The 144,179-nt window shown below is 40.4% G+C and overlaps 3 protein-coding genes and 1 pseudogene across 3 annotated transcripts; 3 read left to right on the top strand and 1 right to left on the bottom strand.

Annotated features, from left to right (window-relative positions):
• The first annotated feature begins 2,553 nt into the window (after window positions 1–2,553).
• On the top strand, window positions 2,554–4,250 carry LOC131748179 (vasculin-like protein 1 pseudogene; annotated as a pseudogene).
• A 21,941-nt stretch (window positions 4,251–26,191) lies between these two features.
• On the bottom strand, window positions 26,192–70,148 carry LOC131748180 (G2/mitotic-specific cyclin-B3-like). Its single transcript, XM_067023180.1, is given in 16 exon segments — window positions 26,192–26,345; window positions 43,836–43,876; window positions 44,011–44,103; window positions 45,477–45,572; window positions 46,410–46,480; window positions 46,483–46,668; window positions 46,671–47,112; window positions 47,114–47,308; window positions 47,310–47,665; window positions 47,889–49,153; window positions 49,310–49,624; window positions 53,331–53,428; window positions 58,257–58,343; window positions 60,822–60,919; window positions 69,092–69,194; window positions 69,915–70,148. Coding segments are annotated over 16 exon segments (3,834 nt in total).
• A 12,295-nt stretch (window positions 70,149–82,443) lies between these two features.
• LOC131748181 (A-kinase anchor protein 4-like) lies at window positions 82,444–85,522 on the top strand. The gene is given in 3 exon segments (XM_059050223.1): window positions 82,444–83,295; window positions 83,297–84,571; window positions 85,367–85,522. Coding segments are annotated over 3 exon segments (2,283 nt in total).
• Window positions 85,523–139,471: 53,949 nt separating this feature from the next.
• Window positions 139,472–140,780, top strand: LOC136793416 (uncharacterized; the record flags this gene model as incomplete). Its single annotated transcript, XM_067023428.1, is given in 2 exon segments — window positions 139,472–140,082; window positions 140,084–140,780. Coding segments are annotated over 2 exon segments (1,308 nt in total), but the record flags the coding sequence as incomplete, so codon positions are not given.
• Between the last annotated feature and the right edge of the window lie 3,399 nt (window positions 140,781–144,179).

The raw sequence follows: 144,179 nt of genomic DNA on the forward strand, positions 1-144,179 counted from the left end.
ATACCCAAGGACAGCTCACAGTCAATGACTAAAGGCAGGAACAACAACATGGTATAATTTATGCTCAAAAGACCCTAGGTATCAGGCTGAGAGTAAACTTTCTTTGAAACACATTATTTCTGAGTTCTCTCTTCTGCCCTCTCCTGCTTTCCTCATATTGTGCAGGTTTCTCCCAAAAGAGCATTCTCCCAAAATCACATGTGCTGGAATTCCTGTCTCAGAATCTGCTTCTGGGGAAGCCCACCCAAGATATTCCCAAATCAAAAGTAAAATAGAAAATAAATGCAGTTAAAGTAGTTCAATGTTTTGCTATTTTCATACATGAAAAGTCATTTAAATCACTAAAAAGAACCTAAAGAGTAAAAAAAAAAAATTCTGGCTCTACAGGCACCATGCTCTGTTTCACACTGTTTGAGGAAGTGAACTTTACCTCTGTTCTTCTTTCTGCAGGTGCACATTTCTTAAATATTTAATGTATCCTGTATAATGCTTTTCATGTGCTTTCTTTTCTATTTTTTCAAATTTAGTATATGCAAAATCAGGATCCACATAGTTATATCTTGGAATCTTTGTGAAAATCGTCCTACAATACGAGCAAGACATGTTAATATTTAGGTGTATATATATGCATTTATTCAATCAGTATTTACTGAGTGCCTCCTATGCCAGGAGTTGGGCACAGAATGGTGAACAGGACGGATTCTAGTCCTTTTATATACCAAGACATTATTACATGTAGAAATAGAATGATATCTAATTTTCTTCTTAACCTAATCACAGGAAATCCCTAAGGTCATTGGGAAGAAGTAGCACCTACCCTAAACCCACTCTTGGAGTATTAGTCAAGTAGGCAATTTGGGTAGTTATATATTACAGATGGAACTAGATCTGAATCTGATTAGTGTTTCCTAATAGTTAATTACTTTTAGATCACTGTGATCAAAATCATAAAAGAATATATAGAATAATGAATCCTTTTGTTAAATCATGCTTTAATATCTCAGAGCTTATGAAATAACCATCAGCAATAAAGCTATACAGAGAAAAAAAATCCAAAAAAGAACTGCAAACTACTCTACATCTCACATTCACTCAACTGGGTGCATGCACATCCTTTCACCTACCACGTATTTCCATAAAAACAAAAAGTACAATTATTCACACCTTTTGGCCTTAGGCTACCTCAGTCTTCAGCAAATTTTATTAATTATTGAGATTCTCACCCTTAATAATTAACTCCTAAGTATAAACCTAGTAGTCATATACAAATGAAATTTAATTTAATATCTAATATTTCTTCCTGTTTTTGATAATTCCTCAGTGGTAACAGTAATACAGCTTGAACTGAGTTAAAGTCTTTAAAAGAGTGAGGCAATAAGAGAGAAACAAATGCTCTGTTACTCAGATAGTTGTTGATATATTTAAATCTCCCTTCAGGCTCTGGGATCCTTAACCACCTTTAGAACCTAGAAATAATTCCTATACCTGAAGTCCCTATCTATTTAACAAGGAGAAAAGGAGGGACTTAAAAAGAAGTAGTACAGGAGGTGCCTGAAGTGACCAAGAGCTGGTTACTAACATATTTAAATGCTTATCAGCTCCTTAAAGAATAAACTTTAAGAAATACCTCTGCAACTTGGAGTAGGTGATTTTTTTTAAATGTGCAAAGTACAGACAACAAAAATTACTATGTTCCTTAAGCCCTATCTTTCTACTTGTTTTAATTTTGCTGTGAACTTATAAATAGTGAAGACCAAAGAAATAGAAGAAACATTTGAGAGCTTTATACGAAGAAATTTGCCTTGAGAGCTGTTATTCTTCGGAGGGAAAAGCATATCAAGTTCCTGTCTGATTTTTTTTTTTTAAACAGGTTTCTTATGTCCTTAGATTTTGAAGGATAAGTCATATATAAATATATACGTGCACACTATTTTTAGCAGCTGTGTAAGAATAATGAGATTTGTAAATTAAGGGCTTTGTAATGTGGATATTTTGCTACTAGAGTTGACAACTCAGAAGATAGCTCTTCAGTGTTTTATTTATTTTTTTATTTTTTATTTTTTGCGGTACGCGGGCCTCTCACCGTTGTGGCCTCTCCCGTTGCAGAGCACAGGCTCCGGACACACAGGCTCCGGACGCGCAGGCTCAGTGGCCATGGCTCACGGGCCCAGCCGCTCCACGGCATGTGGGATCTTCCCGGACCGGGGCACGAACCCGCGTCCCCTGCATCGGCAGGCGGACTCTCAACCACTGCGCCACCAGGGAAGCCCCAGTGTCTTGTTTTTGATCTATCACTTCAATGACATTATTTGCCCAAACAAAAGTCCATCTGTCTTTCTAAGCTATGACCTTTTTGTGAACAGTGTTTGAATTCAATGTGCAAATGTCCATGTATTATCTATTTAAGCAACATCATAGGGCCATCACTCAAGGACGTTGAATGAGGTGAACATTGATATAGCTCTTTCCCCTTCCCCCATTTTTTAAATGTAACAAATACTTTTTATGTTCCCCTCCCCCTTCCCGAAACGTGTCAGGATCTAGGTAGTTTAAGATGAGCAATTGAGGGGACTGAGAAATTGATCCACACAGAGCCTGGCTTCTTTGTGCTTCATCATAAGGTGTGCTGCCAGCCAGCCTAATTTTAAGTACCCTTTTAACAAGAGAACCTTGTGGAAATCCAGCCGGCAGACTCAAGGAGTTCAGGCAACAGGACCACAGATGTTACGCTCTGGGATCCTGGCCATGAGGCTAGATGCCTCACCTTGTTGAAAAGAGACACTGGATCTAAATGGCGCAGCATGATTTTGTTCCTGCTTGGCTAAATTTCTCAACACCACAGTCAGCTAAGTCACCTACAGCCACCTTTGAAAAACACGGAGAGCATCTACCCCGAGGAGATAGATTTGGAGTAAGCTGTAGTCGACATAATTCCTCTGATGTCTTTTTTTTAACAATGGACCTCTATGAACGACAGGAGATTCCTGGCACCAGTCTTCCCAGTTCCGGCATGATTCCGTGGACTCTGGTGTCTCTAAAGGAGCATATTCTGGAATCACAGGGAACCTATCTGGTTGGCACAGCTCTTCCCGAGGTCACAATGGCATGAGCCAGCGTAGTGGGGCTGGCACAGGGAACCATGGCCACTGGAATGGCAGCTTCAACTCCTGGAAAGGCTGTGCCTTTCAGGAAGAGCCACCTACAGAGATTAGGGAAGAGAAAAAAGATGATAAGGTAGAAAAGTTGCAGTTTGAAGAAGACGACTTTCCTTCTTTGAATCCAGAAGGTGGCAAACAGAATCAGCCATGCAGACCTGTTGGGACCCCTTCTGGAGTGTGGGAAACCCACCTAGTGCCAAGCAGCCCTCCAAAATGCTAGTCATCAAAAAAGTTCCCAAAGAAGATCCTGCTGCTGCCTTCTCTGCTGCATTCACCTCACCAGGATCTCACCATGCAAACAGAAACAAATTGTCAGCCATGGTTCCAAGTGTCTATGAGAACCTGGTTCCTAAGCCTGTACCACCTCCATCCAAGCCCAGTGCATGGGAAGCTAACAGAATGGAACACAAATCAGGATCCCTTTCCTCTAGCCGGGAGTCTACTTTTACCAGTTCAATCTCTGTTACCAAACCAGTAGTACTGGCTGGTGGTATAGTTTTAAGCTCACCCAAAGAGAGCCCCGCCAGCACCACTCCTCCAATTGAGATCAGCTCCTCTCGTCTGACCAAGTTGACCTGCCGAACTACTGACAGGAAGAGCAAGTTCCAGAAAACTCTGAAGGATGACCAGAATGGAGACTTCTCACAGAGCAGAGACTGTGAGAAGCTGGAGGATTCAGAGGACAACAGCACACGTGAACCAAAAGAAAATGGAGAGGAAGGCTGTCATCAGAATGGTCTTGCTTTCCCCGTAGAAGATGAAGGGGAGGTCCTCTCTCACTCTTTGGAAGCAGAGCACAGGTTATTGAAAGCAATGGGATGGCAGAAGTATCCTGAAAATGATGAGAATTGCCTTCCCCTCACAGAGGATGAGCTCAAAGAGTTCCACATGAACACAGAGGAGCTGAGAAGAAATGGCTTTGGGAAGAATGGCTTCTTGCAGAGCCGAAGTTCTAGCCTATCCTCCCGTTGGAGAAACACTTGTAAAGCAGAGTTTGAGGACTCAGAAACGGCAACAAGTAGCAGTGAAACATCTGATGACTATGAATGGAAGGAGGCATATAAATGCTTACCATTAAATCTGACCCAGTAAACTCACAGCTTGTGTGTTTAGGGGTTATACAGAAGAAATCATTCTTTTCCTTTTCTTATGTTGTTGTTGAATACTTCATGCACAAGGAAAATAATCATATCCCAAAGAGAGAGTGAGCAACTGGCTTGTTTAGCTTTTGTTGTTGTTCTTCCCTGTTATCTGCTTAATAGAACTTTGTGTGGTGGGAAAGATTTTTAAAATACACACAGTACATATGGGGCGATGCACAGGTGGGAGCTGGCAGGGCAGAGAGGAGGAGACACTGGTCTGCAGCAGCAGCTTCTACTACCAGCCCTTGGGGCACTCACCCCTGTGCTCAAGCAATCACTGTCAATGACAAAGTGACTACTGAAGTTATAACTGTATTAAATTAATGCTAATAATTTGGATATTTTATTTTATTTCTGGCTGCTCGGGTTAACATTAGCCCTTAACCCAGCATATATGGTTTATTCACTATTTTTTTTTCTTTCTGGGTACACCTGTAAAATATTTGGATATAGGAAATGTGTTATTCTTGCAGCCTTGATATTCGGGGTGGATTGTAAAATACACATTTTTGTGAGATTTCAAAGATTAAGATTATTTTGATAACATTATTTACAGATTTAAAAGATGTGGTTATCACAAGTCTTTTGAGGGGGAAAACTACTACATAAAATAACTAACTTGGAATAAATATTTTGCATCAGAAAAAAAATGTTCAAAGTACAGACAACAAAAATTACTATGTAAATAAAGCATTTCTCCTCACTTATTTATTAAAAAAATTTTTACTGAATGTCTACTATATAACACACTATTCTGAACACAAGACATATACTGCGTTAAATAAAACTAGACAAAAATTCTTACCTTATTTTCTTCTCAAAAATTGAAAAGGTAAAAAGCATTAAAAAATAAAACAGCAATTATAATTACCAACAATTTAATACTCTATAAAATTTCATTACTTAAATTTTCATTACTATTTGCTAGCCAGAAAATAACTGGACTAAATTTTGTATTTCTGTTAGCATGGAAAAGAGTAAATTGAGAAAAATAATTATGGCCATGGGATGCTTATGTTAGTCTTCTTCAAACAAATCCTGGTATTTTGAAATCATCTGATTAATACTTAGGAACAAAATGTTAATGTTAAATTAACACATTATATCTCTATAGAGATAATTTGTATAAGCACAGGAAAGAACTGAAAATGATACATTTAAAAATTATTTCCAGCAGCTACCTCTGCAGGGTGGGATGAGTTTTCCTTTTTTTATACTGTATAATTATTTTAAATGGAGTCTGCATAATTTTTATGCTTGTGTGTTTTCTGGTACTTGTCAAGTAAAAAAAGAGAGCTAAAGACTGCTGTGGATGGAATTTGTAAAATAAAATCATAAAATAGACTATATAAAAACCCAGAATTTTCCAATTGTGGATAATAAAACAATTATGGACTAAAAAATCAAATGGTATTTTAAGAAAATGACTATAAAAGTAAGTGAACTTGAAGACTCACCAAAGGTAAAGAGACAAGGAGAGAAAGCCCAGGGACATGGTCAAGTTTAGACAGTTAAATGAGCAGGCAGAAAAGAAACCCAGTTCATCCTCAAATGTATAAAAACCATTCCTGAGCTAATGGCCCGAATAAAGATGTCAGGTTGATTGGGTTTATTCTCACTAAGTATTGACACGGTAGTAATTTCTTTGAAAATGGGGTAATTTTTAAATTGAGGCTTACTATCACTCATAGTCCTTATAATTGGGGAGGCTTTAGTTCACTTTGGTAAAGGTTATTGGAAATGTGACTTTGAGGGGATTGAACAAAGATGATACCATAGGGATGAAGATAATGACAATGAAGATGAGAACAACTTGTTTATCACAGTTTAAAATTTTCAATCTTAGATAAATTCAGGCTCTCAGCCATAATTAATGAACATGACAACTCTGAGAACTGTATACATTTCCAAAAGTGATTATTTCTATCATTCTTCTCTACTTGTTAACAGCATATTTTAAGAATCATCTGGTAAACCATTCACAAGTCCTGGCAAGTACACAACAGAGATGAGAGGTTAGATGATAGCATTCAGCAACCACTCCTCTGATGTAAAAGAAAAAAAAAAGAGAAAATTGAATTTTACTACTATTATTATTACCATCATTAATTTGTTACAGCAGGATCTGATAAGATCTCTGCATATCAAGCCGGTTACTGCATCTTACAAAATTTCAGGTTTTAAATATAGCACATTACTTGAAATGTTTATGCTCTTCTCCAGACCAGATACTTGCAGCTCAGTCATTGGGAAAGGCTATCAGAGAATCCTTTATTAAATTCTTACTTGTGTTATGATTGTGAATGTGTGTCGTGGTTGATTGAAGCACTGCAACAGGTGCATGGTCCTTGTATTTTGCCAAGTCTTTCACCACAAACTGCCCCATAGGATTACTGATCAAAGGGGATATACCTTTTAGAGAACTGAATATTAAGTGTAAATATATATTTTTTGAATTTCCATGAATTAATTACTACACTAGACCACTGGTTCCAACTTAAAGCTAAATCCCTAAGCAAATTCAGAAAATATGAATAATTCATTTAATAAATGGATCTACATAAAACAATTTAGCAAAATAATGCATGCATAAGGAATAAAAATGCATGCAAAAAAACTTAAAAAATGGTAACTTGAAGGACTGGGTTGGCACACATGAAACTGAAATTTTTACACATTAAAGAGAGTTGAATATCAGCAATTTCATATGGTTCAATGTATAAGAGATAACTGAGAATTAGTTTAAACAGCAGCAACCAGAAAATCCACGGAATGGTCAAAACCAGTTTACATTATAGACTCAAACAAAGAGGTAAAAGAATAAAATATAAAAACTATTAACATATTTAATAAATTTTATAGATCACTAAAGCAGTGCTAGTCAAAGTGAGATCCTCAAAATGGCAGCACCAGCATCTACTGGAAACATGTTAGAAATACAAATCTTTGGGTTCCAACAAAGACCTATTTAATAATCAACGCTGGGACATAGGACAGTGTTATGTTTTAACAGGCCAAGATGCACGCAAAAGTTGAGAACCATTAGATTAGACCACATTTGATATATACAGCTAAGCATTAGTATGTTAAGATAATCCTGTATTAACCAAAAATAGATAAATAAATGGTAAGCACCCCCAATAGCATACCAGGATTAATTTTCATCACAACTTTCTTGGTGGAAGGTTTGCAGACACTACTGAAATATAAACATATCTGATGGAAAGGCTTCAGGGACGAAGACTGCAAATTTTCACCTGTCACTGAGCCAATAATCTCTATAAATTGCTTCACTTTAAAGACTCCAACGTGATGTGGAATGAATAAACATGTCACATTCTGAAAAAAGAAGAAAAGTGACCAACTGCTATAGGCTGAGTGTTTGTGAACACCTAAAACTCATATTTTCTTTTTTGTTTTTTGCCTTTTCTTGGCCACACCGTGCAGCACACAGGATCTTAGCTCCCCAACAAGGGATTGAACCCGCACCCCATGAAGTGGAACTGTGGAGTCTCAACCACTGGACTGCCAGGGAAGTCCCTGAAACTCATATGTTAAATAAATTCTCATATATTAATAACTCATACATTAATGCCCTCTGGCAGGGGTCCCCAACCCCTGGGCCACAGACCAGTACTGGTCCCAGTCCAGTCCACAGCCTGTTAGGAACCGGGCCGCACAGCAGGAAGTGAGCGGTGGGCAAGCAAGCAAAGCTTCATCTGTATTTACAGCTGCTCCTCATCACTCGCATTATCGCCTGAGCTCCGCCTCCTGTCAGATCAGTGGCGGCATTAGATTCTCACAGGAGCGCAAACGCTACTGGGAATTGTGCACGCGAGGGATCTAGGTTGTGTGCTCCTTATGAGAATCTGATGCCTGATGATCTGAGGGGGAGCTGAGGCGGTGATGCTAGCGCTGGGGAGCAGCTGCAAACACAGATCATTAGCAGAGAGGTTTGACTGCACAGAGACCATAATATATCAATTGCTTGCAGACTCATATCAAATCCCTATCAGTGAGTGGCAAGTGAAAACAAGCTCAGGGGTCCCACTGATTCTGCATTATGGTGAGTTGTATAATTATTTCAGTATATATTACAACGTAATAATAATAGAAATAAAGTGCACAATGAGTGTAATGCACTTGAATCATCCCCAAACCATCCCCCCACCCTGATCCGTGGAAAAATTATCTTCCATGAAACCGGTCCCTGGTGCCAAAAAGGTTGGGGACCGCTGCCCTATAGGATAGAATTAGGAGAGCAGAACCCTTGTTAAAGAGGGTCCACAGAGCTCCCTAGCCCCTTCCACCATTTGAGGACACCACAAGAAGTCTGTGACCAGGAAGAGGGCCCACACCTGACCATGCTGACACCTCCATCTGGGACATCCAGCCTCCAGAACTGTTAGAAATAAATTACTGTTGTTTATAAATTGTGCAGTCTATGGTATTTTCTTACAGCAGCCCAAATGGATTAAGAAAAACTATTGTACTGTTAGGACAAAATAAAAAGCAAATCAAAAAATATTGCTTATAAAAGTTTAAGGAGGGCTTCCCTGGTGGCGCAGTGGTTGAGAGCCCGCCTGCCGATGCAGGGGATACGGGTTCGTGCCCCGGTCCGGGAAGATCCCACATGCCGTGGAGCGGCTGGGCCAGTGAGCCGTGGCCGCTGAGCCTGCACATCCGGAGCCTGTGCTCCGCAATGGGAGAGGCCACAACAGTGAGAGGCCCGCGTACCGCAAAAAAAAAAAAAAAAAAAAAAAAAGTTTAAGGAAAGCTAGTTTATCATGGTGATATGAAAGTCTTTAGAAATATCATATACAGCATTGACAAACCTTCAAGATACACATTATTGGAAAATTATCTAAGAAAAAATTAATATTAATGGTACTAAAGCACTTCCAGAACGGCAGATTAAAGACCTCCAAATAGTTACCCATCCACAAACAGAAAGAGAACACTAGGAAAATTGTCAAAATCAACTTATCGGATATTTGAAAATTACCTAAAATATTCCAAAAGTCCAAAGAGTATTTTTTTTAAATGGCTGAATTCTAAACAAGTAACAGGCTTTGAGACATTTTTACCTACTATAATCACATCCTCTTATTCCAGCTTCGTGCTCTCCTTGAAAAAGAACAGCCTTGCAACTATGGTAACTGTGAAAATGATTAGCCTAGCAGCCATCGAGGGAGAATGGTTTTAAAACTCTCCAAAAACCCCATCCCCAGAGAAGTGTTCATATGTGTTCTGTCTGAAAGCTAGCTGAAAAGCCTAGTTTGAGAGCATGGCTTTAACTGACCTGATTCAGAGCTCACTCTGTGTGAACAACTCTCTCCCTAGGGTTTTGCCACCCTCCCCTTGAAAAAGAATAAGCTGCAATTGTTGAACATCACAGCAACCTGAGATAGCATGAGCATTTAAGGCTAATAAGAAATAAGAGGATAAACAAACAAAGCCAAAAATGTTCAGAGGGTATTAGAAAAGCTCTGACATATTCCTGGCAATCTAGACTGCCACACACATGTGCAAAAGAGTGTATATCCCCAGGAAAGATTTGAGAAAAATCTAATCTGTCACCTCTGGCTGACTTTGGGACTCCATACAAGGAGGACTTGAAGCCAGAAAGAGTTGTAAACTACCTGGTAGAACACTGAAGTCATGGCCCACCCAACACATTTATACAGAGGTACTCAGGAAAGGCTGTGAGACATATGGAGTCAAGGAACTTAAGGGAGATCAGAGCCCCTGTTAAACAGGGTCCACAGAGCTCCCTAGCTCCCTGCCTAGCTCCACTGGCACTTCTGCCCAATTATTAGCTGACCACTAAATTAACTGAGCAACACTTGATTGTCTGCACACAGCAAAGAAAACAACTTTTATAGAATTAGTCCAGAAAGTCACTAAACAAAACAACAAAGAGCAAAAATCCTGTGGGAGATCTGATTTCCAGAGTTGTGAAATTATATTATTTAAAATGCCCAGTTTTCAACAAAAACTTACTGGACACTCAGAGAAGTAGGAAGTTACGGCCAATACACAAGAGAGGCAGTAAACAGAAACTGTCCCTGAGGAAAAACAACTGTTGGACCTATTAAACAAAGACAGTAAGTACACTACTATAAATATGTTCAAAGGACTGAAGAAAAACATGTCTAAAGACTTAAAGGAAATATGAGAACAACATCTCACAAAATAGAGCATAGCAATAAAGTACAGAAATTGTTAAAAAGAACAAATAAAGACAAGGGAATGTAGGAAACTCACAAATATGTGGAAATTAAACAATATACTCCTACGCAACTAATGGATCAAAGAAGAAATCTCAAAAGAAATTAGAAAATACTTTGAGATGAAGAAAAACTAAAACTCAACATACCAAAACTTATGGAATGCAGCAAAAGCAGTAATTAGAAGTAAATTTATAGCAGTAAGCACCTATATTAAAAAAGACAAAGGCCTTTGTCATGTAATACATGAAATAGAAAATAGAAAACAACAGAGAAAATCAACAAACCTGAAACTATATCTTTGAAATGATTAATGATACTGAAAATATACTTGAGCTAGACACACCAAGCCAACAACAACAACAATAAAAACTCAATTTCTTAAAATCAGGAATAAAAGAGAGGACATCTTTACCAACTCTACTTCAATAAAAAGGAGTATAGGGGCTTCCCTGGTGGCGCAGTGGTTGAGAGTCTGCCTGCTGATGCAGGGGACGTGGGTTCGTGCCCCGATCCGGGAAGATCCCACGTGCCGCAGAGCGGCTGGGCCTGTGAGCCTTGGCCGCTGAGCTTGTGCGTCCACAGCTTGTGCTCCGCAACGGGAGAGGCCACAACAGTGAGAGGCCCGCGTACCGCAAAAAAAACAAAACAAAAGGAGTATAAAGGCATACAATGAACAATCATATGCCAACAAATTAGATAACCTATATGACATGGACAAATCCTCAGAAAGACACAAACTTCTGAAAATGGTTCTAGAAGAAACAGAAAATCTGAACAGCGTAGGATAACAATAGATTAAAGTGGGAATTTTTAAACTTCTGACAAAGAGAAGTCCAGAACCAGATGGCTTTGATGGTGAATTTTACTGAACACTTGAAGAATTAGCACCAATTCTACAAAAATTATTCCAAAAATTAAAGGGAACACTTTCCAAATCCTTCCATACCAGTTTTAGTCTAATGTAAAAAGTAAAGACATTCAAGAAAAGAAAACTACAGACTAATGTCCTTTATGAATATATATGCAAAACTCTACAAAATATTATCAAATTGAATCCAGCAACACATACAAAGGATAATTCACACTATGTACAACTATGTAAAACTCCTTTGCCATGTAACATCACCTATTCGGTCCTGGGAACAATCTTTTGGATTAGACTTCAAAAGCACATACAACAAAAGTAAAAAATAGACAAGACTGCGTCAAACTAATAACCTTCTGTTCAGCAAAAGAAACAGTCAACAGAGTGAAGAGACATCCTACAGAATGGGAAAAATACTTGTGAACCATCTAACTGATATAGGGTTAAAATGCAAAATATATAAGGGACTCACACAAATCAAAAGCAAACTAATAACCAGATTAAAAAAATAGGCAGGTACAGTGGAAACATGGTGGTGGGCAGGGGGTGAGCCGCTCTGCATCGTCGCTGCACCTGCAATGTGCCTTGGTAGTGGTGAGTCCTGGTACAAGACCACAGTTTGATAAGCCATCTCCTACTGCATAAGGATGATCAACCTCAGCATGAGATAGACCTCTGGACATTGATGGCTTGAGGTCTTTCTATAAAAATCTACTACTGAACAGACCTTCAAGATGGCAGAAGAGTAAGACGTGGAGATCACCTTCCTCCCCACAAATACATCAGAAAAACATCTACATGTGGAACAACTCCTACAGAACACCTACTGAATGCTGGCAGAAGACCTCAGACCTCCCAAAAGGCAAGAAACTCCCCATGTATCTGGGTAGGGCCAAAGAAAAACCAAACACAGAGACAAAAGAATAGGGACGGGACCTGCATCAGTGGGAGGGAGCTGTGAAGGAGGAAAGGTTTCCACACACTAGAAGCCCCTTCGCGGGTGGAGACTGCGGGTGGCGGAGGGGGAAGCTTCAGAGCCGCGAAGGAGAGTACAGCAACAGAGGTGCGGAGGGCAAAGTGGAGAGATTCCCACAGAGGATCGGTGCCGACCAGCACTCACCAGCCCGAGAGGTTTGCCTGCTCACCCGCCGGGGAGGGCGGGGGCTGGGAGCGGAGGCTCGGGCTTCTGTCAGATCGCAGGGAGAGGACTGGGGGTGCGAACACACCCTGAAGGGGTTAGTGCACCACGGCTAGCCAGGAGGGAGTACGGGAAAAAGTCTGGACCTGCCGAAGAGGCAAGAGACTTTTTCTTCCCTCTTTGTTTCCTGATACGCGAGGAGAGGGGATTCAGAACGCTGCTTAAAGGAGCTCCAGAGACAGGCGCGAGCCGCGGCTATCAGCGCGGACCCCAGAGACTGGCATGAGACGCTAAGGCCACTGCTGCCGCCACCAAGAAGCCTGTGTGCGAGCACAGGTCACTCTCCACACCTCCCCTCCCAGGAGCCTGTGCAGCCCGCCACTGCCAGGGTCCACTTCTCCAGGGCGAAAGCACAGCGCGCCTCAGTCTGGTGCAACGTCATGCAGGCCGCTGCCACAGCAGGCTTGCCCCACACTTCGTACCCCTACCTCCCACCGGCCTGAGTGAGCCACAGCCCCCCAATCAGCTGCTCCTTTAACCCTGTCCTGTCTGAGCGAAGAACAGACACCCTCAGGCGACATACACGCAGAGGCAGGGCCAAATCCAAAGCTGAACCCGGGAGCTGTGCGAACAAAGAAGAGAAAGGGAAATCTCTCCCAGCAGCCTCAGGAGCAGTGGATTAAATCTCCACAACCAACTTGATGTACCCTGCACCTGTGGAATATGTGAATAGACAATGAATCACCCCAAATTGAGGCGGGGGATTTGGGGAACAACAATATATTTTTTCCTTTTTATCTTTTTGTGAGCATGTATGTGTATGCTTCTGTGAGTAATTGTGTCTGTATAACTTTGCTTTTACCATTTGTCCTAGGGTTCTGTCTGCCCGTTTTTGTCTTTTTTAGTATAGCTTTTTTTTTTTTTTTTTTTTTTTTTTAGAGGTACGTGGGCCTCTCACTGTTGTGGCCCCTCCCCTTGCGGAGCACAGGCTCCGGACGCGCAGGCTCAGCAGCCATGGCTCACGGGCCCAGCCGCTCCGCAGCACGTGGGATCCTCCCGGACCGGGGCACGAACCCGCGTCCCCTGCATCGGCAGGCGGACTCTCAACCACTGCGCCACCAGGGAAGCCCTTTAGTATAGCTTTGAGCACTTCTTACCATTGGTGGATTTGTTTTTTGGTTTGGTTGCTCTCTTCTTTCTTTCTATTACTTTTTAATTTTTTTATTTTTAATAATTACTTTTTTAATTTTAATAACTTTATTTAATTTTATGTTTTTAAATATTTTGTTCTTTCTTTTTTTCTCCCCTTTATTCTGAGCCATGTGGCTGAAAGGATCTTGGTGCTGTGGCCAGGTGTCAGGCCTGTGCCTCTGAGGTAGGAGAGCCAAGTTCAGGACATTGGTCCACCAGAGCAATGGTAATAGCAAACACCAGCTCCACCAGCTGGATATGGTCCACCAGCTCCACCAGCTGGACATGGTCCACCAGCTCCACGTAATATCAAACGGAAAAAATCTCCCAGAGATCTCCATCTCAACGCCAAGACACAGCTCCACTCAATGACCAACAAACTACAGTGCGGGACACCCTATGCCAAACAACTAGCAAGACAGGAACACAATCCCACCCACTAGCAGAGAGGCTGCCTAAAATCATAAGGTGACAGACACCCCAAAACACACCACCAGACACAGACCTACCCAACAGGAAGACAAGATCCAGCCTCATCTACCAGAACATAGGTATTAGTCCCCTCCACTGGGAAGCCTACACAACCCACCGAACCAACCTTAGCCACTGGGGACAGGCACCAAATACAACGGGAACTACGAAACTGCAGCCTGTGAAAAGGAGACCCCAAACACAGTAAGTTAAGCAAAATGAGAAGACAGAGAAGGACACAGCAGATGATGGAGCAAGGTAAAAACCCACCAGACCAAACAAATGAAGAGGAAACAGTCTGTCTGAAAGAGAATTCAGAGTAATGAGAGTAAAGATGATCCAAAATCTTGGAGGTAGAATGGAGAAAATACAAGAAACATTTAACAAGGACCTAGAAGAACTAAAGAGCAAACAAACAATGATGGACAATACAATAAATGAAATTAAAAATTCTCTAGAAGGAACCAACAGCAGAATAACTGAGGCAGAAGAATGGATAAGTGACCTGGAAGATAAAACAGTGAAAATAACTACCGCAGAGCAGAATAAACAAAAAAGAATGAAAAGAAATGGGGAGAGTCACAGAGACCTGTGGGACAACATTAAATGCACCAACAATCAAATTATACGGGTCCCAGAAGAAGAAGAGAAAAAGAAAGGGAGTGAGAAAATATTTGAAGAGATTATAGTTGAAAACTTCCCTAATATGGGAAAGGAAATAGTTAATCAAGGCAAGGAAGTGCAGAGTCCAATACAGGATATATCCAAGGAGAAACACTCCAGGACACATATTAATAAAACAATCAAAAATTAAATACAAAGAAAACATATTAAAAGTAGCAAGGGAAAAACAACAAATAACATACAAGGGAATCCCCATAAGGTTAACAGCTTATCTTTCAGCAGAAACTCTGCAAAGCCAGAAGGGAGTGGCAGGACATATTTAAAGTGATGAAAGGGAAAAAACCTACAACCAAGATTACTCTACCCAGCAAGGATCTCATTCAGATTCGACACAGAAATTAAAAATTTACAGACAACCAAAAGCTAAGAGAATTCAGCACCACAAAACCAGCTTTACAACAAATGCTAAAGGAACTTCTCTAGGCAGGAAACACAAGAGAAGAAAAAGACCTGCAATAACAAACTCCAAACAGTTAAGAAAATGGTAACTGGAACATACATATCGATAATTACCTTAAATGTAAATGGATTAAATGCTCCAACCAAAAGACATAGACTGGCTGAAGGGATACAAAAAAAAGACTTGTACATATGCTGTCTACAAGAGATCCACTTCAGACCTAGGAACACAAACAGAATGAAAGTGAGGGGATGGAAAAAGATATTCCATGCAAATGGAAATCAGAAGAAAGCTGCAGTAGAAATTCTCATATCAGACAAAATAGACTTTAAAATAAAAACTATTACAAGAGACCAAGAAGGACACATCATAATGATAAAGGGATCAATCCAAGAAGATATAACGACTGTAAATATTTATGCACCCAACATTGGAGAACCACAATACATAAGGCAAATGCTAACAGCCATAAAAGGGGATATCGACAGTAACACAATCATAGTAGGGGACTTTAACACAACAGACCAATCACAAGCACTGAAATTGAAACTGTGATTAAAAATCTTTCAACAAACAAAAGCCCAGAACCAGAATGCTTCACAGGCAAATTCTATCAAACATTTAGAGAAGACCTAACAGCTATCCTTCTCAAACTCTTCCAAAATACAGCAGAGGGAGGAACACTCCCAAACTCATTCTACAAGGCCACCATCACCCTGATACCAAAACCAGACAAAGATGTCACAAAGAAAGTAAACTACAGGCCAATATCACTGATGAACATAAATGCAAAAATCCTCAAGAAAATACTAGCTAACAGAATACAAGAGCACATTAAAAAGATCATACACCATGATCAAGTGGGGCTTATCCCAGGAATGCACAGATTCTTCAATATATGCAAATCAATCAATGTGACACACCATATTAACAAATTGAGGAATAAAAACCATACGATCATCTCAATAGATGCAGAGAAAACTTTTGACAAAATTCAACACCCATTTATGACAAAAACCCTCCAGAAAGTAGGCACAGAGGGAACTTATCTCAACATAATAAAGGCCATATATGACAAACCCACAGCCAACATCGTCCTCAATGGTGAAAACCTGAAAACATTTCCACTAAGATAAGGAAGAAGACAAGGTTGCCCACTCTCACCACTATTATTCAACACTGTTTTGGAAGTTTTAGCCACAGAAATCAGAGAAGAAAAAGAAATAAAAAGAATCCAAATCAGAAAAAAAGAAGTAAAGCTGTCACTGTTTGCAGATGACATGATACTATACATACAGAATCCTAAAGATGCTACCAGAAAACTACTAGAGCTAATCAATGAAGTTGGTAAAGTAGCAGGATACAAAATTAATGCACAGAAATCTCTTGCATTCCTATACAATAATGATGAAAAATCTGAAAGAAAAATTAGGGAAACACTCCCATTTACCATTAAAACAAAAAGTCTAAAATACCTAGGAATAAACCTACCTCAGGAGAAAAAAGACCTTTATGCAGAAAACTATAAGACACTGATGAAAGAAATTAAATATGATACGAATAGATGGAGTGCTATACCATGTTCTTGGATTGGAAGAATCAACATTGTGAAAATGACTCTACTACCCAAAGCAATCTACAGATTCAATGCAATCCCTAAGAAACTACCACTGGCATTTTTCACAGAACTAGAACAAAAAATTTCACAATTTGTATGGAAACACAAAAGACCCCGAATAGCCAAAGCAATCCTGATAAAGAAAAACAGCTGGAGGAATCAGGCTGCCTGACTTCAGACTATACTACTAAGATACAGTAATCAAGACAGTATGGTACTGGCACAAAAACAGAAATATAGATCAATGGAACAGGATAGAAAGCCCAGAGATAAACCCACGCACATATGCTCACCTTATCTTTAATAAAGGAGGCAAGAATACACAGTGGACAGAAGACAGCCTCTTCAATAAGTGGTGGTGAGAAAACTGGACAGCTACATGTAAAAGAATGAAATTAGAACACTCCCTAACACCATACACAAAAATAAACTCAAAATGGATTAAAGATGTAAATGTAAGTTCAGACACTATCAAACTCTTAGAGGAAAACATAGGCAGAACACTCTATGACATAAATCACAGCAAGATCCTTTTTGACCCACCTCCTAGAGAAATGGAAATAAAGACAAAAATAAACAAATGGGACCTAGTGAAACTTAAAAGCTTTTGCACAGCAAAGGAAAACATAAATAAGACGAAAGGGTGACCCTCAGAATGGGAGAAAATATTTGCAAACGAAGCAACTGACAAAGGATTAATATCCAAAATTTACAAGCAGCTCATGCAGTTCAATATCAAAAAACCAACCCAATCAAAAAATGGGCAGAAGAACTAAATAGACATTTTTCCAAAGAAGATATACAGATTGCCAACAAACACATGAAAGGATGCTCAACATCACTAATCATTAGAGAAATGCAAATCAAAACTACAATGAGGTACCACCTCACACCAGTCAGAATGGCCATCATCAAAAAATCTACAAACAATAAATGCTGGAGAGGGTGTGGAGAAAAGGGAACCCTCCTGCACTGTTGGTGGGAATGTAAATTGATACAGCCACTATGGAGAACAGTATGGAGGATCCTTAAAAAACGACAAATAGAACTACCATACGACCCAGCAATCCCACTACTGGGCATATACCCTGAGAAAACCATAATTCAAAAAGAGCCTGGGCTTCCCTGGTGGCGCAGTGGTTGAGAATCCACCTGCCAATGCAGGGGACGCGGGTTCGTGCCCCAGTCCGGGAAGATACCACATGCCGCGGAGTGGCTAGGCCCTTGAGCCATGGCCACTGAGCCTGCGCGTCCAGAGCCTGTGCTCCACAACGGGAGAGGCCACAAGAGTGAGAGGCCCGCGTACCACCAAAAAAAAAAAAAAAAAAAAAAAAAAAACCAGGGACCACAATGTTCATTGCAGCTCTGTTTACAATAGCCAGGACATGGAAGCAACCTAAGTGTCTATCGACACATGAATGGATAAAGAAGATGTGGCACGTATATACAATGGAATACTACTCAATCATAAAAATAAATGAAGTTGAGTTATTTGTAGTGAGGTGGACGGACCTAGAGACTGTCATACGGAGTGAAGTAAGTCAGAAAGAGGAAATGAAATACTGTATGCTAACACATATATACGGAATCTTAAAAAAAATGGTTATGAAGAACCTAGGGTCAGGATGGGAATAAAGATACAGACCTACTACAGAATGGACTTGAGGACATGGGGAGGGGGCAGGTTAAGCTGGGACAATGTAAGAGAGTGGCATGGACATATATACACTATGAAATATAAAATCGATAGCTAGTGGGAAGCAGCCGCATAGCACAGGGAGATCAGCTCGGTGCTTTGTGACCACCTAGAGGTGTGGAATAGGGAGGGTGGGAGGGAGGGAGATGCAAGAGCGAAGAGATGTGGGGATATATGTACATGTATAGCTGATTCACTTTGTTATAAAGCGGAAACTAACACACCATTGTAAAGCAATTATAGTCCAATAAAGATGTTTTTAAAAAATCTACTAAAAAAAAGTGGGCAGAGGACCTGAATAGATATTTCTCTGAAGAAGACATATGAATGACAAACAGGTATATGAAAAGGTGCTCAACATCACTAAGCATCAGGGAAATGCAAATCAAAACCTCAGTGAGCTATTACTTCCCACCTGTTAAAATGGTCATTTATCGAAAAAATAAGATAACAAAGGTTGGTGAGGTTATGGAGAGAAGGGAACCTCTTATTTGCTGTTGTTGGGAATGTAAACTGATATAGCAATTAGGGAAAGTAGTATGAAGGCTCCTCAAAAAATTAGAAATAGAACTACCATATGATCCAGTAATCCCCCTTCTGAGTATATAACCAAAGGAAATGAAATCAGTATCTCCAAGATATATCTGCATTCCCATGTTCATTGCAGCATTATTTGCCATAGCCAAGAGTCAAAAACAATCTCAATGTTCACCAATGAATGAATACAGATAATATAGTACACACACAATGGAATATTGTTCTGCCTTAAAAAAGAAGGAAATCCTGCCATGTGTGACAACATGGATGAACCTGGAGGACATTATGCTGAGTGAAACAAGCCAGACACAGAAAGACAAATAATACATGAATCTTATATGTGGCATATACGTGGAATCTAAAATAGTCAAACTCATAGAAGGAGACAGTAGAATGGTGACTGCCGGGGCAGGGAGGGGGAGGAAACTGGGAGATGTTGGTCAAAAAAGTACAAAGTTTCAGTTACTCAAGACGAGTAAATTTTGGAGATCTAATGTACAGCATGATGACTATAGTTAACAATACTATATTGTATACCTGCAATTTGGTAAGAGGGTAAAAACAAACTGTAACAATGTGAGGTGATGAATATGTTAGTTAGCTTGATTGTGGTGATCATTACACAATGTACACATATATCCAAACAGCTGTACACCTTAAATAGATACAATTCGTATTTGTCAATTATACCTCAATAAAGTTGAGGACAAAAAAGAAAAAAAGAATGTTGAGGGTAAGATTGGGGAAGTGTGGGGCAATTATAATCTATATATTTACTGCCACATCCCTTCAGAGCACCCTGATCTGTATTAAAAGTTCTAAAGTTTCCTTTTGTTTTATTACATACTTTTTCTATAGTAAAAACTACATACATAAGAAAATTTACCCATACAAAAACTTCTACATGAATGTATATAGCAGCATTCTTCACAAAAGCCAAAAGGTGGAACAAACGCAAATGGCCATCAACTGATGAACGGATAAACAAAAGGTAGTATAGCCATACCATGAAATATAATTTGGCCATAAAAAGGAATGAGGTAGGGCTCCCCTGGTGGCGCAGTGGTTGAGAATCCGCCTGCCGATGCAGGGGACATGGGTTCGTGCCCCGGTCCGGGAAGATCCCACATGCCGCGGAGTGGCTGGGCCCGTGAGCCATGGCCACTGAGCCTGTGCTCCGCAACAGAAGAGGCCACAACAGTGAGAGGCCTGCATACCACCAAAAAAAAAAAAAAGGAATGAGGTAATGATACCTATTTCAACATTGACGAATATTGAAGATATTATGCTAAATCAAAGAAATCAAAGTCCACATATTATATGATTATATTTATATGCCATGTCAAGAACAGGGGAATTTAGAGGGATAGAAAATAGATTAGTGGTTACCAGGGCTGAGAAATGGGGAGTAAGGGGAGTGACCACTAATGGACATTGTGTTTCTTTTTGGGGTGATGAGAATGTTGCGGAATTCGTGCTGATAGCCACACAATTCTGTGAACATACTAATTACCACTGAATTGTATACTTTAAATGTGTAAATTTTATGGTGTGTGAATTATGCTCCAATAAAGCTAGTATTAAAAGAAAAGAATAATCTTACCACACTTCCAAATACTCAAAGGCTATCTGACCAGCCTGTGGAAGTCATAGTTCTCCAGTGTCCCCCATATTTCCTACATTCACTTTTTAGTAATTTGAAACTTAAAAGTGCTCGAGAAATTCAGAAATGTAGAGGGCTAAAAATTATGTTAAGAAATTAACTATCAGCTATGGGGGGTTTTTTTGGTATTTTGGGTTTTTTGGGGCCAAGCCACGCAGCATACAGGATATCTTAGTTCCCCGACCAGGGACTGAACCCATGTCCCCTGCAGTGGAAGCACAGACTCTTAAGCACTGGACCACCAGGGAAGTCCCTTATGGGGTTCTTTTCTGCGTTTGAAAATTTTATATAGCATAGGGTGTTCCCAGGAGGCCCTCTCCATGTGAAATTCCCAAATTGGTTTCAGAGATGCACAAAAGTATATATTTCTTTTTATGCCCAGAAGATTATATGCTGACATAAATTTAAGTGGCAAATATACTTCAGGTCTGTCTTGCATTATAGAAATTAAAAACCTTTGTGAACAGAACAATTTTCATTTAATAAAGAAAGGAAAGACCCTTTATTATACCCTCTTTAAATGTTCCTTTCTCAACAGTGATTCATTATCTGCTCAGCCACATATTTATCAGCTGTCACCCATATATCTTCTCTAAACACTCAGACTCCCCCTCTACACTCAAACTGAATTAACCTTTTCATATCATGTCCACTTAAATTGTTGGCCATTCTACACATTTTCTCAACATAACCACCAGGAACAGCCCATCCCTAATCTACTGTTACTAATTTTATGCCTACCATATATTAAGAAACATCCTATTGCTATCATTTTCCACTGTATATTTCATGCTGTAAATTTTCTCTTGTTTCCTGGGTACTTAGCCCTTTCTTAAGATAATGCTAATCAAATTGAGGTTGGATGCCACAATAGGTTCTGAAACATTTTAGCTAGCAAAAGTAAAGCATCACAAAGGATGTAGGACATATCCTTCCACATTATAAATTCACCTTAGCCTTTATTTCCTTTGTGCTATTATTTCCCATCTTTTCTGTAGCACTGCTATTTTCAGTCTTTCACTCATTTTGCTCCTCTCACCACTTTCTTTCTCAACTTCCACCTCCACTCTCTTATCCTGGTGTGGAGAGCTTCTGTAGGAAATTGGTAATCGTGTCTTTCAAAGTCTTTAACACTTGGAGCTGACTGCTAAGAGAAATTGACCAGATTCCTGTGATCTTTATCAGTTTCCTTGATCAGAGAAAATCAGCTATGTTTTGAAGGATATGCAGGTTACTGGAGAAAATGAATTATGCTGGTAGGATTAAGAGACTTAAAAAGTCTAAGAAACCATTAAAAAGAAAGCGTTTTGCATAATGTAGTTAACACTCGTTATTCTGTGAAGACTAATTAGCTCTATTAAAACTGTGGGAGGAGTGTCATTCTAATGAAGCAGGAAGAGTTATACATATGAACTGCATGCATTTAAACATGTATACAACAGTTCTTGACTGCAACTGGGAGAAAGCTTCCATCAGTAACTTTATGAACCATATCACTATGCACTGGAGGAAAGATGATAACATAAGAACCTGAGGTGAAACTGAGGGCACTCGTGTTTACTACTGTTTAGAGCAAGGCTCAGCAAACTTTTTCTGTTAACTACCAGAGAGTAAATATTTTAGGCTTTATGAAACCATACAACTCTCACAACTATTCAACTCTGCCCTTGTAGCATTAAAGCATCTATAGACAATAGGCAACAGATAAGAGGAGCTACGTTCCAACAGCAGTATACTTAAAACAAACAAACAAACAAACAACGACAACAGAAACAGGGGGCAGGCCGCCTGTGGACCAGTCAGCCAACCCCTAGTTTAGAGGATCTGGGAAAGAGCTGAGTAGTGAGAAAGAGCAAAGCGGACTCTGACATCCATAAGCTGTCCTGGTGCTCACAGGTGTGCTTCGTCATTCAACTTTTCTGCTCTGCACCAGCAGTACAAGGCCTCGGTCAATTAAGTATCATCTGTTTCCAATTAGAAAATTCTACTGAACCTTCAAGGTCTGACTCATATGTTACTATGATGGAAGACCTTTCTACCTGGCTGGAGTTTCTATATCACCTTGTTACAGATCTGTTTTAAGATACCTTGCATTCTTCTTGAACCCTACCTGTTTGTATGTCTTACACTTCCTTAATGCATTAAAAAATTCTTGGGCTTCCCTGGTGGTGCAGTGGTTGAGAGTCCGCCTGCCGATGCAGGGGATACGGGTTCATGCCCCGGTCCGGGAGGATCCCACATGCCGCGGAGCGGCTGGGCCCGTGAGCCATGGCCGCTGAGCCTGCGGGTCCAGAGCCTGTGCTCCGCAATGGGAGAGGCCACAACAGTGAGAGGCCCGCGTACCAAAAAAAAAAAAAAAAAAGAAAAAAAAAAATTCTTACCTGGCGGAGCGTTGGAGGGAAGGAGGCGGCACAGAAGTTCATCTGCCGGGCCATGAACCCACTGCTCCTAGCCGAGGCGCCGGTCAGCGCGGGCTGCGTCCGGGCCAGGCTACCGCCGCTACCGCACAGCCTCATAGGTTCACTCACCACGCGGGGCTTGTGACCGGAGCTGGGGCGCATCCACAGCCCACACAGCCGCAGCCGCAACCAGCGGGCCCAAGCCTCCGGCGTCCGGAACCAGACCCTGTATGCCGCCCACCTTGACTCCGCCCTGCCGCGCTGCCCTAGGCGGCGGTGGGCGGACGCGTCCCTGCTGTGCCAGCTGGGGGCGATGTACGAGTCAATCCTGAACTATTGCAAGCACCTGTGACAAGACTGGTCCTCCCTGCACTCAGCTCCTACCCACCCGACACTGGCCTATCTGATGACGACGAGCCTCCTGATATTAGCCTGCCCCTCAACCCGCCACCCTTCGCTGTCCTCCAGACGCACTATGCCCATGACCAGTGGTTGCAGGGCGCCTTCCACACCAGCCTCTGAAGAGCTGGCCTTGGGGGATGCATCCCTCAGCAAGTACTCAGACTATAGTGCCCGCTTTCCCCCCTACCACCTCACCTTACAGGAGTGTAAGACCTGGGCTTCTTGGTGGCAAAACTGCCACCACCCCCTCTCTCCTGTCTTGAGTTAGCTGGCACTGGGGCAGACACCTGGGCTCCAGCCTCTGCACATGGCACTGGACCTCCACTTCTACACGTGTGCACCCAAGCTTGACCAACCTTCGGCAGCTCTGCGGTTGGGATGAGTTCCTGGTTCCCACCTCCTTTTCACCTTTTGCTGCTATCAGCAGCCGCTGGCTCAGGTGCATCCCATCTCTGGTCCCTGGGTTCTACTGCCTTAGATAAGGGCCCCAGGACCCATTCCTGCATCCACCCTCGTGTGGGAGAGCCAAAGCTCCAGGCTGGATATTTAAGTTTAGGGGCCAACCTCCTGGGCACATAGGTAAATAAATATTCTCTCAGAAAAAAAAAAAATTCCTTAGAAGCAATAACTATGTTTTGTACTTTACATTCCCTACAGTGTCAAGTGCTTTTCCTGGCATATGAAAGGCACTTAACAAATAATTATGGGTATTGTATAGGTACCAGTACAAAAGTATTCATAACTAGGTCACAAAAGAGATAAAATTTATAAACACTGGTACAACAAAAGTAGCTTTTAATCCTCTGCATGGCTTTTTAGCCAACCTTAAAATATTTAAAGCATGTGAAAGCACAGAATGATTATCTTACCTGCATACATCCTTCATCTATCTTGCCCTTTTGAGGATCAATTTTTAAATGTGCAGTTTTTTTAAAGCGGTACATCACAGGAAGTGATTTGGATCGATTTTGTATAATACACTGAATCTCTGAACATCCACCCATGAAACAAGGTGAAAAATTAAGGACTCTTCCCGGATCAAACTGTAATAAGACAGGAAGTCCTGAGCCTGTCAGGGCTAATTCCACTTTCTGAAATCAATCACCTGTAAAAGCAATAATAGCTTTTTAACATTAAAAGTGTTTGGGGACTACAGAATATATTTGCTCAGTCTAAATAGTGTCATCTGAAAGACTTGATGAGACATGGGTAGCTCATTCAATCTTTCATTCAACAAACTTATTGAGTGCCAGGGCCTTCTTTGTGCCAGGGACTTTTCTAGGCCTTGGGGGTACAGCAGTGAATAAAATAGACAATGTCCTTGCTCTCGTGGGTTTTACATTCTAGTGAGGTGACACTGACAATAAAATAAATAGATAAGGTGGAGTAAGACAGCATACAATGTCTTGGGGCTGCTCATTTATATGGGGAAGTCCCAAAAGACCTCTCTGATAGGGAGACATGTGAGCAAAGATATAAGGGACTCTGGAAGAAAGTCACGTGAAAAATCCAGAAAAAAAAGTGTATTCTAAACAGAGAAAACAACAAGTACAGAGACTCCAAGGTAGGAATGGCTTGGCATGCTCAAAAAAAAAAACCCCAGGAACGAAGTACGGCTGTGGAAGAGCAGTAGAAGAATGGTGAGAAATGATCAGACTTAAGATATACTTTTGAGGGTACAGTTAACAAAATTTGCTGATGGATTGCATGTAGAATAGGAGTTTGAACACGATAAATGATAATGCTAAGGTTTTTGGCATAAGCAACTGAAGTGATGGAATTTTCATTTCTTGAGACAGGAAAGACTTCAGGAGGGATAGGTTATAGGGAAACCAATAGTTCTTTTTTTGGACATGTTAAGTTTGAGATGTCTAGTAGACATCCAAGTGGAAATGTCTTATTAGGTCACTTAATATATTTGTAACCTTAGAGTGAAGATGAAGGAGGAAGGATTGGAGTTTTGAGGGGAGAAGAGAAGCTATGTGATACTAATCTCAAATCGAGAGAAAGTGAATGCATGCAGGAACACAGCAGGAATGGCAAACACCAGGACTCAGTTGGGATTAGTGGTTACAGATATAAAGTGAAACCTCACAGCCTGGTTTTGTGTTTTTCGCCAGCTTCCCAGGTGCAGCGCTACAGTAGGCTAAGAGTTGAATTTAATCAGATTAGAGGTTTTCCACTCAGCCAAAATGGGAGTTGAGCCAAGAGATTTACATATACTTGGGAAAAGGTGATTAAAATAATAGATGGAGGAATACAAGCTGAGCAATAACATAAATATGAAGTTTTGGAGATACTACAAAGAAGCTAGTACCTATGAATTGTGAGCTCTAATTGAGTGAAAGAACTATTTTGCAGAGAAAGCAATGTAACTAGAATCCCATAAACAGAGTTTATATTTCTTCACTCTTGGTCTTACTAGCCAATCCTAGACTCTAAGGAAAACCGAGCATCTGTATCTCTACCCATTGAAAACTAGATTAACTTGCAAGCCTAGAATAAACGTTCTATGATCGGCAGACAGAGCTCCATATCACCAACCATGGCATAAATAGTAACAGAGCAATCAATTTCTGCCCTAGGAACACAGTTCAACTCTGCTCAATGACATCACTTGTACCAACATGTAAATCTTCTAGACTCTTGACTTGCCATGGCTCATCTTTCTGGATTTCATCTCTCATCTGCCTATATTTTTCTTTTTGATCCTTCTTGCTAAACTGAAGTCCAATTCCATTTTCCTCACTGCAACGCATCCAACATTACCCAAAAATGTAAAAATAAAAAGTGCCTTGCATCTTTACGTGTGGCCTGCAAAGCACGTGCACTTATCAATATCCTATAGCAGGATATTATACTCTTTACTAGAGCTCTAGTAAATAGGGTGACTAGTAAATAAAATGACTGTCACTTTATATAGATTCTAAGAGAGCAAAAGGTTTGGTAAAGATGAAATAGGTCATTTGTTCCCATATTAATCTCTAAGAGAAAACCTAGGCTTACAAAGAAAAGAAGGCAGGTTGTTTTTCTGTTTTTTTCTTTTATTATTCCCTTAACTCTACATCATCATGTTTATCTAATGTTATTTTAAAATAATAAAATCGGGACTTCCCTGGTGGTGCAGTGGTTAAGAATCTGCCTGCCAATGCAGGGGACACAGGTTCGAGCCCTGATCCAGGAAGATCCCATATGTCGCAGAGCAACTAAGCCCATGCGCCACAACTACTGAGCCTGCACTCTAGAGCATGCAAGCCACAACTATTGAGCCCGTGTGCCACAGCTACTGAAGCCTGTGTGTCTAGAGCCCATGCTCCGCAACAAGAGAAGCCACCACAATGAGAAGTCCATGCACAGCAACAAAGAGTAGCCCCCTGCTTGCTGCAACTAGAGAAAGTCCGTGTGCAGCAACAAAGACCCAATGCAGCCAAAAATAAATAAATTAATTTAAAAAAATAATAAAATAAAATAATAAAGTCATCTAAATTCTAACTTGGAAAATTATCATGTAAATGCTGCTGAGGCTGACTTTTCTCAACGTGCCACAGAAGACATGTTAAGGTCTCTCGAATGTTTGCATTTTTACTCTAGTCCAGAATTATATATTTTTATTAAACTGCCTCTATAAATATTGCTGTCCAAACTTTTAAACAATTTAAACAGCTATACATTTGATGATAATGTTCATTTTGTACTTACTTTTGATGGTTTTGTTATCATCTCTCAAAAATCCATCTTTACTTCCTACAGATTCAAACCTCAAAAAGAGAGCACAGTCTTGCCTGTGTGAAGGATCATCCTTTTGACCATTAATGATTAGCCTGTAAAAAATCACAATCAGTTATCTCTAAAGCAAAGATGATAACTTTATTATCTCTCAAAAGGGAATTTCAACGCAATACTTAAATCTATGCAAACAGATGCAATTCAGGAATAAAAAGGTAACTGTGATCCATTTTCCAAAGCTACTGCACAAGACACTGAGACTTGCCAAAAAGAAGGCCATACTCATATTATGTGAAGATCCAAAAAATGACTTCATAATGATATTTGTAAGATAAGAGGAATTTAAATGTACTAAGTTGTCAAGGTATTGCCTCCAACGCCACTTTCTATGTAAAAGATTTTCTTTCCAGGCAAACTTCATTGCTAGCTAAGGTCTCTGTTCAATTCTCTACAATAGTCCTTCTTACACCAGGGTGAAACTGCAAACCTCTCGTACGTACCTGTCTCCTCCCATGGACTAAGCACATATTGCTAGCCACATTCTTGTTAGAGGAGAACAGGTAATTTGGAGAATAAGATTTGGTAACAGCCAAATCTTGGCAGAGGAGAAAAGCAAAGGAAAGATGAGAAGGGAGTAGGACCAAGGACAGAGATGGGTTACATCACAGGCTTGTGCACTGGCAATCTTTACTTGCCTTACCTAGAGCTCAGCTTTTTGGCAGCGGATACTCAAACATACACACAAAAGGCTGATGTGAAATATTACATAGGAAACAAAATAGCATAGTGAGAACATCTTTAACTAAGACTACAAATCATATTTATTCCTATGTGTTCATGCTAGACTCTCAAATAAAATGAACATGTTACCATGAAAAGAGTATTTAGAATTTCAAAGATGGTGTATTAAACAGAATCTTACAGATTCACCAAAGAAGTTCCCTGCATGAAGAGATGATTACTAAGGCAATTATAGGTTGTACAAATAGAACAATTAGTTGATTTACTACCCTCCTTAAATTAAACCACAACTCAGTCCTCATCGGACAGATGGTATCACCAAGTGACCCTGTTGCCACAGCCAGAAGTACAATAAACATTGCCTTCTTACAAACAAGGGTAAACATACTGACAACTGGATCGGTTATTGTCACACACTGCAACCTCTCAAGTGTAGCTGAAATTGCTACTATATATTTAAAACAGCATTGCCAAATATATTTTCAAACTAAATAATCAAACCAAGTACAGGGAAAAATATACATTGGCAAAAGTCTAACATCTGTATGAGTTTCAGCAAGCAAGTGTGGTTGATCCCAGCAGCTGCTATAGGCTTAATATTCCCGATACTCAGTAAGCATTTGGCCCTGGCAGGAGCAATGCATCCTCTTTGGAGGCATCTAGAACATACTGCATGCCCCTGGCCATCACCTGACTATTTCTGCAGGGACAACAAGGTCTTGGTTGAACAGTTTGGTTTGTGGCCAAAATCCAAAGCAACCCAAAACTTCCATCACCTCATTTCCACAAGATCTGGAGAGATTTTTAATTTAAAATGAAGTATTTAGGGGCTTCCCTGGTGGCGCAGTGGTTGAGAATCCGCCTGCCGATGCAGGGGACACAGGTTCATGCCCCGGTCCGGGAAGATCCCACATGCCGCGGAGCGGCTGGGGCCGTGAGCCATGGCCGCTGAGCCTGCGCATCCGGAGCCTGTGCTCCGCAACGGCGGAGGCCACAACAGTGAGAGGCCCGCGTACCACAAATAAATAAATAAATAAATAAATAAATAAATAAATAAATAAATAAAATGAAGTATTTAGAAATATTTTTAAATATTGGAAATAATATTAACCATGTTAGAAATATTTAGAACCATAATGAGAAAAACCCAATTTGTGTCTTCTGCCAATTTTTTTTAAAATAAATTTATTTATTTTATATATTTATTTTTGGCTGTGTTGGGTCTTCATTGCTGTGCTCAGGCTTTCTCTAGTTGCGGTGAGCAGGGGCTACACTTTGTTGCAGTGTGTGGGCTTCTCATTGCAGTGGCTTCGCTTGTTGCAGAGCACAGGCTCTAGGCACGTGGGCTCAGTAGTTGTGGCTCGTGGGCTCTAGAGCACAGGCTCAGTAGTTGTGGCACACAGGCTTAGTTGCTCCATGGCATGTGGGCTCTTCCCAGACCAGGGATCGAACCTGTGTCCCCTGCATTGGTGGGTAGATTCTTAACCACTGCACCACCAGGGTAGTCCAAGATCTAAATTATTTTAAATACATGCAATAATTAAAGGAACTGAGAAAATATTTAAAGAGATTACAGTTGAAAACTTCCCAAATTGGTTTCAGAGATGCACAAAAGTATATATTTCTTTTTATGCCCAGAAGATTATATGCTGACATAAATTTAACTTCCCTAATATGGGAAAGGAAATAGTCAATCACATCCAGGAAGCACAGAGAGTCCCATACAGGATAAATTCAAAGAGAAACACGTCAAGCCACATATTAATCAAAGTATAAAAAATTAAATACAAAGAAAAAATCTTAAACACTGCAGGGAGAGCAACAAATAAAATACAAGAGAATCCCCATAAGGTTAACAGCTGATCGTTCAGCAGAAATGCTACAAGCCAGAAGGGAGTGGCAGGATATATTTAAAGTGGTGAAAGGGGAAAGCCCACAATGAAGATTACTCTACCCAGCAAGGATCTCATTCAGGTTCCACAGAGAAATTAAAACCTTTACAGACAAGCAAAAGTTAAGAGAATTCAGCACCACCAAACCAGCTTTACAACAAATGCTAAAGGAACTACTCTAGGCAGAAAACACAGGAGAAGGAAAAGACCTACAATAACAAACCAAAAACAATTAATAAAATGGTAATAGGAACACACATATTGATAATTACCTTAAAGGTAAATGGATTAAAGGCTCCAAACAAAAGACATAGACTGGCTGAATGGATACAAAAACAAGAAACAAGACCCATATATATGTTGTCTAGAAGAAACCCATTTCAGAACTAGAGACACATACAGACTGAAAGTGAGGGGATGGAAAAAGATATTCCATGCAAATGGAAATCAAAACAAAGCTGGAGAGGCAATTCTCATATCAGACAAAATAGACTTTGAAATAAAGACTATCACAAGAGACAAAGAAGGACACTACATGATCAAGGGATCAATCCAAGAAGAAGATATAACAATTGTAAACTTTTATGCACCCAACATAGGAGCACCTCAAAACATAAGGCAATGGGCTTCCCTGGTTCCGCAGTGGTTGAGAGACCGCCTGCCGATGCAGGGGACACGGGTTCGTGGCCCGGTCAGGAAGATCCCACATGCCGCGGAGTAGGTGGGCCCGTGAGCCGTGGCCGCTGAGTGTGCACATCCAGAGCCTGCACTCCGCAACGCGAGAGGCCACAACAGTGACAGGCCTGCGTACCACAAAAAGAAAAAAAAAAAAAAAACCATAAGGCAAATGTTTACAGACATAAAAGGGGAAATCTACAGGAACACAATCATAGTAGGGGACTTTAACACCTCACTTTCACCAATGGAGAAATGATGCAAAATGAAAATAAATTAGTAAACACAAGCTTTAAATGATACATTGAAAAAGATGGATTTAATTGATATTTATAGGACATTCCATCCAAAAACAACAGAATACACATATTTCTCAAGTGCTCATGGAACATCCTCCAGGATAGATCATATCTTGGGTCACAAAACAACCCTTGGTAAATTTAAGAAAATTGAAATCATATCAAGTATCTTTTCCAACCACAAAGCTATGAGACTAGATATCAATTACAGGAAAAAAAACTGTAAAAAATTAAAACACGTGAAGGCTAAACAATACATTACTAAATAACCAAGAGATCACTGAAGAAATCAAAGAGGAAATCAGAAAATACCTAGAAACAAATGCCAATGAAAACACGATAGCCCAATATCTATGGGATGCAGCAAAAGCAGTTCAAAGAAGGAAGCTTACAGCAATACAGTCCTACCTTAAGAAATAAGAAACATCTCAAATAAACAACCTAACCTTACACCTAAAGCAATTCGAGAAAGAAGAAGAACAACAACAACAAAAAAACCCCAAAGTTAGCAGAAGGAAAGAAACCATAAAGATCAGGTCAGAAATAAATAAAAAAGAAATTAAGGAAATGATAGCAAAGATCAATAAAACTAAAAGCTGGTTCTTTGAGAAGATAAATAAAATTGATAAACCATTAGCCAGATTCATCAAGAAAAAAAGGGAGGAGATTCAAATCAATAGAATTAGAAATGAAAAAGGGGAAGTAACAACTGACACTGAAGAAATACAAAGGATCGTGAGAGATTAGTACAAGCAACTATATGCCAACAGAACGGACAAGCTGGAAGAAATTGACAAATTCTTAGAAAAGCATGACCTTCCGAGATTGAACCAGGAAGAAACAGAAAATAGAAACAGACCAATCACAAGCACTGAAATTGAGACTGTGATTAAAAATCTTCCAACAAACAAAAGCCCAGGACCAGATGGCTTCACAGGTGAATTCTATCAAACATTTAGAGAAAAGCTAACACCTATCCTTCTCAAACTCTTCCAAAATATAGCAGAAAGAGGAACACTCCCAAACTCATTCTACAAGGCCACCATTACCTTGACACCAAAACCAGACACAGATGTCAAAAAAAACACAGAAAACTACAGGACAATATCACTGATGAACATAGATGCAAAAATCCTCAACAAAATACTAGTAAACAGAATCCAGCAGCACATTAAAACTATCATACACCAAGATTAAGTGGGGTTTATCCCAGGAATGCAAGGATTCTTCAATATATGCAAATCAATCGATGTGATATACCATATTAACAAATTGAAGGATAAAAACCATACAACATTCTCAATACATGCAGAAAACCTTTCAACAAAATTCAACAGCCATTTATGATTAAAAACTCTCCAGACAGTAGGCATAGAGAGAACTTACCTCAACAAAGGCCATATATGACAAACCCACAGCCCACATCGTTCTCAATGGTGAAAAACTGAAACCATTTCCACTAAGATCAGCAACAAGACAAGGTTTCCCACTCTCACCACTATTATTCAACATAGCTCTGGAAGTTTTAGCCACAGCAATCAGAGAAGATAAAGAAATAAAAGGAAACCAAATTGGAAAAGAAGAAGTAAAACTGTCACTGTTTGCAGATGACATGATACTATACATAGAGAATACTAAAAATGCCACCAGAAAACTACTAGAGCTAATCAATGAATTTGGTAAAGTTGCAGGATACAAAATTAATGCACAGAAATCTCTTGCATTCCTATACACTAATGATGAAAAACCTGAAATAGAAATTATGGAAACACTCCCATTTACCATTGCAACAAAAAGAATATAATACCTAGGAATAAACCTACCTAAGGAGACAAAAGACCTGTATGCAGAAAATGATAAGACACTGATGAAAGAAATTAAAGATGATACAAACAGATGGAGAGATACACTATGTTCTTTCATTGGAAGAATCAACATTGTGAAAATGACTCTACAACCTAAAGCAATCTACAGATTCAATGCAATCTCTATCAAACTACCTATGGCATTTTCCACAGAACTAGAACAAAAAATTTCACAATGTGTTTTGAAACACAAAAGACCCCGAATACGCAAAGCAATCTTGAGAAAGAAAAATGGAGCTGGAGGAATCAGGCTCCCTGTCTTCAGACTATACTACAAAGCTACAGTTATCAAGACAGTATGGTACTGGCACAAAAACAGAAATACAGATCAATGGAACAGGATCAAAAGCCCAGCGATAAACCCATACACATATGGTCACCTTATTTTTGATAAAGGAGGCAAGACTATACAATGGAGAAAAGACAGCCTCTTCAATAAGTGGTGCTGAGAAAACTGGACAGCTACATGTAAAAGAATGAAATTAGAACACTCCCTAACACCATATGCAAAAATAACTCAGAATCGATTCGAGACCTAAATGTAAGACCAGACACTATAAAACTCTTAGAGGAAAACATAGGAAGAACACTCTTTGACATAAATCACAGTAAGGTCTTTTTTGATCCACCTCCTAGAGTAATGGAAATAAAAACAAAAAAATAACAAATGGGACCTAATGAAACTTCAAAGCGTTTGCACAGCAAAGGAAACCATAAACAAGAAGAAAAGACAACCCTCAGAATGGGAGAAAATATTTGCAAATGAATCAACGGACAAAGGATTAATCTCCAAAATATATAAACAGCTCATACAGCTCACCATTAAAGAAACAAACAACCCAATCCAAAAATGGGCAGAAGACCTAAATAGACATTTCTCCAAAGAAGACATACAGATGGCCAAGAAGCACATGAAAAGCCACTCAACATCACTAATTATTAGAGAAACGCAAATCAAAACTACACTGAGGTATCACCTCACACCAGTTAGAATGTGCATCATCAGAAAATGTACAAACAACGAATGCTGGAGAGGGTGTGGAGAAAAGGGAACCCTCTTGCACTGTTGGTGGGAATGTAAACTGATACAGCCGCTATGGAATACAGTATGGAGGTTCCTTAAAAAACTAAAAGTAGAATTACCATATGATCCAGCAATCCCACTACTGGGCATATAGCCAGAGAAAACCATAATTCAAAAAGACACATGCACTGCAATGTTCACTGCAGCACTATTTACAATAGCCAGGTCATGGAAGCAACCTAAATGCCCATCGACAGATGAATGGATAAAGAAGTTGTGGTACATACATAAAATGGAATATTACTCAGCCATAAAAAGGAACGAATTTGAGTCATTTGTTGAGAGGTGGATGGATCTAGAGACTGTCATACAGAGTGAAGTCAGAAAGAGAAAAACAAATATCGTATATTAACGCATGTATGTGGAACCTAGAAAAATGGTACAGATGAACCAGTTTGCAGGGCAAAAGTTGAGACACAGAGGTAGAGAACAAACGTATGGACACCATGGGGGGAAAACCGCAGTGGGGTGGGGATGGTGGAGTGCTGAATTGGGCGATTGGGATTGACATGTATACAGTGATGTGTATAAAATGGATGACTAATAAGAACTTGCAGTATAGAAAATCAAACAAACAAAAAAACAACTAATACTAAACTTTCTTTGGGTTATTTGTATGGAAATATGTTAATATAAATCTTTCAGACATTACATGAAATTTCTAAAAATCTTGTATGTTCTGGTACAATAAGTCATAATTCTAGTTATTACTTTAAAATGTATATCTCAGAAAGAACTAAATTTCCTTGTCAATTGTGTTATTTTGAACTTTCATCAAATCTTTAACCACGGTCATTTTTAAGTCTTTTGTCATTTACAGACAGTTCTGGGTATACTCTGATGCTTTTGCAAACATGTTCCTATAAAAGGGTTTCATCTTCAAGGAATTAATGGAAAAGACTCTGACAAGTACAGGTTTTTGGTAACTGAATATACTGCTGAACTGAATGAATAAGCATTTTCAGAACTCTAATGGAAAACTGATGAATTCATAAATGTGCTAACAAAAGATCAAGATTAAAAAAAATTAATTACATGGGACTGAGTGAACTGATGAGGATGATTATAATTTTTGTGACTTTCTGTTTGAATAAAAAAATCCCACAAGGACTCAGAGGCAAAAAATACACAAATCAATTTTCACTGCAAAGTAAAGGAGCTGTTACAGGGGAGGATTACTGGACTGAATGTCAATATTATGACAAAGTATGAGTGTGTTTCGTCTTTGGTAACTGCAATCATTGTTGCTTTTGTTGTGGTCATCCATTTACAATGCTTGGTGTCAGTTTATTTATCTCTTGTAAAAATAAAATACAGTGTGTGTGTGTGTGTGTGTGTGTGTGTGTGTGTGTGAAAAAATTAAAAAATAAATTTTAAAAAAAAGGAAAGAAGAAAAGTCTGAAGCCAATAATCTAATCTTCCACCTCAAACTACGAAAAGAAGAGCAAATTAAACCCAAAGCAAGAAAAAGGAAACGATAAAAATTAAATATCAATAAAACTGAAAACAGAAAAACAGAGAAAACAAATGAAAGCAAAACCTGGTTCTTTGCAAATATCAAAAAAAAATTATAAACTCCTAGCAAGACTGATAAACAAAAAGAGAGAAGACACACATTACCAAATATCAAGAATGAAAGACAGCATAATCAGGAAATGCTATGAACATAAATACAACAACTTAAATGAAAGGGCCAATTCTTTGAAAACCACAAACTTCCAAATGTCATCTGACATGAATAGATAACTTGAATCATCTCATAACTATTAAAGAAATTATATTCTTTGATAAAATTCTTCAGAGAAAAGAAAAAACTTCAGGCCCAGATGGTTTCACTTGTGAATTCTACCAAACATTTAAAGAATAAATACCATAAATTCTACACATCTCTTCCAGAAAAGAGAAGGGAATACTTCCCAAATTATTTTATATTTTTAACATGTCTATTGGAGTATAATTGCTTTACAATGGTGTTAGTTTCTGCTTGTTAACAATGTGAATCAGCTATATGTACAGATATATCCCCATATTCCCCTCCCTCTTACATCTCCCTCCCACTCTCCCTATCCCACCCATCTAGGTGGTCACAAAGCACCAAGTTGATCTCCCTCTGGAATGCAGCTGCTTCCCACTAGCTATCTATTTTACATTTGGTAGTGTATATATATCAATGTTATTCTCTTACTGCATCCCAGCTTACCCTTCCCACTCCCTGTGTCCTCAAGTCCATCCTCTACGTCTGCATCTTTATTCCTATCCTGCCCTTAGGTTCTTCAGAACTTTTTTTTTTTAGATTCCATATATATGTTTTAGCATATAGTATTTTTCTCTTTCTGACTTACTTCACTCTGTATGACAGACTCTAGGTCCATCCATCTCATTACAAACAACTCAATTTCATTTCTTTTCATGGCTGAGTAATATTCCACTGTATATAAGTGCCACAACTTCTTTATCCATTCATCTGTCAATGGACACTTAGGTTGCTTCCATGTCCTGGCTATTGTAAATAGAGCTGCAATGAACACTGTGGTACATGAACCTTTTTGAATTATGATTTTCTCAGGGTATATGCCCAGTAGTGGGATTGCTGGGACATATGGAGTTCTATTTTTAGGTTTTTAAGGAACCTGCATACTGTTCTCCATAGTGGCTGTATCAACTTACATTCCCACCAACAGTGCAAGAGTGTTCCCTTTTCTCCACACTCTCTCCAGCATTTACTGTTTGTAGATTTTTTGATGATGGCCATTCTCACCGGTGTGAGGTGATACCTCATTGTAGTTTTGATTTGTATTTGTCTAATGATTAGTTATGTTCAGCATCCTTTCACGTGTTTGTTCACAATCTGTATATCTCCTTTGGAGAAATGTCTATTTAGGTCTTCTGCACATTTTTTTATTGGGTTGTATGTTTTTTTGATATTGAGCTGCATGAGCTGCTTGTATATTTTGGAAATTAATCCTCTGTCAGTTGCTTCCTTTGCAAATATTTTCTCCCATTCTGAGGGTCATCTTTTCATCTTCTTTACGATTATTTTGCTATTCAAAAGCTTTTAAGTTTCATTAGGTCCCATTTGTTTATTTTTATTTCCATTTCTCTAGGGGGTGGGTCAAAAAGGATCTTGCTGTGATTTATGTCATAGAGTGTTCTGCCTATGTTTTCCATTAAGAGTTTTACAGTGTCTGGCCTTACATTTAGGTCTTTAATACCTTTTGATTTTATTTTTGTATACAGTGTTAGGGAGTGTTCTAATTTCATTCTTTTACATGTAGCTGTCCAGTTTTCCCAGCACCATTTGTTGAAGAGACTGTCTTTCCACCATTTGTATAGTTTGGATATATCCTGGATAATGTTCCATGAGCACCTGAGAAGAAAGAGTATTCTGTTGTTTTTGGATGGAATGTCCTATAAATATCAATTAAGTCCATCTTCTTTAATGTATCATTTAAAGCTTGTGTTTCCTTATTTATTTTCATTTTGGATGATCTGTCCATTGGTGAAAGTGGGGTGTTAAAGTCCTCTGCTATGATTGTGTTACTGTCAATTTCCCTTTTTATGGCTGTTAACATTTGCCTTATGTACTGAGGTGCTCCTATGCTGGGTGCATAAATATTTACAATTGTTATATCTTCTTCTTGGATTGATCCCTTGATCATCATGTAGTGTCCTTCTTTGTCTCTTGTAATAGTCTTTGTTTTAAAGTCTATTTTGTCTGATATGAGAATTGCTACTCCAGCTTTCTTTTGATTTCCATTTGCATGGAATATCTTTTTCCATCCCCTCACTTTCAGTGTGTATCTATCCCTAGGTCTGAAATGGGTCTCTTGTAGACAGAATATATATGGGTCTTGTTTTTGTATCCATTCAGCCAGTCTATGTCTTTTGGTTGGAGCATTTAATCCATTTACCTTTAAGGTAGTTATCAATATGTATGTTCCTATTACTGTTTTCTTAATTGTTTCAGGTTTGTTCTTGTAGGTCTTTTCCTTCTCTTGTGTTTTCTGCCTAGAGAAGTTCCTTTAGTATTTGTTGTAAAGCTGGTTTGGTGGTGCTGAATCCTCTTAGCTTTTGCTTGTCTGTAAAGGTTTTAATTTCTCTGTCAAATCTGAATGAAATCCTTGCTGGGTAGAGTAATATTGGTTGTAGGTTCTTCCCTTTCATCACTTTAAATATGTCCTCCCACTCCCTTTTGGCTTGCAGAGTTTCTGCCGAAGGATCAGCTTTTAACCTTATGGGGATTCCCTTGTATATTATTTTTTTGCTTTTCCCTTGCTGCTTTTAATATTTTTATTTTGTATTTAATTTTTGATAGTTTTATTAATATGTGTCCTGGCATGTCTCTGCTTGGATTTATCCTGTATGGGACTCTCTGTGCTTCCTAGACATGATTGACTATTTCTTTTCCTATGTTAGTTTTCTTCATTCTGATCTGCTGTAGTTATTTCCTCTATTTTATCTTCCAGGTCACTTATCCATTCTTCTTCCTCAGTTATTCTACTATTGATTCCTTCTAGAGAATTTTTAATTTCATTTATTTCGTTGTACATCATTGTTTGCTCTTTAGTTCTTCTAGTTCACTGTTAAACGTTTCTTGCATTTTCTCCATTCTATTTCCAAGTGTGTGGATCATCTTTACTATCATTACTCTGAATTCTTTTTCAGGTAGACTGCCTATTTCCTCTTCATTTGTTTGGTCTGGTGGGTTTTTACCTTGCTCCTTCATCTGCTGCATATTTCTCTGTCTTCTCATTTTGTTTAACTTACTGTGTTTCTGGTCTCCTTTTTGCAGGCTGCAGGTTCGTAGTTCCCATTGTTTTTGGTGTCTGCCCCCAGTGGCCAAGGTTGGTTCAGTGGGTTGTGTAGGCTTCCTGGTGGAGGGGACTGGTGCCTATGTTCTGGTGGATGAGGCTGGATCTTGTCTTTCTGGCGGGCTGGCCATGTCTAGTGGTGTGTTTTGGGGTGTCTGTGAACTTAGTATGATTTTAAGCAGCCTCTCTGCTAATGGGTGGGGTTGTGTTCCTGTCTTGCTAGTTGTTTGGCATGGGGGGTCCAGTTCTGGAGCTTTCTGGCCATTGGGTGGAGCAAGCTTTGAGACAGAGATCTCTGGGAGAGCTCTTGCCGACTGATATTACATGGGGCCCGGATGTTTCTGGTGGTACAGTGTCCTGAACTCGGCTCTCCCACCTCAGAGGCTCAGCCCTGACACCAGGCCAGAGTACCAAGACCCTGTCAGCCACACAGCTAGTTCACAGAACCAGCTGGTGAAATGGAGGGGACAGTTGCACTGGAAGGAGAAGGCGCCCCCCCCGGGAGGAGGACAGTGCAGCAGGTTCCCCTGTTTTCCCAAATTATTTTTAAAAGCCACTATCATTCTCATACCAAAACCAGAAAAAGAAAGTAAAAAATATTTTTAAAAAGCACACTAAAGACCAACATCCATCATAAACATAGACGCAAAAATCCTCAACAAAATATTAGCATATAAGATTTGCAATATATAAGAATAATACACCAGAACCAAGTGGAGTTTATCCCAGGAATATGAGCCTGCTTCAATATTTAAAAATCAATGTAATACACCACATCAATAGGCTAAAGCCAAAAAAAAAATCTTATCAATAGATGCAGGAAAAAAGCATTTGACAAATTTAACACTGTCATGATAAATATATACCACCAAACTAAGAATGGAAAGTAAATTTCTCAACCTGATCAAAGGTAGCAACAAAAACTCTACAGTTAAGATCATACTAATGGTGAAAGATTAACTGCTTCACTCCGAAGATCAGGGACAAGGCAAGGCTGTCCACTCTTACCAATCCTATCAACATCATAATGAAGTCCTGCACAGTGCAATAAAACACAAAAATGAAGTTAAAAGTATACAGACTGGAAAGGGATCAAACTGTCTCTATCTGCAAATGACATAATTGTCTATGTAGATAACTTCAAGAAATCTACCAAAAAAAAGAACTCCTAAGTTTTAATAAGTGAGTTTTAGCAAGATCATAGAATATAAGCTCAACACACAAATATGAATATTTCATATTGGCACTGTACAAATGGAAACCAAAAAAAATTTTAAATACCATTTACAATAGCTACAAAAGAAGAAAATATTTGGGTATAAATCTGATAAAACATGTACAGGATCTGTATGTTTCTTTTAAAAAAAAGTCAAAGAAAACCTAAATACATGAGAGACATACTACAGTCATGGTTCATGGGTTGAAAGAGTTAACATAGAAAAAAATGTTGACTCTAGTCAAATTCACCTATAGATGTTTACTGGGGGTCCCCAAGACCACCCCCAGGTACAATGATTCCTAGGATGACTCACAGGACTCAGCACATAGTCACACTCATGGCTATGATTTATTACAGCAAAAGATACAAAGCAAAGAGAAAATGAGCATAGGCAAAAATTTGTGAAAACCAGAAGCAAGCTTCCAAGAGTCCTATTCCCTCAGAGTCTCTCAGGATGCAGTTAATTCCTCCAGCAATAAGATGGAACAATACGTGTAAAGTGTTGTGTAACAGGGAAGCTCATTAATGACTCAGTGCCTAACATTTTACTGGGAGCTGGTCACATAAACACTCTGCCTAACATGGACCAAAATTCCAGACTCGCAGAAGGAAAGCACGTGTTCAGAATAAACCATATTGTTTGCACAAAGAGTTTAGGCACAGTTATCATTAAGGGAGAATTTTACAGCAGTGTAGGGAACTGCTTACCAATCAAGTTCCCAGATGCTAGCCAAAGGGCAACCTTGCAAACAGGCCTTTCTAAGGCTAGCAGCATCATGCCTGTTATGTTAACTCTTTTCTGCACAAGATGTAATTCAATTCCAATCAACCCTCAGCAGGATTTTTTAGTAGATATAGACAAACTGATCCTAACATTTGTTTAGAAAGGCTAAGAAACTAGAAGAGCTAAAACAATTTTGAAAAAAAAGACAGAGTTGGAAGAATCATGTTACCTCGTTGTAAGACTTATTATAAAACTATAGAAATAAAGGCTGCGATATTGGCAAAAGGATAGACACAGGTCAAAGAAACAGAATATAAAAATAAGTATAGAAATAGACCCACACAAATAAGGCAAACAGATTTTTGGCAAAGGTGCAAAAGCAATTTAGTGGAGAAAGCATATTTTTCTACAAATGGTATTAGAACAATTAGACATCCATACGCAAAACAATGAAACTTGACTTCAAAACCTGCATATTTTATACAAAAATTAACTCAAAATGGATTATAGATTTAATGTTAAAGCTATAAAACTTTTAGTTAAAATATGGGAGAAAATATTCCTGACCTAGGTTTAAGCAGAGTTCTTAGACATGCCACAAAAATTGCAATCCATAAAGAAAACACTGAAAAACTGGACTATCAAAGTTAGAAATTCTTGCTCTGTGAAAGACACAGATAAGAGAATCAAAAGACTACAGACTGGTAGGATATGTTTGTAAATCACACATCCAACAAAGGATTTGTATCCAGAACATGTAAAGAACTCTCATAACTTGACACAAAGAAAATAGCTACCCAATTTAAAACTGGGCAAAAGACACAGACACTTCATCAAAGAGGATATACAAAAAACAAATACCATATGCTAACACATATATATGGAATCTAAGAAAAACAGTGTCATGAAGAGACTAGGGGTAGGATGGGAATAAAGACACAGACCTACTAGAGCATGGACTTGAGGATACGGGGAGGGGGAAGGGTAAGCTGTGACAAAGTGAGAGAGTGGCATGGACATATACACACTACCAAATGTAGGGTGGATAGCTAGTGGGAAGCAGCCGCATGGCACAGGGAGATCAGCTAGGTGGTTTGTGATCACCTAGAGGGGTGGGATAGGGAGGGTGGGAGGGAGGGACATGCAAGAGGGAAGAGATATGGGAACATACGTATAGGTATAACTGATTCACTTCGTTGTAAAGCAGAAACTAACACACCATTGTAAAGCAATTATACTCCAATAAAGATGTTAAAACAAAGAGGATATACAGATGACAAGTATGATGTTCAACATCATTGGCAAATGCAAATTAGAACTATGGTGAGATTCCTCTACACATCTATATGGCTAAAGTTTAAAAAAAATTAAAAAAAAAAACAATACCCAGTGCTGACCAGGAATGCAGAGCAGCTAGTACTCTTATACATTGCAGATGAGAGTGCAAGATGATACAGTCACGCTGTAGCACTTTCTCATTAAGTTAAACATACATTTATCATATGACACAGCAATCCCACTCCTGGGTATTGATGTTAGGAATGAAAACTTATATTCACATAAAACCCTGTAAATTAATGTTTATACAATGTTCTTTTCAGTCTCAGAAACTGGAAACCCAAATGTCCTTCAATGGGTGAAGGGTGTAAACAAACCTTGGTATATCCATACCATGGGATACTACTCAGCAATAAAAAGGAATGAACTATTGATACACACAACTTGGACAGATCTCAAGGGAATTATGGTGAGTGATAAAAGTCAATCCCAAAATGTTACAAAGGTCAAAAAGAGAAAAACAAATACCGCATGCTAACACATATATATGGAATCTTAAAAAAAAATGGTTCTGAAGAACCTAGGGGAAGGACAGGAATAAAGATGCAGACGTAGAGAATGGACTTGAGGACACGGGGAGGGGGAAGGGTAAGCTGAGACGAAGTGAGAGAGTGGCACTGACATATATACACTACCAAATGTAAAACAGATAACTAGTGGGAAGCAGCTGCATTGCACAGGGAAATCAGCTCAATGCTTTGTGACCACCTAGAGGGGTGGGAGAGAGAGGGTGGGAGAGAGACGCAAGAGGGAGGGGATATGGGGATATATGTATACATATAGCTGATTCACTTTGTTATACAGCAGCAATTAACACAACAATGTAAAGCAATTATACTCCAATAAAGATGTTAAAAAAAAAAAGCGGGGGATAATAAACGCACACAAATGTTAACACTGTAGGTTGTGGGATCATAAGTAATTATAATTTCTTACTTTGCTATAATAATTGTAAATTTTGTGCAATAAAAATAATAACAAGTTTTTTAAAAAGATTCAGTTCATCATTCCAGCTGCTAGAGATATTTTATGTTATCCATTTATTTCCTATCCCTACTCCCAGTTTCATGCCATCTGTGAATTTGATGAGATGAACTTTTCTGTTCTCATCTATATCACTTATTAAAATGTTGATCAGAACAAAGTCCATTGGCAGTCTACTAGAAATCTCTTTCTTGCTTGGTAATGATCAGCAATCTTTGTGATCATTTTTACTTATTTAAGATTTACTCAAATTCTACTCTTATCTAATTTACTATTTTGCATCATTTCCATAAGATGACATTTTCATGCTTTGCTGATGTTCAAATATACCATGTCTACCACATTTCCCTGGTCTGTCACTCCAAAGTTAGCCTGAACCATTACTCTGGTACTTAAAGGATATTAAACTAAATTACATTTCCTTACCAATTATATAGTAAGACTCTGCTGGGCTGATACTACGCCTTATATTTCCTTGCAAACTCCACAGCAATCCTTTCAATTCCATTCATTCAACAAATATTTATCGACACCTACTACGTCCAGGTACTATTCTGGGCTATCTTTTGTTAGTATAAAGTGATAATTAAGTATTCATAACAATTTTCCCTCAACATCCAACCCTCAACAAACAGCTATCTGCCCTGTTTGGCGCTACAATGTCCTTCCTATTACCTATCCCATCCAAACCTTGAGAGACTTTGCCACTAACCCCTATCCAAATCACAAGATATACTTTTACAGGATTTTGAGAATGATTAAACTGTCATACCATCATTGCCTTTTCTAGAAATATCTCTCCTTCCAATGGGTTCTCTGAGTGTCTTAGTAATAGTAATTCTTATAGTAATTAGTATATTCTACTTTGTATTATTCTTACCTGTCTGCTTGTCTTATCTTGTCCCCTAGGTCATAAGCTCCCTGAGGGCAGGAATCATGGCTTATTCAGCTCTGTAGACCCAGTAAACCTTTACTATGTTTGGGACCCGGCAATGCTGAATGAATAATTGATAAAGAGAATAGCAGCCCCTTAAGGCAGCAGTTGTCAGGCTTACCTGCACCTCCACCAACCAGTCCAAGAGAATGGCCCTCATGTCACTGTTGATATCAGTCTGCCTGGTCATATATTTTTTAAGTATGAACTTCTCCTGGCAGCAAGAAGAAAGAAGTGTTAACAAATAAACTCTTCTTATAGCTCAAAAATTGTAACTTGGGAAAAAATATTTGCAACTAATATCTCAGAAAAAAACTGTAACCTAACGTAAGTAATTTCCTCAGGGTTCTAAATCATTATTTTCAGCTGGTATCAGATAGGGGCAGATCAAAGTATCCTTTTCCAGACAAGTTTCAGTTACCCTTAGGAAATGGACACACATGATATTTAAGTGTCAGGGTAGATATAGAGGAGTCCAGGAGAATATGGAATATGGGCAGGAATACACCTATGACTACAGATGAATACCAAAGAGATTCTGCCCCTTCTTTGCAATTCAGTCTAAAGCACAATACCAGGCTGTGCAGAGGAGTCCTTCTCAAACTTTAACATGCATATGTGAAAGATACTTGGGGATCTTTAAAATTCACATTTTAATTTAGAAGGTCTGGGGTGAGGCTAGGTTTCTGCATTTCTTTTTTTTTTTTTTTTTGAATTTTATTTTTTTTTATACAGCACGTTCTTATTAGTTATTGATTTTATACATATTCGGGTATATATGTCAATCCCAATCTCCCATAAGATCCCCAACCCAAGCGAAACCAATACTGCTGAGGTAAGGCCCACACTTTTAGTATAGTAAAATTATCTCTTGCGTCCTCCAAGGTATACTAGAAAAAGCACAGGCTCTGGAGTCAGTTAATCTATTGCTGTGTCTCTAGAGAGAAGATGAGATATTCATCCTTCCTCTTATGCATGGCCTGCTAAAATTCTAGTTAGTAGATAACCTTGGTCCCATCCGTTCCCCTGAGAGACAGAAGAAAATTTGGAATTGATGAATATTAGTGGTAAAAGAGACTGGCAGATTTCAAAGGAGAAAGAAGATTTCACCAGGTTGGAGAGCTGGAATAAAAGGCCTGGTTTTACATATGATGCCAGAAACTTGCATAGAGAAGGGAAAAGACCCCTAAGAGCAGACACTCAGAAAAAGCCCGCTTGACAATTTTTGTGTCTGAGATTACCTCCTCAGCAATTAGAGGTGTAGGCTTATGGTCTCCAAGGGAATTAGACTTTAGTTCATATCCCAGATCTACCACATACTATTTGTGTTGACTAAGCAGTTTCCCCCAACTATGAAAAGCAGATAATACCTATCATCATGAAGTTATTGGGAAAATTAAACAAGATAATGTTTATAAATCCCTTAGCACAATGTGTAACTCATAGTATGCTACCAGTAGATGACAGTTGCTGCTATTATTGTTTTCATCATCATTATTACCCCCCCTTTAAACTTGCATTTGAAGGATGCATGATGAGAAAATAAGAACTGGAAATCATTGTCCCTCACCCTCACCACCTACAAACCTCTCTCTCCTTCATGTAACTGAAGATATCCTTAGCATATATTGAGTTGAAAAATGGATCACTGTGGTCCTTGTCAATATCCTCCAGTGGGGTCATCTGCTTGGAAATCACCAGAAAGACATATTAAGAGAAAGATTCCAAGAAAAGTTTAGCACACATACATAGAAAATGACTCCTTCCTTCCCACTGTCATCTTCTCCTAAGGTTCCTCAAGCCTTATATGTCCTGGGCCATAACAGAGCACCCCTTGGCCCTGTAATCCTCATACTGTTGAGTAACCAAGAAATGCTTAGTCCTCCTGTACACACCTGCTCTGCACTAAGAACCAGACACTATTTTTACAGGTAAGCTCAAGATTCTCCAAGAAAGACATCCTTGTCTTACTCTTTCAAATTATGTCACCTGTCTTCTTAGGTCCCTTGTTATGTCTCAGTGCTTTGATCTGGCCCAGTTCATCTTCTTGTTAGCCTTTTCCTCCCTTCTACACCTTTAACCAGGCTGTTCTGCCTACAAGAGGGGGCTTTCTTCTCCTGCTTGCCAAATCTCATCCCTTAGTCCTTCCAATTTACAACTTAAAAACCCACCTTTCTTGAAAGATGCATCTGTGAACTTAATCCGCAATTACTAAGAAAGGCAATTTCCTGAAAGAAATTGTCTAACCGCTACTGAAAAGTGTATATATACATATATATATATATATGTATATATACACACAAACACACAGTATTCCAGACCCTTGGGGGTATTCCTGGAGTAAATACTTTCTAATTGCTCAGGTACATCACTACGCCAATCACAAAGTCAAGTGATTCTACAAGGCCAACTTAATTTAATACCAATTGCTTAGGAAGGCAAAAAAAATCTTTGCTAGCAGCCACCTCCAGGACAACAAAGAACACTTCATCTAATTTAAGAAGAAAGAAAGCAGAATACCTCCTTCTCTGATCTCTTGTCCTGAGATGAGAAAGATTTACTGAAACTGGATTCACAAATACTGGACTGGCTGTGGTACTGAACTTGCCCACACTGGGCATGGTGACAGTGCTGGACAAGCCTGTTTTAGAGTCAGGGGCAGTGGTGGACACATGTGGGCTGGTTTCAACTTGGAGGATGATGAAATCTTTGAGAAAGGTGTCTTCTTTGTGAGTGAGATTCTTCTGCAAGGCCAATGGCTCCTTGAAAAACAAGTCTTCTTCAGGATAGCCTCCTCCTCAATTGTGAGATTCTCCTGCAAGGTCAAGGACTCCCTCAGGATGGTCTCCTTTTCAATCCTGGGCTTCTCCTACAAGGCCTGTGGCTGCTTAATAAGGGATTCCTCTTCACTGGTGATGTTTTCTTGCAAGGCCAACTGCTTTTTCAAGAGGAACACCTCCCCCTGAGCAGTGGGCTTCTTCTTTAAAGATAATTGCCCCTCTATGCTCACTGCCACCTCAGTGGAGCGCTCTTCCTTCAGAACCAATGGTTTCTTGAAAAGGAATTCCTCTTCAGTGGTGCTTTTGCCCTGCAAAGCCAACAGTGCCTTCAAGGAGTCCCCTTTGTTATCAGTCTTCTTCTGCAAGGCAAAAGACTTCCTGAAGAGGGACTCATCTTTGTTGGTAGGTTTAACATGCAATGAAAATGGCTCCTAAAAGGGGAGCCATCTCCTCAGTGGTAGACCTCTCCTCCAAGGTCAGTGGCTCCTTAATATATGATTCTTCTTCAGTGGTGATATTTTCCTGCAAGGCCAATGGCTTCTTTGAGAGAAGAAGCCACTCTTTCAGAGTGGTGTGTCTCTCTTTCAGTACAGATGGATCCTGGAAGAGGAACTCCTCTTCAGTTGTAGACTTTTTTTTTAAACGGCAACAGCTCCTTAAAGAGTGACTCCTCTTCAAAGGTAGTCTTCTCTATGACCAGTGGCTTCTTTAAAAGGAACGTCTTCCCCTGAGTGATCTGCCTCTTTTTTAAAGATACCGGTGTCTTGGTAAGAATTGCCTCATCAGTTGAAGACTTCTTCCTAAATGACATTGGCTCCATAAAGGAGGAGTCCTTACCTTCACCAATCATATTCTACAAGTCCAACTGTTCTTGGAAGATAGGCATCATCATTTGAGTGGTACACTTTTTCTTCTTTAAAGATAATGACTCCTTGGTAGAGACTGCCACATCTGTGGTATGTTTCTTCCTAAATGACACGGCTCCATAAGAAATTCATCTTGGGCTTCCCTGGTGGCGCAGTGGTTGAGAGTCTGCCTGCCGATGCAGGGGACACGGGTTCGTGCCCCAGTCCGGGAAAATCCCACATGCCACGAAGCAACTAAGCCCGTGAGTCATGGCCGCTGAGCCTGCGCGTCCGGAGCCTGTGCTCCGCAACGGGAGAGGCCACAGCCTTGAGAGGCCTGCGTACCGAAAAAAAAAAAAAAAAAAAAAGAAATTCATCTTTACTGTCTATATTCTCCTGCAATGCCCACAGCTTCTTCAAGAGGGCCACATCCCCCTGAATGGTGTGCTTCTCTTGCAGTGCAGATGGTTTCTTCAAGGGGGACTCCTCCTCAGTGGTAGGCTTTATTTTAAAGGATAATGGCTCCTTAATGAGTGACTTCTCTTCAGAAATGGTCTGCAATACTAGTGGCTTGGTCAAACAGGACATCTTACCCTGACTGGTACACTTCTTCTTTAAAGATAACAGCTTATTAGAGGAGGTTGCCTCCTCAATGGTACACTTCCTGTTAAAAGCCAAAGCCTCCTTTAAAAGGGACTCCTCCTCAGTTGGAGTCTTTTGCAAGACCAATGGCTTCTCCAAGATGGACACCTCCTCCTGAGTGGTGTGCTTCTCCTGCAATGCTGATGGCTCTTGGAAAAGGGACTCCTTAGTGGTAGGCTTCTTCTTAAGGGATAACGGCTCCTTAATGAGTGACTTCTCTTCAGAGGTGGTCTTCTGTAATACTAGTGGCTTCTTCAAGTGGTACCTCTTCCCCCGAGTGGTACACTTCTTCTTTAAAGGTAATGGCTTCTTGGAAAGGGTTGCATCCTTAGTAGTATGCTTCTTCCTCAAGGAAATTGGCTCCATAAGAAATTCATCTTCACCATCCTTTTTCTCCTGCAATGCCCCTGGCTTCTTCAAAAGGGTAACCTCCCCATCAGTGGTGTGCTTCTCTTGCGACACAGATATCTCCTGGAAGAGGGACTCCTCCTTAGTGGTAGGCTTGTTTTTAAAGGACAATGACTCCTTAATGGGTGCCTTCTCTCAAGAGATGGTCTTCTGCAATACTAATGGCTTCTTCAAGTGGGCTATCTTCCCCTGAGTAGTGCACTTCTTCTTTAAAGATAATGGCCTTGTGGTGAGGGTTGTCTCTGCTGTGGTAGGTTGTTTCTTAAAAGCCAATGGTTCCTTAAAGACGGAATCCTCTTTAGTGTCGATCTTCTCCTGCAAGGCCAATGATTTCTTCAAGATGGACACCTCTTGTTCAGTGGTGTGCTTCTTTGGCAATGCAGATGGCTCCTGGAAAAGGCACTCCTTTTCAGTGGTAGGCTTTCTTTCAAAAGACAACAGCTCCTTAGCGAGTGACTTCTCTTCAGAGGTGACCTTCTGCAATACTAGTGGCTTCTTCATATAGGACATTTTCCCCTGAGTGGTACACTTTTTCTTTAAAGATAACAGCTTCTTGGTGGGGGTCACCTCCTCAGTTTTAGGCTTCTTCCTAAAGTTCATGGGCTCCATAAAGAAAGAATCCTCTTCAACACTGATGTCCTGCAAGGCCAACTCCTCCCTCGTGCAGGACTGCTTCCCCTGATGTGTGCACATATTCTTTAAAGATAATGTACTCTTGTTGATGGCTGCCTTCTCAGTTTTATGCTTCTTCGCAAAAGTCATTGGCTCTACAACATCACTGTCAGTCTCCTCCTGCAAGGATAGTGGCTTATCTAAGAGGGACACCTCCCCCTGATTTGTGCTCTTTTTTAATGACCTCTTGATGAGGATTGTATCCTCAATAGTGGGTTCCTCCTTTAAAATGAATGGCTTTTTGAAAAGAGATGCCTCCTCAGCAGTGGGTGTCTTGGAGCTGGTAGATATCTCCAGAATGAGCGGTTTGTCTATAATATTTGGTACCATGGTGGTTGAGACTACTACTGGTGAGAGTTCCAGTTTATACCTATAAAGGAAACGAAGTCTGGGTAAGAAGAATGTAGTTCCTAGAATCCTCACCTACCATCTCATTTTGTCACTCTACTTACTAAATGTATGGAAGTGGAAAGGGCTTCAACCCCAAGAGACAGACTAGAGGGTAAAAATCAATGGGTACCATAGTAAATCAACTAAGTAGCACATGGTATAGTTTCTATGACCTAGGTCCCCAAACTCTTCTAAAAAATTTCCCCTGAAATCCATGTTATTTATGCTTTCTCATATATGATTTATTAACTTTATTTATATACAAAGGCTTTTATTATAATACTTACCACATTGTATGAGTGATTGGCTTATATATGTTTCCCTCACTGGCTGCATTTGTCTTTGTCTATCAGCACCAGGCATCTGATAAAATTCAGGTTGAAATTAATATTGTTTGAAGGCTTATGAGAGAGAATTATAAGAGAGAGGCTTATGAAAGGCTTATAAGAGAAAGTTGGGCTGGTACTTAATGTTCATGGTATCTAACCATATTCCTTTCACTCTAGGCTATTCACAAGATGCTTTCCTAGTGGAGATAATAACAAAGACCAAAATAAACATTTGTTCACATGTGTCAGATGCAAAGCTTTGTTTTGAATAGGACTGCATATCCAATCAGAGTGACTAACCTGGTGTGACCAAATCTCTGGATGACTAGAAATCAGAATAAGAAAAGGGAGAGAATTAAAGGTAAATATGATCAGTCTGAACAAGAGTAAGTACCTTCAAAAGACTAGATATTATATGATTCCTTTTATATGAAACATCCAGAGAAGACATATCCATAGAGGTATATCCATAACAGAAAATAGGTTGGTGGTTGCCTGCAGCTGGGAAGGGGTAGGGAAGAGGGAAGAAAGGGACTGGGAAAGAGAAGGGACTATAGGTATGAGTTTCTTTGGGGGGTGCTGAAAAAGTTCTAAAATTAGATGGTGATGATGGCTATACAACTCTATAAATATATATATTTTTAAATTACTGAATTGTTAAAAAAAGAAAAGGAAGTTCCTCAAAAGGTTCCATCTGACCAGATAGGTTCCAGGTTCCTCCTGATGAGAACTTTTAGAAGTAGTCTTCAGATAGTCTAGTTATGATAGAGCATGCATTCTGAATCTAGACTGCCTGGATCCAAACCCTGGCTCCTCCATTTACTGGCTGGGTGACCTTGGGCAAGTTAATGCTCTATGCTTCACTTTTTTCACCTGTAAAATGAGGGTCATAATATTACCTCCTCTATAGAATTATTGTAAAGATTTGAGTAATTGATATGCATCAAAACACTTAAAACAAATCATTGTTAGAACAATTACATGCCAATAAATCAGATAATTTAGACAAAATGGACAAATTCTTAGGGAGATACAAACTACCAAAACAGACTCAAAAACAGAAAATCTGAACAGAGCTATAACAAGTAAAGACACTGAATTAATAATCAAAAACTACCCACAAAGAAAAATCTAAGCCCAGTTGGCTTCACTGATGAATTCTACCAAACATTTAAAGAAGAACTAATACCAACATTTCATGAACTCAGGAAGAGGTAAGAATAGTTCCCAAGTCATTCTTTGAGGCCAATATTAGTCTGATACCAAAAACAAAGACATCAGAAGAAAACTCAAGTCTGATATATCTTATGAACACAGATGCAAAAATCCTCCACAAAATACTAGCAAACCAAATCCAGCAGTATATAAAAGGATTATACACTGTGACATTCCTCCAAAGAAGATATGCAAGTGGCCAATAAAGCACATGAAAGATTTCCAAATCATTAGTCATCAGAGAACTGCAAATCTAAACCACAATGAGTTACCATCCCACACTCACTAGAATGGCCATTAAAAAAACAAAAAACAAACAAACAAAAAACCCAGAAAATGGCAAGGTTGTAGAAAATGCAAAACCCTCATCCACTGCTGGTAGGAATATAAGATAGTGCAACCACTATGGAATACAGTTTGGCAGTTCCTCAATGAGTTCAACATAGAATTACCATATGACACAGCAATTACATTTCTAGTTACATATGCAAAAGAATTAAAAACAGGTGTTCAAACAAAAACTTGTACACAGGTGTTCACAGCAGCACTATTCACAATAACCAAAAGGCGGACACAATTCAAACGTTCATCAACTGATGAATGGATAGACAAAACATGGTACATCCATACAATGGAATATTATTTGGCAATAAAAGAGGATGAAGTACTGATACCTGCTACAACATGGATGAACCCTTAAACATCATGCTGAGTGAAAGAAGCCAGATACAAAAGACACATTGTACAATGGAATTGTACAATTCCATTTCTGGGAAATGTCTAGTATGGTTAAATCTATAGAGACAGAAAGTAGACTAGTAGTTGCCTACAGATGGGGAGGACTGAGAGGTGGTAGCTAAAGGTAGAGTTCCTTTTGGGGTTGATGAAAACATCCTAAAATTCACTGTGGTGATGGCTGCATAACTCTGTGAATATACTAAAAAACACTGAATTGTACATTTTAAGAAGGTGAATTGTGTATGTGAATTATATCTTAATAAAGCTGTTACCAAAAAAAACCACTTAGAATAATGTGTGAGTACAGTGAACTCTCAATAGATGTTAGCTATTAGCTCTAGCACTATTATTAGGGTCCACTTCACTGAACTCTGAATGAGGACAAGAATGTGTATGGCATTTTGTGAGGATTTCCCTGCTAAAGTCAGAATGGTGAAAGAAATTCAAAAGAAAACACAGGGAATTAAGGTCAAAATACACATGCAAATCCCAGGAATTTCATTTCAGCAAGAAACTGAGTAGGGCTAAATGCTAATCTTCTGGTATGATTTCTTTCTGCTGGGTAATTAGCAAAGTGTCCTGTGGACCTGGCATGTTAATTTTTGGAGTTCCCCAAACTTTTCCCCTTACCATTTGGAACCCATGCTTAGCCAGGTTATAGCTATCTAGCTGATCTATTCTATTCTTCCAGAAAGAAGTAATTCCCACTGGAATGAGGAGAGTATATAAACAGGTCTCACTCCACTTTCTAACTCTTCTTCTAATAGAAGTTTTCCTAGGAGTAAATCCTTTTCCCTATCCTAGATGAGAATACTCCTATCTACTTGCAGAACCTATGATCAGTTCCCTATAACAGCTGGAAAACACACATTTTTGGTCTAAGGAGATAGTAATTTCTCTACAGTAACAAGGAACAAACCTCCCCCTAAGGGTTCTAATGGGATAAGCAGACTGGCAAGCTATCAGCCAGCTGCTGAGAATCCCCCTGAAAAGTTAAGTTGCCTTCACACTCTCAACCACAGAGTAGCTCAGTCAAGGACTGAAGTACTAAAATAGAGAAAAGATGAGCACAAGAACTTTTCGCAAATTCCTCAATGACAACAGCTCTTTCAATATGCACACATCATGTGGGTGGGTGACAGAGGGGGAGAGGGAGAGGGAGGGAGGGAGGGAGAGGGGCAGAGAGAGAGAGAGAGAGAGAGAGAGAGAGAGAGAGAGAGAGAGAAAGGTTGGGGGTGGTGGTGAGATGAGGCCTATAATTCTTCAGCAATTTAGTCCATCTAAGCACCCAGAGTTAATGTAGTACTCACCACTGTAGCTCACTAAAAATGTTCTCAATGGGGACAAAAGGCAGTCAAAAGGATGTCACACCCTCTCCTTTACCATATAAAACAATGCCATCTGAGTGCCTTCAGTACTCACCCACGAGCAGGTGTGTTCCTGTTTATCTCCTTGGAAACATCTTTAACAAACTCATTACTGGCTTCCTTCTTGGGCTTGGCAGGTTGACTTTGAGAAGCCTGCAAAAAAAAAGGGGGGGGGGGCTGGTCTGGAGGAGGAAGCAAGGAAATGGAGAGAGAGAAAAAAAAAAAAAACACCTCAAATTACCCAATAGGTGGTTCTCATAGGAAGGTCCTGACACACATCCACACCCTGGACACCTTGTTTGGGTGTTCCCAGGAACACTGATCAAAACGTCTTACAACCAGTATGGTACTGGTGCCAACTAGTCATGATGGAAGCTAGCAGTACAGTAGTCCTGGTGCATATTAGCTAAATAGCAGCCCGAAGTGATTTCAAGATACATATGATGTAGTTCTGATCTCCAATGTCAGGCATACTGGCTGGCAAATTCTCAAAAAGATGTTTTGTAAACATCACATTCCATTTTGCCCCCATAAGATGTTCAGAGCGGGGAAAAGGCAATATAACTGGCTTTGCTGCCTGAGTATACCAAGATCAACTAGCTTTTCAGGATAGACCTCTAATACAACACTACCTGTGATACATCTATCCCATCTCACTGAGGAGATATTTATTTAACATGGGGCTCTGGAGAGCTCCATCAGAAACTCTAATCATGACTAATTCTATTAAACAGTAGAAAAGATCATGGGACTGTGAATAATGTCAGTAAAAATAATCTTAAAGGTTATGCCTTTAAAATGAAACAAATTAAATCTAATTATATTCCAAATAAATACCATAACCACACTGAAGGACAAAAGAAAGAAAACAGAAGGAAATACAAGATAATAAACAACTAATCCAAGTAAACACAGACTATATACCCTCACCATATACATCCTCACTCAGGATGCGTTTGTGGGATGGTGGAGAATATTGCAAATAAATCTGGAACTCTTTTTAATAGGTGTGTTTATTATGGTGGTGTGGAATAAGTAATTCTGAAACTCTTTTAGATGTATTATAGTATTGAGTAAATGTGTTGATGATCTTGGGAACCATGGTTCTCATTGTAGAGAAGGAACATATAAACATGGATTGAGAAATAAAAGAATGAACCCTGTACGTTTTGGAATGGGAGCTGTGTGGACTCATGATTTCTTAAATAGGTATATGTGTATATACATCTGAGTATACAGGAGTGTGTATTTGTATATATAGATATATGTGTGTATATATATATATATATATATGTTTAAGTACAGATATGTGTGTATCTATATGTATATATACATGCAGACATTTCCTAACTCTGTTTGCAGAAAGGGCAGAAAAAGCAGACACCCCAGTAGCACACCTAGCACTGAGATCTTGGTCTCTAATACCATTCCCCACTAAAAGGAACAGGAATTCTTCACAGAAATGGTTGACTCCATGGCAATAAAATAGGTACAGGAACATCCTGGAACATCCTGTTATGCTGGAAAGAAAATCCTCAAAAAAATGATTGTAGTATGTCACAAAGACACAGTAGTCAGATTAAAGGGGACCCTAGTGACCAAATCTGGGACAATTTGAGCACCAAAATAATAAAAAAACAATACTGAACAACAAACCACTGAAAAAATAGGAATTCATAAGTCTATACCAATAATAAATAAACAGGGGAGAAGGGAGGCCTCTGTTTGTAGACTGGTAAATGGGGAACAAGTTCTAGGGTTGGAAAAATCATCATAAAGATTGTGTTAGGCAAAAATCATCAATGAATGCTAAATCTAGGGGACATTTTGATGAAGAGTGGCTATTTGGAGGCTCTTAAGAGTGTGTCCCACAGATTATTAGTTGCAAGAGGGAAAAAAAATAAACAGTAAGTAATTATACAGCAGAGAAACCAGACAACATCTTGACTGGGTGATCAAAATTAACCTCACAGGTTAATGAGGGACAGATGGATGTTGTGTGCCTCCAGATGTGATACTCTAAGGACAAAACCTCACCTATACAGTACTCCAGCCAAGCATATATAACATCAGTCTAATCACATGGAAACATCAGACAAACACAAAATTAGGAATGTTCTGTTTTTAAAAGCGGGGTTGGGTGGGACTGTGTTCTTCAAAAATATCATAAAAAACAAAGAAAGGCTATGGAAGTGTTCCAAATTAAAAGAAGCTAGAGACATGACAAGTAAACGACCCTAGACTGGATCCTTTACTGGAGGGGAAAAAATGCTTATAACATTGACTTTACAAAGTCAATGGAAAAAAATGGAATATGGACAATAGATTACATAAAAACACTATATCAATGTAAATTTATAAAGTTGTTGACTGCACTGTGTTTATATAAGACTATTTCTCTAAGGATAAATAGTATATAGAGACTCTTTCTCTATATACACTGAAATACCCTAAGTACTTCATGGTAAAGGACCATGATGTATGTAAGCAGATAAGATAAAATGTTAGTAATACGTGAATCTAAGTAAACAGCATATGTGTGTTCTTTGTACTGTTTTTTTATTTTTGCAACTTTTTATAAATTTGAAATTATTTCCAAATGAAGTATAAAAAAATTATGCCTTTGTATCATCGTATCATAATATGCAACTACAACCCAACAGGGAATTCTTTCTTAGGCCCTCAAGTTGTTGTCCACTTCTGCTCTTCAAAGAGCTTGAAACAGTTTGCATTTTAATTTCACCTAAAGTTTTACAAACTCCTTATGTGTCCAGCTGAGATCCAGAATTGGAAAAGATGTGTGTTCTTGGCAGGAGAGAGGTGGAGACCCTAATCCCCAGGGTGAAACTTTCAACTTGCCATATGTGAAGGTTCAAAGCACTAATATTTTCAGATCTAAGCTCAAAGGGACCTTTACCAGTATTTCCCCATAATTCTTTCACCAAAAAATAGGAAAATAGAGATGAATATCCTACTGACAAAAAATAATTTAGGAAATAGACTTTATCTCCTCATCCACTGGCTTTGGACCAGCTCCAACAAATCAAAAGTTCTTCCCATGCTGAAAGGATAAAGGAGAGGGAAAAAAAACACTCACAGCAGACTAACTAATTAAAACAGATCAGCTCTTTCGGCAAGCCAGGACCTCACTGTGGTGAATGTTGAGGAGAAGACAGATACGGGGACATGGAAACGAAGTAATACTGACAGGAAGAAGCAAATCATCATAAAGGGAATCCCCAAAATTCAGAGAGAAAGGAGTCTTCAACCCTCAAAGAAATGAGCTCAGACTTCTTCAGAAATGCCCAACCGTGGAATGGCTTAGGTACACTGTAATGATGGAACTTTGTCTGGAAAGCACCAAAGACCATTCAAGGTGACCAGGACTTGAACGCAAAAGGGAAATGGGCTTTTTGAGCTTCTAAAAAGCTAGAGGCAGAGATTTGCTCAGGGATGTCTTGGGTCCCCAACCCTGGACAAGTATGTGGCCTAACAGATGTTGAATTCAGTTGGAGAATCAGGAGGCTCCTAGCATGTTTCCTATTAATTTATTTGTGTTTGTTCTTTATGAATGATGATATAAGCTTCACAACAAAAAAAGGACTGAGACATGGCAGGGAAGTTTTTCATATGCGGTTAGACTTTGCTTTGCACGGTGTCACTGGACTCCCATCAGGGACTCTGGAGGCCAAGAGAAGCTAGATTAAGACGGGCTGCATCTGCTCCTGATTTGTGTGCCTACCTTATTCAACCAAGTTTCTAGAGCCATGGTTAAATAAGTCAGGAAATGAATCTAACCTTACTGGTCTGTGTGGGAGGTTAGCTCTTTCAACCAATCTAGAGTAAATCTGATTACGCAGGAAGCTGTAACACAATCATACATGTTGTAATCTGCATGGGGAAAAGACTGTTTTGGCACAAAGGTGGTCACATAGCATCTAAAGAGCAGAGATACAAAGGGGAGAACTTTGCCAATGCTTATCCAATCCTGCCCAAGGGGGTAAAATATTATTTAGCAGATGTAAGAATTCTGGTAGCCACAGAAGGACACTATTATAGAGGGCACGATAGGGTTCACTAGGGTTCTCTGTATCCTAGATGAAACAGACTTCAAATCCAACATTGGGCAAGTCTTTATCTGTGAAGTGGAGATAATTATAGTATCTGCCTCAAAGGATTTTATGAGGATTAAGTGAGTGGATACGGGGCAAAATGCTTAGAATAGTGCCTGACACGTGGTAAACACTCAGGAGACATCAGTTATTATTATTTTCTAAGACCAAAGATTACCTCTGACTCAATTCTATATTCAGTGAGTAACTTTCTAACTAGTAAATTTGATTTTTTTTGCTGGCGCCTTAATAACACCAGAAGGGAGGTAACTTGGAAGTGAACTCAAGAATTCTAGCTAAAATTGAGTTTCTAGATCTCCATAATTGAAAACCAGATCATGGAACTGTGGTCATCAATGGTTCTGTACATCAGATGACATTTTTGATTGTCACTATGACTGGGATGCTGCTGGAACTTAATGCTAGGGACCAGGAATGCTGGCTGAAGTCAGTCGTACACAATAGAAAAACTTTCCTGTTCAAAATGCCCATAGTGCTTGAACTGATAAACACTGCCCTAGACTACAACGAATCTACCAAAGTACTTGCCTCCAAGGCCTACACAACCAGCTGAGCCACCTCTGGACTTTATCTAAATGCAAAACCTCAAAGTTCTCATATTTGTCTACAATTTCATACCTGATAATCACTCTTACTGCTTCCAGAGAGCTCCATCAATTAATCCAGATTGTATGTGCCAGCAGAAGAGCCACTGCAGTTTCTGAAATTGGGTCATTGATTCCAAATAAAATTGGCTCTCAACATTCTAGAGAGGGTCAGAGTTTGGTAAACTGGAAAGGTCCCTCAAGGAAGAGGTTGTCTAAACCTTATGCGACACCACGGCAGAGGATGGGACTAGCATACTCAACGTTGATGAGATCTTCAAAAGCTGACCTCTTTTTGAGTGGTCGCTGAGGTGAAGATGGAGATATCTTTGCTTGGTAATTCTCCTCTCTCTAAAAAAGTAAAAGAGGTAAATGCGTATATCCAATTGTGAACAGTCTTTTCAGGGACTTCAGGTCATCTTTGGGGCTCGGGGCGGGGGGAATGGCTGAAACTCCAAGCAACTGCAGACACCTGCAATAAACCCCAATAAAATACCACAAAAGGAAATTTTGGCACCCACTGCTTAGAGAGTCCCTGAAGGAGGTAATCATTGATGATAGGGACAAGGCTGGGAGGAGAAAAGATGACTGTCAGTGTAACTCTCAGAATGAACAAACTAGCTTGGTGAAGCTAATTTTCTCTCTTACTCCTCATGTTTATGGCTATACTAGCCAAGATTAACCATCACCACCCCCACAACCCTGCAACTCCCAGTCATTCCTTTAACATGGATGTTCCTAGGTAAATTAGTTCAACAATTTAACAAAATTTAAGTGTCTCTTATGTTAAGTAGTTGATTTAAGACATTCTCGGGGGCTTCCCTGGTGGCGCAGTGGTTGAGAATCCGCCTGCCAATGCAGGAGACACGGGTTCGTGCCCTGGTCTGGGAAGATCCCACATGCCGCGGAGCAACTAAGCCCGTGAGCCATGGCCGCTAGGCCTGCGCGTCTGGAGCCTGTGCTCCGCAACGGGAGAGGCCACAACAGTGAGAGGCCCGCATACCGCAAAAAAAAAAAAAAAAAAAAAAAAAAAAGACATTCTCAATAAGGACAATAACACACATACCTAGATACTGATCCAGGATCAGCTCTTTATTAGCTATTGACCTCGCACGAGTCACTTAGTTTCTGAGACTCAATTTCCTCATCAGTAAAATTGGAATAATAACCTACCTCATTTGAGGATCAAATAAGAGAAAACATGTTTTTAAAAAATCTATATAAACTGTAAACGGGCAGAAATAGTATTTTAAAAGTATATAGTCCAATATGTTTTTAAACCTCATAGGGAAAATTCTTTTAAGAAAGGAGTTTGGTAATTCATATTAATCCCTTTTAGTGTATACAAGGGAGAGATGGGGGAAAGGAGGAAGGGTGAATATTTTGGATCAAAGGGAGCTTCCTTTCTAGGTAGTGTTTATCTACACATGCCTTACCCCACTCCCAAATGAGCAAGACTCTCTCTGTGGGGTGAGAGGTTAAGGTAAATCACACTGTAGGGCTTTTCTGTTCCCTAACAGTTTTTATTTGGTGAAAGTCTCCTAAGTATCAGATTTCCTTTATGAATTGAGAACCCTGCCCTACCTATGTCAGAGAGTTGTTATAATATGAAGCAGAACATTGAGGTCAGACCAGTTATTTTCCCGGTTCTCCATTTACACCATGGACAGTTAGTACATGACACAGTAAGTGATCAGAAATTTAGAGAACTGGATTCATATTACAATAGAACAATCTAGCACAGTGGAGCAATCCTGAAAGAGCTGAGAAGAATTACCTCTGTTTTTTAATTGATTAAGCTAAGAAATAAGTAAACTATTAAGTCTCTTATCTAGTTCATGATAAATAATCCTAGTGGAAATAATTAGCAAAAAATAAATTAGTATTTTCTCTCAAACTGGCTAAGAAATTAACTGTTGGTCTGTTCTCCAATTCCTACTTAATATTACTGGTAGAAATAACCAGCCCCAAATAAAATCAATGGGTGAAACTGAACTCAATAAAATTTATATTTACAAAATGTGCCCTGAGAGAGTTGGATTTGGAAAAATAACTGCCACAAAAGAAAACTTACAGTGGCAGAACTCTAATCAGAAAATTTGATATGGACAAAAATCTGATCAATGTATCAAATCTTTCTTGCCAAATTTACATAGGAAAAACACATTTGGCCCCTCCAAGAAAATCATTTCAGTGAGACAAAAATGAAAATGGTTAGAAAGTGTTTATCTGTGCGGAGAGAAAACCAATCAAGGAAAATAAATTGGCCTAATGATGTTTGCTCCAGGAAACACTCTCTTAATGACAATTCATCAGGTTAGTAAAATTCTGATTAAAATATGAACGATGAGGAACATAGAACATCGCAGGGTCGGAATGACAAACTATCCACAAGGTCAAAACAGCAGGCTCAAAATGGGCCCATTCTTCAAATTTAATAGCTGTAAAAAGCATTATAATACATTTGTTGACCTAATCTTCATACTCTCCCCAGGATGTACCAAACAGCCACTTGGCAAGGTGCCTTGAGCATCTCAGAGAAAGTAAGAGTATAGATGTGATCACTAATGAGAACTGAGTATTGTTTGCTTTGGAAGGTTATGGAGGACGGCCTTCATCTTAGCCATGCATTTACGAGAAAGAAGAGTTGACACTTTCTCCCTAAGTCCTAATTTGCTCGTCTTCTCCAACTACAAGGTCTGCCACCCTTTCCCATTTTCTCAGATTAAACCACACATATTTCAAAAGATGTAGGGGTGAGGATAGGGACTGAACCAACACAGGAAGAGCTTATTTGAAACACTGTTGGGAGGGACAGCTTGCTCTAACCTTTTCAGATGCGCCATGATCACTGGGCACAATTTTGCTGGACTGAGATTTCTTAGTCTCACATCTGGAGCATTGGGGTGGCAGTGGCAGTGGCACTTCTTATGGATTCAGCAGCATCTATCCAAGGCAGGGCTGCAATCAGAAAAGGATTGTTTAAAACACCATTCACCAGAAATATCAGAATTCTCTGGAGATCCTTGAGAAAACCCAGTCTCTCTATAGCATCCCTAGGAGAAAACATACTTTGATTTAAGCAGATCTGGGCTCAAATCTTGGTTCTACCACACTTAACCATGGGCAAGTGACTTAAACTCCCTAGGCTTCAGTTATCTCATCTGTAAAATGGAGATAAGTATATGTACCTCTGCAGGGCACTGTTCAAATTAAATGAGATACTCTATGTAAAAAGCTCAGTACAGTGCCTGCCACCCCCTGTGGGCACTGGGACTGTGGCCTAGCCCCTACTTTAGCCTAGGAACACTGGGGACAAATTAATAGTTTTGCATTGAAAATAATCAAGAACATGACGGATCATATAGTACGGAGGCTCGCTGGTAGGGTTAATGTTCTTTAAAAGGCATGGGGTCCTGGCCACAGCAATTATAATGATGCTACAGAGAAGGCAAAAGAATACATTGCACACACACACACGCACACACACACACGTATGCACAACAGGCCAGAGGGTATTCAAAGGCTGCATTCAATCAAGAAACTGTAATCCAGTTCCAGACACCCAGTAAGAAAAAAATAAAGTAAAATCAAAAGATAACAGCAGAAGGAATTAACTTGTTGAAAATCACTTGACATAAAAATTTAACAGTCATTACAGACCTTGGGAGAGTCCTACCTTCACCCCACCTCAGTGTGGGATCCCATTCTACATTCCTTAAATTTCCTTTAGTTTGTGAGTTCCCAATAGTTATGATATACTTATGTATCTTACAAGCAAATACATAATTAGGAGGAATCAGTTCTTGGGTATCGAAGAGAGCCTTCCCACTCAAATACAACTGCCCTTCCAACACCACCCATATTCAGTGTCCAAATTCAACTGCATTTGACAAAGAACAGGCTTCCATAAGACAGACCCTAAAGGCAATGCACCAGATACTTCAGGCAATGGAGATACAAACACAAATAAATCATGTATCTTACCCTAGAAGTATTCACAGGCACAGCTCTAACAGTAACATAAAAATATGACAAATGATTTTAAAATGGTAGATAAAAAGTACTTTAGAAACATAATGGAAAGTCAGTAATCTTGTGGGAGATTCCATCTGGACTTAAACGACAAAAAGGTTCTCAAGTAGACAGGGGAGCTTTCCAGGCAAAGAAAGCCTGAGTCTAGGCGGAGGCTTGAACATGCAGAGCACAGCAAGTCTGGGAACATCCAAGTTGCCTGGAGTGTGGAGTATAAAGAATGTGCTGGGGAGGAGTTAGAAAGAGGCTGCAAGCTAGGCTGGGGCCACGCTGGTAAGACTGCAGAGGAGACTGCAGTTTGAGGGGAAGGTTTAAGAAAGAAGAGAGGCTAACTTGGGCTTTGCTTTGGATGGAGAATATTAAACATTTTGTTGGCAAGGAAAAGTCAGTACAAGTATGTGCCTTCACATTTACTATGTCAGTTAATCCTCCCAACAAAACTGTGAGGGTAAGCAGGGCAAGTACAATTCTTTCCATTTTATAGTCCCAGATGAGTTAAGTGACTTACTACACAGGACACATTATTAAGCAGCATAGAACACCCAGCTCTTTCCAGGGCTCTTTTCTAAAATACCATGAAGTCTCTCTGATCGTATGCAAAAAAGATTCCAAGATAGCCTATAGTCCAAAGTGAAAGGCCATAGTGTGGTAGTATGAGGAGTAATGAGGAGTTAGAATGAACACAGACTTTTAAGAAGCAATTGGGCTCCTAAATCAGCCAACTTAGCATCTTAGAGCCTCAGTTTCCTCATTTGCAAAAGAGCTATACCACCTCTTACTTGCAGAGGTATTGTGTGGCTCAAATGTAAATTTGTATGTGCAAAGCTTAACCTGGTAAGTACTCAGAATAAATGGTGTATCTTATTCTCCTTCTCTTCCTCCAAATCCAAACCTATTTTCCATCTCATCCCTCAAAACTCAGCCAAGCAGCAATAAAGCTAAATTGAGTGATCCCACCCTTAACTGCACTGTATGAAAACCACTCACTCCACTATTATTATTCACACCTCATACAATTTTTTATGGGTGACCAAAGACTCATGTTCTGAAATCTTTATCTTTCAAGCGGAAAGAAAAAATCAAACTGGAGTCAACAGGCCAGAAATCTTTCAGCTGATGGCATCACAGGTTGACTAAATCTCAGAGAAAGTAAGGTTTTTCAGATGATGGTCATGTATCACCTTCATTATCCTGAACAATAATCACTTGCTTTGGGGGACACAGACACTGACTTAAGTAACTAATTTCCCTGCCACTAGGTGGGGGGAGGCGATTGACACCACCAAAAACATGCTTTCATAAAAGAATACTCTGCAGAACACTCTCAACTTCTACCACCTACAGAACCCTTAGCCTTACTTGGACAAAAAAATTAAAATCCTTTCTACTTTCCAGACTTTCCATCTCCCCTACATACACACTGATGAGTGTTGAAGGCTCCATTGGGCATCCCAGGGCTGGTGCTGAAACCCACACAGGGGCAAGTTGGCTTGTTTAGAAGCCCAATTGCTCAGAGTCCAAAACTGTAGATCAAGACAATCTCAGGAAACAGTAGTGACTTCTTTTTATATATAAAGGCAGGTTACAGACAGCAAGACACTAGGGAGAGAAAGCAGCATGGTGTCAATGAAAGCAGCACTGAGCTGGGAAGGATGCCTAGGGTCTAGTTCTAATCCTGCCCTAGCTGGCTGAGTGACACTGGACAGGTCCCTTTCCCCTCTCCAGGTCTCCTTCCCCCACCTAATAAAAAGAGATAGTGGGACCAGAGTCTCCTCACATTTAAACCATGGTCAACGGACCAGCAAAATTAGCATCACCTGGGAGCTTGTTAGCAATTTAAAATCTCAGGCCCCGCGGTAGGCCTTACCGAATCAGGAAGTGCAAGTTAATAACCCCAGGTGATCTGTATGCACTTTGAAGTTTAAGAAGCACTGTTCTAGGATCGCTTCAACTTCTGACATTCTAGGATTCCAAGAGGACCATAGCAGAGAGCAGTGGAAAGCCAGAGTTGGAGGGGTTGGAGGTGGTGATGGAAGAGAGCCAGTAGAGACAACAAGGGAGGAAGGACACTTATTTCCATCTTCCTTCATATCCTTCAACCTGTAGTTCAAAAGATATCCCTCAAGTAGCATTCTCTAGCTTAAATATGTCTTGTGGATGAAACTGATCCTGCACAGTTTCCCTTGTGAAAAGACGTTATGTAAATGTACTCTGATTCAGGCATGTGTACTGGTAGCTCCATTTAAAAGCTGGGACCCAGTTTTGTTTTTTTTGTTTGGTTGTTTTGGTTTGTTTGTTTTTTTGCTTTGCCATTTCACCCACTAATACACACTCCCTGCCCAACCTCGTACAGGGCTCTCTCCACAGACTGCTGACTGACAGGAAAAAGCAAAGGTTTCGTGTCAGGGATCCCACGCATCCCAGCAAAAGAAGACAGTGAGTTACAAGGGACTGGAGTGAGGCTCAAGGACCCACCCGCGTGCGACACAACCGGACATTCAAGCGGGCAGTACAAGTTCAAAGGCGCCTACCTCATATTGAAATTGAGGGCAGAAGAGGAAAGACCACGGACGCAGTCCTAGCCCAGGAGAGGCCCGGGAAATGACCGGAGCTCCGCGTTGCAGCAACCGGCGTCAGTCTCAACGTACCCCGTACTCTCTCCAATCAGCCCAGGAGGCAGAGCAGTGGTGATTGGCCAGCAAGGGCAAATCAGCGTGCAGTTGAGACTTGAGCTCGCCTACCAAGGAGGGGCGGGGCTGGGTATTTTTAAACTGAACTCTGCAGCTAATTGACTTCACAACGGGGCGTGGTTTCCTGTACCCCTGGTTGGACTGGGCTGGGCTGACAAGCGGGAGGACTGGGTCTCTTTAAAGACTCGTTTTCATTTAAATAATCCTGCAGGAGGATGGCGAGAGCCGCTGCATTATGTAGTGAAGTTCAGAGCAATTAACATTAATATTAATAAGCTTTGGGGAATTTTCTGGCGGTCCAGTGGTTAGGACTCGCCGCTTTCACTGTTGTGGCCCAGGTTCAATCTCTGGTCAGGGAACTAAGACCCGCAAGCCCGCGCGGCGCGGCCAAAACGTGACTTTGTGAGGGAAGCAGAGCAGAAATTATTGCCCTTATTTTATGGATAGCCCCCAAAGTGCAGAGACCTAATAGTAGCTAACATTAATTGAGCGCTAGCTCTGTGCTAATTGCTATAAATTTTTTAATTGTTTTCAACACTGTCCAAAAAGGTAGGTACTTTTATTATTGCCGTTTTACAGACAACGAAACTGTAGCTTGCTAATTGCCCAATGTCACAATGCTACATTGTGGCAAAGCAGGTAATACAACCGATATGCTCATTCATTTCATTCCTACATTAATTCATTCATTCAACAAATAATTATTGAGCACCTGCTTTGTTCCAGGAGCTAAAATATATATATATATGAGTAACTGACGAAAGACTTGAAGAGTGTATAGCCCTGCCGTGTCTTCTGAGGAGGGAAAGAGAGAATGGAGATGCCAGGAATAAAATCTAGGAATTCCTGCATATACAACAGATACTCTACCACTAAACTACATCTTTACCCTTATTATTAGTCCATTCTCCTTTTAGTATCTCATAGCTTCTACATTAAATGGAAAATAGTCACATGATCCCAGGCCCTCTTCTCTTTTTAATATCCCTAGGTTATCACATCCAGATCCATGACTTTAAGTAGCATCTAAAAGCTGGCCCTGAACTCCAGACTCATAAATCCAACTGACTACTCCACATCTCCACTTGGATGTCTAACAGACACCTCAAACTTAACGTATTCACAACATTCACCAAACCTGATCCTTCCTCCAATGTCCCCCATTTCAGAAACTGGTACCACATCAAGCCTGTTAATCAAGCCAGAAACCTGGGTATCATCCTTGATTCAAACTCTTTTCCACCACCTTAACCTACCAAATCCAATCCTTCAGCAAGTCCTGTTGATTCTACCTCAAAAATATATTTTATATCCATCCACTTCCCTCCATCTCCACTACAACCATAGTCTCTCGATTGGACCACAGTCAAAAGCCTCCAAGCTGCTCTCCCCTTTTCCAATGTGACTCTTCTCGAATGCAAATACAATAAAATATGATCAGTCTTTTTTAAAAAAAAATATGTATCATGTCCCTCTCCTGCTTTTGTGGTTTCCCACAGAACTTAAAATAAAATCCAGACTCCTTACCCTGGCCTACAAGTCCCGCCTATCTCACTAACCTTGTCTCATACCACTCTCTTTCTCATTTACTCCATTCCAGCCATAATGATCTTCTTCCCAAACTTTGAATATACAGAAAATCCCTCTTCTCGGGAACTTTGCACATGACGTTCCCACTGTCAGAAACATTCTTCCCTCTCTTCTTTAAATTACTTTTTTTTTTCTCATGCTATAAGTCTCACCTTAAATATCCACTCTTCAGAGGGGCCTTCCTTGACCATGTTATCTAGAGTAGGATTCTTCTCCCACTCCCTAATATTTTGCCTCAGCCCCTTGCATTTCTATTTTCTTTTAATTTTTATTGGAGTATAGTTGCTTTATAATATTGTGTTAGTTTCTTGCTGTAAAGCAAAGTCAATCAGTCAAATGTATACATATATCCACTCTTTTTTAGATTTCCTTCCCATTTAGGTCCTTACGTTTCTTTTAGAGTAATTATTGCTATTTGTAATTTTTTTTGAGGCTGCCAATCATTTGGCATTTATTCTTTTTTAAAACATCTTTATTGGAGTATAATTGCTTTACAATGGTGTGTTAGTTTCTGCTTTATAACAAAGTGGATCAGTTATACACATACATATGTTCCCATATCTCCTATTTGTAATTTTTTAACCTACCTCCTCACTCAAGAATGGAAAAAAAAAAGAGTCATGTACCAAAATGTTCAATGCAGCTCTATTTACAATAGCCAGGACATGGAAGCAACCTAAGTGTCCATCAACAGATCAATGGATAGAGAAGATGTGGCACATATATACAATGGAATATTACTCAGCCATAAAAAGAAACGAAATTGTGTTATACGTAGTGAGGTAGATGGACCTAGAGTCTGTCATACAGAGTGAAGTAAGTCAGAAAGAGAAAAACAAATATCGTATGCTAACACATATATATGGAATCTTAAAAAAATGGTCATGAAGAACCTAGGGGCAGGACGGGAATAAAGACACAGACCTACTAGAGAATGGACTTGAGGATATGGGGAGGGGGAAGGGTAGGCTGGGACGAAGTGAGAGAGTAGCATTGACATATATACACTACCAAATGTAAAATCGATAGCTAGTGGGAAGCAGCCACATAGCACAGGGAGATCAGCTCCGTGCTTTGTGACCACCTAGAGGGGTAGGATAGGGAGGGTGGGAGGGAGGGAGATGCAAGAGGGAAGAGATATGGGAACATATGTATATGTATAACTGATTCACTTTGTTATCAAGCAGAACCTAACACACCATTGTAAAGCAGTTATACTCCAATAAAGATGTTAAAAAATAAAAGACTTGCATACTGAAAACCACAAAACATCACTCAGAGAAATTAAAGACCTAAAAAAATGTAAAGACATCCCATGTTCATTGGTTGAAATACTTAATATTGTTAAGATGGCAATTCTCCTCAAATTGATCTACAGAATCAATGCAATCCCTATCAAAATCTGTATACCGAAGAGTTAACATAGCAGGCCTGAGGATACTATCAATTGAAAATCCTGCTGGCAAGTTTGGCCCTTGGATAGGATCTGGGAAGTTGAATTTGGGGAGGGTTCCCTCCACCCTAACTGATAAGAATAGCTCACTGTACTTTAACTGTTTGTGCAAACAACATGGTTTCTGATGAACACCAGCTTTCCTCCTGGGACTCTGGACTTTTGGTATGTGCTATAGGCAGAGGGTGCCTGCATGACTGAGTCTCTGATGAGCTTCCTTCACAAAACAACATTTCACACATGTTGTCACAACTCTTTACTGGGAAAAGTTATGCTAAGTGAAGGAAATCGGTTACAAAAGACCACATATTGTACGATTCCACATATTAAATGTTCAAAATAGGCAAATCTATAGAGACGGAAAGTAGAATAGTGGCTGCCTAAGGCTGAAGAGGTATAGGGTTGGGGGAGCTGAGGTGTGATAGCTAAACGGTATGAGGTTTCTTTTCTTTTTTGGTGATGAAAATGTTCTAAAATTTATTATGATGATGGTTGCACAACTCTATGAGTATACTAAAAACCACTGAATTGTACACGTTAGGTGAATTACATGGTATTTGAATTACATTTCAATAAAGCTGTCATAAAAAATAACAGTAGCTAATAAAATATATTGTTCTTCTAAAAATATTCTGTTGAAGAGCGGCAAGGGAAAAACTCAGTGGAACCAGTTAGGAAGGTATTGAAATAAGCCAGGCAGTTTGGACCAACATGATCCAGTATTCTTGGCCGTGGCCAGGCACTTCTGTATGGTTCTGGGCATAGCAATTCTTGAACCACCATTACCAATGATTGTCTTTCGTTTCTTACTGAGATAGAATTGACATATAACATTATATTAGTTTCAGGTGTACACACTAATTTTCAGTTATGTAAATATCCTTAAGCACTCACTAATATAGACCAACCTAGTACTATTTCTTGCAGGGTAAATGAAAATGAGTAAAACAGCCATTCTCCTCAAGCATTTCTGTATTTGGAAAGATAAAGCTCCTAATGAAATAACTATAACACAAGGCAGAGTGTGATGAGTCCCAAAGCAATGTGAATATAAAACTGAGAAGGACTTCAGAGGACACATGCTGAGTGATTATTGTAACACCGTCGCTATTGTCATAATCACTCTGCCATCACCAAAAGTGATTACTGATTACTGAGTGGCTAAGTACATGAGGCCCTGTTAGGTTCTCTACAGAGCTGGACAGTCACTGTTTTCCTTGAACCTATACACATCTTTATGATAGGGCCATTAAGGAAATATATCAATAAATATAACATACACAAACGTGCAGTTTTTAGGATGGGGACTGATTCTAGCAGGAAGGACTCACCAATTTCCCTTTGAATTTGAGGAACGCCTTGGCAAAGTGGGCTTGTGTACGGGGGTGATATTTGGACTGTGTGCAAACACGTTTTCCAAGCAGCTGCGATCTCCTAGTGGCCATAGGAACTCATTACCCCCATTGCCATCTTGATTTGAAAGCAACAGGCTCAGAAGGTCTAACCCTGATAGCCCCACGGGGCCACACTACACTGCAAAGCTGAAGACTAGGGCAGTCTTTATCCTATTTTAGGGTGGTCTTCATCCTATTTTAACGATCCTTAAGTGTGCTTGTTGGGGGAGGTGGGGACCTGCTACAAGGACTGTGAAAGAACCTGAGAGGCTTCGCGCTCCCAGATCCCCTTCCTCTCCTCCACGGTCTTTGTTTAAAACATTCACTCGCTGATAATGATACGATCTTGAGGGAAGGGTAAAAACTCTGCCACCAGCTAATAATTTAAGTATTTAAATATTTAAGTATTTATTTTTTTGTCAGATGTTCGAGACAAGTTTGTGGGTTTCACAGGAAAAAAAAAAAATCCGATTAACAGCCGAGTTCCCTCAGCAACATCTCCAGCTCTGACACGGGATATAATTATATATTTATATATTTATATATATATAAAGCAAAAGGCTCTTTTAATACCTAGAAAATATGTTGTACCTTTAACAAGCCACAGAGGGATTGGAATAAATGCTATACATTGGATAGGAGCTCCCCACCAATCAGAAACGGAAAAAAAAAAAAAAACAAGGAAAACAAACACACACGGAAGAGGGGCTGGGGGTTGGGGGGGGTACTAACCGCCTCAGAATAATCTCCTCAGTATAACCGCCTTCAGAAAAAAACGCCTCAGGATAATCTCCTCAGTATAACCGCCTTCAGAAAAAGCCACCTCAGGAAAAGCGATCTCCCAGGCCGGCGGTTGGACCCCACAATTCTCACCAGCAGGAGGAGATAACGGAGCAGCACTTGGTTCAGTCAGACCTGAAGCCACCAGATGGGGCCAAAAGATCAGAGTAGATACCCTCGATACTTTTCTTCTCAGGGAATTTCTCTTCTGCATCTTCGGACCCGAGAAGAAAGTACTAATCTCTGCTCGCTTACACACACACACACACACACACACACACACACACACACACACACACACACACACACACACACACACACACACACCCCTCCAAGATGATGGTAGTGGCCAGTACCAGACCACCAATCAAATGGCCTCTCTGCTCCACCAATCAAATGGCCTCTCTGCTCCACCAATCAAATGGCCTCTCTGCTCCAGCTACCCATTCATAAAATCGGAATCGAAACAGTACCCATTTCAGAAGATTGTGTGAGAATTAAATGAAATAATGCATACGAAACACAGTACCAAACAAATTTTCAGGCCCCATTCCAGACCTGCAGAATTAGAAACTCTGGGTTGGGGCCCAACTATCTGTTTTTAGTTTTGGGGGTTTTTTAACACTTTACTTACATTTACTGGTTTATAACTCCGGAACAGCCAAAAGGAAGGGATGTACAGGGCAAAGTATGGGGTGGGGATAGGTGTGTGCAGAACTTTCATGCCCCTTTCAGGTACATTACCCTCTTGATCCTCGGAGCTCCCCAACTGTTTTAACAAGCCCTTCAGGTGATTCTGATGCACACTGAAATATAAGAATTATTGCTTGAAGAAGAAGAAGGCTGCCCCCTCAAATAGCTAACCAAGGGTTTTGTCATTATTACAAATTCCATGATTATGTGGCTTCTGACTTGTTTCCTGCCTGAAATTCCAAAGCCATCACTTGTTTCTTGAGCCCAGCTGTGTGCCCAGTAGTGTGGCAGATACAAGGAAAGAGACAGAAAACCTGCCCTCCAGGCTTTCAATGTAGGTGATCCAGGAATAGGGAAAGTTAATTAACTCTAGGAGGCCAGATCTAGTCAATGTTAGATGAATTATACAGATGATAAAGAAGTGTTCTAGGAAATCACAGGAGGGAAATTTAACAATTATAAGAGGGAGGGGCCTGACTAGAAATGGCCACTGCCAAGCCAAGCCCACCCCTCAAAAATAGCTGTAAGTCATTTTCTACAAGGCAATAGAACAGACCTTAGCTGCCTAATTTAGTCCCTACCTAAAAGGAAATCCCAACATATCTGAGTCTGCTTTCCTTTAACAGCTGCCCTCGGAAATTTAAAAAATGAGAATGTTTATAGCTTTTAAAGAGTCTTTTATTTTCTCCCTCCTCTGCTTCAATCACTCATAGGAAAGGACAGACAGATATGCACAGTACAGACATAACATAAATACCTGACAGAAGTAATTATGCAGCACCATTGCCGAGATGTTCAGAATAGCTATCTAATTTTTCACTTTAGTGTGGTTGCATGAAGCTACTCTAAATGACACTGTGTTGTTCTCATGGCTGGAAAACAATTCAGGAGAAAAAGAAGTGGAGTTCCCATTTGTATTGGTCCACAATAAATAATGTCTGATAATCATTAGCATCACGGCCCATTTTCCAAATGGTCACTGTGTCATCACATAAACTAAATTAGGTAGGCTAAATCTGAGTCTGGAAGGTCCTTAGTGGGACTAACAGGCAGAAAGTGATTTTATGTAGGCTGATCATTCAACTCATTTAAATTTCATTTTGCCATTATTCAAAATAATTACATTACAGACACAGGTCCCATTTTTATTATCTTAATAGCTCTTTCAAACCAAATGCAAACTGAAAGCATATTTAAAGTGTTGACTTGTATAATTATTCACAAGTTTGTGTGGAAGAGATGTTTGTGTAGAATAAACAAGGTTAGAAGACAGATGATGATTAAGGGAAAAAATGATAACCAAAGCTTCTGTGTTTAACATCTCTGTGTTTGGCTCTTAAAGGTTAACCTAAGTGCATACTACTTCACACATACACGCACACTAACATAGCATATTCCTTCTTTTTATTTATTTATTTATCTGTTTGTTTGTTTGTTTTTGGCTGCTTTGGGTCTTCGTTGCGGTACACGGGCTTTCTCTGGTTGCAGCAAGCAGGGGCTACTCTTCATTGCGGTGCATGGACTTCTCATTACAGTGGCTTCTCTTGTTGCAGAGCACAGGCTCCAGGTGCGCGGGCTTCAGTAGTCGTGGCATGTGGACTCAGTAGTTGTGGCTCACAGGATCTAGAGCACAAGCTCATTAGTTGTGGCGCCCGGGCTTACTTGCTCCATGGCATGTGGGATCTTCCCATACCAGGGCTCGAACCCATGTCCCCTGCATTGGCAGGTGGATTTTTGACCACTGCACCACCAGGGAAGCCCCCATATTCCTTCTTTTAACTCTTTGGATATCCCTTCTCCCCCATCTATCCCCATCTCTAGTCAGTACAGGCCAGTCTGAGAGCTTCAGCAGCGAGAAAGAAGAGGTAGTGGATGACTAAACCTCCTTACATTTCATTATTGGTTTCCCATCCAATTCAAAAGCTGCTCTTGTTTGCTCCTGGTTAGCTTCCAAGATGACAGGATTGGAGTGCCAAAGGACAGGCCTCTAATCATCCATAATAGTTCTCTCTTTGTCAGTTAGGGGATATGGTAAGACATTTTCCAGGCCAGGATCACAGTTGTCCCCTTCTGGGCTGGGAGACAGAGGTTTTTTGGTTTTTTGGTGGTTGTTGTCTATTCGTTTTTATCTTAGGGGTATACATTCTTGTGATTGAAGAATAAATAAACATTTTCTTTCTTTGCTTCTTATTCCACAGACATGAACCAGACAGAGGAGCTCCAACTGTTTCTTTAATCATCAAAAGTTCCCCTTGACAAATGGGTGGTATAGGAAGAGCAGGTCCTGTATTATGTATTCTAACTCATCACCACGGACAAAGCCATCCTCCTTGACGCAAACTTATTTTTAAATAAAAATTGTATATAGTTATGGTGTACAACATGATGATTTGATATAGTCAGGCTTCTCTGAGCTGCCTTCTCAACTAGGCCTCAACCTTGGCCTTATATGAACTACAACTTTCAGCACAATTCCATCCACTCCCTACATTAAGAGGTCAAGAGACTTGAACAAACACCAGCACGGTTTCTGTCACCTCAAGGCCATGTCCCTAGGATGATGACCCCAGCCTCTTTAAAATGCCTGCCTGGGCTTCCCTGGTGGCGCAGTGGTTGAGACTCCGCCTGCCTATGCAGGGGACACGGGTTCGTGCCCCGGTCCGGGAAGATCCCACATGCCGTGGAGCGGCTGGGCCCGTGAGCCATGGCCGCTGAGCCTGCGTGTCCAGAGCCAAAAGCCTGCCTGAGAAGTTCAAAAGTGCCAAAAGAATTTACTGTTTATTCCAGCCAAAACTTGACTATAGCCCCCTGACCTCCCTTTTCTCAGAACTTTTACTTTAGAAAACTTGTGATTGTAAATCCTTTCTCTGTCCTTTTGAGATGTATCTTCTACAACCCAGGAAAATCTTTCTCAGAGACCTGGGAGTCATCCCTTTCAAATGTAATCATCAAGAAAGATAGGGCCCCTATCTCTCAGTCTCTATGAAAGGGTAGGAACCTAACTTTGTTAAGTACCAGTTAGCAAACGCAGATGCCCTGATCACATTGATCAACCTCCCACCCCCAAAATTTCCCTCAGCACTTTTCCTTTAGCACTCCCCAGCATTTAACAAGCCTTTTCTTTCAGTGGAGTTGAGCTCTGTTCACCTGAAGTCTCTCCCTTACTTCAGAAGCCTGAATAAAATAGGTCTTGCCACCTTTAACAAAGGTCCAGCTTTGTTTGTCTCTGATGCCATGAACTGACAAGGTCAAAATTGTACAGGACGGTTAAGACATGTAATTTTAGGGTAACAGATAAAAGGAGAAATGGAAGTAGAACCAAGGATATGAAACTCTATGATTTAGGTGGTCATCTCAGCTGATTTTTAATTCAGATACAGTTATTCACATGAGGTTAATGTGAAGGCAGGTGAAGGAAGGACAAGGAGAAAACTAGATGAGACTTGGGCACAATGAGAGCATTTGGTTATGGGCTAATGTTTCCAAACTGGGGCTAAACTGAAGGCATCTCAAAGTGTAATGGATAATGCTTTAAGGAATACTCTAACCAGCCATCTAGCACTGACCATAATGTAAAAGAATAAGTGGGGCTCAGGTCTTTTCATGGCTTGAGGAGTCTGTGAAAGGCTGTCCCTGACCTAAGTGGATTGGCTTTTGGTGGGGGGGCTAATTATGTCTCATGATAAAGGTTAAAGCTTGCTGGACCACTTAGACACCTGGAATCCTAAGGATAGAGCCCCTGTCTTTGTGCTGTCACTGTTCTTTATAGAAAGAATGATGTCATGAAGTAGAAGTTCTGGTACCAACTGGCAGTCAAGTCTTTAGGATAGTATGGAGGGTTGAGGAAAGCAGCAACATCTTGAGTCAGACTGAAAGGGTCATCACAGCATCCAAATGTACAAGAAAAAATCATTCCAAGTTCCTACGAAATAGCCTACTCTGATACTACAAAGGTAGGGCCATCTTCTGACTTCTTTTTGACTATCCAAGGGGGTGTCTTGATGATGAGGTGAAACTACAAAAGCTGCTAAGGCAGCCTCAAACTTTCTGCTTTCATTCAGGATACCCAGAAAGGACTTTAACATTTCTCTGTTTCTACATAAATCCAAAGATCTCTTGCCACATAACTCTAAATATCTAGAGGGAAACCCAAAGAGAAATAAGTTAAGATGTGAAAATTAATACTGTTTTATTCAGAGGCTGGTGGTCATTCTGTATATGAAAAATACAGACCTCCACTGGTAACTAACATGACTAGATTGTTCTGGAAGTCTAGCCTGAAGAGTAATGAGAAGGAAGGTCTTAAGGAGTTGTGAGCTGGACAAAATGTAAACGAAATATGTGTACCCTTCTAGACAGAACAGAAAAAAAGTACAGCAGACAGCCTGATATGTTTTTTTGTTTGTTTGTTTGTTTGTTTTTTGTGGTAAACGGGCCTCTCACTGCTGTGGCCTCTCGCGTTGCGGAGCACAGGCTCCGGACGCGCAGGCTCAGCGGCCATGGCTCACGGGCCCAGCCGCTCCGTGGCATATGGGATCTTCCCAGACCGGGGCACGAACCCACGTCCCCTGCATCGGCAGGCGGACTCTCAACCACTGCGCCACCAGGGAAGGCCCCCTGATGTGCTTTTGATGAGAAGGGCTACTGAGTTTGCCAGCCTACCCACCCTTTGCTAAAGTTGCTACAGTTTCAGGCATTATGACCCAACAAACCCTGTTATCATGTGCCAGGGTCAGAAGCAGCGAGGAGAGCCTGGCTCCTTCAGTCTCATCCAACAGGTGATGGGGTGGCAGCCAGCAGCAGGTGCCCAAGAACTTGGTATTGCCCACTTCCATCTCAAGGGGCACATCTCCCTTCTAGGTGGCACATGTTCATCCAAAGTCTAAAATAACTTCATTATCAACGTAATAAGTTCATTTTTTATTTTTTACGTTTTTTTTTAGGATTTGGACTGAGGCTATATCCAACTCACATGAGGGACCTCTATGCCTCCTCCTCTTTTTCTCTAGGCTAGTGAGCTCTAGCTCTTGAAGAAAAGAAACTTTCTCTTCTGAGGATGTGGAAAACCTCTTCCTAAAACTTTTTCAGGGATTTCTAGAGATTTTTGAAGGACGAGTCCAAGAAGATCTGGGGGAATGAGATGGAGCAGGGTAGGGGGAATGGTAAAGTGTCAAAATGTAGTAGTATCCTGTGAAAGGCTAGCCACCAGAGGATAGCTGTTACTAAAATGTTGAGAGTGAGAGAGGACGAGAGAGGCAGAGGAAGGGAGGGAGAGAGAGGGAAGGAGGGAGAATGGAGGGAGGGAGGGAGGGAGGGAGGGAGCTAGAGGTTAAAGGGGTCTAAATTTTGAAGGAAGTGAAGGGAAAGGAATTCAACTGCCCTATAATACTTAGCCCAAAAGGTTTCTCTTGTTAAATTTTAAAGATAAATCAAATTCAACCCCAGGTAACAAAACAATTCTACTGAGCTCTTAACTGAATCTTCCCAAATGTGTCTTACATAGGGAAAATCAGTCAGTGGCTTCTGCCGTTTCCTTTTTACTTTTACTTCCAGGTTGGGGTGGGAGGTGACAGGGGGGTTGAAGAAAGTTGGCAGAGATTATTCTCTCTTTCAAATAAACTTTGTCCTATGGGATCAGGGTCTGGCCTTCCCACAGACATCTGTCTCTTATTTATACTTATGGCTATTAGAGTGAGTGTTCCCACTATTCAGAAACTTTTTCTATAGGTTGTTTTAATAAAAAGAATTAATCACTTTACTGGTATACACCTTAGTCTTTTCTAGTGGCCCTGTGTGGTAAGTAATTTCACTTTCTTTAATGTAATGAGAAAGACTCGGCTTACACTAGGTTTAGCTAAAATTCAGTTAAAGGGGATGAGGTGAGCTTGACTCTTTGAAGGTACCCAAGAGTGGATAAAGAAAAGAAGATACAGGTGAGATTTAGTGAATGGGGTTGGGGAGAAGTAAATCACTAAAATTAACCCGAGCCTCTAGACCTCCTTTTAAATTTACTTCCCAGCCTGTCGTTTTTCCTGACTGGCATTTTCCCAAGTCAATATGATACTCCCATGGCTCCAAATACCTGGTGTGGGGAATCTAAATTAAAGAAGACTATGGGTTCATGCCCCGGTCCAGGAAGATCCCACATGCCGTGGAGCTGATAGGCCCCCGTGAGCAATGGCCACTGAGCCTGTGTGTCCGGAGCCTGTGCTCCGCAATGGGAGAGGCCACAACAGTGAGAGGCCCACATACCGCCAAAAAAACCCAAAAGACAAAAAACAAAAACCCCCCACTTTTTCTGCATCTATTGAGGTGATCATATGGTTTTTATTTGTGAATACGGTATATCATATTGAATGATTTGCGTACGTTGAAGAATCCTTGCATCCCTGGGATAAATCTCACTTGATCATGGTGTATGATCCTTTAATGTGCTGTTGGATTCTGTTTGCTAGTATTTTGTTGAGGATTTTTGCATCTACGTTCATCAGTGATATTGGTCTGTAATTTTCTTTTTTTTGTAGTATTGTTTTCTGGTTTTGGTATCAGGGTGATGGTGGCCTCATAAAATGAGTTTGGGAGTGTTCCTTCCTCTGCAATTTTTTGAAAGAGTTTGAGAAGGATGGATGTTAGCTCTTCTCTAAATGTTTGAAAGAATTCACCTGTGAAGCCATCTGGTCCTGGACTTTTGTTTGTTGGAAGATTTTCAATCACAGTTTGAATTTCATTACTTGTTATTGGTCTGTTCATATTTTCTATTTATTCGTGGTTCAGTCTTTGAAGGTTATAACTTTCCAATAATTTGTCCATTTCTTCCAGGTTGTCCATTTTATTGGCATAGAGTTGCTTGTAGTGGTCTCTCAGGATGCTTTGTATTTCTGCAGTGTGTTGTAACTTCTACTTTTTCATTTCTAATTTCATTGATTTGAGTCCTCTCCCTCTTTTTCTTGATGAGTCTGGCTAATGGTTTATGAATTTTGTTTATCTTCTGAAAGAACCAGCTTTTAGTTTTATTGATCTTTGCTATTGTTTTCTTTGTTTCTATTTCATTAATTTCTGCTCTGATCTTTATGATTTCTTTCCTTCTGCTAACCTTGGGTTTTGTTGTTTGCTCTTCTTTCTCTAATTCCTTTAGGTGTAAGGTTAGATTGTTTATTTGAGATTTTTCTTATCTCTTGAGGTAGGCTTGTATAGCTATAAATTTCCCTCTTAGAACTGCTTTTGCTGCATCCCATAGGTTTTGGATCATCGTGTTTTCATTGTCATTTGTCTCTAGGTATTTTTTTATTTCCTCTTTGATTTCTTCAGTGATCTCTTGGTTATTTAGTAACATATTGTTTAGCCTCCATGTGTTTGTGTTTTTTATGGTTTTTTTCCCTGTAATTCATTTCTAATCTCATAGCGTTGTGGTCACAAAAGGTGCCTGACATGAGTTCAATTTTCTTAAATTTATTGTGGCTTGATTTGCGACCCAAGATGTGATCTATCCTGGAGAATGTTCCGTGTGCACTTGAGAAGAAAGCGTAATCTGCTTTTGGATGGAATATCCTATAAGTATCAATTAAATCTATCTGGTCTACTGTGTCATTTAAAGCTTCTGTTTCCTTATTAATTTTCTGTTTGGAAGATCTGTGTATTGGTGTAAGTGAGGTGTTAAAAGTCCCCCACTACTATTGTGTTACTGTTGATTTCCTCTTTTATAGCTGCTAGCAGTTGCCTCATGTATTGAGGTGCTCCTATGTTGGGTGCATAAATATTTATAATTGGTATATCTTCTTCTTGGATTGATCCATTGATCATTATGTAGTCTCCTTCCTTGTCTCTTGTAACATTATTTTAAAGTCTGTTTTATCTGATATGAGTATTGCTACTCCAGCTTTCTTTTGATGTCCATTTGCATGGAATATCTTTTCCCATCCCCTCACTTTCAGTCCGTATGTGTCCCTAGGTCTGAAGTGGGTCTCTTGTAGATAGCACAAATATGTGTCTTGTTTTTGTATCCATTCAGCAAGCCTGTGTCTTTTGGTTGGAGCATTTAATCCATTCACGTTTAAGGTAATTATCGATGTTTGTTCCAATTGCCATTTTTTAAATTGTTTTGGGTTTGTTTTTGTAGGTCCTTTTCTTCTCTTGAGTTCCCCACTTAGAGCAGTTCCTTTAGCATTTGTTGTAAAGCTGGTTTGGTGGTGCTGAATTCTCTTAGCTTTTGCTTGTCTGTAAAGCTTTTGATTTCTCCATCGAATCTGAATGAGATCCTTGCAGGGTAGAGTAATGTTGCTCGTAGGTTCTTCCCTTTCATCACTTTCAGTATATCATGCCACTCCCTTCTGGCTTGTAGAGTTTCTACTGAGAAATCAGCTGTTAACCTTATGGGAGTTCTCGTGTATGTTGTTGTTTTTCCCTCGCTGCTTTCAACAATTTTTCTTTGTCTTTAATTTTTGCTAATTTGATTACTATGTGTTTCAGTATGTTTCTCCTTGGGTTTATCCTGTATGGGATGCTCTGCACTTCCTGGACTTGGGTGGCTATTTCCTTTCCCATGTTAGGGAAGTTTTTGACTATAATCTCCTCAAATATTTCCTCAGTTCCTTTCTCTCTCTCTCCTCCTTCTGGGACCCCTATAATGTGAATGTTGTTGCATTTAATGTTGTCCCAGAGGTCTCTTAGGCTGTCTTCATTTCTTTTCATTCTTTTTTCTTTATTCTGTTCCTCAGCAGTGAATTCCACCATTCTGTCTTCCAGGTCACTTATCCGTTCTTTTGCTTCAGTTATTCTGCTATTGATTCCTTCTAGTGTATTTTTCATTTCACTTATTGTATTGTTCACCTCTGTTTGTTTGTTCTTTAATTCTTCTAGGTTTGTAAGACATTTGTCGCATCTTCTCGGTCTTTGCCTCCATTCTTTTTCCGAGGTCCTGGATATCATCTTCACTATCATCATTCTGAATTCTTTTTCTGGAATGTTTTCTATCTGCACTTCATTTAGTTGTTTTTCTGGGGTTTTATCTTGTTCCTTCATTTGGTACATAGCCCTCTGCCTTTTCATCTTGTCTCTCTTTCTGTGAATGTGGTTTTTGTTCCACTGGCTGCAGGATTGTAGTTCTTCTTGCTTCTACTGTCTGCCCTCTGGTGGATGAGGCTATCTAAGAGGCTCGTGCAAGTTTCCTGATGGGAGGGACTGGTGGTGGGGAGAGCCGGCTGTTGCTCTGGTGGGCAGAGCTCAGTAAAACTCTAATCTGCTTGAATGCTGATGGGTGGGGCTGGGTTCCCTCCCTGTTGGTTGTTTGGCCTGAGGTGACCAAACACTGGAGCCTACCCGGGCTCTTTGGTGGGGCTAATGGTGGACTCTGGGATGGTTCATGCCAAGGAGTACTTCCCAGAACTTTTTCTGCCAGTGTCCTTGTCCTCACAGTGAGACAGAGCCACCCCCTGCCTCTGCAGGAGACCCTCCAACACTAGCAGGTAGGTCTGGTTTAGTCTCTCATGGGGTCACTGCTCCTTCCCCTGGGTCCCGATGCGCACACTACTTTGTGTGTGCCCTCCAAGAGTGGAGCCTCTGTTTCCCCCAGTCCTGTCAAAGTCCTGCAATCAAATCTCACTAGCCTTCAAAGTCTGATTCTCTAGGAATTCCTTCTCCTGTTGTGGACCCGCAGGTTTGGAAGGCTGACATAGGGCTCAGAACCTTCACTCCAGTGGGTGGACTTCTGTGGTATGTGTTCTCCAGTTTGTGAGTCACCCACCCGGCAGCTATGGGAATGGATTTTATTGTTATTGTGCCCCTCCTACCATCTCATTGTGGCTTCTCCTTTGTCTTTGGATGTGGGGTATCATTTTTGGTGAGTTCCAGTGTCTTCCTGTCGATGATTGTTCAGCAGTTAGTTGTGATTCTGGTGTTCTCACAAGAGAGATTGAGAGCATGTCCTACTCTGCCATCTGGAACCATTCTCTGGTGTTTGTTTTTAAAAGAGGAGCCCATATTTACTACACACAATGCAGGTCTCCTTGATTGTAACTGAAGCCCACTTGCAAAAAGTGGACCTTATTATGACCTCACATTTCCAGGAATTCATGGTGATGAAGCAATGAATGGAGCAAAGAGGGCAATGGTACTTAGTGCTGAGTAGATGTGTACACAATATGTATACACATATCCAAACATGGGCATACACAGTCACAAGTATAGATATACACATATATGTTTATACAAAGTGACACACACATAGATATATACATGTATGTACATTAACAAAAAATAATTTATAAAAATTTGTAGCCAGGCCACACACATGCCTGGCTACATGTGACACTGACAAACACACACAAGCACTGAAATAACAAACTTATGTATAGTGATCTAGTCACAACAATGACTTACACACATATGCAAAGATATACAGTTATACAGAGTCAGACACACTAATGTGCCCACATGTGATACACATAAACATTTATATATACATCCAAGCATACTATGCATAAACACACACTCACATTGATACACACAAGCCTTGATCAAAACAGACCATGCAGACTCAGGTACAGGCATACTCACTTATAAATATACCTCATGTTGATACACACACATACAAACTTAAACAAAGTGACACATTAACTAACTCACGTTTGTGTACACTGATATACATATTGACACAAATGCAGTGACATCCCCACTCATGTACTCACAGACACACTCAAATGCCAGTGTGCATGCAACACTGACATACATCAATCATTGACATAGTATATAAATATAACATAAACTGATACCTAATATATCAATTTACACAGTCATTATACGATCACCTATTTATACATATTCTTTTTTTTTTTTTTTTTTTTTTTTTTTTTGCGGTACGCGGGCCTCTCACTGTTGTGGCCTCTCCCGTTGCGGAGCACAGGCTCCAGACACGCAGGCTCAGCGGTCATAGCTCATGGGCCCAGCCGCTCCGCGGCACGTGGGATCTTCCCGGACAGGGGCACAAACGCGTGTCCCCTGCATTGGCAGGCGGACTCTCAACCACTGTGCCACCAGGGAAGCCCCATATTCATTTTAAACACACATATTTATTAATATATTATACATTAATTATATATTAATATATTGATGAGTATGTATGCTAATACCTGAATGTATGCTTCAACATATATAAATAAATTTATAGCTGCGTGATACACGCTATTGGATTTATATCATAAACACATATGCAGCTCTCTCAACTCGACACTTGCTTATATTCAAATTCAGAGACACACTGATATACACACTCATATTTTTACATTCACATACATGTACAAAATATACATACTAACATGCACATGCTGGCCTATACAGTTGACATATACAATGGGTATGATGTCAGCACATTATGACACATGCTTACACATGGTGACATCACACATTGTGCATTGACATACACATATGCACACACATACACACAGGCACATTTTCACACACTAAGAGTACAGACTGACACATGTTCACACTCATGAATTGATATACTGATGTGCATATACACACACGACAGGCACTGACATATTTTTGACATGTATTGAAATAAGCACACATACGCAGATGAAATTGACAAACATTGATAACACTTGTGTATAGTTAAGTGTACAAGTGTATCTACTCTGAGCTTTTGTTGCTGCCACTTGTGCTTAAACGTGTATTAATGGATATAATTGTGTGTTATGCACCCATGCAAATACTAAAAGCCAAATCCCTAATCTGTGCAACTTAGAAGATATACCTTCTAAATACAATAGGGGAAAGAAGTAGCCTACCCAAAGCCTTATGGACAGGTCTTCTTATTTTAGATGGAGAGGTCAGTGTGCCTTTTCAAACAAGCTCCTTCTAATTCTACAAGTGTCCTTGATCGTCTACTCAGTGATCTTCAGAAGTACGTCTTGTGTTTGCAACATGCACTTAGCTCCTCATCCTCTAGCTGTAGACATAAAGTAGGAGACATAGAGGGCAAATGTCACAAACTGCCCTCTGGAAACTGCTACAGAGTCTATGCTGATCAACTGAAAATGAATTACGTGGCCAAAGGACCTCAAGGCCAACATGTGGAAATGACAGGGGCCAAAGAAACCAACAATAACCAGAGTCCTTCCACCCCACCAGCCAAATCTCGTAGCAATCAGAGGGCAGTTATCTCCCCTGATGGAGAATGTTCTATGGATGACCCTTCCTTCTATGTCAACCGACTATCTCCTCTGGTGATCCAGATGGCCCATAAGAAAATCAAGGAGAAGTTGGAAGGTGGAAGCAAATGTCTTCATCATTCATTCTATCCACCCAGTGGGGACAAAGGGAAAAACAGCCCTCATACTGCTGTGAGCAAGATCACTTCTGAAATGGCCCATGATGCTGTGGAAGTGACCTCTGCAGAAAGGCAGGGCACTGGGGAGGAGTGTAGGAAAGGTGGCCAAAAAACCTTTCTGTATAGTGAATTATCCAACAAGAGCAAAAGTGGAGACAAACAGACGTGCCAAAGAGACAACAAAGAATTTTCAGATTCGATTAGCAAAATGTTCATGGCTTATGCAAATCAAGTGGCATCTGACATGATGGTCTCTGTTAAGCAGAACTTGGAAGTTCATAGCTCTGGGAAGCCAATTCAAGCTTGTGTGGGCCTGAGGGTGCTGTTAAAACACACCAAAGAAAACTGTGTCCTATTTGATTGACTCCTGCGTGAAGTACCTACATAATATCACCAGGGGCCTGATGGCCAACTTTGTCTCAACTGTCAAGAGGAATCTGTTCAACCATGGGAAACAAAACACTGCTGGTATTATGGAGGCCATGCTGAAGCGTCTTGTCTGTGCTCTTCTTGGGGAAAAAAAGGAAACTAAGTCTCAGAGTTCATCATATGCATCCTTGAAGGCTGGGTGCCATGATCCCAAATGCAAGAACCAAAGTCTCGAATTCTCAGCTATGAAGGCCGAGATGAAGGGAAAGGGCAAAGGCAAAATGAAACCAGAGGAGTGCAAGTCATTGACCAGTGCTGAGGAAGTCAGTGAACATACCCTCAAGGAGAGCCTGACAATGTGGAACCAACATCAAGGCAATCAAGGCAAGATGGCTGGCAAAGCATGCGCCAATAAGGAGGAAAAGAGAGGGAAGATCAGCCTTTCCATGGAGTCACTGTCAAAGGACTTGACTGCCTCTGCCCTTAGGATGATCCAATACTATCTGACCCAGCAGGCTAAGGGCAAAGATGCATTTAAAGACTGTCCCGGTTCTACCACCGGCTATATGACTCAGAGTGCCCAATACAAAAGGTGCAGAGGTAGCCAAAGTGCCAAGGCACTTTCAATGAAACATCTAGAATCTCGTGGAGCACCTGGATCATCCACCTCTCTAAAGGAGAATCAACACCTGGACTCCCAGAGGCTGGATATGTCAAACATCGTTCTGTCAATGATTCAAAAACTGCTTAGTGAGAGCTCCTTCAACTGTGGAGATCTATGTGAAGGTGAGAACCAAGGTTCTGAGCCCAGGACAGACAAAGGAGCCTCCATGTCCAAGAGGCCTGACAAAGGGGAAGAACAATGTCAGGACAATCAAGAGCTTGACTTTATCAGTGGGATGAAGCAAGTGAACTGACAATTTATAGACCAACTGGTAGAATCTGTGATGAAGCTGTGCCTTATCATGGCTAAGTAGAGCAACAATGGGGCAGCCCTTGCTGAGTTGGAAGGACAAGCAGCCTTGGCCAACAACCCCAACTACCAGGCCAGTGGCCCCAGATGCAGTCACGATGCTGCAATGTCACAGAACTATCAAGACTCTCCTCGACCCCAAGTCACTGTCTATAATCAGTGCTCAACAAGTAGCTTGTGAAAGCAGCTCCAGGATGTCCTGCAGTGGACTGCAGCCTCACAATTTAACATACCCATGCTCTACTTCATGGGAGATGATGCTGGACAACTGAAGAAGGTAAGCAATGCAACAAGGAGCAAGAGGAAAGAGGGTTGGAATGCATAAGGGCAGGGAGGTGGTATTGTACTTAGAGTCCAAGAAGCAGTCCGTTTTTTTGAGTCTGTTCTTTATCATGTGACTCATGAATTACTCTCACCTCATAAAGACACAAAAGTGATGAACTGTTAATTATGTGGGGCTCTGGACACCTTAAGGCCTGTGTACTTCCAAGAGGAGGAGAGTGAGATTAGCTCATTTTATCAGTGATCCTTTCAACAAACTATTTGGTAAAACATCAGGGAGCAATTTCTAAGTCTTATGTTTTGCACATGTGTGCAGCACACATGCGCACATGCACACACACACACACACACACCCCACAGCTGTTTCCTACATTAGATGGATTCCAGAGAAATAAAATACTAAACCAAATTATCCTGCCTATTTCCAATGTCATATACTTTTTTTTAGGGAGGGAGGGGAATGGCAACCCCTAACCTTGACCTAGAAATCAGTACAGATTAACTGATGGATCCCAGTACCTGATGAGAAGTATTAGTGAACACAATTGATTCCAGAGTTTGTTTTTTGAAGCTCAAAAAGAAAGGACCTTTGGCATCTTAATCTATGCCATTAAAGGAGGGTCCAGAAAAAAAGGAAAGCCATGTCAGCAGCCTCCAGTCCTGGACCTGTGGCAGCCTTTAATCCTAGAATCATAGGCAGGAAGGTGGGTGGGGTGTAGCTGATTTTCTCCGTCTGGGCCCTGGCTCCAAAAGCATCACGTGACTCTATCTATCTCTGCTCTCTCCACAGCTTGCTGAAGGGTTAGCTAAAGCAGCAGAGAAGGGGTACAGTGTAGGAGATCTTCTTCAAGAGGTCATGAAGTTCTTCAAGGAACGACTACTGGATGAAGCCATGGGAAACGTGCCTAGAAAACAACTGCTAGACTGGCTGCTCACTAACCTGTGAGCCAACAATTCCTTCTCCTCTCCGTTTACTCCCCACCCCCAGCAGCATTCTGTCCCAGCTGGAGCACCCTCTACCATCAGGCCAGTGAACTGCACGCTGCACGACTGTATTTTCTAATACATCTGAGCAGTTGGACTGTGCAAATACAGGGTGTCCAACAAACTGGGCAAGAACGTGAAAAAAAAAAACTTCTTTGAATTGTGTCATTGTTTTCGTGGTCAGATATATCGGAGGCAAGGGAGGGGAATGCGTCCAATTTCAAGGACTGGTGATAGTGTTGGACTTGTGTCCGGATCTCACCCTGGGTTATTTTCTAAGTACCCAAAACACAGGGATATAACCCATGTCCAAGTTCCTAAGTCATCCGGTTTATCCAAATCTCAGTTCACAAGCTATTTAGAGTTTTGCCACCTGTGGTCTCCCTGTTTCTCCCAGAATTGCACAGTTAACTTGATAATCCCCCTTCTAATCCCAAGGATGCAGCTTTCTTGATCACTTTTAAGAGTTTGTAGATGGGCTAGCTTAGATGAAAAACAAACCGAAGAAAGTATATTACCCATGGCCACACATACACTCCCAGTGTTCACTGCACATGGCTAAACACTATCCAGAACTACAATGGGATCGGATCCTCCCCCACACATAATAAAGCTTCCTTATAAGTCATTTCCTTCAACTGATGAAATTTCCTTGTTTTCCGGCAGTCTGAGAGAAAAATTTGCAGAGAACAAAGCTACAGAATGGTAAATTCTTCACAGCCACCTTATGTGAATCCCAATGTCTCCTTTGAGACTAGCATTAAATTCCTAGATTTGTTCTATGCTTCTCAGAAGTCTGTCACAATGCTATAATCCATTACAAATCAGATCAAGACAGTGGTTTCAGCACTGTGGTCCTCTGTTAGCTAGTCTGCTGTGGCATACCTTGGCACCTTTGAGGTGCTTGTGGCTTAGTAGAACAAGCACAGGATGTGGCTTCCTCCTCGACTCAAAAGTTAAAGCTTTGGCCTCTTACTAGTTGCATGGCCTTAGAGTCCCCTAGGTAGACTCTGAGCCTTTTCCTTTATCTGTAAAATGTAGACAAAAATTACCCTCCCTGTTTAGAGGTTAAACTAGAGGAATAGATGTAATGATGCTTTGCAAGGAGAATCTTCTTACAAATTAGATATGGGATTGAAGTTGTACCTCTCCAAGCCCATCCTAACACAGTTGCAAGTGCCCTTGATATAATTCCAAACTGAAAGCAAGATTCTCTGAGTGTGGGACCCAGAAAGGCACATTTTGGGGGAGGTAAGAAGCATAGAGACAAACTTTGACAACTTCTCCACAATGACTGGACCAGTCAGATAGAAGTAAAGGTAGGCTCCTTAAAAGCCAGGATTTTAAAACTCCCCAGCCCTGATAAAGCTAATCAAACCTCTTCTACTCACACCCCGACCCCATGAAAAGCTTTGGAGGTAAGCTACCACAGAACCTTCTCTTTGTCCTTGAAGAAAATCCTTAATAAACAAATCCCGGGACCAGGTCTGCATTTCTGATGACTCAGTCCTCCCTGAGCACAGCTGGGTCCCATAGTAGTTTACTTCCTTGATTAACTCAGCTCTTGACTTACTCCTGATCTTTATTATGAGGCGGCCTTGGGGATTCTTTGGAACGTGGAAATAGAGCAAAGGAAGTTACATGTTCTGTTAAATGAGGGCCATTGGGGCAAAATGGTCTCTAAGGGCCCTTCCAGCTCTGACATTTGAGGATTCTAAGAGTTTCTCTTCCATAATTTCTCAGGGAAACTTGCGTGGATGAGGTAAGATCAAGGTGAGGAAACTTGATTTTTGCCAGAGCTGACTGACAGACTCCAGCAGAGAAAGGAATGCTTTGGGCCAGACAGGGTCCTGACAAGGGTCTGGAGGAGCTCAACAGTCCTTGGGGTTTATTCCAGGAGGGTGAGACCCTGACCTTTCACCCCTCTAAATGGGGAAGTGATCCCAGGCATCTTATTAGCAATGTGGCCACGCTCACTGCCAGCAGCCAGGAATGGACAAGGGCTTCTGCTGAGCTGAAAGCCCCACATACAGTAGGAAAGGGATGACAGGAGCAGAAGGAGAAGGAAAACAGGATTATCTCCTGGCAGGCAGTGTCACTGGTTTGATATTGCTGACTATTTTAGTCTTTCTGAACATCAGGCCTCCATTTCACAAGAAAGTTGTGAGCAGAACTCATCTGGGAGGTTACCACAGGGCCAGGCCTAGGCTGAGGTGAGGCAAGAGAGACATTTTCCTCAGGGGCAAAATTTAAGGGGGCAGAAGAAAAAACTTGGTAATCAAAATCAATAGTTTTTTTTTTAATTGAAGTATAGTTGATGTACAGTGTTGTGTTAATTTTTGCTGTACAGCAAAGTGACTCTGTTATACATATATCCTTTTTCATATTCTTTTCCTTTATGGTTTATCACAGGATAATGAATATAGTTCCCTGTGCTATACAGTAGGACCTTGTTGTTTATTCATCCTATATCTATAATAGTTTGCATCTGCTAATCCCAAACTCCCAAAATCAATAGCTTTAATGTACCATTTAAGAAATCAAAATTAATGCAGAGTATCCAAATGTCAAATATTGTAATACAGAGGATTAGTAACAGTGCCAGGCCAAACCATAACGGAGCATGAGGTAAAAGGAAAAATTGGTAAGACATTTTATGGGAGGACCACTTTATGGAAGATTGCCAAGGCAGTACTTAGAGAATGTATAGCCCTGAAAGCCTTCATCAGTACAAAAAAGCAACAATGAATTAAATCCCTGCCTAGAGAACTTCGGGAGGGAACAAATAACAAATCAAACAAGTTTAGGAAAGGGGAAATAAAATTTGGAGCAAGGAAACAAAAGACAGAGAAAGCAAAGTTTCACTTAAACCTTACAAAACAATCAGGGGTTAGGAGAGGAGTATTGCAGTGTTCTCTCTCTTGCTTAACTTAAAAGTATATCTTTCCAAAGAAAGCTCAGGTTAATTCTGGTTAAAAACAGGAACCACACAAGATTGCCCCGGTTAAAATTCTACTTTACAATAGTTCTAATAATGGAAGAAGAAAAGTAAAAAGTAGAAATATAGGAGTAATTAAAATAAAAATGGAACCTTTGCAAATGATATATTTGTACGCCCATGAAAAGCAAATCCCCAAATATGAGAGGTAGTGAATGAGCTTTGCAGAGGTATAGGATAGAATTTACTTGTGAGCTGTAAGAATTTGCCATCAACTATAAAACAATTGCAGCTGCTTTCTCCTCACTGACTCAGAGACATGTTAAAAGTCCAGCAGTTCCACTGCACTAAGGTCTCTGTGGTGTCAGAACATGAAAAAAATCTGGAAGAATTGATTGAATTTCTGTATCCTAGAGCCACCCAGCCAGAAATAGGAGAGTCTAATTACCATAGTGACAATAATATTAAACACCTAGGTATTAAGGAAGGCAAGAAATGACATTTACAGAGAACTTATTGAGTGCCAGACACTACCAGGTGCTTTAGTTCTTTTAAAAACCTTGTGAGATGGTTTGTTATTAGCTGCTTTTTACAGCTGTGAAATTAGAGGGTCAGGTTTAAAGGCCTTTTTTCAAAGTTACACGTCAGTAAGTGGGAGAGTTGGGATTCAAATCCAGGTTTGCCTCATGCCAAACACTATGCTTTTTCCATTCTGTCACACTGTCTTCCCATTAATTCAGAATCCATGTTTATTAAACAACTATAATACATGAATGAGAAAAAGAAAAACAGGTAAATAGAAAAATAGACCATGCTCCTAACTAGTAAAACTAAGTAAAACAAAACACTTTCTAATTCAACATATAGGCTTCATATAAAGCCAATTTAAATCTTTATGGGGTAGTCTCAAAGTATCTCCCCCAAGATAGTTATTACTTACCAAGGGGAAAGAGTAACTTTACAATGGATGAGCCCACCAGTAACACCTTAATTATGTGATCAAGGTTAACACCATAAGTAAAGACACACTGGTATCATGTACCTCCTGATATAATGTCAACAGAAGGGCATTCTTGCCAAAAACCCATAATCCCAGTCTAATCATGAGAAACTACCAGATAAACCTAAATTGAGGGACATTCTACAAAACAGCTGACCAGAACTGATTCCAAAGGGTCATGAAGGGAACATTTTAGAGTTGTGGAAATGTTAACTATGTATCTTGATAGGGGATATGTATACATTTAACATAGGGGTACACATTTCTCAAGGCTGATCAAACTGCACACTTAAAGTTAGTTAACATTATTCTATCTAAATTAGATCAATAAAGTTTATTTTTAAATATATTTAAACTTAATACCTGTAGGAAAAATAAAATCCCCTTCCACTGTTCACAGGTTTCTTTGCTCCTCTGCCTCTTTCCAGGAAGTCTCCAATTCAGAAAGTCTTTCTGACTTCAGGCTCTCAGCCACCTTTAACTTGCAGCCCTCCCTCCTGCCCCTTCCACTTGTTTGTGGTGGCCCAGAGCAGGACCTTGGGAGCTCCCCCTTTATGAGAACTTCCCTCCCAGATCCCAGCTACGTATCCAAGGGGAAAAGGTTTTCAGCTCACCCCGCTTCTTGTCATAAAAGTTTCCTTCTCAGAAAAAACTTCCTTCATCACCCTATCTGCCACAGTTACTCTTTATTACATGACCCTGCTTTATTTTCATCACACTAACTGATACATCCTCTTTATCATAATTTACTTGCCTATTGACCATCTCTTCCCTCTAGAATGGTAACTCCAGGAGCACAGGGACCTGCCTGTCTTGTTCACTACTGTACCCTCAGTGCCCAGCACTGTGCCTGATACATGGTACCCATTCAATAAATATTTATTGAATGAATAACTATCCACCTATTTCAGTGTTCCCTGACGGGGACAAATAACATTAAATCGGGAATCAGAAAATCTGTCTTTAACCATGGCCACTTAATATCACTTCATAACTTGATATAGTAGCCAAGTATGTTTCCTCACCTCAAAACTCAGGATGCTAATCAATATCTTTCAGTATCTACCTCTCTGGAGGTGTTGTGCAAAGAGGCAACAAGCAAGGTGAAAATGTTTTAAAATAGACCTAAATGTGCCCATTAAAGCTTCAATGGAAATAATAATAATACATCTCTAACATTTACTGAACTTTTACTATATGCCAGACATTCATCTAAGTGCTTTCCATTATTTTCTCCTTTAATCCTCCCAACAACTCTATGAGGTAGGTACTCTTATTGTCCCACTTTGCAGATGAGGCAAATGAGGCCCAGAGAAGCTGAGAAACTTGCACAGTTAGAAGTGGTAGAGTTGGTATTCAAACCCAGATAATCCTGGCTCCAAAGTTCCCACTCTGTACTGCTTCATAGAATACCAGGGCCTTGTCCATAAAGTCACTTGTCAGGATAAGTCCTGGTGTAGTGCAGAATGGAGTAGACACATCTAGGAGGTGACAGGAACCTCTGGAGTGGGATGGATGGTTGGCTGGGAGGAATCCAGGCTGGTGGCAAAGCAGAGATTTCCAAAGGGTACTTCAGGCATAAGCCAGGGCCCAGAAGAAGGCCAAAAGCTACCCTCAAAGCAGCAGTCATCTCAACAAACAAGCAGACACAACTCCTGGGACTCACGGAACAGGGAGTATCCCCAAGTTCAAGTAGAGGTGACGCTCAAAATGCATCCTCAGGGGACAGACTGGCAATTCACATTTGCTCACAGTCCCCAGGGCCACGACTGATGGAGGGTGGGTCCTGGGGGTTAGGGGGGAGGGGAACCAGAGTGAAAAAAAAACCTCCAGACAAGCTGGCAGGCATGTGCCCTGGGGGGAATAAGGGTGGTCCCTGATGGTGTCCATTCAGTGTTCCCCAGAGCCAGGCTGCACGAGGCAGAGGGGAAGGAGGCATTATGGAACACTTGGGGTGCTTAGGGCCTTTGTCAATGAGTATGAAAGTTATTTCAATATTTTAACAGCCAGTAGCGTTGTACTGGTGCCTAAAGTCTGAATGCTAGCCCTAGGTTGGAAATTCTTTACTTTCTCCTATCTTTCTCAAGCCTCAGGGCCTGGCTAAAAACTGAATTTGAGGTATCATCTGAGGTGAATCCAGCTGAGGAAAGGGTGGGAGGGAGGGACCCCACAAGTTGCTCCTTCTGGCTCACACAGCTCCATCCTCACTTTGATCACGCTGTATTATAACGTACTGTTTACATGTCTGCCTTTCCCCTAGATTGGAAGTAGCATGTAATAAATGGATGCGACATGTATATGGAATCTAAAGAAAAAAATGGTTCTGATGAACCTAGGGGCAAGACAGGAATAAAGACACAGATGTAGAGAATGGACTTGAGGACACGGGGAGGGGGAAGTATAAGCTGGGACAAAGTGAGAGAGTGGCATGGACATATATACACTACCAAATGTAAAATCAATAGCTAGTGGGAAGCAGCCACATAGCACAGGGAGATCAGCTGGGTGCTTTGTGGCCACCTAGAGGGGTGGGATAGGGAGGGTGGGAGGGAGGGAGATGCAAGAGGGAAGAGATATGGGAACATATGTATATGCATAACTGATTCACTTTGCTGTAAAGCAGAAACTAACACACCATTGTAAAACAGTTATACTCCAATAAAGATGTTTTAAAAAAAGTAACATACATAAATTTGATCAAACCACCTCATAAAATTACAAGAACTATTGAAAAATTGATAAGAACAGATATAGATTACTATCAATGTCAGCTGAATTTACTGAACTTTTTTAGGTCACCCTTGGAGACACATGAAATGAAATCATATCTATCTTTATGTTAAAACATATTTAGAAAAATTAAACAGCTTGTTGGTTATTAGTAAGTTGCACTACTTACTTACCAATTCTTCTCCAACAGAATCATCTTGAATTATGGCTACCCAATTTATAGGCTCTGGGCTATTACTGTATAGAAGTGCATGTTCAATCTTTGACATTCCAAAGAAAACAGAACCAAAGCTTATGCATTCCAACTTTTTATCATTACTCATGTTTAACAATTCAATAATCTGCTCAACAACATGAGCTTTGATATTCAAGAATATGACTGGACGATCTTGCAAACTCACTCTACAAGATAATGAATTATACATACATATTTTAATTAGAATTCTATATATTTTCTTTTTCTCCTAAATGTTTATATAAACAGAAATTTTACAAAATCACATAATAATTAAAATTCAAAGGCCTAAGAGCAGTTCCTTTCACGTATGTGCCAGAGACTGTCATGTCCTTCTGTCTGTCTAAATCTGCAAGGTAGAATAGCATATGTGCAACCTAATTCATTGTCTCCAGGAAACAACAAAGATGGAAAACGACTGCATGAATTGACCCCCAAAATCACTTACTGATATTTCCATATCACCAATGATTTACATGGTCACCTCTAGTTCTAGAATTCTGAGATTCTTTTCTAACTCATCCCATTCCAAGTCCAACAGACAACTTCATCCCCATCCTAATAACCCAATTCCCTACAAAGTAAAGTATCTCAGCAAAACTCCACTTCTTTGCTGAAATGAATATCCTCCCTCATAAAACTTCACTTTCCAGACTAATTTGAATTCACTGTTGCAACTTCCCTCCATCCCGCTTTTATCCCTCTCTGGCATAAATGCAATCCTTTTGAATCTCACCCTGTCAGATACCACAGATCACTGACCAATTCACAGCCATCACCAAAGTCCTTAACTTTGTATCTCTGTGTATCTCTGTCACACTGGGCACGGGTGATGCCATCTCTTTCCACATCTCCCCTCCCTTAGCTTTCTTGACACCATACTTTAATGGCTTTCCTTCTAGTTTATTTAGACTCTGCCTTCTCATTCTTCTAAGACTTGGATATTTTGTAAATTCCATGAATAATGCTGTTTCTCTCCTTTTTTTATACTCTACCCTCCTTCTCAAAGTTATTTTCAACATTTCATGCTTCATCTACAACTTATGAACTGACGACTCTCAAACCAATATACCTAGACCAAATTTTTTTCTGGGACTCAAGATAAGTAAATTTAATCGGCTCCACGAGATTCTGCAAAGCAAATCAATTCCAGCATTCCAAAACAGAACTCAAGATCTTCTCCCACAGACCTGAACCTCCTCTTACCTTCCCTTTCTATAACCAGTCACTAAATGTACTCAAATCTACCTCCATAACATATCTCCAATCTGCACACTTCTCTCCCTCCATACTCCCAATTTGTACCTTAACTGAGGTCTTCATTACTTCTCTTCTGCTTTACTTATTAGAGTTTCTAGTCAGGCTATCCACTCCACATCTGTACTCCTCGATTTTGTACACTGCTATCAACATGACCTTTCTAAAATGCAAACTAATCAAGACACTCCCATCTTAGAACCTTCCTGAGATTCTACAGCCTTTACAATAGAACCTAAGCTCCTATCGGGGCTCACAACTGTTTCTCAAACATTTTTTAAATTGTGACCTTCAGTTAGAAATGCATTTTACATTACAATGCAGGACAAACACACACACACACACACACCCCAAATTTCACAAAATGCCACTTGCCCTTACCATATGAGATGCATTCTGATGTTTTCTATTTCATTGTTATAATACTGGTGGTGACCCATTATAGTGATTGCACATTCTGCTAATGAACTGAGACATATAGCATTAAAAAATGCTGTCCTATGAGGTCCTTAACTGGACCCTGCACCATTCTGTTTTTCTGGTCTCATCTCTCATCACTCCTCACCTCCATCTCTTTGCCTCAGATCTCTTGATGTGTAACACTGTCTATTAACCTGCAGGAATTCAAGTCTTCTACTTGCACTGCCTAAAATCATTCCTTTAACCCACTCTCCTCACCAATACCCACCTCCCCTGCACACACACAAACATACATACACACACACACACACACACTCAGCCCAAATCACACCACTGCTCTTTGCCTGGCTAATTTCTACTCAACAACAGGTGTTTGGTTCAACTATCACCTCCTTAGTGGAGCTCTTTCTTGATCCACTCCCTCACCCCAACAAAATCCAAACTAGGAGCTCCTGTTACGTGTACCCATATGCCATTCTTTGGTTCTTCCCATTTTTCAGTCCCTAGTGCTTGGCAAATAGTAGATACTCAATAAATGAATGCTGACTGAAAGAAGAAGCTAACATACGTTCAAAGACAACAGGCATATATGAAAAGTGAAACAGGAAAGTATTAAGCACTACACTAGAATTAAGAACCATAGTATATACTCACTTTGCCACTTCATTTACAATTATGGGCCAGTCTGCAAAGAAATCCACTTTAATAACCACTGATGACTTGGGCTGCACAATACCACTGGTTGGGAAAATGACAATGGGTAACTGGCCCTGGTGTTCTGTTTTAAACATACCTAAGGAGAACAAGAGCAGATGGTTTACATTTGGATCCTTATAATGTTAACGTTCACACTCTTAGTAGAGGACAAAGACACATTACAGAGTATATCGTCTACTGTGGACCAAGAATCACAGCTTTGATTTTAAGTCCTGTCTCTAGGGTCATCCAATAAATGTGAGCCTCGTGTTAGGACTCAACCCTCATCCATAGCTAAAATTTACTGTCTGCTTACTGTGTTCAGACACTTATGCTAAGAGCTGTGCATATGTTATTCTATTTAGTCCTCATAATGAAATCTATGATACAGGCTTAATCATTACCTCTATTTTATAAATAAGGAAACAGACACTTAGAAAGGTTGAGTAACTTGTCCAAAAATACACAACTGTTATGATAGATCATTAACTCCAATTCTTTAACCTTCTCTGCATCCTTACTGTTACCCTCCCGTGGACTAAGTATGTTTTCCTACCCCTTGACGGGGCCTGATCATGTGATTCACTCTGGCAAATAGCATGGAGCTAGAAGTGACAACATGTCAGTTCCATCCCCAGATGTTCTCTTGCTCTTCTACCATGGAAAGTGTTTCTTCTAAGAAACTGCTGTCCCATTGGCCTGTGCCCCAGCATTGGCAAATGTGAAGCAGAGCCACCCAGCTGACTCAGAGACCTGCAGTGAGTAACAGATCAGCCCCAGCTGCCTCAGCTTGAAGCAGAGTCACGCAGCTTAGATTAGTCAAATTCCAGCTAATCTGCATAAACATAAGAAACTAAAAAAATAATTACTTTTTTAAGATATAGAATTATGGAGTGGTTTGTTACATATCAATAGTTGACTACTACAGCTAGTAACTAACTAATAGAGCTGGGATTTTCACTGGGATGTTTCTGACCACAGGGCTCACACTTCTAGCCACTACCACTACTCTATAAACGAATTAATGCAGTTCACATAGGGAAAGGGTGAAAGAAATGGGTTTCTAGACTCAAATAGCATATGAGGAGGCCACAAAAATTTCTTGTTCTGAAAGCAGAAATGGTCCATAATTTATGGTAATGTTTGGTGCCTATCTTAGAGCATGCAGGTGAGATCAGATACTATCTCTTTTTCATCGTTGTGGTCCTGGCACCCCACACAGTGCCTAGCACCAAGCAGTGTTCAAAATGTCCAATAAATGGGAGGTAACCAGTCATGAGTTTCTTTGATATCATTATACAATATTAACACAAATGAGCATGCTGCCAACATAAACAACTTTGAAAATTCCTAATTTACCAGTTTTAAATCACATTTGATGACATTTTCCAAAATGATTCATTTAACTTAGGAGAATGTAATATTAGCATAATAAAAGTACTGAAAATATAAAAGATAATAAAACTTTAGGTCCAGAGATGACCAGATGAAAAAGGCAAACAGTAACAAAATTTGTTAATCCAATCATTTTTAGAGACTTGCTTATGACATAATATTTAAGGCTTATTTTTTTCTGTTATAATAAAAAAAAAACTCTGTAAAATTATATCCATTATGCATAAATATTATTGACTCAATTCTCCAGGAAAAGAAAACTATATGAGTTCAGTTAAGTCTAAGTCAGTGAAATAGTTTCTATACTGTAACCACTTTTCTGTAATTTGACAAAAGAGTTTTTAGTGAATGGTTCAAAAGCTTATTCAGGAAAAACCCCTAACAAAAGAACATTGTTCAATCTTTTAAATATATTAAAACAGTGAGCTCACAAACATTACTGTGTCTTATGTAACTTTAGTATCATTAGTAATAATGAAATATTTGACTGGTTTTTTAATTGCTAACAACAGGAGCAAGAACATCATCCTAGGAGAAAGGTATCATTGAAGAATTTTTGTCATCAAATTTTCATTTCTTTTTAGATAGGAAACTGGCTGATGTGTGGAGAATGAACTAGAAGGAGATAAGAGGTGACTCCAGACAAATAATTTAGGTTGATGTAATTATAAAGCAAGAGAAGATTATGGACTGTTGTAAAAAAGTGACAATGGGACAGAGAAAAGTAGGATTACTCACACTATAAGGAAGTGAACAGACAGGATTTAATAGTTGACTGAGTAAGGGGGTAGAGGGTGAAAAGGAGGGAGGTGTTAAGGATTTGCCAAATTTCTGACTTGGCCATATACATGGTGGTGACATTCAATGAAAAACAGAAAAGGAGAAGTTTGGGGGAGACATTGAGGAGTTTAGTTTTAGACGTGTTAACTTTGAAAAACCTGAAGGAAATGCAAAGTCTTGTACAGACTTCAGTGAAGTAACAGGAATGGAAGTGACTGCCTAGGGAGAGCAGGGTGACTGAGGAAACATGAGGGTCTATGACAAATCCTAAGGAACACTCACTTCTAATGTACTGAAAAAAGAGACAGCAGTCCACAAAAGAGAATTATGGAGGAGGGAGAAGAATAATAATTCTAACATCAATAATGAATATTTACTGAATACTTAATATATGTCAGAGAGTGTGCTAAGCATTTTATTAATCATCACCACAATTATAGGAGGAAGGCACTATGTTTATCTTTAATGTATGAGGAAGGCAATGAATGTTCAGGAAGTGTAAATTCCTTGCCTGGGGCCTCCCAGCCAGTTAATATTGTAACCAAGATTTGGGACCTGGAACACCTCATTCTAGGTCAAATCAATTAAATGAAGGCTTATTGAATGCCTGGTATATGCCTAACATTGTGTTATGTGTGAAAAGTATGCTGAGATTTCATGACATCAGTTTCCATGAAAACAAAACAAAAAAATGCATTGACAATAAGTAGTGGGTGCTTCTCTGGGTAGTTAAAGAGGATTCTGAGGACCACTCCTGGGTCTGGTCCAATTTAGCAAATTTTCTGGTTTACAGACGATGCCAGGCTTTTCTAGACAGTGATGTAGAGAGATGATGTTGATGATCAGGGGAAGGGGGACAGCAGACATTAAGAGCAAGAGAAAGGTCACATATTTGGGGCAAAATAACCCCCAAAACCTGAAGGAGTCCTAAGGTAGCTGTTCAAACCCAGAAATGGTGTGTAAAGATCACACTAGAAACTTTAAAGACTATTCTACATCATAACACAGTAGTAGAAAAAGTACCCAAAGATTCAAGAGGGGAAGAGGGAAATGTGTGCAATTCAAGGCATGCTAAAATAATGTTTTTTCAATCTTCAATGATAAAAACTGAGAAACAATAAAGACATAAAAGAGAATATGGAGTTCCCCAGCTCACAAAACACTAATATTAGAAACATCTTAAAGATTAAACCATGTCTTTTCAAGATGAAAAGACAAGCACTACTTTGTAAATTTCGGAAACATTCTTAAGGGGCAAGACAACAAAATGTATTCAACAACTTTCAGCTAAATCTAGGGATGGTTACTCCATAATAGACTATTAAAATAAAACATCATGAAGTTGTTACATAAACTCTGGCTTCTATAAAACTGAAGATAATAACCTCAGTGACACTACCAGAGAGAGAAAACAAAGCTATACAGATCATGAATCTGCTGAATGTGGCTTTTTAATGTCCTCTTAAATACACATATACGTTTGTAAACACTTGATCTTTGACTCTAAAACTATAAAATATTTGTCACATAAAATCCTTTTTGAAAAATTTATTAAAACCATCTTTGGTTGCTGAATCTATTTTCTGCCTAAGTGTTCTTCTTCATGAAAATACATTATAATTCTCATGAGTATTTATATATTGTGCTTGTGGGTAATGAGGACTTTATGACACTTTATGGGCACTTGCTACTGTGAATATAAAACATACTATCAATTTCAGTAAGGGTGGAAAAAAATAATATCATTCAACTCCAGAAATGAGGGACAAAGTCAGCACTAAGAAAATGTGTTTCATTGATAACAATTTGTTTCAGTTAGTAAGAGTAATTAACATTTCATAATACTCAATTATAATTTACCAATATAGTATTAACTACAAATACTATGCACACACAAAATATTAATACAATACAAAAAGTCAATGTGGATTACTTTTCCTATAATGTAGGGACTCAGGTCCACACATATACTTTTATTAAGTAAAATAATATTAAATATTCAATTAAAATTAAAATTACATATTTTTTACTTATAGAGAGTTTTTATAAGTAATAAAACTGTACAATTTGGTGAGATTTTAGAATAAAGAGAGGATATGACCAAAACTTTAAAGGTTTTGGAATGGACAACAGTTAAGAGAGATTTTGGAAAGTAAAAGAATACAGATAAAATTCTCTCAATTACATATCACTGCTCTATAACCAGACAATCTAAAGGACCATACAGCCCATAGTCAATCACCATAAGAGAGTTCATCCTTAACACTGGAGTCAGACCACAAATGAGCCTAATATTCCACAGTCTGACAGGCATCAGAAATTCAGCCATCTAAAAACCAAAGCATGGAAAGTGAAATGAATAACATTCAGTGAGGAACAACTATCAGTTTTATTTGTTCATTTCCCAGAAGAAATCTGTAAAGTGACAGAATGCCTTTGTCTTAATAATTCCCACTGTTCATTCAAGCAACCCCAAAGAATGTCCTCACTTACTGTAAAACGGGTTTGGATTTAAGACCTGTTTTATGTATCCAACAAGCAGTCTCAGAGAGAAATGCCCTCCCTGTCTGGAGCTAGTCCTCATCTCAGCTTGGGCAAAATGTTAGTCTTATCATCCCAGATGCTGACCATCCAATCAAGTGAATGAAAGGATAAGTGATTTTATGCCTACAGTATATCATCAATGAAGAGTGTGCATACACACATGCGTGTGCACACACACACATAGACACAGGCACACCTATGCCTTTATGGAAACTCTTAGGTCACAGTAAGAATGTCTAGAAATAATCCAGTATGGAGAAGAGAGAAGCACTCTTCCTTTCAACAAAATGTTAGTAAGAGCCTTCTAGGGGATCATCATGCAAATTCAAAGTTGAATATGATCGAGAAAAAGAACAAATATTTACTGAGTGCTTGTGATAAGTCAAGTACCACATTACAACCTTAAGTACATACATAATTAACCACAGTATTTTTTATTAGCTAGTTTATAAATGAGGACTCTGAAGTTCAATGTCCTTAAAGATACTTGCCCCAGATCACACAGCTAGTAAGGCACTGTGTCCTGATTCTATCTCTGGAAAGCTCTAAGGACTACGTCACTTCCACGGCACCACCTTGCCTTCTATCCTCAGGGAGATCATCAGTCACCTGAGAGTCAGGTTGGATTAATAAGAATCATAAGGATGTAGATTCATCTTTCCTGATATTACCTATCCGTCTCTTACAGTGATCCTACTTAAGGACCTTCAGTTTTGAGCTTTTTCAAATGACATAATTTTTTGGAGGGGTAGAGTGAATCAGAGAATCCATTAATTGCAGAAGGTATATATTTCAAACAGTACCAATTTTCTTCCAAAAGTGTAAGTTAATTTATATGACAGAAAGTATTTACCTGGTACTCTGCCATGGTTAATGATATTAATCTCTTTACAATATACTTTACTATTGACAACCAATGTCCCCCAAATTAACTTCTGACTCAATTTCCAGTTGATAGTATAGAATCAACCTAGAAGAGGAGAAAAGAGGACCATATGATGAATTTTAACAACTACAACCTCATGGTTAAATCCACAGGGGGACATATATAGATATTTTTATCTTAACTCCTTAAAAGATATTTCAGTTTCCTTATAGGTTTGCTGGTGGCACATATGTCAGTAAAACAAACTATAAAGTAAAGACACGAAAAAAAGATAATGAGACACATTTTAAATAAAGAAGTCAGACTTTATGCATAAGTACATGGTATGCCTTCCCAAGTACTCACCTTGAGAGGTTACCCACACATCTCAATATTTTTGTAGCTCAAAATATATTTGGAACTCTGTTTTGGAATCTCCAACTAAGCCTATAATACATTATTTTGCCCCCCCGACCCCAAAAGGGTACAAGTTATCTGAACAAAGTAAACTAGTTTGGATGATGCCAAATCTGATGAAATAAAAGAAGCTATGATACTATAAAATATCACTTGGGGACTAAAACAAGGTCTAAGAACAAAAGGATACAATTGATTTTCCATGTGTGTCTCTAATTTAAAGGACTCACCATAGCGTATCTGTAGCATATGTTTTCATAAGTGTTTTAAAAATCCATTCTAATCCTAAATACACATCTCATAATGATATATATATATACATATATATTATATCTGGATAATAATTTATAGTTTATAAAGCTCCATTAAGTATATTATCCTGTTTTATATTAACAAATTTCCTTAAAGGTAGGTAAATATTACAGCTCCTAGGTTACAGACGAAAAGCCAAAGACTTAAAAAGCTTAAATGATTTATCTAAGGAATTATCTGGATGTAACATTGGGGAACTTAACCTTGAATCCATTTTGTTAGACTTCAAGTACATTACCTTAGAAACCTAACAATGATAACAACAGCATCAGTGATAAATATAGTAATAACTAATCTTTATTGAGTCCTAAGGTTATGTGCCAGACACATGAATTAAGTAATTTACTCCAATTAGGATACAACCTCCAAAGCATAAATGCATACATACATACAATCATATATACATACAAACACACCAAAGTTCATAAATAAAATAAAAATACCTGAACAAACCATTACTCCACGTACTATAGGGGACCTTCTGGAGTGCTGGAAATATTCTATGATTTGATCCAAGTGGTGGCTATGTGGAGATATATGTATATAAAAGTTCATCAAGGTTTACTTTCAAGATTTGTGCACTTTAGTGTAGGTAAATAGTACATCAATTTTATAAGTGTAAAAAGTAGAACATAAAAGTCCTTTTTCTCATTGCCCTCCTAATCACTACCATACATTTATCTATATATATACAAACAAATATGTGTGATTTTAATTAAATCATAGATAACTTTCCATTTCTGCATACAGAAGTCCAGCTGCATTCAATATCATTATCATTAGAACTATCCCACAAAAAAATGCAGTTATTCATCACATACATATCAAAAATTCATTTCACCTCTCCTATATCAACTTTCCCTAAGAAAAGATGATCACAGTAAACTAATATCCGTCCATTTACACAGATAATCTAAAATAACAGTGAGATAGAGATGAAGTTCTGTCAACTTTTAAATCAGAAGATAGGGATAGCCTCTCAGAACATTACTTTTGCTGATCATTAGTACTAACTCCCTCATTCGTTTCTAAGTCTTAAGAGGGCAGGACTCTCTCCATTTTACATCCCTAACACTTACTGCCAATTTTGTAGCAGGTTCTCAACAAATGTTTGTTAGAATACGAAATAATAAACCTTTCCACTATCCTACAGTATCTGGAGTAACAGGGACTTTATGATCCAAAGGGTAGTTAATAGAGAATCTGTTGCCATAATTCTACAGTATCATGAAGCATAGATTCTGGGCTGTTAAGAGGAGACAGACGTGAAATCCTCTTCCCTTCTTTCCAAACTGCCAATGAAGAAATTGGGAGGTTCCAGATCGACTTTTCTCCACCCTGTCTCCCAGCCCCAAGCAGAAAGGGAAAAACATCAAAACAAAACAAAAAGGCCAGCACACTAAAACGCCACCCCCCAGGAAGCTCAATCCTGCCCGCACCCCCGGCAGGAGCCAGGCGCCTACTCCCCAGGACAAAGCAGGTGCCCAGGTGGGTAGGCATTCTCGGACAGCAGCCCTCCTGAGGTCCTGCTCTGAACACCCCTGGGTGTATTACCTGTGGCTTGACAGGCTCCTGAAACCGGATCTTCTGGCTGTATCAGCCGAGATTGTGCATGGTAATTGGGAGGCGGTAGACCTTCCCTGCCATCGCGTCCACGAACTTCACTTCCGACGGGGTCACCCGCAGCTGCATATCCTTCTTTGGGGTCTCCAAGTCCCAGGCCATGAGTGAGCTCCTCTCGGACTCCATAGCCGTGCTCTAGGTATCCCGCAAACCTTTGCAGATTTGACCGAGGACTAGCGTGGACGCCAGACGCTAATGGCTAGCCTCCAGCCCAAGCTGCGCGAGTTGGCAACCTCAACCGAAGCTGCAGGCGTCTGGCATAAGAACCCCAGGATCGCAGGTGTCATCAGAGTAACTGGAAAACTTGCTTTGGTTGCCGAAATCCCAGAGGGATCTCACTTTGCCATTGGCTGGAAGGATTTTAAGATGTCACTGACGGGTTGGGCACTTTCCTAGACCTCTCTTAAGATTAAGCTTAAAGAGCAGTGGAAGTAATGTGCGCATGGGGTCTATCAAAGCAGCAAGATATAACAGTAACGGAGGAATTCAATGGAAGCAGAGTCAGAGCCCCCTAGGTGTACGGCTCAGTTACCTTTAGGCTAGCATTTCTAAAAATCTAATAGCAATCCTCTGGGTCTTTTGTTAAAATGCAGAGTCGGTTTTCAGTAGATCTGGGGCAGGGCCTAAGAATCTGAAACATAGTCCCAGGTGATTCCAGTGCTGCAGGTCCAGGGACCACACACTAAATAGAGAGGCTATAGGAACTTTAACTACTCTAGGTGTAGAGGCTATAGGAACTTTAACTACTCTAGGTGTAAGTTCCTTCATTCGTGAAACAAGGTGCTGCTCAGAAGACTGAGATCAAACATCTTCATAGCTAGATGAGCACCTTTCCAACAGGTCCAAATTCACACTGCCCAATCCTTACTATCATCCTTCATCTGCTGTGATGGTCCTTGGTTTCTAAGCATATTAGATGAGTGGTATTTCCCTGCCTTAAATTTGCCTCTTATCATAACTTTACAACAGCTTCTTCCACTGATCTTTATTATCTGGAGCCAAGCACTGCAGAAATGGCTCCCCCCCCCCTTGTTTTAAAAACTATATAGAATTCCCCACTCACATTAAAATGTGTATATCATTCAGTGCTTTCATTTCCTCCTTACCATGGCACATGACTTTCACTCTGAGGGCACTAGCTTTTCCATCTGTTGGCCAAACAGTTACTCATCCTTCAAGATCTAAATATCCTTATAGAAAACTTTCCCACAATCATTTTACAAGATTCTCACAGTACCAAGATGATCAATAAATTATTACTTCACTACAAAGTAACTATAAAGAGAAGCTTTAAAATTTCTTGGAATTGTTGTCGTCAATAGTTGAGAACAGTGGAAGTAGTGGTGATGGACATTATTATTTGCAAATTCTTATGAAATGATTGATTAAAAGCATCTGCATCATTTTTCAAAATTCTATATATTTTGACTTAAGAAGTGGGAGATGTGAGTCACACTGGATTTTTATGCTAATTGCTACTATGATATCACAGTACAAACCCAGTGCATATCTTTGAGCCCCTATGCAGGACAATTTTACAGCACTGAAAGGACAACAGTGGCCCAAAGAACTTGACTGCCCATTCTGGGCAGTAGGCAATTTTGGGGGTCCAGTCTAGACTTCTGTGTAGATCCTAAAGATATAGTGATGCAAATTCAATGGAGAACAATTTTGTTTCCCTGTCCTGTTCATACTCTCATCAATTGTGTCACATAGCTCTCTCCAAGTTCCCCAAGCCTAGAGCTGAATCCACTGCCCTTAGTAACTATAATTAAGCCTTCTTGATTTTTTTACCTACTTTATCTACCTTAAATGTAAACTTTAGATGAAGTAGTCTAACATTTGCATTACTTGTTTAACTCCAAAATGTCTTGTCCAATTTCCATTATCAAACAATGGCCATATAAAGGCATATTTTGGTGAACTGTAAGCTGTTTTTAGCCAAAATTTTCAACTATGCATGATTATGTAGTTACTTTAAGGCTGGACAAACAACATAACAAGAGCTTTTTACATAACAGTAATTCGAAAGATAATAGTACCTTATATATATCATTTTCTAATATAATTTTCTTATATAGATCATTTTCTAATATAGCTTCATGGAGAATAATGCTCATTATGTATCATGGATGAAATGTCTGTGTTCATCTTTGTTCAGATTTCCAAGGCAGCATGGTTGGCAGGGCTTCTGTATAAAAATCAAAGTAGGCATTCTGACTGGAATACTTTATATATTATAAACAAGGTTAAATTTTATTCTTCATTATAATAAATGGTGAACTATACTATAATGGGGACTTGAAGGTTAAGCAGAGACACGCTAAACGTCCACTGCAGACTTGCCATTCTTCTACCCTGAATTAATTTAAGAGAAAAAACGTAACTCCTATCAATTAACTATAAATTTTGCCATGTGAAATAGACATCAGAAGTCCTACTTCATACTTAACTAGTGGAAACTCTAATGGTGGGTAGAGTTTCTGAACACTAAGGAAGGGGTAACAATGAGGAAGCAAGCAAAATGATCCCTAGTACAATTTTTGGATGTTTACTTCTAGACATGTTTAAGGGACTGAAAAAGTTGATGATAAAGGGAAAAAGGGAAAACAGTGGATATTACTTTCACGATTTAAAATCTTCAAAAGTTCAAATTATTTTTTGAAAAGAGTCTGAATGAAGTCCAGGAAAATCTATTACAGTGGTTAGAGTACTGACTTAGAAACAGGAGTTATTGAAAGAGGGTAAAAAGAACTTCTTTGAGCAGAAGAGTATTAAAAGTGTGGTAACCATCGTGTTTATAAAATAATTTAAAAGTGGAAAGTATAAAATGAAATTCACTAAGATTACATAGGATTAAAAGTTCTTCCAGATAATGAAGAGCCATGCCAATAAGAATAGATTGATGAGACTAATGTCTGGATATAGTAGAATAGCATGAGCTGGATGGCAGTAACATAAACTAACAGAAAAATTATCCATTATTTTCACAAGGCATTTAGTGAATGACAGAAAGCCACCAACTGACCCAGGTCAAAGGACACAAGTTTCTCTATCATTAATAACAAGTGTGTCTTACTACACACAGACATCATTGCAGAGATTGCTAATTGTGCCTGGTATCCATTTTCCTTTTCTTTAGTGGTAGAACTTTTCAATATACATACGGCTGTACACATTAAGACTACATTTTCTACATTTTACAGCCTCCTTTCCTGCTGAATATGGCCATGCAAATAAGTTCTGAGTATGAGTAGAACTGATGTGTGCTGCCTCTAAATTATTCCCTTAAAGTAGCGCCTTAAAATCAGGGGAGATGCTTTCTCCTTCCTCTTATCCTGCTTTTCTGCCTCAGTGTAAATATGACAGCGGTTCATCTGATCACTTTAAGGTAAATAAATATAGTAAGAAGATAGAAGAAGCCTGGGCCCTGAAATTGGATAGCAAAGCCACCAACCCAGCTGGGATTTTTATTTGGGAGACAGTTAAAACTAAATCTTGTTTAATCCACTACTGGTTTGAGTCCCTTTAGAATAGCTGAACTTAATCAATACAGACAACAACACAGGGCAGGAACTCAGAAGGACACGTTCCCATGAAGAGGACCAGTTTCAATAACACTATGCTAGTAGACAGAGCTTTGTAACTTTTGCAAAACCTTGTTTTAGCCATCTAAAACTTCTACCAACCCTTCTCACCCCCAACCTGCTGTGGTGACTCTGCCTTTGCCCCTCATGCTTACTGGGCACAAATACCTGGTGTCAAATAATACTTTTGCTTTCTGAGTAATTACAGGTTACTGAGTGAAACAATGAATGAAAAGTCAATTACCCAGTATAATACATCTCAGCAGAACAGGCCTCACTTGCCGGTAACAGGATAGTCACTACTGCATTATCTCACCCTCCTTCAGGACCATCCCCCATCCTACCTGAAGTGATGCTGATCAATCTCAAGAAAGATTCAGCAGAGTTGGATAAGGACATGTAAAGGAATCAAGGAGAAGACAAACAATCTAAAATAAAACAATCTAAAATCATGAATTTCCAGTATGAAAGTATGAATGGTTAGGAAAGAACTCAGCTGAATTTATAATATATTTTTGCATTTTAATACTTTTTAATGCTTTCTGCTTTACGGCTTCAGGATTTTAAAAAGTATTCTTATTTGCTCTTAGAAAGGCCTTCCTTATACACAAGTTCTTCCATGGTTTCTTCTGGCATTTTATTGTTTTGTTTACAACATTTACATCTTATAGCCATATGAAATTTATCCTGGTATAAAAGTTAGATATCAAGCCAGAAAACCCCAACATCATTTATTGAATAATTTCCAATAAGAATTTCAAAATATGGTCCCTCAAAAGTTTTATTTAGTGCTGGGTTAGCTGCAGTTAACAACTAAACATAAATTCTCTCGATAGCACTTTCCCTTGTTTTTATCCTGGGAATTTCTTGTTGAGATTCAGTACTTCTGTCAAATACATTACCATTTTCGTACACTGATTTATCTATTTTTTTCTCTTCCATTTGTATTCATAATTGCATTTCTCTGTTATCATTTAGTATACCTAGGAAACTGCTTGAAAATTTTTATTAATAATAATGACTATTATTTTAATTATTTTCCACTCTTTTTTTTTCACAGTTTCAACATACTCTGCATTTCTGCCCATTCCCTTTGTCCTACATTTTCAATTCCATTTTCATCATTTCTCCCTTTAAGTTTATGCTTTTGCTGAAGTAAAAACTGCCATTTCTTTCTGTTCTTTTATTTGAGTTCAGTATTTGATTGGTGAACCACATAACAGCAGGGCTTTAGACAGGGCTAGTCTCATAGTATAGGCTTTGTATCAAATTTTATTGGGCTATAAGACATTGATGTTTATTGAAGTATAAAAAGTAACCACCATCAAATCAGGACCTGATAAATGTGACTAGTTGATGGCTGAAAACAATGTGAAAAAAAGTCCCAAAGGGGTGAATATGAAAGGTATTGTTCATGAAATGATTTAAGATTCTTTCATTCCTCAACTCATTTATATCTCTATATGTGCTTTATTTTCCTGTTTGACCCCAGTGAATCCCAAAACCCCTTTAGTATTATTTGAAATAGAATTTTTTAAAATCTGTTTCTAAAGGACTTATGAGACTGGCAAAATGAATGAGAACATTTAAAAAACCCATTCTGTAACCAAAGGGGAGGAAAAACCTGTAAAACAGGTTATGAAAAAATCTTTTCAATTACTGGTTCTAAAAGAAATATGTATCTATGTATCTATGATTTGATATATTCATTTTCAGTATGCTTTCCTTATCTATAAATTTATAAATGGCTGATTTTTCATAATAAAGAGCAAGTCTCTAAAAGGGCACTTTTGAGGGACTTGCTTGGTGGCCCAGTGGCTAAGACTCCGTGCTCCCAGTGCAGGGGGCCTGGGTTCGATCCCTGATCAGGGAACTAGATCCCACGTGCCGCAACTAAGAGTTCACATGCTGCAACTAAAGGATCCCACATGCCACAACAAAGATCCCGCAGGCCACAACTAAGACCCAGCCCAGCCAAATAAATAAATATTAAAAATACGTATAAATAAAAGGACACTTTTGAGACTAAAGTCTGCCAGGAATTCCAGAAATTACAACTTTGAGGCAGGCATGGGGAGGTGAGGGTGAGAAAAGGAAGTTCTGTTCTTGTTAAATAGTTGGAGAAAATATAACTTGTAGTGTATCCAATTCCATCATATAAGTCAATGTTGTATAAACTACCTTTTTCAACCCTGTAAGCATATAGCAGAAACTCTCTCCTCTGTCCTCCCACCCCCATGAAGGAGCTTTTGAAAGTTTTCTTATTTTGTCTCTCCTTCCTCATCTCCCCAACCCTCCCACTCCCCCTTCTCCTCCTTATTACCCTTTCTTTTTTAAGCTTAACCTTCAATAATCTCTCTTGCAACCAGATGTACATGCAGTTTTCACAAATGACAGACATTTCTTTTATATTAATACAATAAAAAAAGAAATTATGATACCAAGACTTTCTTGATGTAATGTGAAGGGATCCTATGATACATGCTAAGTAAAATAATTTTAAAATTTCTGATAAGAGAAAAGCTGCTGGAAAAAGAGAAAAAGAGAAAGAGAAATGTTTCTGGGTTCAGAAGCTTTAAAATTTAGTTCTCACTCAATCTCTAGTGTTCCACAGAAACATATGTGTGTGTGTATGTGTTGCATGTACATATGTACACACACAAAGAGAATAGGGAGGAAGAGAGGGAGTCAAATTACCCACTGACAAGAATGTTTTTATTCAGGGTATCACATCTCAAAGTAACTTACAGATAGTACTTTCTATGTGTGCAACAATACGAAAATAGATTGGAAAGCCTCTTTGCAGGGAATTTCTGAACCAGTGAAATAATCCTTCTTCAAACTGAGATGTTAATTTCTTTATTTAGTGATGGGAATTAGGTGGATCTGCCCCTCCTAAAATTGAATTCTTCCCCTATAATCAGTCCTTTACCTGAAAAATTTTGTTCATTATTGGGAAATTTGTATGTGTGTGTGTGTGCTCTTATTCAAGTATTTGATTAGAGATAAAGATATTTGAGTAGTGCATTTCAAAGTATGGTCCATGGAAGGGCCTCAGTCCATGAACATTTTGTTCCTGGTCCATGATAAGTACAGAAATTGAAAGGAAGAGTTTAGACACATTAATAGCAATTTGGTATTATCAGACCTCATGTTCTCTCTCCTCATGATGAAGGGAATCTTCTGACAAGTTATTTCACTTCATTTGCCACAGGACATCATGTTCTGAACTGCTGATGTTCCACACATGGTTTCATTTAAAGCTGAATTAGCCAGATTTTTGGAAATGCATTGTTGATCATTGTGACTGACCTGGTCAACCCATGAATGGGCCAAGCCACATCCCATTGAAGAGTGAGATGCACTTAAACACTTATAATCCTAGTATAGAGGAGGAGGTAAGTTCTGACAGCAGAAAGGGAAGAATTTACATCTTTCTGTAGGGCCAAAGAACAGATAGACCTGGCCCTCCCACATGGGTGAGGCTGCCTGGAGAATCCCATGTGTGAGAACGGAGCCAGCACCCTGTGTGAAGACCTGATGGAATGAGGCTGAAGCTTAAGAACAAGACGGGTTCTTGGGGCCCTAAAAGTGGATTCTTTAGGAAAACAGGAAAGCAATCTCCCCTAACAATAAGGCTTCAGTAGAGTCTAGTTAAAAACACAGCCTGGATCTCCTTTGTGCTGCTGGGAATTAATTTATGTGGAACTTCAGTCTTCATGTACCCATAGGGGGTTCATTCCAACTGGCATCCATTCTGATTGCTCGGTAACCTTTCTGTACCACAGTTAAATATTCCAAATATCACCTATGGCAATATTCCTCCTTAAGGTCTTCCGAGTAGGTACAGCACACACCAGCTGTTCTCTCTTGAAGAGTTATACTCAACCTTGACAAGAAGAATGGAAGCAAGACCTTAGGAAAAGAAACTAAGAGACTGTTTGGGAGCATAGGAGACAATATACTTGTCAATTCTGAAAAAAAGCTGGAGAAGAGATACTTTTATGGGAAATTGTCTTAGCTTAGGTTCTTACTCCACATTCAACAAGTGGCTATGTTCTGGGAACTGGGTTCTTTTTGGGGGGTGTGTGCATATGCATGCACATGCACTAAGATAATTTTGATATAAATTTTCATTGGTTTCATTGGTTTCATTATTCTTTAAAAAGAGTATATATGTCATGTCATATGTCTTTGGCTAATGATTCTCCTGAGATTCCCAGATCACCCTCCCTTCACCTCCTCTGTCCCCTTATGGAATTTTTCAGCCATAGACATAAACTTAAAGGCCTATAGAACCGGGGTCTTCTCAGACCCTAAATTCACATGTAGGGAATAAGTAAGGTGATTACCCACAACATTTGAATAAGTCTGATTTCAGTGGACTGAAAGAGTTATTCCACTTAAATGTCCGTTGTATTGGGAGGACATGGAAGAGAGTTCACTACATTCTTTTAATTCTTATTTCATGAGATGTTGCAGATGAACGCAATCAGTTGAGGAAATTAATGTTCTTGGCAATTCACTGATAAATATAGTCTAAATGCAATCTACATAAATGAGAAATAAATACTGTCTCTTTCTAAGGCTAGCACCCTATGAAAGCCAACTTTTTCAATTGGAATTTGACCCCAGTTTGTAGGTGGGTAATGGGATAAGCACTCAACCAGGAGGTCCCAATAACTGACTGTATACCTTAATAATTGCCACCAATTATTTAATGAAATTTTAAATTTTATTTCATTTAACAAATATTTATATGGTACCTACTGTGCATCAGACATTTATTTAAGTGCTTTATGAAAAAATAATTATTTTATTCTTCCATAAAACCCCATAGAAGTACTGTTATTATCCCTATATTACAGAAGAGGAAACTGAGGCACAAAGAGGTTAAACACATTGCTCCAGGTCACACTGCTAGTAAGTAGCAAAGCCAGGATTTGTAGCTGGATGGTATGGCTCTAGACTTTGTTCTCCATAATCACTACATTATGCTGCCTATCACAGGACAACCACTATGTCAGAGCAGAGAAGGAGCATCCTATTAAAATCTCATAAATCATGTTATGTAGGTAGCTAGCCACTTAGCCTATGAATAAGACCAGTTGGAGAGATCAATATATTCTTATACGTTATAAATATATACACTATAATATGCATTCATAATATGTTCTTAAGTATATTCTCAATACATATATCAATACATAGTCTTAATACATATTCTTATGCATCAAAATATATATTATACTACTCTTGATCACTTAACATGATTATAACAGCCTTTGTTCCTACTTAGATATTTTAAGGTTTTAATATATTAAAGCTCAAGCCCACCAAACTACGGTCAGAAATAGTGCTCAAATCTTACTGACCTTTTTTACATTTTCCTGCCTTGAATTACGTTATGTATGTCATGTCTTATTGTGTTGGAACAGAGGTCATAAAATGTAATACATGCAATTTTTGACCACTATTTATGATATACAATAGGCTTACTTGATGCTTGTTAAGATAACATATTGTAGTAATATGTTATTATTACTTATTATGTTTTATACTTATTAACATGAGTAACCTAAGCCATTGATTTTATACACACAAATCCAGGTAAAGAATTTATCTTCCCTTCTCTAACCACTTTAAAATAAAATATTTGTCTGCGCTTACCATGACCCAACCAGGTGAAAGTTATGAAAGCCCTTGGAATTTAGCCCTACTCAGTACCTGAGCAAAAGTAGCCAACATTGTTATTTGCTTACCCAATAGTTATTAATTGATAACAAACTTCTTCATTGTTAAATTTTTATTTGCTTAAAAAAAAAAGAATTAGATGAAGAGTTGCTTGGGGATAAAGTTCCCAAGCCCTAGTAAATGACTGATGATTGGTCATAGCCTGTGCAACTATGACAAACATATTCTTTAGATCATCAATTCTCCAGTCTACCTTGCATCTAGGCTTGACCTATGAGACCAGTTTGAGTTAATACCATTTAAGAGTAAATCTGGAAGAAATATAGAGGCCTCTGGGAAAGTTTTGCTTATGAAAGGGTCAAATTTGACTGGCGCCACCCTTCCTCATCCTTCCTGACTTAAGATAGGGTACAGTGGCTGAAGATGCAATAGCCATCTTTCAGCCATGAGTCAACAAGCATAAAGAAAAAAGATGAATACACTAAGTATGGGAGAGCAGAAAGATAGAAATTGCATCAATCTTTGATGGAATCGTTTAGCAGATGAATCAATGCCAGCATGGCCTACTCCAGAGTTCATGCTCCTTGAGAAAACCCACACTTGTTTAAGACCCTGTTAGTATGGATTTCTGTTACTTATATCAGAAAACATATGCAATCAATACCACCAAAGAGATCCCTGGCACTCAATATATTGAATTTAATTACCCAACTAATAAAATGGTAACCAACTAGCTATGTCCCTAGCTCATTCACTACCTTCATCCCATTCTACACACATCCCAAGATCATCACTATGTATAATAGATGGCAATAGCATCTCATCAACAACTTGTCATTCATTAATTCAAAAATATATATTTAATGTTACTGAACACTTTCTATGTGCCTGATACTCTGCTAAACAGTTGTGAAAAAAAATGCTCAGAAGCAGGCTATGAACATTCTCACCCTAACAAAACTTTACAGTCTAGTGTGGGAGAAAGATTCTAATTACATATTATCATAAAATAAATACATTTGATATAAGTCTAATGAAGAAGAGGTATGTGTTGCTACAAGACCATAAATTAAGGAGATTTAACCAGTCAAAGAAATCACAAAGGCTGCCCTAAAGAGGTGATTAATGTTTTCCTGAAAGCTAAAGAACGAATAAATAAGTTCATAAGAGATATAGGCCTATAATTTTTCTTTCTTATGGTGTCTTTCTCTAGTTTTTGGTATCAGATTAATGCTGACCTCATAGAATGAGTTGAGAAGAATTCCCTCCTCTTCAATTTGTGGAAAGAGTTCTTGCATACTTGGTATTATTGATATTGGTTTTATTTCTTCTTTAAATGTTTGAGAATTCACCAGGCAAGTGATGTTAACCTGGGGTTTTCATTGTGGGAAGCTTTTTAACCACAAATTCCATTAATTTACTAGATATAGGGTTATTTAGGTTATAATTTTCTTGTGTGAGCTTTGATAGTTTCTGTCTTTCAGGAACTTATAGAATCATATAAGTTATTGAGTTTATTAGCATAAAGTTGTTTATAATAACTCATCATTTTAATATCTGTAGAGTTTGTAGTGATGCCACCTTTCTCATTCTTGACATTGGAAATTTGTGTCTTTTCTATTTTTCTGATCAGCCTGGATACAAATTTATCATTTTTGTTAAGCATCTCAAATAACCAGCTTTTAGTTTCACTGGTTTTCTCTATTTTCTTTTCTGTTTTAAATTTCATTGACTTCTGTTCTGATATTATTTCCTTTCTTCTGCTTACTTTATGATTCATTAGCTTTTATTTTTCTAGTTTCTTAAAGTGGAAGCTGAAGACATTGATTTGAGACATTTCTTTTTCTTTTCTAATATAGAAGTTTAATAAGTTTCCCACTAAATATGGCTTTAGCTGCATCACCCAAGTATAACACATTCTTTTTTTCATTTTCATAAAAGTCAAAATACTTTCTAATTTCTCTTGATTTCTTCTTTGATACATGGATTATGTATATTACTTAGTTTTCAAATATTTGGAGATTTTCAAGACTTTTTGTTTTTGATTTCTAACTTAATTTTATGGTGGTCAGAGGACATACTTTGTATGAATGGAATCCTTTAAATTGAATAAAACTTGTTTTATGACCCATAATATGGCCTATCTTGGTAAATATTTCATGTGCACATGAAGAAAAATGAGCAATCTGCTGTTGGGTAGATTGTTCTATAAATGTCAATTAGCACAAAGCTGGCTGATAGCACTCCTCAGGGCTTCTATATCCTTACCAATTTTCTGCCTACATGGTCTATCAATTATTGGCCAAGAGGTATTAAAATGTTCACCTATAATTGTTGATTTAGAGAAAGATGGGGAGTAAAGTGAATATTGTCATTACTCCCCAAAATACATTTCCCTCTACCCCACTGTGCCACGGTATAAAAATCACATGGTTTGGAAGGGATTGAACCTATCCAAGGCTTTAAGAGCAGAAAGTGATTGGTGAAAACCAATCAGGATTATTCTGCTTCCTTGCCAAGTGACTGATTCAGATATCCCAAGGAAAGTCAATTAATCTGTGATATTCTCCTAGTTGACAAGATTGGTTCAGCACTCTATTTGGGTCATTAAGTTTCAATTAGTGGTTTGCTGAGGGCCTCTTGGAATACAATGTCTATGCTATTTGAAAGAATTACCAGAAGGGATTATTGCTCTTCCCTCTTGGATGTTGTGGTGGGTGGATGTGATGACTGGAACTGCTCTAGACATTTTGTCACCAAGGAGAAAGGCATTCTAAAGATGCAATTGACATCATGAAGCTGGGGCTAAAATAAGTTACACATATTTATTGTAATCTTTGATCTACTGAATCAAATAAAAAAAATAGGTCTATATTATAGCTGGTCAGCAATGCCCTTTGTTTAATTTTGCTTGCATTGAATTTTCTGATACTTGGAATTGAATGTGTCCTGGTTTAGGAGGGTAGTGGTAGCATCATTCAGGTTTAACATACTATAAGTTTAAAACCTGGATAAAATACTTTGAAAAATGTTAATATTGGAGAAAAAATATTTAACAAAAATTTTGGTAAAATAAAACAGGCCAACAAAATATGATCTATTGATTTGTCTAAATCTAGGGATTGACAAGATTTAGATCTCCTGACCCTGACCCGTATTCAGGCATAAGATTGAATATTTATTTCCAGAGGAGTATAAAACAAAGACTTCCCAACTGAGGGGCACCAGGCATTGTTGAGGGCAGAGTACTGTACTAAAAAGAGTGTTAAAAGCTCTCAGTCCTCATACCTCATTTGGATATCATGGCAGCAAGCTTATAAAAGCTGGAAGGAATCTGAGTACTCCAAGGGAAAATACTGCCATTGGGCATTGCCTTTGAGTACAGCATTTCCCTAAGAAAACACTCTTACTAGACTGCCATTCTGCAAAGCTCACAATTTACAAAATTCATCTATGTGTACAGAAATTTCAGCATTTTAGTGCCTCACTCTTAAATATGAGCAAGTAGTCAAGGCTCTCCTATAATCATTTTTAAAGTGCTAACATTACAGAGACCAAAGACATAAGGCATAAACAACTTAAAGGAAAGAGAGACCATACTGGATGATAAAATCTTAAGAACAGAGAAAAGATTATTTATATCTTCAGAAAGATAACAGAGAATATTGTAGCCATGACTTAAGAACAGAATGCTATAAATAGAATTAATGGAAGTTGAAAATATGAACATAGATATGAGAAATTCGATAGAAAATCTGGGAAGACAAAATTGGAAAAAAAAACCTCTTAGAAGAGATGTCAATAAACTTTATATTAAATGACCCGATTTTACATATTTTAGACCTGCAAGGCATATTGTCTCTGTTGCAGCTCAACTCTGCAGTTACAAGAGAATGGATGTGGCTGGGTTCCCCTAACACTTTACTTAGAAAAATGGGTGGCTAACCCATGGACCGCAGTTTGCTAATCTTTAACCTAGAAGATACTTTCAAAAGCCTAAGGGATGGAAAAAAAGGGCTGGAAAACACAATAAGATTAGAAGACATCCATATGTCCAATGGCCACATAGTAGGTGTTCCAAGAAGGGAAAAACAAAACAAAAAAGGCCATAATCAAAGGCATATTCAAGACAATTTTATGGAATTTAGGGATATGATTTTCCTGATTGAAAGGTTTCATTATTTCTCAACACCATGGATCCAAACACATCTATGACTAGGTAAAAATGTGGAAATTTCAAAGAAAAGAAGTAAAGGGAAAATCCCAAGAGTTTCCAAAGGAGGTGGTGGTGGGGAAAGTACACATGCAAAGAACAAGAAATCAGGGCTTCCCTGGTGGCGCAGTGGTTGAGAATCCGCCTGCCGATGCAGGAGACACGGGTTCGTGCCCTGGTCCGGGAAGATCCCACATGCCGCAGAGCAACTAAGCCCGTGAGCCATGGCCGCTAGGCCTGCGCGTCCAGAGCCTGTGCTCCGCAACGGGAGAGGCCACAACAGTGAGAGGCCCGCATACCACAAAAAAAAAAAAAAAAAAAAGAACAAGAAATCAAAATGGCTTTGGTCTTCTTCAGCAGAATATTGAATACTAGAAAATGCTGCAGCAACGGCTTCACGATTTAAGAGATAATTATATATGAAATTAAACTACTGATTAAATGTGTGGGTAAACTGATAGTATTTTCTGTCAATCAAGGCCTTAACTTTACCTCACAGGCCCTTTTCCCAGGAAACCAACTAAGGGATTATGTTCTACTCAAATGAGGCCAAGGAAAACAAAAATAGTATTCAGGAAAAAAAAAAAAAAAAATAGTATTCAGGAAATAAGGCGTCCAACTTAAGAGAGTGGTGATAGAAAACCTCAGGGAGACGACAGATATGCAACAAACCTAGTAAGCATCCAGTGAAGATTGAAGGTCAGAGGGCAACAGAACAGATGTCTCCAAGAAGAGTGAAGGAACAGAATGCTTGATGAGTTTTAATGTGTTGAGAAATTATTTAAACAACTAGGGGAGGTTTGGGAGGAATACATTAGTGAAAAACACATAGAAGCAAAATAAAAACATAAAAATAACATTAATTACTTGGAAAAATGAAAAGCTTAGTATGAAAATGAAAATATTATTTTAAAGTGATTATTTATTGAGATATAATAATATAAAAGAAGAATACTGATACAAACAAAGTTACAATATAACTATCAGGAAAATGGCGTATGTATGTGCTGGTGAGCTGGTTGATGAGATTACTAAATCATCACCTTCTAAAATAAAAAATAATGACAACACAAAATGCTGGTGAGAATAGAGCAACTGAATCATTCATAAATTTCTGGCGGGAATATAAAATAGTACAGCTACTCTGGAGAATAGTTTGGCATTTTCTTATTAAACTAAACATGTAACTACCATATGACCAACAAATTGCATTCATAGGCATTCATCCTAGAGAAATGAAAACTTAGGCTCACACAATAACTGAATGTTCATACTAGCATTATCCATAATAGTTAGAAACAGTCCAGATGCCTTCAACAGGCAAATAAACTCTGATATATTCATACTGTGGAATACTACTCAACAGTGAAAAGAAACAAACTATTGATACACACAACAACTTGGGAAAAATCTTCAGAGGATTATGGTAAGTGAAATATATCCATTCCAAAAGGTTACATAGTATACGTAACCTTTATATAACATGTTTAAAGTGATAACAGAAATAGAGGGCATATCAGTGGTTAGGTATGGGATAAGGCAGAAGAGAGCTGGGTGTGGTTCTAAAAGGGCAAGAGGAGGGATCCTTGTGGTGTTGGAACTGTTCAATATCTTGATTGTAGCGGTAGATACGTGAACCTACACAGGTGATAGAATTATATACAATTGAATACACACACACACACACACACACACACACACACACACACACACAAATGAATATGGGTAAAACTGGCAATCCGAAAAATATTAATGCCTTGTATCAATGTGAACATGCTGGTTATGATATTATAGTTTTGCAAAATGTTACCATTGAGGAAAACTAGGAAAATATTACACAGACAGCTCTGTATTATTTCTTACAATTGCATGTGACTCTACAAATCTCTTAACACAAAATTTAAATTTTAAAGAAAATTTAAACAAAATAGAATTTTAAATAAATGCAAATAAGTAAAAGTTTTATGGAATTCCCTACCCCACCCCAAAATGTTACCATTGGGATATCTGGATAAAGTGTACATGAGATCTAAAAACAAAATAAAGAAACTCAATGCGTTTGTTTACAATACTTTGTATGGCGAGTGTCACACTTTTACTCAAAATTCTAAATTATTCCATTTTTTGTTGTGTATTTAGAGGGAGATTTACTTCATGTATAAGAGTGTAATTCAGCCAGACAGTGAGAAGAACATATAAAATCCTGCAGAGACAGCACACCCTGTGAGAATTTGCTCACTAAATTTGTGCCAGTGAGGCAAATTGATTATCTGGTTTCTAGTCGTTTCAGATGTCCTTCACTATATTTATAGCTAGCTATAAGTTGTCTGTTGTTTTCTTGTGGAAATGTAAATAGCCAGTGGGTGCTCTCTTGGTTGACCTGTGTAGCAGGAAAATGACACATCAGCAATAAAGGACTTGATTTATTTCTCGTTGTAACCTTTCGTTTCCTACGCCGCATCAGGTTTGGGTGCAATCAAAAGGACTGTTGGACAACTGCAGTTGTATTTGGTATTGTGCCTGGACTGGCTTGTTTACTCTAAGTTACTCAAGCCCTTCCTTTCCTTGTGGGCCACTTGCATGTCTCCTGGGTCAGGGTATAGAGTTGTGCGTCCTTACCTGGTAGCCACTGGCCATGTGTGACAATTTAAATGAAAGCTTAGATTAATTACAATTACATGAAATAAAAAATGCAGTTCCTCCATCGCAACAGCCATATTTTAAGAACTATATAACTAGTAATAAGTGCTCTGATATTTTATGTTTCTATAACTCTGTTATGAGAACAAACTATTTCCAAAAAATTCTATGACAAGAGAAGGAATTGACCAGTTCATGTTAAATAAAAACAAAAATGAAAACTCAACTGTTTTGCCCAGTAGGCAATATGCTTGACTGGAGCTGAAAGTATTTCCTTTATATTATTTAGCTCTTCATTTTATTAAAAAAATTTTCAGGATGTTAGCAAGGAATTTATGAGTATAACACAACACTAGTTATATGTATCTCTGAACCCATCAAAGCTTATTATGATCTTGAAGGCTTAGGTGTGTCAGCTGTATTATTATTCTTCCTTTTCCCACTCTTGAAATATGTGTCATTCTTTCTCATTTTCCTCCTCCTACTTTTAGACTCTGACCAAGGAACCATGAAGAAACACTTACAGAGTTGATTTTTTTTAACTTAATTTTAACATAACCTAAACGTGTTAGGTTTAAATAAAACTAGCACATGCGTAAGAAAATTAAGTCAGTCACTAGAATAGTGGGTCTGGTAAATGGTATTAACTTTCAAAAGTTGAGATTTGGGGATAGAATTCCTCTCTAGTCCTCACACAGAGAAAGAGAAAGAATATTCACCTTCATCTTTCCCCCAGTGTCAAGGCAGACTAATAGGCTTTTGTTACTCTGACTGCCTACTTCCTCAATTATTAATTCTTCTCTAAGGAGCTTGGAGTGAGGGAGGGAATTTCCAGTCAGAATTTGGGGATTGAGACCAACTCATATTTTAAAGAGCTATTAGAGATGAATCCTTAAATTTTGTAGAAGCATACTCAATATTGGTTTTTTCATATGTATCACTGGGTTATGTTTGCTCTTTGATGCTTGTAAGATTTTCTTGTAAATCAGATGCCACTGATTTTTAGTATTTTGTATTTTAAAATATTTTAACATATTTTTGAATTACTAATCCATTATTTCAACTATAGAGTAACAGAATTAATATTTAATGACTTAAACTCTAGTATAATACTTACTAATTTTCTTTGTTTTAAATACATGTCTTACTAAAAAATAGTAATGCAACATTAAAAAAAAGTAGAAAAGAAAAATTTTTATCTACCCATAATCCTACCCTCAAATATAACCATTTGAATTTCTTCATTTTACCTCAATCTTTGTCTGCTGATCACTTGAAATAGTAGGTAATAGCCTATATATTAATATTTATTTATATGTACATTTATTTACCTACTATTAATTTAAAAATATTTTCTCTATAATTATCACTTTTAATAATTTCAGTTGATGCAAAAGGTTCATCAGTTTGCTATGCTGGTACAACATAAATATTCTATTGCTTACGATTTTTAGAAATTTCTTTAATTTTTATTTTTCTTTATATAATTATGTTAGTCAGCTTTCAAGATGGCTCCCAATGATCCTCACCTCCCAATATGTATGCCTTTATGTAGTCCCCTCCGGTATTGACTAGGGCAAACCTGTGACCCAGGGGGTACTTTGGATACAACACTGTGACTTCCAAGCTAGGTCATAAAAGGCGCTGCAGCTTCTTCCTTGTGCTATTGGATTGCTCACTGTGGGAGAAGCTGGCAGGTATATACTGAGGACACATAAGCAGCCCTGTGGAAAATCCCATGAGGAAAGGAACTAAGGTCTTTTTCCAGTAGCTGGCACCCTCTTCCCAGCCATGTGAGTGAGTCACCTTGGAATCTGGTCTTTCAGTCCAGGTCAAGCCTTCACTTGACTGAAGCTCTGCAATCTGAGTCCTGACTGAGACAACATAGGAGACCCAAATGCAGAAGTGACCATCTAGGCCACTCCCAAATTTCTGATCCATAGTAACTATGATAGATAGTAATTGATTATTTTGGGATAATTTGTTATGCAGCAATATCTAACTAATACAAATATTTTCTTTACAGATAACCTGAAATGCAGCTTTTGTTAATGGACAAAAATGGTTTCTATATAATGTATTACTGTCATTTATAAAACAAATTTGTTACTTCATATAAATGAAAAGTTATGTCAAAAAATATAAGGGAGGGCTTCCCTGGTGGCGCAGTGGTTGAGAATCCGCCTGCCGATGCAGGAGACACGGGTTCGTGCCCTGGTCCGGGAAGATCCCACATGCCGCGGAGCAACTAAGCCCGTGAGCCATGGCCGCTAGGCCTGCGCGTCCGGAGCCTGTGCTCCGCAACGGGAGAGGCCACAACAGTGAGAGGCCCGCATACCGCAAAAAAAAAAAAAAAAAAAAAAAAAAAAAAAAAAATATAAGGGAGAAATTGCACAAATATCACAGGCATTGTATCACTATCAGCATTCTGAATTATAATCACTATCAGCATTCTAATTTTTTCTAAACATACTTTAATATATACATTTTTATAAAAATGTGTATACATACATATCTAAATAATCATTTTGATGGCTCTGTATTATTCAGTTTTATAGATATACCCTAATATATTTTACCAATTCTCTTTTTGGACATTTAGGTTGTCTCCATCTATTTAGTGTTATACTAGAACAACAATCAGTAGCTTTTTACTGATGTTTGTTTTCATAATTCTCTATGTTTTTCTTATGACTAATTTCTTAGAATTTAGAGGAAACTCATACACATACACATTTATAATAGAAATACTGAAATCTATTCTTATGGAGGCTGTGGGGTGGGGATCTAGCGATATTTGTTCCTTAAATTTTCTCTGATATTCCAGCACTATTTATTGAATAATAATAATTCAGTGTCTACAGTGATTTAAAATGATTCCATTATGATACACTAAATTCTCTTATGTACTTAGGTCTGTTTATAAAATCTGAATTAATTATATCTTTTGATCTATCAGTCCATTGAAATCCTGGCATTTCAATTTTTCGTTTTGAATTACTGCAATTTTAGACTTTTCTTCGCTAATTGGTATAAAAATTCTTACCTCAAAGACATCCATTACACAGATTTCTTGACTCTTCTCACCCATTTACTTGTCTAGATGAAAGAGATAAACAATAGAATATTTTTTTTCCTGTTTCAAGAAAAAAGGCTCTTTATGATATTGAATTGGGATGACCTTGTGTATGTATAAGTTTGGGAAAACTGATATATTTAAAATACTGAGTTTTCCCATTCAAGAAAGCACGTTTTTCCATTTAAGTTTATCTTTATATGCATAAGTGTTGAGAGAATATTTTTCCATTATTCTTTTTAATTAGTTATTCCTAGCCCAAAAGACAGCTTAATTTATTTCCATTTCATCGTGCATCTGATTCTCTTACTGAACTTCTCTGATTAGTTCTGGCATATTTTCAGTTATTCTTCAAGATTTTCTAAGTAAACAGTTTATCAGTCTCATAAAATGGTAACTGACTAATGTTTCTTCTTCTCCTCCTTATTCTGCCTCTTCTTTCCCTTCTTCGTCTTTATGGTTAGAATATCTAGAATTATGTTGAATCCTTGTGTTAATGTTAGGCATCCTGACCTTGTTCCTTCCTGGAACGAAATGCTTACAGTGTTTCAGAATTACTATGCCAGTTGAAGAAACATGTTGTAGGGCCTCAACTATACTTACACCCCTACTTCCCTATCGATACTTTTGAGCTTTAAGCTTTTTCGCTGGCAATAAGATAATGGAATGTCCCCGCCCTGGGCAGAAACCGCTCCGAGCAAACAAGTATGGCGGGGGATGAAACCTCAGCAAACCAGTATGGCGGGTGATAAGAATGATTAAGCCAGAGTTTAAAGGTCGCCCTAGCCAACCATAACTCATGTGACTCAACCCCCACTCCGGTAAATGTAAAGTAGGCATCCAACAGCTAACCAATCAAGGAACTAGAGCCAAGACCCCCACTCCGGTAAATGTAAAGCAGGCATCCAACAGCTAACCAATCAAGGAACTAGAGCCAAGTCCCCACTCCGGTCCAGGAACAAACAAACCAATGAGGAAAAAACCCTTGATATATCCACACTTTGCATAATGAAAACTATAAAATGTATGTAATTCCGCTTGGGGGGGTTCCTCTTCGGCCTCCTGCGTGAGGACCAAGGAACCCCGGTGCACCGGCTCCTAATAAACCTCTTGCGTGTTGCAGCGACTCTCGACTCTTGGCGGTTCTTGGGCGAGCTGGGACCCCTCAGAGACCGTTCAGGTCTAACAGATTGGGGGCTCGTCCGGGATCCCCACTCGCCCCGGGTCGCCGGAACCTCGGGAGTTGGAGGTATCAGGTAGGCCTAATTGTCTGTCTGTTCGTCTTCTGTCCTCTGTAAGCCGCCATCAGAAAGAAGCCGCGCGAACCGGTTCTCTGTGAAATCTGTATTGGACTCCTGGCTAGGCAGACGTGCCAATAGCTGGTGTCCACGGACCCTGGGGGACGCCCTGGTGGTCCATCTGGAAGGAGAGACAAATTTTGTCTCCCCTTCATCGGTCCTGGCAGGATATACAAACTGCCATCTGAATCTGAGTTAGTTGCAGTTTTAAAACGAGCTCGCGGCGGCAATATTAATGTGTGTCTTCTGAAATTTTATTGTTCTCCTGTGCTCTATCTTTCTCCTGACGGACGATAATGGGACAAACTATGACGACGTCTCTCTCTCTCACTCTAAGTCACTGGACCGAAGTTAAGTCTAGGGCCCAGCCCGTGGACGGTATGAGGCCGGTAGCGGCCCCCGGCGTGCCGGGCCCGGGTCTTCCCGGAGTCGGGTTGCTTGGGAATGCAGCCCAAAGCGGGTGGTAAACTCCATCTAAGGCTAAATACCGGCACGAGACCGATAGTCAACAAGTACCGTAAGGGAAAGTTGAAAAGAACTTTGAAGAAAGAATTCAAGAGGTAAACGGGTGGGGTCCGCGCAGTCCGCCCGGAGGATTCAACCCGGCGGCGGGTCCGGCCGTGCCGGCGGCCCGGCGGATCTTTCCCGCTCCCCGTTCCTCCCAACCCCTCCCCCCTCGCCTCTCCCCCCGCGTCTCCGCGGGCGGATGGGGTCGCGGGGGTAGGCGGGTGGGGCCGGGGGTGGGGCCGGCGGGGGACCGCCCCCCGGCCGGCGACCGGCAGCCGCCGGGCGCATTTCCACCGCGGCGGTGCGCCGCGACCGGCTCCGGGACGGCTGGGAAGGCCGGTGGGGAAGGTGGCTCGGGGGGGCGTCGTCGCGGTCGTCGCGGTCGTCATCGTCTCGGCGGCTGGCCAGCGGCGCCGGCGTCGGCGGCGTCGGCGTCGGCGGCATCGGCGTCGGCGGCGGCGGGCCCACCCCTCCCCGAGTGTTACAGCCCCCCGGCAGCAGGGCTCGCCGAATCCCGGGGCCGAGGGAACCAGACCCGTCGCCGCGCTCTAACACGTGCGCTCATGCTCCACCTCCCCCGGCGCCGCTCGTGGGGGGGCCCAAGTCCTTCTGATCGAGGCCCCTCCAATACTGGCCCTTTTCCTCTGCAGATCTTTATAACTGGGAGATGCATAACCCTACTTTCTCTGAAAATCCACAGGCTCTCACTGCTTTAATAGAGTCTCTTGTTTTCTCCCATCAGCCTACCTGGGATGATTGCCAGCAGCTTCTGCAGACTCTCCTCACCACTGAGGAAAGACAAAGAGTCCTCTTAGAAGCTAGGAAAAATGTTTTAGGCACAAACGGGCAGCCCACCCAGCTGCCTAATGAGATTGACGCTGGCTTCCCTCTTGTCAGACCGAACTGGGATTTTAACACTCCTGAAGGTAAGGAGCACCTGAAAATGTATCGCCAGGCTCTAGTGGCGGGTCTCCATGGAGCGGCCAGACGGCCCACGAATTTGGCAAAGGTAAGAGAGGTAACTCAGGGGCCCCAGGAATTACCAACTGTGTTCCTAGAGCGGCTAATGGAAGCCTTCCGGCGGTTTACTCCCTATGACCCCACTTCTGAGGAACACAAGGCCACCATAGCTATGGCTTTTATTGACCAGGCGGCCCCTGATATCAGAAAGAAGTTACAAAGGCTGGATGGCCTACAAGGTTTCTCAATTCAGGACTTAGTAAAAGAGGCAGATAAAGTATGTAATAAGAGGGAAACAGAAGAGGAAAGGGAAGAAAGGAAGCAGAGGGAGCAAGAGGCCCGTGAATTAAGGCGGGACAAGCGGCAAGAGAGGAATTTGAGTAAGATACTGGCCACTGTAGTCAGAGGAGGAAATATTAGAGACAGGAATAGACAGGAAGGGCGGACAGGAAGGCGACCATTAGACAAGGATCAATGTGCTTACTGTAAAGAAAAAGGTCACTGGGTAAGAGAATGCCCTAAAAAGAAGAATGGGGGAAAACCAACCAGAGACAAAATTTTACCCCTGGAAGAGGAAGATTAGGGAAGTCAGGGCTCGGACCCTCTCCCCGAGCCCAGAGTAACCCTGAAAGTTGAGGGGGAACCAGTTCAGTTTTTGGTGGATACTGGAGCTCAGCACTCAGTCCTCCTGCAACCAAGAGGGCCTCTCTCAGACAAGCGGTCATGGGTCCAAGGGGCTACAGGAAATAAACAATATTCTTGGACCACCCGCCGGACTGTAGATCTTGGAATGGGGCAAGTGACCCACTCATTTCTGGTCATTCCAGAATGCCCCTATCCGCTGTTGGGGAGAGACCTACTCTCCAAAGTCGGGGCACAGATTCACTTCCAGCCCGAGGGACCCACCATAACGGACAGCCAGGGAAGGCTCCTCCAGATTTTAACTATGAAATTAGACGATGAACACAGGATCTATGAGAAACCCTCACCTCCACAAACTGATATGCAGGACTGGATGACTAGGTTCCCTCAGGCCTGGGCTGAGACTGCTGGGATGGGGATGGCAAAATACCGCCCCCCGGTGGTAGTGGAACTTAAGGCTACTGCCACACCAGTAACAATCCGCCAATACCCTATGAGCAAAGAGGCTCGGGACGGCATCCGTCCGCATATACAGAGACTGCTGGAATTAGGAATCCTGGTGAGATGCCAATCAGCATGGAACACGCCTCTCCTGCCTGTTAAGAAGCCAGGGACTAATGACTACAGGCCAGTACAGGATCTACGAGAGGTAAACAAGCAGGTAACAGACTTGCACCCCACTGTGCCAAATCCTTATAACCTCTTGAGTACTCTCCCACCTCAACATACTTGGTACACTGTCTTGGATCTTAAGGATGCTTTCTTTTGTTTGAGACTTTCCTCCCTCAGCCAGCCCTACTTTGCTTTCGAGTGGAAGGACCCTGCCTCGGGAATGGCAGGCCAGCTGACTTGGACACGCCTGCCTCAAGGATTTAAAAATTCTCCTACCATCTTCGATGAAGCGCTGCATCAGGACCTGGCATCGTACAGAGAATCTAACCCCCAGGTAACTCTGCTTCAATATGTTGATGATATTCTTTTATCGGCAGAGACCCAAGAAGACTGCGTCAGGGGGAACTGAAAGGCTATTAACGGAACTTGAGACACTGGGATATCGGGCTTCAGCAAAGAAAGCACAAATCTGTCAGCGACAGGTCAGTTACCTGGGGTATTTACTAAAAGAAGGACAGAGATGGCTCTCAGAAAGCAGAAAAGACACTGTGGCCCGAATACCTGCCCCTAAGAGTCCCAAACAGGTCAGAGAATTCTTGGGGACGGCTGGATTCTGCAGACTATGGATTCCGGGGTTTGCTGAACTGGCAGCCCCTCTGTACCCCCTAACCAAGAGCGGCACCCCATTCACATGGGGTGACAAGGAACAACGGGCTTTTGACCAAATTAAGAGAGCCTTGCTATCAGCCCCGGCCCTAGGGCTACCCGATGTAACTAAACCTTTTCATCTATATGTGGCAGAAAACAAAGGTATTGCAAAGGGAGTACTGACTCAAAAGCTGGGCCCTTGGAATCGCCCTGTTGCATACCTATCAAAGAAATTAGACCCTGTGGCAGCTGGCTGGCCTGCCTGTCTGAAAATAATTGCTGCCGTGGTCACACTGGTAAAAGATGCAGATAAACTGACTTTGGGACAAAATCTGACAATAACTGCACCTCATGCACTAGAAAGTGTAATTCGCCAACCGCCTGATAGATGGCTCACCAACGCCAGAATGACACATTATCAGACTCTGCTCCTGAATTCGGACCGCATTAAATTTACTTCAGCCACGGGGCTGAACCCAGCTACTTTGCTGCCTGACCCTGACCTAGAAGGCACCACAATTATCCATGATTGTCAGGAGGTACTAGCGGCAGCCCATGGAACAAGGCCCGACCTGATGGACCAGCCCCTCTCTGACGCCGCCTTCACTTGGTTCACGGATGGAAGCAGTTTTCTGGATGAAGGTAAGCGGCGGGCGGGAGCTGCGGTGGTAGACGGAAAAGAAGTCATATGGGCGGCTGCATTGCCACAAGGAACATCCGCTCAACGGGCTGAACTGATAGCCATAACAAAGGCCTTAGAGTTAGCAGAGAATAAAAAGGTTAACATTTATACGGACAGCAGGTATGCTTTTGCCACTGCACATGTCCACGGTGCCATTTACCAGCAGAGGGGCTTATTGACCTCGGCAGGAAAAGAAATCAAAAATAAGGAAGAAATTGTAGCCCTGCTGGCAGCCCTGATGCTCCCTACAAAAGTTAGCATCATCCATTGTCCCGGACACCAAAGAGGGAATTCACCAATAATAACTGGCAATAATATGGCTGATCGAGTGGCACGAGAAGTAGCTCTGGGGGAAATCATCCTAGAATTAACAGGCTCAGAAACACCAAAGGGTAAAGAGGTAACACCCCCAGCCATAACTAAAGAAACTTTGTCCCCCCAGCAAGCCAAATCTATGCTACAGCAAATTCATAGATGGACTCATTTGGGAACTAAGAAAATGGTATCTCTGATGCAGAAAACAGGATATGATGTCCCGGGACTAACCAAATTAGCCGAGCACATTGCTCGGGAATGTATTCCATGCCAGCAGGTGAACACAAACAAAGGAAATGTGGCCAGCGGTAAGAGGCTCCGAGGAGACCGACCTGGAGCTTACTGGGAAGTCGACTTCACTGAAATCCGTCCAGGAAGATACGGTAACAGATATCTCTTAGTTTTCATAGACACTTTTTCAGGATGGATAGAAGCTTTCCCAACGAAAAAGGAGACAGCTACTATGGTGACCAAGAAGATCTTAGAAGAAATTTTCCCGCGGTTCGGGGCACCAAAGGTAATAGGATCCGATAATGGTCCCGCCTTCGTTGCCCAGGTAAGTCAGGGTGTGGCCAAATACCTGGGGACTGATTGGAAATTACATTGTGCCTATAGACCCCAGAGTTCAGGACAGGTAGAAAGAATGAATAGAACTCTAAAAGAGACCCTAACTAAATTGTCCATAGAGACTGGCGGTACTGATTGGACGGTGCTCCTTCCCCTGGCCCTGTTTCGGGCCAGAAACACTCCTTCTCGCTATCACCTCACTCCTTTCGAAATTCTGTACGGGGCACCTCCCCCTCTGCTCACACTGGGGGAAGGTATCAGCCCCGACTGTCAAAATAACACTGATCTGTATGCCAGGCTGTTGGGGCTCCAGCTGGTTCAGAAGGAAGTGTGGTCTCAGTTGGCAGAGGCATACCGGCCGGGGACCCCTGCAGAAGCCCATCCCTTCCAAGTCGGAGACTCTGTGTACGTCCGCCGGCATCGGACCCAGACGCTGGAACCCCGCTGGAAGGGCCCCTACATCGTACTGCTCACCACTCCAACTGCAGTCAAGGTAGACGGCATAGCTGCCTGGATCCACGCCTCGCACGTTAAGGCGGCCCCAACATCCACCGGAGGCTTGACCCCATTCCCAACTTCAGCAACACCAGAATGGAAAGTCCAGAAAACCAGCAACCCGCTCAAGCTCAAGCTCCTGCGATCATCCGGCTCATAATCCTGACTCTGCTGCCTCAGCTAATCGTGAGTGACTTTAGCCCTCACATGCCCCAGCGGCTGACCTGGCAAGTCATCTCCCAGACTGGAGATGTGATCTAGTCGGTTAGTCACACCGCACCCCCTTGGACTTGGTGGCCTGATCTGTTTCCTGATGTATGTAAGTTGGCAATTGGGATGTCAGCATGGGGCATGTCTGATCATTATGACCTAGCTAACACCCCACATGATAACTCGGATAAAATTTTCCTCAAATTTGGGCCGGAACCTGTGACTCTTACCCTGGCTGTGCTTTTAGGGTTGGGAATGGCGGCTGGAATAGGGACAGGCGCAACAGCCCTTATCCAGCAACCTCACTATTATGATAGCCTGAGACAGGCTGTGGATGTTGAACTCCGGGCATTAGAAAGCTCTATAACTCAGTTAAAGGAGTCACTTACTTCACTCTCTGAGGTAGTGATGCAAAACCGGAGGGGATTAGATCTACTATTTCTTAAAGAAGGAGGACTCTGTGCCGCATTAAAAGAAGAATGTTGTTTTTATATTGATCATTCTGGGGCTATCACCGAAACTATGGACAGGCTTAGGGAGCGCCTGGACAAAAGGCAACAAGAAAGGGAAAATCAAAAAGGATGGTTCCAATCATGGTTTGACAAATCACCCTGGCTTACTACTTTAATTTCCACCTTGTTAGGACCCCTCATTATTTTGTTGCTGCTCTTAACTTTTGGACCATGCATTTTAAATCGCTTGATAGCCTTTATCAGACAACGTGTCAGTGCAGTACAAGTGTTAATGCTAAGACAACAATATCAAAGCTTGCAGAGAGAGACTGAAATTTCATGATTGAAATTAGTTGCAAAAAGAAAAGGGGGGAATGTAGGGCCTCAACTATACTTACACCCCTACTTCCCTATCGATACTTTTGAGCTTTAAGCTTTTTCGCTGGCAATAAGATAATGGAATGTCCCCGCCCTGGGCAGAAACCGCTCCGAGCAAACAAGTATGGCGGGGGATGAAACCTCAGCAAACCAGTATGGCGGGTGATAAGAATGATTAAGCCAGAGTTTAAAGGTCGCCCTAGCCAACCATAACTCATGTGACTCAACCCCCACTCCGGTAAATGTAAAGTAGGCATCCAACAGCTAACCAATCAAGGAACTAGAGCCAAGACCCCCACTCCGGTAAATGTAAAGTAGGCATCCAACAGCTAACCAATCAAGGAACTAGAGCCAAGACCCCCACTCCGGTAAATGTAAAGCAGGCATCCAACAGCTAACCAATCAAGGAACTAGAGCCAAGTCCCCACTCCGGTCCAGGAACAAACAAACCAATGAGGAAAAAACCCTTGATATATCCACACTTTGCATAATGAAAACTATAAAATGTATGTAATTCCGCTTGGGGGGGTTCCTCTTCGGCCTCCTGCGTGAGGACCAAGGAACCCCGGTGCACCGGCTCCTAATAAACCTCTTGCGTGTTGCAGCGACTCTCGACTCTTGGCGGTTCTTGGGCGAGCTGGGACCCCTCAGAGACCGTTCAGGTCTAACAATGTGGCAAACTCAAAGGGAGTATTTTTCACAGCTGGGTTAATTTACTATAGTCTGGATCCCTATCTCCTCATCTCTCATTCCACCCTCTACTCCACTCTCCTCAAACTACTCTTGCAAAAGTCACCAAGGGCAAATCCAGGGGATACTTTTCAGTCTTTTCGCTAATGGAATTTACTGCGGTATTTGATACCATTGACCCCTTCTATGATTTGTAAACACCCTCCTACCTTGTCTTCCACAAGACCCCTTTCTCCTACTTCATCTTATTTCTCTGCCCTCCTCAGGGTTCTTCCTCCACTTATCCTACAGAGGACAGGTCTCTTTTCTCTTCACGAGAGATGCGCTCTCTCAGAGTTTTCTTATCCACTGACAAGTTTCTGGAACTGATCCTATAAGGTGATACCTTCCACCTCTGAAAATGCTGAAAGAGCACTACAGGTAAAGTCTGTAGCCTATGGTCCCTTTCATCACATGCACCTCCAAGCCTGGCTTGTTGGCTCTTGCCCACAGGTTTTGTGATGGATGCTTTAGAAAGCCCAAGGCTGGGGTTTGAGATGGTCAGTTTCATATGGATCCAGCCTATTGTTTTCACTCCAAGTTTCAGGACCCCATTCTTTGTCAATCAGTGCCCAGACCTTCACATGAGAAACTTAGTAAGCCTCTGACTAACTGCCAGTGTAATTCAGTAACCCACACAATGAAATTTTGCATTTGATTTTCAGCAGCATCAGCCCAGTGACCACAGAAGTAAAAGCTTCTTTTAGGAATGACAAGGAAACTCTCATTATTTTCTCTTTGTGAGCATGCAAGTGAACTCAAAAGAATCTATCCCATATCATAATCCCTTCAGTAGTCATTATTGCCGTAATAATCAAGTGCAGCAGCCACTTGGGCCCCCAAACACAAGTTTCATTTGGCATTTCATTACAATCAACCACAAGCGAAAGCTCAATTAATTGTGAAGCCACTGCATGCTGTTTTACTAGCATCCTGTTTCCCACTGTCAAAGAACTCAGCACTGTGCCCAAGCCCAAAGGCATGACCAAACCAAAATCCTATCTTTGAGTATCTGTCTCCTGGGATCACTACCAAGTACCAAGTATGTATCAGTCTGTATTCAACCAAGAGAAGGAAACAAGACAGTAATTTGAACAGGGAAAGATTAATCTAAAGAATCATTAACTATAATGGGATTGGTGTGATGATAGATTAGCTAGTAAAGAGGAAAGATAACTAAAAAATATAGAAATTTATATATAAATTTCAGCCACTATGTTAAAAAAATCAGCCACTCTAAGGCTAAGAGAGAGCACACCAGGAAGTTGCCCCTCCCCCAGGGCTGAGATCCAGACCTTCTTGGAGAGAGTGCAGGCATGGGTCACTAAATGACATAGAATCTGCTGTTGCAGGACACTGGCAGAAACACTTGCTGGAAATCTTCCCTCTAGGGTGAGGAGAGAAGTGGTTCATGGCTTAGCGTCTCTTCAGACACTCTGCTACACAACTGCTTGAGGGAGGGTGCAGGGAAGTACTTACTGCTGCCCACCACATACTGCAAGAGCTGGGCGCTGGAGAAACAGCCTGTGCTGTCGTTCCAGGAGCCAGAGGACCCAGCACACTGGAACCCGGAAGCAAAACGGTTCTTCCTGCAGTGTATCTCTAGCGCCCTCTGTTGAGAAAGATTCTGTGTCAGCCGGCAAAAGAAAAATTACCCACATTCATTTTCCCAGAGCAGTCTAAAATGGTGCATCTGGAACTGAGAGGTAATAAATTGATAATTGGCACCAGAACATATAACATGGAAAGGATTAGATTTAATCCCATCAAGCTACTGAAACTCTTGGAGTTTCAATTTTCTCCTCTTCAATAGGGAGATGATAATACCTAATAGGGCTGTTATGAGGATTAGATATATTTTATATAAAGCACTTATTAGGGTACTTGGCACATATTAGGAGGCCTAATATAAAGTGTTGATTATGGGTTTTTAGCAATAGTTAACATTACTATTAGTATTGAGTTTATAACATACATATAAAATTTTGCATCTTATATTTTTAACTGAAAATCATGTTATTATTTAAAATATTTCCTAAATGTAATTGTTTAAAATTAATTTTTTAAAAATACTGAATTTCATAGATTATATAAGACACTAACTAATTTTGATAAAAAGATAGCTAAGACAATATTATTGATTACAAAGAAAATTTTATAGGCATTTTTCACAATATAATTTTCCTGTTTTTAAAAACTCTTAAAACCATAAGATAATATGTTATCCCAGAATTCAATTTCTGCCTCATCTTGTACACACACAATGATTAAATAACTTTCTTCATTTTCAACTAACATTTTCAACATGATCTATTCTCTGATACAATTTCGATACTTGGCTTTGAAATATTTGAAATAAAATATTTGTTAGCAGCAAATTTTGTATTAGATTATTCAGTGTATTGTCTTTTGGATCTGTCAACTTGGCTAGGCTAATGTCCCCATTTATCTAAACATTAATCTAGACGTTGTTATAAAGGTAGTTTGTAGATGTGATTTAAGTCCATAAATAGATGATTTTTAAATAATGTAGATTAGCAAAGATAATTGGGATGGGCCTGGTTTAATCAGCTGAAAGGCCTTAAAAGCAGAGCTTGGCCTTCCTTGAAGAAGAACAAATTCTGCCTGCATACAGCAGCTTCAGGTCATGTTCCAGAGTTTCAGTCTGCCTTTCCTAATGGTCAGCCCTTTTGATTTCAAACTTGCCTAGCCAACTCCCACAACTGTGTAAGCCAACTCCTTGCAATAAATCTCTTAATATTAATTCCTATTGGTCCTGCTTCTCTGGTTGGACCTTGACTGACACACCAGAAAAGATGGAGTATTTTACTTCTTTAAATATATCAACGTTCTCAAAAGAAAAATCAGCTGTGAGCTGCTAAATAGAGAAGTTGGCACCGATGGTAGGAAAGTAAGCAAAGCTGAGTCTAGCTAAAGAGTATTTAGATGAATAAAAACCATAAAACACACTTTGGAAGCACCTTATAAATATGTCCAAACTCATCAAACTATATACACTAAAATATGTGCAGTTTTCTATACATCAATTATACTTCAATAAAGTGGTTTTTTTAAAAAGAAATTTAATTTTGTCTTCTTTGAAGTAATGTAACTGCCATGTAAAATATTGGTAAAAGAGAAGAATATTCTTGCCACTCTAACACAACCACTGTTAACAGCTCTCCTTACATGCGTCTGTGTGTGTGTGAGCTGTCATCAAAGGGCAAATATAATTTTGTTTCTAAGAGCAAGTTTGGACTTCCAATTCTGGAAAAGGTAAAATGGACTTACTTCTCTCTGTTCTTCCTACAGCTAAAACCCCTATATATAATACATAAAACAAACATTAAAAGGCCTTCCAAAATGTTGGGGAGATGAGGCAAATTTGCTAGGGTCCTTGGGACTTGAAGAACAGCATGGCACAGAGCTCCCTGGGTTTTCGTTTTCATTTTGCCTCCTGTGTGCCCCAGACAGGGTGCCAAAGAAGTTCACAGCCCAGAAAAGCCAACAGGTACAGACAAAAAGTTAAATACTGTGTGATTACAGTTATATAACATTCTTGAAATGGCAAAATTTTACAGATGAAGAACTGATTAATGGTTGCCAGGGGTTAGGGATGTAGGCAAGAATATGATTATAATGGGGTAGTAAAAGGGAATTTCTTTGTCATGATGGGATTTTCTGAATCTTGATTGTTATTGTAGTTATATGAATCTATATATTTGAAAAAATGCATAGAATTGCATACACACACATACCACAAATCTATGTATGTAAAAATAGGTGAAATCTGAATAAACCTGTAGGGTCCTTAATTGCATGGTACCAATGTCAATTTTGTGGTTTTGATATTGCATTATAATCATGTGAGATATAGTCACTGTGGGAATCTGGAGGGAGGAAAGGTACACAGACCTCTGTATTATTCTTGCAATTTCTTGTGTGTCTATAATTATTTCCAAATAAAAATTTAAAAAATAAAAGCATATTGCTTGTTCATGTATTCAGGCTATAGCAACTGTCACTTAAACATCATTATATGTTCAAAACTAAACACTATCATCTATCTTAAGGTACTCTAACAAATGCCCAAATCACAGAGATATTACAAATAACCTAATGATATATATGGAGATGCAATGAAGAGACTTTAAGTCCGAAAAGTCAAATATAAAATATACATTCTCAGCCTTAGGAAATGAGATGTCATGGTAGCTTTATACCCGAATAATTTTGGAACCTATTAGCAACTCAATTTGTTAGATTCTAATACAGAATTCTGTCAGATATAAACATAGAATAAAATTGATCTGTGATTATTGTGAATGATAAATTATCCAAGATCTTAGTCACTTATACCATATAGTGTCCAGTGATTTGTTTAGTTTGTTGTGTGCATGTGTATGAGTGTCTAAGTATGGGGTCTGTATGTGGAGAGAGAGAGAGAGAGAGGGAATTTTATTTTGGCTTTATTAATGTTCATAATTCAATTCTATTGCTAGGCAGAGTAAGTGCAATTCAAGCTAAGTGTCTGTCAATGAGTGAATTAATAAAGAAATGTGATATATAATGGAATATTATTCAGCCATAAAAAAGGAGGAAATACTACCATTGTGACAATATGGATGAATCTGGAGGACGTTATGGTAAGTGAAATAAGCCAGACACAGAAGGACAAATATTGCATGATTTCACTTATATGTAAACTCTAATGAAGTCAAACTCATAGAACTGGAGACTAGAATGGTGGTAGTCAGCGACTGGGGGGTGGGGGAAATGGGGAGATGTTGGGCAAAGGGTACAAACTTTCAGTAATAAAGTGAGTAAGTTCTGGGGATCTACGATGACTATAGCTAACAATACTGTATTGTATACCTGAAATCTGTTGAGAGTAAATCTTTTATATATATATATATATATATATAAATTTATTTATTTATTTATTTATTATTTTTGGCTGTGCTGGGTCTTCACTGCTGCACGCAGGCTTTTCATTGCAGTGGTTTCTCTTGTTGCGGAGCACAGGCTCTAGGTGCAAGGGCTTCAGTAGTTGTGGCACGCGGGCTCAGTAGTTGTGGCTCGCGGACTCTAGAGCGCAGGCTCAGTAGTTGTGCTGCACAAGCTTAGTTGCTCTGTGGCATGTGGGATCTTCCCGGACCAAGGATCAAACCCATGTCCCCTGCATTGGCAGGCAGATTCTTAACCACTTTGCCACCAGGGAAGTCCCAAGAGAGTAAATCTTAGGTATTCTTACTAAATGCGCACACAGACACAAATGTTAACTATGTAAGGTGATGGATGTGTTAAATAACCTGATTGTGGTAGTTACTTCACAGTACAGTATATATATTTTAAATTATCATGCTGTACACCTTAAATATATACAAATTTTAATTATCAATTATACCTCAAGAAAGCTAAGGAAAAAAAGTGCAACTTAAATCTCAAATTTGCAGATGCTGGAGAGCTTGGCAGGCTACCTAATAAAATAGATGGATGAGAGAATCAAGATTCAAATCTTCTAGGGCTTCCCTGGTGGCGCAGTGGTTGCGAGTCCGCCTGCCAATGCAGAGGACATGGGTTCGTGCCCCGGTCCGGGAAGATCCCACATGCCGCGGAGCAGCTGGGCCCGTGAGCCATGGCCGCTGAGCCTGCAAAAAGATTCAAATCTTCTTGATGGACTGGAATAATGGACTGAAACTAACAAGGCAAAATTGAATTAAAAAGAAAAAAGACAAAATCCTGGCAAGATAATTTTTTGTCTTGTGTGTCAGAGTACAGGTGTAGTGATCAGTCTGACAGGGTTTGAATACTGGTGCTAACACTATCTGACAATGAGCCCTTATCTATGACACATCTCTTTATGCATCAGTTTCTTCATCTGTTGAGTGTGAATGATGGTGATAACAATGATGCATGGTGATGCCTACATTGAAGGTTGACTGTGAAGATTAAACAAAAGAACACAGAAAAAGTACCTGTAATTGTAACAGAGCAGAACTCTATGCCATGGCCTTCCCAGGATAGACGCCTCCCCCATATCCTCTGCTTTAGCTCCTCTCTGAAGTATCTAGATGATAATATCTGATGCACATTTCCTAAGTTGTTTAACAGATGTTAATACCCCACCAAATGGAAGATGTTAACTACTTCATGACCATGAGCACATAGCCCCCAGGCCTACTGGAGCCTAAGGATTGATGGATTGATAATGTTAACCTCTGTGACACCACCCTGTTACCTCACCATCAACCAATCAGAAAACTGTGCACAAGCTGGTCACATACCCTGCACTCCCCTCTCTCACCTTGCCTTTAGATATGCTTTGCTGAAACACATAAGGAAGTTTGGGCTTTTTGAGCACTAGGTCTCCTGGACTCCTTATATGGTACCTTACAATAAATGCTGCACTTTCCTTCACCGCAACCTGGTGTCAGTAGATTGGTTTTACTTTGTGCGGTTGAGTGGATCCAAGTTTGGTTCATAACATTATCATTTCTGGCACACAGTAAGTCTCAATAAATGTTTGTTATTGTTATTGCTGCTTGAAAAACTTGCATCAACGTAAAGCCTTTAAAGTCACATATAGATAAAGATGAGAAAAATGAAGAAACCATGAGCGGTGGGGCATCACAATTTCCATTTGAGCCAATCATCTGATACAACTTGGCATAACTACAGTTTAATGCACAGGCTTTGGAGTAGGACTGACCCAGAATCAAGTCCTGCCTCTAATATCTACCAGCTATGTGACTTCAGGAAAATTACTAAACCTCTGTAAACCAGGCTTTGTTTCTTCATTTGTAATAGGGACTAATAGTAGTGACTGCATCTTAGAGGTGTTGTGAGGATTCAGAGACATTGCACAGATCTGGAACAGAGTGATAGCTCAGCAATGAAATATAATTTTATTACTATTATGTGACTGCTGTAAACACTGTCCTTTATTTCTAGAATATAGTCCAAGACTTAAGTGTCATAATACTCTGGGAAACTTCTCCAATTTTCTAATCAAGAGAAGAAATATTTCCCTTAGCTTAATGTTAATCTCTTAGCTGTACTAAGCAGTACTTCTGGAACAGCAAGTCCTGTCCTTTCTTCCTTTGTTGACTTTCTTGGTTCCATTCCTTATGTCTATTCCTAATGTTGTAGGGCCTCAACTATACTTACACCCCTACTTCCCTATCGATACTTTTGAGCTTTAAGCTTTTTCGCTGGCAATAAGATAATGGAATGTCCCCGCCCTGGGCAGAAACCGCTCCGAGCAAACAAGTATGGCGGGGGATGAAACCTCAGCAAACCAGTATGGCGGGTGATAAGAATGATTAAGCCAGAGTTTAAAGGTCGCCCTAGCCAACCATAACTCATGTGACTCAACCCCCACTCCGGTAAATGTAAAGTAGGCATCCAACAGCTAACCAATCAAGGAACTAGAGCCAAGACCCCCACTCCGGTAAATGTAAAGCAGGCATCCAACAGCTAACCAATCAAGGAACTAGAGCCAAGTCCCCACTCCGGTCCAGGAACAAACAAACCAATGAGGAAAAAAACCTTGATATATCCACACTTTGCATAATGAAAACTATAAAATGTATGTAATTCCGCTTGGGGGGGTTCCTCTTCGGCCTCCTGCGTGAGGACCAAGGAACCCCGGTGCACCGGCTCCTAATAAACCTCTTGCGTGTTGCAGCGACTCTCGACTCTTGGCGGTTCTTGGGCGAGCTGGGACCCCTCAGAGACCGTTCAGGTCTAACAGATTGGGGGCTCGTCCGGGATCCCCACTCGCCCCGGGTCGCCGGAACCTCGGGAGTTGGAGGTATCAGGTAGGCCTAATTGTCTGTCTGTTCGTCTTCTGTCCTCTGTAAGCCGCCATCAGAAAGAAGCCGCGCGAACCGGTTCTCTGTGAAATCTGTATTGGACTCCTGGCTAGGCAGACGTGCCAATAGCTGGTGTCCACGGACCCTGGGGGACGCCCTGGTGGTCCATCTGGAAGGAGAGACAAATTTTGTCTCCCCTTCATCGGTCCTGGCAGGATATACAAACTGCCATCTGAATCTGAGTTGGTTGCGGTTTTAAAACGAGCTCGCGGCGGCAATATTAATGTGTGTCTTCTGAAATTTTATTGTTCTCCTGTGCTCTATCTTTCTCCTGACGGACGATAATGGGACAAACTATGACGACGTCTCTCTCTCTCACTCTAAGTCACTGGGCCGAAGTTAAGTCTAGGGCCCAGCCCGTGGACGGTATGAGGCCGGTAGCGGCCCCCGGCGCGCCGGGCCCGGGTCTTCCCGGAGTCGGGTTGCTTGGGAATGCAGCCCAAAGCGGGTGGTAAACTCCATCTAAGGCTAAATACCGGCACGAGACCGATAGTCAACAAGTACCGTAAGGGAAAGTTGAAAAGAACTTTGAAGAAAGAGTTCAAGAGGTAAACGGGTGGGGTCCGCGCAGTCCGCCCGGAGGATTCAACCCGGCGGCGGGTCCGGCCGTGCCGGCGGCCCGGCGGATCTTTCCCGCTCCCCGTTCCTCCCAACCCCTCCCCCCTCGCCTCTCCCCCCGCGTCTCCGCGGGCGGATGGGGACGGGGGGGTCGCGGGGGTAGGCGGGCGGGGCCGGGGGTGGGGCCGGCGGGGGACCGCCCCCCGGCCGGCGACCGGCAGCCGCCGGGCGCATTTCCACCGCGGCGGTGCGCCGCGACCGGCTCCGGGACGGCTGGGAAGGCCGGTGGGGAAGGTGGCTCGGGGGGGCGTCGTCGCGGTCGTCGCGGTCGTCATCGTCTCGGCGGCTGGCCAGCGGCGGCGGCGTCGGCGTCGGCGGCATCGGCGTCGGCGGCGGCGGGCCCACCCCTCCCCGAGTGTTACAGCCCCCCGGCAGCAGGGCTCGCCGAATCCCGGGGCCGAGGGAACCAGACCCGTCGCCGCGCTCTAACACGTGTGCTCATGCTCCACCTCCCCCGGCGCCGCTCGTGGGGGGGCCCAAGTCCTTCTGATCGAGGCCCCTCCAATACTGGCCCTTTTCCTCTGCAGATCTTTATAACTGGGAGATGCATAACCCTACTTTCTCTGAAAATCCACAGGCTCTCACTGCTTTAATAGAGTCTCTTGTTTTCTCCCATCAGCCTACCTGGGATGATTGCCAGCAGCTTCTGCAGACTCTCCTCACCACTGAGGAAAGACAAAGAGTCCTCTTAGAAGCTAGGAAAAATGTTTTAGGCACAAACGGGCAGCCCACCCAGCTGCCTAATGAGATTGACGCTGGCTTCCCTCTTGTCAGACCGAACTGGGATTTTAACACTTCTGAAGGTAAGGAGCACCTGAAAATGTATCGCCAGGCTCTAGTGGCGGGTCTCCATGGAGCGGCCAGACGGCCCACGAATTTGGCAAAGGTAAGAGAGGTAACTCAGGGGCCCCAGGAATTACCAACTGTGTTCCTAGAGCGGCTAATGGAAGCCTTCCGGCGGTTTACTCCCTATGACCCCACTTCTGAGGAACACAAGGCCATCATAGCTATGGCTTTTATTGACCAGGCGGCCCCTGATATCAGAAAGAAGTTACAGAGACTAGATGGTCTCCAGGGTTTCTCTCTCCAGGATCTAGTTAAGGAGACAGAAGGAACAGGACGAGAGAGAGGAAAGGAGACAGAAAGAACAGGAAGCCCATGAATTAAGGCGGGACAAGCGGCAAGAGAGGAATTTGAGTAAGATACTGGCCACTGTAGTCAGAGGAGGAAATATTAGAGACAGGAATAGACAGGAAGGGCGGACAGGAAGGCGACCATTAGACAAGGATCAATGTGCTTACTGTAAAGAAAAAGGTCACTGGGTAAGAGAATGCCCTAAAAAGAAGAATGGGGGAAAACCAACCAGAGACAAAATTTTACCCCTGGAAGAGGAAAATTAGGGAAGTCAGGGCTCGGACCCTCTCCCCGAGCCCAGGGTAACCCTGAAAGTTGAGGGGGAACCAGTTCAGTTTTTGGTGGATACTGGAGCTCAGCACTCAGTCCTCCTGCAACCAAGAGGGCCTCTCTCAGACAAGCGGTCATGGGTCCAAGGGGCTACAGGAAATAAACAATATTCTTGGACCACCCGCCGGACTGTAGATCTTGGAATGGGGCAAGTGACCCACTCATTTCTGGTCATTCCAGAATGCCCCTATCCGCTGTTGGGGAGAGACCTACTCTCCAAAGTCGGGGCACAGATTCACTTCCAGCCCGAGGGACCCACCATAACGGATAGCCAGGGAAGGCTCCTCCAGATTTTAACTATGAAATTAGAAGATGAACACAGGATCTATGAGAAACCCTCACCTCCTCAACTGATATGCAGGACTGGATGACCAGGTTCCCTCAGGCCTGGGCTGAGACTGCTGGGATGGGGATGGCAAAATACCGCCCCCCGGTGGTAGTGGAACTTAAGGCTACCGCCACACCAGTAACAATCCGCCAATACCCTATGAGCAAAGAGGCTCGGGACGGCATCCGTCCGCATATACAGAGACTGCTGGAATTAGGAATCCTGGTGAGATGCCAATCAGCATGGAACACACCTCTCCTGCCTGTTAAGAAGCCAGGGACTAATGATTACAGGCCAGTACAGGATCTACGAGAGGTAAACAAGCAGGTAACAGACTTACACCCCACTGTGCCAAATCCTTATAACCTCTTGAGTACTCTCCCACCTCAACATACTTGGTACACTGTCTTGGATCTTAAGGATGCTTTCTTTTGTTTGAGACTTTCCTCCCTCAGCCAGCCCTACTTTGCTTTCGAGTGGAAGGACCCTGCCTCAGGAATAGCAGGCCAGCTGACTTGGACACGCCTGCCTCAAGGATTTAAAAATTCTCCTACCATCTTCGATGAAGCGCTGCATCAGGACCTGGCATCGTACAGAGAATCTAACCCCCAGGTAACTCTGCTTCAATATGTTGATGATATTCTTTTAGCTGCGGAAACCCGAGAAGTGGCATTAGGAGAAATTATCCTGGAACTGACTAACACAGACCCTGAGACACCAGTGCCCACCCCAACCAAGGGGTCCTTGTCCCCCCAGCAAACAAAGTCTATGTTACAGCAAATCCATAGATGGACACATCTGGGCACTAAGAAAATGGTGTCTCTGTTGCAAAAGGCGGGCTATGATACCCCTGGATTAACCAAATTGGCCGAGCAAATTGCTCGGGAATGTATTCCATGCCAGCAGGTGAACACAAACAAAGGAAATGTGGCCAGCGGTAAGAGGCTCCGAGGAGACCGACCTGGAGCTTACTGGGAAGTCGACTTCACTGAAATCCGTCCAGGAAGATACGGTAACAGATATCTCTTAGTTTTCATAGACACTTTTTCAGGATGGATAGAAGCTTTCCCAACGAAAAAGGAGACAGCTACTATGGTGACCAAGAAGATCTTAGAAGAAATTTTCCCGCGGTTCGGGGCACCAAAGGTAATAGGATCCGATAATGGTCCCGCCTTCGTTGCCCAGGTAAGTCAGGGTGTGGCCAAATACCTGGGGACTGATTGGAAATTACATTGTGCCTATAGACCCCAGAGTTCAGGACAGGTAGAAAGAATGAATAGAACTCTAAAAGAGACCCTAACTAAATTGTCCATAGAGACTGGCGGTACTGATTGGACGGTGCTCCTTCCCCTGGCCCTGTTTCGGGCCAGAAACACTCCTTCTCGCTATCACCTCACTCCTTTCGAAATTCTGTACGGGGCACCTCCCCCTCTGCTCACACTGGGGGAAGGTATCAGCCCCGACTGTCAAAATAACACTGATCTGTATGCCAGGCTGTTGGGGCTCCAGCTGGTTCAGAAGGAAGTGTGGTCTCAGTTGGCAGAGGCATACCGGCCGGGGACCCCTGCAGAAGCCCATCCCTTCCAAGTCGGAGACTCTGTGTACGTCCGCCGGCATCGGACCCAGACGCTGGAACCCCGCTGGAAGGGCCCCTACATCGTACTGCTCACCACTCCAACTGCAGTCAAGGTAGACGGCATAGCTGCCTGGATCCACGCCTCGCACGTTAAGGCGGCCCCAACATCCACCGGAGGCTTGACCCCATTCCCAACTTCAGCAACACCAGAATGGAAAGTCCAGAAAACCAGCAACCCGCTCAAGCTCAAGCTCCTGCGATCATCCGGCTCATAATCCTGACTCTGCTGCCTCAGCTAATCGTGAGTGACTTTAGCCCTCACATGCCCCAGCGGCTGACCTGGCAAGTCATCTCCCAGACTGGAGATGTGATCTGGTCGGTTAGTCACACCGCACCCCCTTGGACTTGGTGGCCTGATCTGTTTCCTGATGTATGTAAGTTGGCAATTGGGATGTCAGCATGGGGCATGTCTGATCATTATGACCTAGCTAACACCCCACATGATAACTCGGATAAAATTTTCCTCAAATTTGGGCCGGAACCTGTGACTCTTACCCTGGCTGTGCTTTTAGGGTTGGGAATGGCGGCTGGAATAGGGACAGGCGCAACAGCCCTTATCCAGCAACCTCACTATTATGATAGCCTGAGACAGGCTGTGGATGTTGAACTCCGGGCATTAGAAAGCTCTATAACTCAGTTAAAGGAGTCACTTACTTCACTCTCTGAGGTAGTGATGCAAAACCGGAGGGGATTAGATCTACTATTTCTTAAAGAAGGAGGACTCTGTGCCGCATTAAAAGAAGAATGTTGTTTTTATATTGATCATTCTGGGGCTATCACCGAAACTATGGACAGGCTTAGGGAGCGCCTGGACAAAAGGCAACAAGAAAGGGAAAATCAAAAAGGATGGTTCCAATCATGGTTTGACAAATCACCCTGGCTTACTACTTTAATTTCCACCTTGTTAGGACCCCTCATTATTTTGTTGCTGCTCTTAACTTTTGGACCATGCATTTTAAATCGCTTGATAGCCTTTATCAGACAACGTGTCAGTGCAGTACAAGTGTTAATGCTAAGACAACAATATCAAAGCTTGCAGAGAGAGACTGAAATTTCATGATTGAAATTAGTTGCAAAAAGAAAAGGGGGGAATGTAGGGCCTCAACTATACTTACACCCCTACTTCCCTATCGATACTTTTGAGCTTTAAGCTTTTTCGCTGGCAATAAGATAATGGAATGTCCCCGCCCTGGGCAGAAACCGCTCCGAGCAAACAAGTATGGCGGGGGATGAAACCTCAGCAAACCAGTATGGCGGGTGATAAGAATGATTAAGCCAGAGTTTAAAGGTCGCCCTAGCCAACCATAACTCATGTGACTCAACCCCCACTCCGGTAAATGTAAAGTAGGCATCCAACAGCTAACCAATCAAGGAACTAGAGCCAAGACCCCCACTCCGGTAAATGTAAAGCAGGCATCCAACAGCTAACCAATCAAGGAACTAGAGCCAAGTCCCCACTCCGGTCCAGGAACAAACAAACCAATGAGGAAAAAAACCTTGATATATCCACACTTTGCATAATGAAAACTATAAAATGTATGTAATTCCGCTTGGGGGGGTTCCTCTTCGGCCTCCTGCGTGAGGACCAAGGAACCCCGGTGCACCGGCTCCTAATAAACCTCTTGCGTGTTGCAGCGACTCTCGACTCTTGGCGGTTCTTGGGCGAGCTGGGACCCCTCAGAGACCGTTCAGGTCTAACAATGTTATCTCCTGTGTTCCAGTTCTTGACAACTTTGACCAGGAGTTGCAAATAAATGCCTTCTAAATATTTCCCCCAAT

The sequence above is a fragment of the Kogia breviceps genome, chromosome X, assembly GCF_026419965.1.
Source record: "Kogia breviceps isolate mKogBre1 chromosome X, mKogBre1 haplotype 1, whole genome shotgun sequence".
NCBI classification, from domain to species: domain Eukaryota; kingdom Metazoa; phylum Chordata; class Mammalia; order Artiodactyla; family Physeteridae; genus Kogia; species Kogia breviceps.